The 144,179-nt window shown below is 42.4% G+C and overlaps 1 protein-coding gene across 2 annotated transcripts; it reads left to right on the top strand.

Annotated features, from left to right (window-relative positions):
- The first annotated feature begins 41,166 nt into the window (after nt 1-41,166).
- LOC144260773 (sodium channel protein type 5 subunit alpha-like) lies at nt 41,167-135,598 on the top strand. Of its 2 annotated transcripts, none has more exons than XM_077809507.1 (27): nt 41,167-41,409; nt 43,165-43,283; nt 45,276-45,392; nt 47,828-47,956; nt 50,978-51,069; nt 52,000-52,221; nt 56,359-56,422; nt 58,319-58,460; nt 63,148-63,345; nt 64,351-64,533; nt 66,196-66,597; nt 68,106-68,235; nt 73,635-73,873; nt 74,280-74,471; nt 76,477-76,830; nt 81,821-82,267; nt 84,369-84,512; nt 86,949-87,072; nt 99,823-99,977; nt 103,907-104,080; nt 104,602-104,724; nt 122,890-123,168; nt 123,899-123,956; nt 129,403-129,540; nt 130,204-130,304; nt 131,856-132,126; nt 134,370-135,598. In XM_077809507.1, exons 1-27 carry the CDS (start codon nt 41,167-41,169, stop codon nt 135,596-135,598), a joined length of 6,069 nt encoding a protein of 2,022 aa, XP_077665633.1. The 2 variants fall into 2 exon arrangements, with proteins under 2 accessions (XP_077665633.1, XP_077665634.1); XM_077809508.1 differs by having other exon boundaries at nt 81,821-82,278; nt 84,392-84,512.
- The last annotated feature ends 8,581 nt before the right edge of the window (nt 135,599-144,179 follow it).

Here is a 144,179-nt window from a genome sequence, read left to right as displayed (position 1 = left end):
TTGAATCTTAGTTTCTGTTGGCTATATTCCCTGGAGAATGGACCAATCGGTGAAACATTTCCACTTAGCTCAATAAGTGGCTTTAGTGGACTGTTTTCTACTATTAAGTAATATTTCCTGAACTGCCACTGAGAAGTCTTTCTCAGCTTTATCTAATCACTCAACCGCCGTGTCATGAGGTGCAGACTGTTTGGATCCAGGTGCAATATTCATCCATGCTGCTGAGATAGCAGGTCTGGGAGAGGAGGCAGAGGCCATAGAGGTGGAATCAAGAGACTGAAAATCCAAGAACTAGCATTGTCTCAGCTATGCTATAATAATTATCTTGGCATTCTCTCATTTCAATCTGAGGACAACCTACAGGATGAGAGGAATTGATGGGAGATGCATACACGAGACTTGGTTCCCACCATAGGAAAAGGCTGTGGTTAGTGAGGCTGGACTATGACACACTTGCGAACAGACTTGACATTTTCCATTATCCTTTGTCACAAATGTATTGACTGATAGAATACACCAAAACTGAAAAACATTTCTGAGCACACACTTCTTCAGGGACTGCTCATGATTTTGGGAAAATCTCCTTCTGAAGTGATCTGCCAACTGATTCTGGGAACTTGGTAAATACATGGCAATGGGAATAATGTCTTCTTTGATACAAAAGTTCCACCACTTCATTTCTTCTTGACAAAGCTGATTGGACTTTGCCTCTCCCTGTCTGTTTAGATAGTACATCGCGGTTGTATTGTTCGTCAGTGTTTGGACTGACAAGCCTCTGATGCAAGGGATCAAAGCATAGCATGCCCTGTGAATTGTCTGGAGTTAAAGGACATTGATATGAAGAGTTGCTTTGTGTTCCTTTCATAATGCTTGTGTTTTCAGGTTCTCTAGCACCCCACCCTTTCACAGAGGCATCAGTAATAATTGTCCTGGATGGAAGTGGACGAGAAAAGGGTACACCCCTGCATATGTTGATCTGATCAGTCCACCCCTGTTGAGACTGTAGGACTGCAGGATGAACCCAGACCAACTTGTCCATAGGATGTCTGTCTGGTCAACAGACTGATTTCAGTGACCCTTGAAGGATACGCAGGCAAAGCCTGACATTGTGGGTCATGTAAGCACTTAAGGCCGTGTTGCCTAATAGCTTTAGACACATCAAGACTGTGATGATGGTGTGTGACTTGAGAGAGTCACATAGTTGATGAATCGTCTGAAATCTCTCCAGTGGGAGAAAAGCCTTGAATTCGCAGAGTTGAGTAAGGCTCCACTGAACTTGGTTTTCCATGGCAGGACTTATGTGGATTTTCCCCTGTTCAGCATGAGTCTCAGATGGTTGAAGAGATGAACTGGATATAATGGAGAATCTGATGTTTGGATCTGTCCTGCATTAACCATACATCCATGTCAGGGGAGAGGAGCATTCCCTTTCTCTTCAAGTAGACCACCACGTACTTGGTGAATAGATATGGGGTTGACAACAGGCCAAAGGGAAGTATTGAGTATTGATAGTGTTGGGCTGCTGTTAGAAATCTTAGAAACTTCCTGTGAGTTAGCAGTGTTGTCACATGGAGGTAAGCATCCTGCAGATGGAGGGCAGCAAACCAGTCATTGCAGTCTAGGGAAAGAATGACTGATGCTAGGGAAACCATACAAAATCTTATGTACTTGATGAACTTGCTGTGATTTCAAAGGTCCACCCTGGGTCTCAGAACTCCCCCACACTCCTTGTACTTGGAGTTCAGAAAGTATTGTCAGTTAAACTTCATTCCCTGATGTTGAAGGGGAACTTCCTCTATGGCTCCTAGAGTGAACAGTGTCTGAACTGCTTGAAGGAGCATTGACCTGTGAGATTGGTCCCTGAATAGCGATGGGGCAGGTGGGTAGGAGAGAGAGACGGAGAGAAATAGGATAGAATATCCCAGTCTCACAGTGCTTAGGATCCATTTGTCTGTCAATATAGAGTCCCAAGCAGTGAGGAAACGGGACAGTCTGTCCCTAGAGGAGAGATTGCTGGAAGATCACTGATGACTATATTGCTATCTTCAAAGAAATCAAATGGGTTGCTTCTTAACAACTGAGGATGCTATCGAACTGGAGTTAGAGGGCCTCTTTCTCTGTGATTTGTGCTTTCTCTTCAAAAAAATTTTCTAGCTTGGTGGGTATACAGGCTGTCTATTATACTGACGTTGATATTGTTGTTATTGGATCTGTAATGATGGCAGATGGCTGGGGTATAGCTTTCTAATGAACAAAGGATAGCATGAGAGTCTAAATAATGTAAAGTTACACTGGTTTTATCTGAAAATAAAAGTTAATCAACAAACAGGATGACCTTTGTAGTTTGCTGGATATCAGAAGCTATGCCCAAGTTCTGTAATCATGAGGATCTCCTCACTATTAGTGCAGAGGCTATCACCATAGAAGAAACATCAGCCACATCAAGCATGGAGTGAAGCGACACCCTGGCCACCATGGAGCCTTCTGCCAGGAAAGTTTTAATTTCCTCCCTTGCATTTTTTGGTAGTTTGTCAAAAACTTGGACATTGCATTGCAGTTTACAAAGTCACATTTAGCTAACACTGTCTTCTGATTCACTATATGCACTTGGAGAGAGGAAATAGAATGATTTTTTTCTCCCAAATAGATCAAGTCTTTGGGGCTCTTTTTTCTGTGGGAGTTGATTTAATTCTCCCCGATGTGATCTCTCATTGGTTGATGTAACTACCAGTGAGGCAGGATGGGAATAAAATCACTCAAAGCTTTGCACTGGGATATGATATTTATCTGTGCGCTTAGTTGTAGGAGCTAAGGAGACTCGTGTATGCCACAAGGTCTTTGTCAGTTCTAGAAAAACCTCATTGTTTTGGAGGGCAACTGGCATGTAAGTGTCCTCTTGCACAAGCTCAGCTTCTATAATGGAGAAGCCCCAGCCCCAGCCATTCTTGTCAGCAGTGCCTGATGAGACTTAAAATCCTCTGCTACCAGAGAAGAAGAGTCCAGGATCACTGAGTCATTGGGTGAGAAGGAGGAAGGGATAACAGGAGCCAATGGATGCTTATGTGATAGAACTGGTTCATCAGCAGTGGTTCTTCCTGCAGCACTGGAATCATAGAATCATAGAATATCAGGGTTGGAAGGGACCACAGGAGGTCATCTAGTCTAACCCCCCGGCTCAAAGCAGGACCAATCCCTAACTAAAGCATCCCAGCCAGGGCTTTGTCAAGCCTGGAGCTCAAGGGTGAATAGAATCTCTGTGTGCTTCCAATTTAGGTGTCTCTGTTTTGCCAAAGGCAGTGGCAGCCTTCCCCTAGATTGGGCCAGTGATCGAGACATGGGGGACCAGGAAACACCAAAGGGGTCCAATAAGGACATGGAGGGAGACCATAAGGCATGGGCAACCAAAAAGTATTAGGTCATGATGACTTGTTCCTGCTGAATGATTGGCCCTGCCCCCGGTACTGATGTTCTGTGGGCAGCCTAGATGATTAGCTAGAGTGACTGTATCTAGGAGAGGATGGTGAGATACTGTAAAAGTCTGAGTCTGACTGAGAAGAACCATCTGAGTAGTCCATGGGCATCAGGGGCGCAAAGCCCGATGGGGCCACTAGGTGATCTGTTGTATCTATAGCCCACTGTGAAGATACTAACATTGGCACCTAGGTAGATATGTTTCAGAGTAGCAGCCGTGTTAGTCTGTATTCGCAAAAAGAAAAGGAGGACTTGTGGCACCTTAGAGACTAACCAATTTATTTGAGCATAAGCTTTCGTGAGCTACAGCTCACTTCATCGGATGCATGGTATTTTCCACTGACAGCATCCGATGAAGTGAGCTGTAGCTCACAAAAGCTTATGCTCAAATAAATTGGTTAGTCTCCTAGGTGCCACAAGTACTCCTTTTCTTTTTAGGTAGATATGGTAGTTGGTATTATAGTGGTGCACAGAGACACTGAAAGCATGTCTTTCTTAGTTGGTGCTTCAGTGCAAAATGTAGGCAGGACCCACTCTGACAACTGTTCTGGTACTGAGGTTGTTGGTACTGAGACAGGGAAAAAGGCTAGTACAAACACTGATGGTCTAATCTATGATGACACTGTGTGTGCTGGTGCCAAAGAGGGCACTGTGGAAGGCACTGAGTCCTTGCCATATTTTGTAGCTGGTGCCGACACTAATACAGCCAACAGTCTCTGCACCTGAGCTGAGACCGACAGGCCCCTAAAGGGGGATGCACCACCAATGCAATGGACTCATGCACTACAATAAAGTCTGGAACAGAGAGGCAAAGTGAGTTGTTTGTTGCTTTATAAGCTTGTGGAGTTGTTAGTACCATAACATTAGTGCTGAATCAGTGTCCATTGTTACCAGACTCAACAGCTGTTCTGCTGACGGTACCAGAGCCAATGGCATGGAACTAATATCCTCCTGCCGTGATATCCGGGAGACATGGGTAGATGTCCCAGCTCTGCTAAGTACTGAAGAATCCCAATGATGTTTCAAGTCTTTTTTTAAGGAAGAAGAGGAACTCTTTTTTCGACTTCAAGATTCTCCAGTCTGTCTTGTGAGTCCTCTTTCAGGGGGGCCCTGAAGGGGAAGAATGTCCCCTCTTTCTTCATGAAGAAGAATCCAAGTCCAGGGGTCTGTCAAAGACAAACACAGGTACAGTCGTGTCAGTCTGTATTCGCAAAAAGAAAAGGAGTACTTGTGGCACCTTAGAGACTAACCAATTTATTGTATGCATCCGATGAAGTGAGCTGTAGCTCACGAAAGCTTATGCTCAAATAAATTGGTTAGTCTCTAAGGTGCCACAAGTACTCCTTTTCTTTTTACAGGTACAGTCGCAGTCTGTGGTGGCAGCGTGCTTACTAAGGCCCAGGATTGGAGGCAGGCCTTTTTGCCTGCTCCCTGAGGTGATGTTTGAGGCACAAGTCTCTGGAAATCTGCATCCTTTTCTTGAAAGAATGGCAGCTGCTACACCTCTCCTGCATATGTCCCTTGCTGATGCACAAAGGCAGTGCACATGGGGGTCACTACTTAGGATAGACACCCCATATGACAGGCAGTGCTTAAAGCCCAATGAATGCTGCATGCCACTGGTGACCACACCAAAAACTATTAAAATAACTTAAAATACAATAAAAAAACCTCGCTAACAGGTGCTAGCTGCTAACTATTTACGGGTAAAGTTAGAAAGCTAAACTCACAGATTGCACAGAGGAAAATGTATCTGAGGTAAACTGAACAGGGAGCTCAAACTTGGGCCACAGGTGATGAGAAGGAAATGATCGGGGACTGGGCAGCCCCACCCTTATATTGCCTCAGCAGGGGCCACAATGATGGCCCACCCCAACGAGTATTGCTACAGAAAACTCTCCAGCTTTAACATTCTGTGCACATGCACACACACCTGAGTGGGATACATGTATGCAACCAGTCAAAGAAGAAAGTGAAGTTCTGGATATCATAAAAAACGAGGGTAAGATGAACAAAAGAACAAATTATAGTTATTTTCCTTTATGTTTTTTTGGTTTTGATATGATATTTAGGTATGTTTTCCAAGAGGCAGTTGTAGACATTTCTTTTAGCAGAAATCAATTATGCATTGGCATCAGCCTAACAGTATCTATCAAAGTGTCACAGATGCTTTCATGTATGCAATATATTGCTTCGTCAGACCCCAGAGAAGGGAAGATTCAGGCATCACAGAGTTTTCCACTTAAGTAGGTGTTGAGCAAATTATCCCATTACATTTCAGCATGCATTAGTCCATTAAAGAGATGAAAATTCCTTTGTGTAATCAAATGGTTTCAATGTGTACTTTATACTAGTCATTTCCTGTTATTCCATAAAGTTCTTATTACCCTTTATTAAAAAGATCTGAGTTTTTACAGGACCATAACTGTAAAAAAACATTTGATAAAAGAAAACATTCTCTTTTATTTGGCAAAGTAATTAACCGTATTTAATAACATTAAATATAATTACACAGTGATTTGAAGGACTTTGTTTTTCTTTTAATTTATTAACATTCTGGGTAGCTTTCTTATAATGGATTTAGTTTCTTATTTACCAGAAAAAAATCTTCCTTTATTTTAATGTTAGAACAATCCTGCTTTGAGAAAAGGACAGGATGAATATGACTTTTAAGGCAGTGATACGGACACCTCCGTGGTTCAGGAGCCAAATTAGCAATCAACATTACCCCAAAAAGCCCCAGTAGTGTGAATTCATTATTTCATTTACTATAGTACTATTTATATTTAAACAGTATGCAAGGGAAAATATTTAGTTTTTATATATAAATATTCTCATAGCAACTAAGTTAATAACTTAGAGAAAGTTGATAATTTACTTGGTTAATAACATAGTAAAAGCATCCTGGTGGGGTAATAATGTTAATATCATGTGCTGCAAAGAGCTGCAGGAGACACATTAAAGAGCTACTCCTGAAGGAATTCTGTGCCAAAAATCAAAAATTCTGCATATTTTATTTGTCAAAATAACACTATATAATCACACCAAGTTCACTTATTTTGGTAATTTATTTAAACTACCATACAGAAAAAAATCACAATAACTATTCAAAATAACTTTTCCTAAACACATGAAAATTAAGTTACAAATACTGGTAATCAAGACCTGGCATTCCAGTTATAATACTGGATTTTCATTTAAATTACATTACTTTTATTTTGGTGTTTGATGTTCTGTAAAGTAGAATGTTGCTTTAAATTGCTCAGACTTTCATACAAGAAAATCATACAATTTTGCTAATCATTGTCCTGCATTTTTTTTAAAATGGATAAGTAAAAACCAGTGGGGCCCCTGGACGTTCGAGATACAAAAGAAGTATTTAAAGACGATAAAGTCACCGCGGAGAAACTAAAGGAATTCTTTGCTTCAGTCTTCACTGCTGAGGATGTTAAGGAGATTCCCAAACCTGAGCCGTCTTTTGTAGGTGACAAAGCTGAGGAATTGTCACAGATTGAAGTGACAGTAGAGGAGGTTTTGGAATTAATTGAGAAACTTAACAGTAACAAGTCACCGGGACCAGATGGCATTCACTCTTGTGTGAATGCCATCTGGTCCCGGTGACTTGTTACTGTTAAGTTTATGTTCTTCTAGGTGTCTGACAATTTTATTCTTTACTATTGTTTCAGCTAATTTGCCTGGTACTGACGTTAGACTTACCAGTCTGTAATTGCCAGGATCACCCCTAGAGCACTTCTTAAATATTGGCATTACATTATCTATCTTCCAGTCACTGGGTACAGTAGCTGATTTAAAGGACAGGTTACAAACTATAGTTAATAGTTCTGCAATCTCACATTTGAGTTCTTTCAGAACTCTTGCGTGAATGCCATCTGGTCCCGGTGACTTGTTACTTGAAGGAGGTTTTGGAATTAGTTGAGAAACTTAACAGTAACAAGTCACCAGGTGACTTGAACTCCTTGCCTGAGGAGGTTGTGAAGGCTAGGACTATAACAGGGTTTAAAAGAGAACTAGATAAATTAATGGAGGTTAAGTCCATTAATTGCTATTAGCCAGGATGGGTAAGGAATGGTGTCCCTAGCCTCTCTTTGTCAGAGGGTGGAGATGGATGGCAGGAGAGAGATCACTAGATCATTATGTGTTAGGTTCACTCCCTCTGGGGCACCTGGCATTGGCCACTGTTGGTAGACAGGATACTGGGCTGGACGGACCTTTGGTCTGACCCAATATGGCCATTCTTATGTTCTTAAATAGATCCTGAGCTGTAATCTAACCCCATTGTGCCTCTCTGGCACAGGAAAAAAAACCAAGAAAGCACATAGACCTTCCTAGCTGATGATTCTGTTACTGTCATTTACAGTAAGGCTCCTTTACACCACTCTGGCAGGGTAAAGGAGCCTTAATTGACTAAGAATGGCATGAGTTAACTAACAATTGGAACATTAGCAGCCTGCCTCTTTAGTTGTTACATTTCTGCTCTGCCTCAGGGACAGAGCCTGTTTCACACAGCCCTACACCTCCAAGCCCAGGATGCAGCAACAGTGAAGAGAGTGACAGAATGAATCTGTCTCACTCATTCTCATGCAGGCAAGCACCCAGCCCCACCCCCTTAAGGTCTCTCCATGGATGCAAGCACCATGGATGCAAGCACGCATGCCCAGCCTCCCTCTGCTCTGCTCTCTGCTGCCGGCTGCACCTAGCAGACGCTCCCGGGCTGGAGTGGCGCCTCTGTGGCCCGGTGTAAGTGGTGGTGCGCGCTCCCCCCACCCTCAGTTCCTTCTTGCCACCAGTGAAGGTGCTTCGGAACTGCTCTGTTCCAGCTTCTCCGCAGCTTTCCTCCAGAACTGTTGTTCGTTCATTGTAGTAGTACCTGTAGTTGAAGTAGTTAGATTAGTTTAGTTTAATGTGCCCGGGTCAGTGTGTGGAGACCCCTTGGTGCCATCTACCGGTTGGCACCACTCCCCGTCCGCAGGCCACTCCAAGAAGGCTAAGAAGAGGCCTTCGCCGCGGCACCGGAGCAAGACCAGGGGAGAGGCGAGACCCATGTTGGGCAGTCCTCGGTCCCCATCGGCCTCCAGACCTCCAACTCAGGTTGAGCAGAGTAGCCCAGCCCATTCAGAGCAGGCTTCCCCGGATGTCTGGATGCCCTCCGCATCAGAGGCCCTGCAAGCGGCCCGGGATGTTATGTCCCTGCTGGTGCCAGGGGCACTGCCAATGCTGTCTCCCCAGTCCAGAGGCAAGCCACCACTGGGATCTCTGCGGTCGCCCCCTGCTCAGTACCGTTCACCGTCGAGGGAATGTTCCTGACGCCGTTCACCACTCAGTGACCATCCAGTGCGTAGTCCATGCCGGTCACCATTGACCCCTACCAGCGTGTCTGGCTGGGTTCCAACTAACAGGGGCTCCAGGCACTGCTCCGCCTCGAGGAGCAGGCCCTGTTGAGACCAAGACAGATGTCACTAAAGGCCCTCATCTCCGAGGGGCTACCATAGCCAGTTGCGACAAGAATGTTGACGCCGTTCCCATTCGTCATCTCACTCCAGCAGTTCTGGGCATCAATCGCCAGCACCTCACCGTTGCGGATCCGCCCGCCAGAGCCGATCGTGGAGCAGCTGCTACCAGCAGTACTGTTCCTGCACATTGGGATCAGAGTCTCACGGCCAGCACCGTTCCCGCCGCCGCCGCTCCTCCTCCTCCGCTCGGGTCCCGAGTCAGCGACAGGTCATACGCCAGCCTGACATCCCTTTGTAGCCGTCGATCGATGGGACAGGCCAGTGAGGCTGAACAGCCTGCTCCACCGGTGCCACAGCAAGTGCAGTGGCACTGGGCTCCTTGGCCAGCACTGTGGTACCAATGGCCCCCGTGGCCCCCGACACAGCCTCCAGTGGGGGTTCGCTCGGTGGCTGGAGCCTCGGTACCGCCATCAGCCTCTCATTCCCAGCCTTCTAGGAAAGAGTCGGTGGAACATGCATCTCCAGTTCTGTGCCCGGAGGGTGACACAATCCATTGTCTACAGCAAAGCTCTACAATACAACCGCATTTGCTCCAACCCCTCAGACAGAGACAAACACCTACAAGATCTCTATCAAGCATTCTTACAACTATACCCATCTGCTGAAGTGAAGAAACAGATTGACAGAGCCAGAAGAGTACCCAGAAGTCATCTACTACAGGACAGGCCCAACAAAGAAAATAACAGAACGCCACTAGCCATCACCTTCAGCCCCCAACTAAAACCTCTCCAACGCATCATCCAGGATCTACAACCTATCCTGAAGGACGACCCATCACTCTCACAGATTTTGGGAGACAGGCCAGTCCTTGCTTACAGACAGCCCCCCAACCTGAAGCAAATACTCACCAGCAACCACAAAACAGAACCACTAACCCAGGAACCTATCTTTGCAACAAAGCCCGTTGTCAACTGTGCCCACATATCTATTCAGGGGACACCATCATAGGGCCTAATCACATCAGCCACACTATCAGAGGCTTGTTCATCTGCACATCCACCAATGCGATATATGCCATCATATGCCAGCAATGCCCCTCTGCCATGTACATTGGTCAAACTGGACAGTCTCTACATAAAAGAATAAATGGACACAAATCAGACGTCAAGAATTATAACATTCAAAAACCAGTCGGAGAACACTTCAATCTCTCTGGTCACTTGATTAGAGACCTAAAAGTGACAATTCTTCAACAAAAAAACTTCAAAAACAGACTCCAACGAGAGACTGCTGAATTGGAATTAATTTGCAAACTGGATACAATTAACTTAGGGTTGAATACAGACTGGGAGTGGATGGGTCATTATACAAAGTAAAACTATTCCCCCCGCCCCCCCACCCTCCTCAGACGTTCCTCAGACGTTCTTGTCAACTGCTGGAAATGGCCCACCTTGTTTATCACTACAAAAGGTTTTCTCCCCCACTCCACCCCGCTCTCCTGCTGGTATTAGCTCATCTTAAGTGATCACTCTCCGTACAGTGTGTATGGTAACACCCATTGTTTCATGTTCTCTGTGTGTATAAATCTCTCCACTGTATTTTCCACTGAATGCATCCGATGAAGTGAGCTGTAGCCCCCGGAAGCTTATGCTCATAGCAATTATGGACGTTTGCAAAGTAGCAATATGGTCACCTGTGCATACTTTTTCAAGACATTATGCCATCACTCAAGCCTCTTGCAACCTCAGCAAGTTAGTGCTGCAGCCTCTCTTCACATGCTGCAAAGTCCCACCACATCTTTGGGAACTGCTACAGAGTCACCGAAAGTGGACTCTAACATGCATAATCATTGAAAGAGAAAAAGTGGTTATTCACCTGCAGTAACTGTTGTTCTTCGAGAAGTGTTGTGTACATATACATTCCACAATCCTCCCACCTCCCTTGATACTTCGGACAATGTTTCATGAGTGAGGAGAAGGAGCTGAAAGGCAAGCAGCGGACATCCCCTTTTTATGCCCTCAGCTGGGTGCATGAAGAGAGCAGGGGCACATGTGCCGCCTAGTGGTACTCCTAGCAGAAGTCTCTGACATGAGTACATTGGGAACCTCCCCCCTCCCCCAAAGTGGAATGTGATGTGCACAACCCATCTTGAAGAACCTTAGTTACTGGGGGTGAGTAATCTTTGTTTTCCTTTTAATTCCTTTTTTCACCCAGGGCATTTCAATCTGGGGGTGTAAATATGGCAAAAAAAGCACAGCTCATGTAGAATGTCATCACAATTATGCAATGATTAATTCATCATGTCTAATAGATGTTCAGTGATCAACTTGTCCCCTGAAAAAGAATTGTGTTTGCAACATAATTTTTTGCAGCTTGAATTGTGCAGTCTTGAATCCCTTCTGCAGTCAAGAAGTCTCAGTTGGCATCATGGACAAGCATGTTACAAATCACAAGTTGGCTCCTCCTTCCAGTGAAGTCAATGGGAGATTTGCCACTGATTTCAGTGGTAGCAGGATCTGGTTGATGTATATATGAGACAGAGAAGTACTTGAACTGAAAAGATTAGCTGCATTCAAACATCCAGCCATAATTACCTAGTAAGTTGGAACTTACTGTGGTTCCCAAAATACATTCATCTTAGAATGCATGGGTGCAGCTGCAGTATAATTATTTGATTTTATTATATGTTTAGCTTTAAAAATTTCCAAAGTGCACAGGTGAGAAGTTGAAAGTTTTTACTCAAGGTGACCAAAAACCCAAGCAATGAAGAGGTTAGAAGCATACTGAATGCCATCCAATTCTCTCATGTTAGCACTGTCCTTCCATTTGAGTGGGAGGAGGTCATACAGAATATGTCTTCATTTAGTTCTAAATCAAACCTAAAGTATGCATGACAGCAAAACACTAGTACAAATTAAAGTATTTCAAGGAGGGCGGAGACCTACTTTCATGGCTGGTTAACATAAGTGAAAAGTAAATTATCATCCTTATTTAACATAAACAGTATTCCTTCTTAGGTAAGTTCATGAAAGCATCTGTTTCCTCTTCTTAAATCTGCTTTTCCTCTCTATAAATTCCCCCTCCTCCTCACCGGAGTTAGATGTCTAGTCAGCAGTCTTAATACAATTTACAGCATAAACAAGACTAGAAGATTTGACCTCATCTTTGAAACATGAATCAGGCACTTTCTGCACCAGGTTCCACTGTCTTGATTAAAATTGTTTGGAATTCAGAGTTATTTGGCTTTATTTTCCTCTCAGTGTACATCAAGATTAACTGAGTTTAAGTTAATGGAGTTACACCCTTGTAAAACTAGTGAAATTGAGAAGCAAATCAAGTCCATTATTTTGTTAAGTGGAGGACCCATTCTTCCCTCACGTATGCAACAGAGAATGAATAAATCATGTAATTTAAATACACAGCGCTTACCTAATCACTTATTTACTTCAGGTTTATGTCAATTTTATCTAAGTTACATTGGTGGAAAACTGTAGTAACACAGTAGTGAAACAGTTCCACAGGCTGTGAAGTTCAAACAGTGTTTCCTCTTTTCACCTTCTCCTCACTTCATAGAAAGATCAAAGTCCACACATAGTTTTATGAAAGTCATATATTATATATTGTGAGCCAGTTCTCTTCTCACAAAGATCATAGAGACATATAAGACCCTTGATTTAATTGAAGTTACTCCTGATTTCCGTGCATGTGAGAAAAGAATCAGGTTTATGTGCTTTGTTTCTTCAAAGAGATTAATAATAAAATGTTTCTACTGTTTGGTTATATGTTTTTTCAGAGGGTGTATTAAACTGATTTATTGTTACTGTATGTGTTTTTGAGTGGTAAAGTGCTTGGTATTGTCAGGGCAAACCCCTAGATATACCTAATCTTGGTTGGTATAAGTAGTATTAGCGATGCTCACTTTTTAACTTCACTTTGACTGAATACTGTAACTCTTAATATTGTGTAGTTAGACCACCCAGAGGAGAAAAATGGAGCAATGCAGAGTACTCTACTTAAGTACTTAAATAAATTTTCCTGCTGTTTGAAATGTGCATTAGACCATTTAGAAATCTGAAGATTACTGTATGCCACAGAATGGTTTCAGTATGTTCTTAAAATGAAAGTCATTTCCTCTTATTCTGTAATACCAATTATCCATTTAAAAGAGTTTGGATTTTACATCAGTGTCGTTTCTTATTTCATTCTCTGATAGAAGGAAATGAGAAACCTTTATACTAGCTCTTTATTTTGACAAAGATGCCAATTAACTACTTTGTACAATTAGACTCCACTACTATGGAGACTAGAAAATGGCTTAGGTTTTCCTCTTAAAGGAAAGCTGAATATAATAGAACATAAGAGCTATTCTAATCTCTGTTATTACAAAGCACTGCAAATCACTAAAAACTACTTCAGATCATTCCCCAGCCTTTACACTGGGTGAGGAATCTCCATGTAAGTTAATGTTCACTGCATCAGCATTGGTTTATGAGTTTCCTTACTGTACAGCAGCCCTCTCTCCCCATGGGGTTGGATTGTCAGCAGAGGTCATTGAAGAGGCTAGAAGTTATGTGGAGTCTTTGGATCTATGTATGGATAGACCTTACCCTACAATGTGAGAACTGTATTTCCGGCGCAATCCCCATCTGTTCTATGGGAATGAAAGCAAATCCTGCAACAACATCCAATAAACAATAAGGTGGAACCTCTCTGATACTAAACTCACTGACTTCTCTTTTTCCTACAAAGGAATAACCCACATGGGGGAAAGTTTGGTCCTTTATTTGCTTTGCTTTAAATGTGAATTAAACACTGTTTGAAGTACTTTCTAGTTCATTTCAACTACTGTCCTATATATGTCTACAGAAGTTGCAAAATCCTATTTTTGCAGGCTATATCTCTTTGTAATTAGAAATTCTATTGTTTTCAGTTAAGTTTTCAGTTAAAAAGTTCAGAAACTTTTATTTTAAGTTTAACCCGTTACAGCATACAAGGGTTTTTTTGATTAAGGATTATACAATTCCACATTGAAAGCTTGAAATCTGTTGAAGAATTGTAAGCTGAAATGTTTGTCTTAACAGGGGAAGAGAAAGAACATCGTATTGAAAATCTCCCCTTTCTGAGTGCATGTTACTATAGAAATTCAACCCTACTTTGCATATTACTAAACTTTCCATCTATATCACATTTCTCAAATGTTACATCATCCTCTCCCTCACAATTTCTAATTTCACTAATTATGACCGTTGCATTTTTGTGAGATAAAGAACATGACATAACTGTGGTTTGGTATTTTTATTTCATGATCAGAAAGTTCACATCTTTCCAGATATAGTTTGTGCTACCAACCCCACTGTATATCATTAAAAACAGATTGTATTGAAATGGGAATTGAATTTACTATGATGTTTCTGGCTAACGTCTGGACCAGGGGTTCTCAAACTTCATTGCACCGCAACCCCTTTCTGACAAGAAAAATTATTACATGACCCCAGGATGGGGTCTGAAGCCTGAGCCCAGGTGGCAGGGCCTAATGCCCAAGCCCCACCATCCTGTGGGGAGAAGCCAAAGCCCAAGGTCTTCAGCCCCAGGCAAGGGGCCTGTAAACTGAGCCTTACCACCCAGGACTGAAGCCCTTGGGCTTTGGCTTCAGCCCTGGGTGGTGGGGCTCGGCTTCAGCTTTGGTCCCAGGTTCCAGCAAGTCTGTGCCAGCCCTGGCCACCCCATTAAAATGGGAACCCGACCCACTTTGGGGTCCCGACCCACAGTTTAAGAACCGTGGGTCTAGACTATGCGGAAGGACCAAATGTTTATCTTTAATATTTTTGATGATGCCAGCTTTCCAGAACTGCATGCACAGATGTTCAGTGAGATGCATATCTAATTTGCTCTCACAGTTAGCACAATTGCATTCACAAATGTGGTAACTGCATGAGCAAATGACCAGTTAGACATAGCTAATACAGTGATGACAGACATATAAGAACCTAGATAGATAGTGTATGGAGCTGCAATATATGTGTAATTCCTCATCTTGTTATTTCCACTCCTTGTTACTTCTAAATTAAATTGTAAATTCTTCATAGCAGGGACTGTGACTTTCTATCCATACTGCAAAGTGTCTAAATTTCTGTAAAATAATATAATACAACAGATAAACTGTATATACAATCATCAGAAAACACAAGTAATTAAGCTGGCAGTTTAAAGAAAACTAGGAACTGAAATTTCCTGATACTAGAATAAAAGCTTTTTAAAATCTCAGTTTAGTATTCCAAGGTTCTTGCTACACTAGGGAGGGCAATAATTAGAAGGCTGTTGAATCCAGTAATTTCAACCAAACATGTAACTTTCTTACATGTGAAGGCTCCAGTGGTGTGGACTGGAGAATGAGAAGTCACTCATAGTTTACCGTACTGGAGTTTTTTGTGATGTGTTTTTCATATGCACATCCACAACTTGCACTTCCATCTTCTTTACTTCAGCACCCTCGCTTTGGAATTCTGCAGTGAGAAGGAACCAAATGGCAGCTGGCGCACTTCACCCATATGTGCTCTCAGCATGGAGCATGAGGACAGACAAACACATATGTTCCCTACAGATACTTTTGGCCAAAAAGACTCCAATTTCTGGCACATGAGTTGCATGCACACCCATTAGTGGAAGTGCATATGGACAACACACCTTGAAGAACTTCAGTTACTGTACACAGGAACTAACTTCTTATTCTCCAGTCCACTCGCCACCCATAAGCTGGAGGGAATGGGAGTAAGCACAGAGGGACAGGTATTTATAGGTATGTAGGCACCTAAAGATGCAGAAAGATGTCTAGTGGGATTTTCAAAGGTTTCTAGTGGCCTGTGATGGGGTGCTCCACTCACCACTAGGATGGTGCCTCCTCCTGGTCACTCTGGGGAATAGATCATCAGGTCAACACTCCTTCCCATGGTTGCACGCCATCTCTCCACCTCTCTCTCTGAGTCTGCAGCCCCTCTCTAGCTCCACAAGCTGCTGCTGCCACCTCTTTGTGACTCAGCATTCCGGCCAGGTCACTATCTGCATTGTCCCCTTCGGGGGTATCAAAGTCTTCCTTCAGCAATCCTGGGCAGTCTTCCCATTCAGTGCCGCATGGTGCCACTTCCTCAGTGGCTGGCAGGGGAACCTGGGCCTGCCCTCTATTCCAGGTTCCAGCTCAGGGACGCTCTAGCCCGCAGTCAAGGTCTGTTCTCTTCTAGACCTTACTGCCTTTTCCCTGAGCCTTGTCCTACCTTCCTGGCTTCCCCCTTCCTTGAGTTTCCCAGTTGACCTTTCTGCTGCCAATTTCCTGCTTTTCATTCCTTTTCAGCTGGGCTCCCTCACTCAGTCAGGGGATTACTTAGTCATCTGGTTCCTCTCAGCTGTGGCCTTCTGGGTCTTCTTTGTCTTCATTAACCCTTTCAGGGCAAGTGTGGGGTAAACACCCCAGCACATGGTCTAAATGCTGTTTATTTCAATGGGAGTTATGCACTTTTGAAAATCACACTAGGCACCTATCTGCATGATTAGGAACCTAAATATCTTTAAAATCTGGCCCACAATGCCTTTTTACTCCTCTGTGTCTGGACCCAAGGTCCAGATAGCCTATGCAGGAAGGATAAGGTGGTTTTTACTCTCCTACATGGGCATCTAATCCAAGTTACAAGCTAGTCCTAAGAGAACAAAATCACCGTTCAGTAAATAGATGTGTCAGATACTATGATGATGAGGGCCATGTAAGGACAAAGGTAAATCGATAGCATAAGACATTGAAAGGAACAAAGATAATATAATTTGAGTTTATATTATGAAGTCTGAGATTTGTTTGATTGATCTGTGCAACCTGCTCTTACTTTATGCTGTTAATTGAAAATAATAGTGAAGGAAGTGAAACCAAATGGATGGATAAATCTTTTGGCTGTTTCTCTCTAAATGCAGTGTGTGTGGCTAGTTCAGCAGCACCATGTGACTTCCTTTAACTGTTCCTGGATTTCCACACTAACCTATTTTAGAAGTATATGTTTTGCCCATGGAATTAAATAGTTGATATAACATCCTTTCCTTTGAGTTCTAGACAACCAAATCCAGCGTGATGTTATTGACATGAACTGTGACCGTGTAAATCATTGTTGCAACCAGGGTCCTATGGTTGCACCAGGTCTTGTACTGAGAAGGTCAAGTGGGGTGTCTATGGCAAGGTTGTAGTTTGCTGGTTATGATTATGCTGTCTGTATGTGTGTATCATTTTTGTATTTGAAGTTATAAATATTGGCTATGTGCTTGTATCTCAACGTGTTTGATTCTAAGTAGCCTCAGTGAAGCATTTGGTCAGATTCTTGAGAAAGGACTATTCTCAGTAAGTGCCCAATCAAGAAACACTTAACTGACAATGGACTTTAGGAGACGCCAATGCACATCTGAGCTTTCCTGGGAACATTCAAACTAACATGTAAACAATGGCGTCAGCCTGCAAAAAGCTGAATCATTCATGGACATGTGACTTGCCCATGTGGCTACAAACTCCATCTTGTTGCTGTGACTTTGCACAGAAAAACAAAGGGGTTTCCTCCCACAAGAGAAAATATAAAAGGCCCTGGAAACCCCTCCATTTTATCTTCAGCTGGCTCAAGAGATGGCCTTTCTACCCCAAAGAGATGCCTGAAAGAAATTGGAACAAAGGACAGTAACTACGAGGGTGTGAGTGATTGCTGGACCCAGACTAGGAAGGAGACCAGTCTGTGAAAGAAGCTTATTGGAACATCTCTGGGGGTGAGATTTCATCTTCTAATCAGTTTCTTAATGTATTAGGCTTAGACTTGTGTGTTCTGTTTTATTTTGCTTGGTAACTTACTCTGTTCTGTCTATTAGTTGGAACCACTTAAATCCTACTTCTTATATTTAATAAAATCACTTTTGTTTATTATTGAACCCAGAGTAAGTAAGTAATACCTGGGGGAGCAAACAGCTGTGCATATCTCTCTATCAGTGTTATAGAGGGTGGACAATTTATGAGTTTACCCTGTATAAACTTTATACAGAGTAAAATGGATTTATTTGGGGTTTGGATCCCATTGGCAGTTGGGTCTCTGAGTACTAGAGATAGTAGCACTTCTTAAGCTGTTTTCAGTTATGTCTGCAGCTTTGAGACGCGTGCTTCAGACCATGGGTCTGTGTTATAGCAGGCTAGCGTGTCTGGCTCAACAAGGCAGGGTTCTGGAGGCCCAAACTGGCGGGGAAAATGGGCTCAGAGGTCATCTCAACACATCAGGTGACAGTCCCAAGGGGTGTCACTGTGACCCAACCCATCACACCCAGGACTTAACTCATCTTCTTGTGAAAATGCTGGATTCTCAACAAATTTTAAATATACAACAACAAAAAACATTACTTGCCAAAAGACAGCAGTGCACCAGCACTACATAAAAGTTGTGGATGTGGTGAATATACGCTAGCCTTAACTGTTGACACTGGCCCCCAAATGGCCCATTCATCCTCCTCTCTCATACATATCTCACGGGTTTTGTGACACAATGTGCTAGACTAAGAAAGAAGGACAGAGCATCAGTGACAGAAAACTAAGGCTTAAATAGGAATTGAAACAGAATTTCTCCCAGCCTATTGCAAGGTTATATTAGAAGCCCTGAGAGCTTTCTTCTCCACTTCCACAGAAGCTGCCAAAATACACTCTAAGGAACTATAAATTCTGGTAAATTGTGTCATTAGCCCTGACTGCCTGTAGTCCACAGTAGAACTTAGCAGCAAGCATTGCACAGAGCTATCATCCTCTGTAGTTAAAAATATTGCTCACATTTGGAAAAGCTGCTCAGGATCTGCAGATACAATCCCTTACGATGATATCCAATTACCAGATTGCTTTCATCCCTTGAGGTCAGCCTTTCCTAACTAGAGGAAATATTATCAGACATCCTGAAGGAGACACAACTCAAAACCTGTGAATCAGCCCCCTTCCTGTCATTTTTGTTACAAGAGACTCATGAGCAACTGCGGGCCTCTTCTGACTTAGACAGAAAGCACCTCATTTGGAGAAGGAATCTTCCTTCCCCTCAAAACATGTCACAGAGTAACCAATGCTGAAATAAGCTATTCTGGATGCACTGGACCTGGCTAGCTATTGCCCGCTATCAAACCTGCCATTGCTGATCAAGCTTATTGAGAAACTGGCCAAAAGTAACTACAAGCTTATTTAGCTAAAGCCAATATCCTAAACCCTGCACAAACCAAATTCAGGCCAAGACACAACAGAAACAGTGATAGACTGATGGACAGTCCTTTGATGATGATGGATAGAGGTCAGATCTCCAGTCTCATACTCCTGAACTTCTACACAGCATTCAACATGGCTGATTACAGGAAAGGGGAGTGTTGGAGCCCAAAGGAATGCACTAAAATAGCTTAAATACTTTCTGGAAGGACATTTCCATAGGGTAGTTATAGGAAACAATACCTCCTGCACCAGACTCCCTTACTTGTAGAGCCCCCACAATGATCAGTTCTTTCTCCAGTCTTATTTAACAGCTGTATTCAGTCACTGGAGAACTGGCGAGACTTCATGAGCAGGAGAAGCCCTCCACCACTGCCACACACACTTTATGGTTTCATCTGATTAATCTGTGCTTTCTAACATTCATTCTGAATTTGCTACAAAGTTTTGCCCTCAAAATTAGAATTTGTTAATGATTTTTGGGCTAGTAACTGAATATCAAAAACATATTAGTGAAGGTGGATTGCAACCTTTCACTACCACAAAAGCTATACATGTTTTTCCATTAACATCCTTTCTTTCTTTTCTTCTCCTCTAATTTTGACCTTATCCTTTCGGTATAGTTCTCAGACTCAGCACTGTATATATTTTGCACTATTTCGCTAGAAGGAGATGGAAAAATATTCAAATAATATGAAAGTATTTATGCTGAAAGTTTTTGCAATACAGACAGGGTGGAGAGTCCACTACATGAAGAGAAGAGGTTGTAAAATAGATTTTGCCTTTGTATTTCCTATCTGCTTTGTTCAGATTCAGTGCAAACAATGTTTTTTTTGTCAAAGATACTCTTATTTCTGCAGAGATAAAATAAAATTGTAAAGGAATACTCAGCTAGGAGCCTCCCCCATTCTTTGCTTACTTGAGTTACAGCCTTTCCCATGAGATCTTGTAGAATCACATTAGTTACTTTCACATCTAAACAAACACACACTCCTCCTTCATTCCCTCCCTTCCCTCATATACACACCCCACATACAAATAACATTGTCTCTGGAGTAAGAGTTTAGCCAGGGTGGAGAGGAATTGCTTAAGGGGGAGATACAGATGGTGATACACGGAGGAGAATTTTCTAACCCTTGGGAGATAACTGGCCTGAAACTCGTTTCTCTTTGAATTAATGAAATGAATTCTGGAGCCTTTCTTTAGAAGGAGTGGAAAAGAATGTAAGTTTTATGTACTTAATGCATTCTTTTTCTTCTTGGGAATAGGAATATTAATGCTGGGAACTTTTACTTGCTTCAGTGATGTATTACCTGCTTAAAAGACATCTGAGAAGCTAAGCAAAATCTTTCATCTAGGTGAGTGGTTTGAACAGAACATTAAAATTGGGCAGGAGTTAAAGAAAATGTGAATGTTTACTTCTCTGAGAAGTGAAATGGAGTTTCTCTCACTCCAATTTTAGTATATTGTATCCCTATGATTTCAGATAGGATCAAAACAACATTTGTAAGACATAATATATGGTTCAGTAAAATTTGATCTGCTTTGATGTTGAGATGCCAGAGATAAGACTGTTAAAAATAAAGACTATTTAGTTATATTTTTTTCTTCAAAACCAAAGAGTCCCCTAGAATCTGGAATTATTTCAATAAATGAAAGTTTAATACCTCATTATTTTATCATAAAGTGAAAATGTTTATTTTATTTAAGAACACCAGATGCTGACTGTGACTAACCTTTATATTCTGAAAACAAGAAAAGAATAGGTCTTATATTAAAGTGGATTTTTTTTTAATCACAGACTTAATCAGGTCTCTGTTTTGTATTTGTAACCAAAATAAGTCAGTGAGAAACTTGGAAGATGATATTTGGTGATCATGGTTTTATCAAGACCAGGGCAATGACTCCAATGAGAGAGTTCGTGGGAAAATAAATTTAAAGAATGATGTAGCGAAGGGAATAGTGTCTGAGATTAAATATTTGATGGGCATTTGGCTAAGGAAATGAAGATAAATTTTTTAAAGACACCTAAATGGGAGTCAGAGGTCTGTTTGTTTTGACCAGTTAGGACAGTGAAAGGTCCTAAAGATTGCATTTGTGGTAAATCTCTGGGAAAATGGTATAAAATGAAATAGAAGCCATACAGAGACTTTGTAAATCCTCATAAGTAAATCTGTAGGTGTACCCAGCTCTGAGCATTTTTGGAGCTCAGTCCATGGTCCCGCTATGCATTCCAGTAGCTTGTTTCATAGGTCTAAGTATTTAGTAATGTAGAATTTTTTTTTTTTAAATTGTAGGATTTGAACTGAAACTATTTTGTGAGTAAGGGAGATAAACTGCTTATTTTTTTGATCTTGGCTTCTTGCTATGATAAACAGGGCAGGTGAAGATGCAGATTATGGCAAACTGGGAACTTCTATTGTCTAGATAGACTTTTCAGATTACTTTAATGCAAAATGGGACCTTCAGAGCTACATTCTGCGCATATGAGTTTCAGCTTCTTTCTGTGATTAAAAACTTTTAGGCTAGAATTTGATACACGTTGTAATTTTTTTTAGATTTGGAAGTCAAAAATTTCAGTCTTTGGATGATTTTCAATAATCCTTTTATAAGTTTGTTACTCCAAAACTTGGTACTCCAGGTGTGAACTCCTTTTCTATCTAGGAAGATACCATCTGCAAGCAATTTTCAGCACTTCAAAAATTACAAGTTTGTGGTATTTTCAGTGTGTATGTTATAAAAAAACCTCATCTTAAATTGTTGTTTCAGTGGGATTTTTATCTAGTTTTATCAGTTTTAACCAAAACTTCTAAATGGACAGTAGAAATATAACCAGTTTCTAATTTAAAATGTTGCTAATTTTTGGGCTAGAAACATACATAAATTCATATTTATCTTAATTATAATTTTCAATACACTATTCGGTCTAAATATACTGCTTATAAATTGAATCAGAATTTTTAGGAAAAATCTTAGGAGCAGTTTGTGATTTTCTAATTAAGCTAGAAAGACGGTTACATTTTAGCTTGATAATATTTATCATATTTTGTTCAGACTGAAACAAAATTAAAGTGGATAAATGCATATGCAAATTTCCTGCACCCCTAAGGTTTCTGGTCATTTGCCAGTGTGGCCTTAAATGTTGCAAAGATTGCTCCTCACGGTCTTCTACAGTTCATGATTTTAACCACTTTGTCTAGTCCAAAGGATTTGTGTATCCTTAAACAATGAAAAATAATAATTGCATGATAAATAATTGAGAGTGCCAGAGACAGAAGTCCTGTCCTCATTAAAATTACAGCATGGGCATTGAGGCATTGAAGGTTTAAGCATCCTCATACCAACCTGCCAGTGTTCGTCAAACCTGTCTCAAAGGGAGCTGTAGCTCACGAAAGCTCATGCTCAAATAAATTGGTTAGTCTCTAAGGTGCCACAAGTACTCCTTTTCTTTTTGCGAATACAGACTAATACGGCTGTTACTCTGAAAGTAGCAAGAGTGTAATTTGCTTCCATACACATTCAGTCCTTAGTTTCTCTGCTAAGACCATCAACAGTGGTCCAAATTGTGATGGTGTCTTTGTGATTTAGGCAGCAGTCAGCTTGGAATTGGACTCAGACCACCAATGAATTTCAAATAAGGCACTGAACAACTGTCAGGTGGTAATAACTTTTAGTCAGTACTAACCAGGACTGTATTAAAACTGCTTTGCTAGATCCAAAATGTTCCAAATACTATTATCAACCCTCTTACTCATCCAGTGCCTTCAATGGAATATTCTCTGAACCACTGTGGTGTCACTGCAAGTGGTTATATCTGAAAGATTCTGAACATCCAAGGAGCGCTTAGCACAGATCAGCTCAGAAGGGGGATCATAGAATCCTAGAATATCAGGATTGGAAGGGACCTCAGGAAGTCATCTAGTCCAACCCCCTGCTCAAAGCAGGACCAATCCCCAGCTAAATCATCCCAGCCAGGGCTTTGTCAAGCCTGACCTTAAAAACCTCTAAGGAAGGAGATTCCACCACCTCCCTAGGTAACCCATTCCAGTGCTTCACCACCCTCCTAATGAAAAAGTTTTTCCTAATATCCAACCTAAACCTCCCCCACTGCAACTTGAGACCATTACTCCTTGTTCTGTCATCTGCTACCACTGAGAACAGTCTGGATCCATCCTCTTTGGAACCCCCTTTCAGGTAGTTGAAAGCAGCTATCAAATCCCCTCTCATTCTTCTCTTCTGCAGACTAAATAATCCCAGTTCCCACAGCCTCACCTCATAAATCATTTGCTCCAGCCCCCTAATAATTTTTGTTGCCCTCCGCTGGACGTTTTCCAATTTTTCCACATCCTTCTTGTAGTGTGGGGCCCAAAACTGGACACAGTACTCCAGATGAGGCCTCACCAGTGTCGAGTAGAGGGGAACGATCACGTCCCTCAATCTGCTGGCAATGCCCCTACGTATACATCCCAAAATGCCATTGGCCTTCTTGGCAACAAGGGCACACTGTTGACTCATATCCAGCTTCTCATCCACTGTAACCCCTGGTTCCTTTTCTGCAGAACTGCTGTGTAGCCGCTCGGTCCCTAGTCTGTAGCAGTGCATGGGATTCTTCCATCTTAAGTGCAGGACTCTGCACTTGTCCTTGTTGAACCTCATCAGATTTCTTTTGCCCCAGTCCTCTAATTATCATGATGGTGATGGGATGGTGATGCAAAGGTGGCTTTAAACCACCTTGTCACTTTCCTGATATTAAGCCAATATACAATGGGTACCTCCCTTTGCACAGAGTAGCATCAGGGCTAAGGACAGTGAGAAATCTTTCACACATATAATAGATACAGATTTAAGACACACAAGTGTAAATCCAGAGTAACTGCATAGAGTATACAATAGAGTTACACTGGGTTTATATTTTAGCGTAAATAAGATCAGAAGCAAACTTCTTGTAAACTGCTATAAATAGGTAGGCAAAATGAGGTATGATATTTTTGACTCTTAGTTTCTTTGTTTTTTCATCTTACTTTATACCTTTCAAATTATTATAAAATGTTTTTGCATTACACTTTCATTTTTTAAGAAACGGAAGTACAAAATACGTCTTTACACATTTCATTGTTTTCTTTAAAATATATTTTTAAAATTCACCAATATCGTGTCTGTTTGATATGTTCATTTAAAATTATCAGAGTTTCATGGAATATAACAACACATTTGAGAAAACAAAGGGCCTGATCTGCAGCAGCTTTGAACTGTTCTACCAGCCCCAATGCTGTCTTACCCAGCTCCCAGAAAATTCCTGTCAGTTGGCTTAGACCTACCATAGTGACTCCCCTGAAGCTAGAGCAAAGGGCATGACTAGGGTGGTCCTATACCATTCTATGCTGGCTGCTAGAATGGCCCCCTAGGGCCTAGGGCCTAGTCAGTGCAACTTAGAGCAGTCACCTTTGCAGTTGGTTTTTTCCATGGGCTGGATAAAATCAATATGTCTAGGAGAAAACAAAGGTGAAATCTTGGTCACATTGAAGTTGGTGATAAAACTAAAATTGACTTCAGTGGGGCTAGGATTTTCACTTCAAATCTTTAAACAACACTTAATTCCAGTTACTTACAATATAACATATGAACATATTATACAAAAGTCCTTAACTGATCAGAAGAAAAGTTTAAAAGGGTCAGGAGAAAATGACCCAAGAATTAAGAAATGTAATTCACTAGTGACAAAATTGGTCACTAACATTAATTATCTATCCTGTCCCTCTCCTCCACCCCAGTATCAGCCTAATGGGTCTCAAACCACAGTTCTGACCTCTGTTAAATGGATGTACTTCCACTGATTCAATGGCAGACAGAATTCAGACCATAGTCACTACAAGAAAAAGAGAGAGAAAATCTCTTCTACGATAATTTAGTTTATACATCAGAAGTAACATCCCTGAAAAAGAAAAATTGTGAGGGAAAACACCTTTACTGTAATATTTTAGGTACACATTTGGGTAATCATCTGATAGGAATAATTTACAAAAATTATACCAAAAAGTTAAAATCTCAGCTCATCAATCATATATTTGGTGGTTTGGTCATTATTTTGACTCTTGATCTCAGTTTGAGCATTCAGGACTTGAAACTGTCTCCAACAAGAAAACTCTTCATTTTAAACACCAGCAAAGTATTTTATGAAAGGCCATAATATTTTCTATGTGCTATTGTTGCCTCCATAATATCAGGGGGAAAAAGCTCTTTCTGGCCTTGGATTAACAATTTAATCCACAGATGGTCACATTGCTAAATCTACCCTTGATCCAATACAAATTCAAAAATAACCACAAGTGTACCTTTTAGGTAACATGTATGACTTCATGGGATACTACTGAAGAGTTCTGAATAAACAAGGAACATTTTTCTTGAATCCTGTATATTAAATAATTATAAAGGTTAATTAGCAAAAGTTTAGGTACCTCACAACTCTCAGTGGTTGAAAAGTGTATTTTAGAAATACTTCTGTTCCCATTTAAGTCAATGGGAATTTTGCCACTGACATCTGTGACAGCAGGATCAAGCCTTTATTTCCTGTGTAGCACCTAACCATTGTCCACAGGTCAAGACAGTTGCACAAATATTTAGACCAGAAAGCACACTCTGGCTCTGAATCCCAGCTCTGGCCAAGGAGTGCTTGGTAAAGTCACCATCAGAAGGGATTCTAGAGTGCCTTGTGTACCCTACAGCCAAATTTGGGCCAGCCAGGCTCCACCCCAGTCCCTGCCTATATATTAGAGTAACTTTGGCACCAGCTACTAATAGTCCTTAGGAGAGGATGACATTGCTAAATCTAGCCTTGATTGGATACAAATGCAAAAATAATCACAAGTGCACCATTTAGGTAACATAAATTACTTCATGGGATATTATTGAAGAGTTTTGAATAAACAAGGAACATTTCACTTAAATTTGAAGAACTTTTATATTTTGAAGGATTTTTTTGATGCAGGAGAAGAGAGAAATCTGTAACAAAGTCTTCAACAAAACAATATGAATGGTGAGGTCTGGGGAGGAAGTGTTTTAAATTATTTTTTTAATATCTTGAGTTTTTGAGGTTGGTAGTCTTTCATGGAAGCATTTTTGCTGATGAGCACCCGTGTAACATTTGGCAGATAGCACAGCAGAGCAATTATTGTATTCCCTCTGTGCATTGCACAGAAAGGGTATCATTTCATCCATCATTCACAGCTCTCATTATCAATACCACAACATCTGAATTATCCCAAACAACAAAAAACAAATATTTGTTTGGACTTTAATACATTAGAGCAGATTTCATTTTAATTTCACGACAATATTATGAGCTGCACTGATTTCAAAGTCACATGCATGTAATATCAAGATGCAAAGAATGAAATATTGCAAAGATATATTGGTCCTGATTCAAGAAAGCACTGAAGGACATGTTTTCCAGAATAGGGATGTATTGACTCATGTACTCAAGTATTTTCTTAAACTGGGGTCAAAAGCACAAAACTCATCCCTTTCTACTAGAAAAAAGCGATATCAACTACCAAACAAATTTTACTTCCCAGAATTCATTATTTTCTCCTTTTTTTTTTTTTTTGGTATTGTGACTCATTCTGAGCAGTCTTCTCTTCCTAGTCTGGTGTTACAGGCTCCAGTTTGAGAACATAACTCAGTCAAAATTCAAAGACATTGAAAATAAAAAATTGGAAGTTAAGAATGACCATACGCACTATTCTGCATTCTGCCTTCCTGGCCTCTGAAGTTTCTTCACCAAAGCAATCTGGCAACACCATGAGGAGTGTCTTGGTGAATATTCAGAGAATCATAGAATATCAGGGTTGGAAGGGACCTCAGGAGGTCATTTAGTCCAACCCACTGCTCAAAGGAGCACCAATCCCCAACTAAATCATCCCAGCCAAGGCTTTGTCAAGCCTGACCTTAAAAACCTCTAAGGAAGGAAATTCCACCACCTCCCTTAGGTAACCCATTCCAGTGCTTCACCACCCTCCTAGTGAAAAAGTTTTTCCTAATATCCAACCTAAACCTCCCCCACTGCAACTTGAGACCATTACTCCTTGTTCTGTCATCTACTACCTCTGAGAACAGTCTGGATCCATTCTCTTTGAAACCCCCTTTCAGGTAGTTGAAAGCAGCTATCAACCCTCCCCCTCCCCATTCTTCTCTTCTGCAGACTAAATAATCCCAGTTCCCACAGCCTCGCCTCATAAGTCATGTGCTCCAGCCCCCTAATAATTTTTGTTGCCCTCCGCTGGACGTTTTCCAATTTTTCCACAACCTTCTTGTAGTGTGGGGCCCAAAACTGGACACAGTACTCCAGATGAGGCCTCACCAATGTCGAATAGAGGGGAATGATCACGTTCCTCGACCTGCTGTCAATGTTCCTACTTATACAGCCCAAAATGCTGTTAGCCTTCTTGGCAACAAGGGCACACTGTTGACTCATATCCAGGTTCTCGTCCACTGTAACCCCTAGGTCTTTTTCTGCAGAACTGCTGTCTAGCCGCTCGGTCCCTAGTCTGTAGCAGTGCATGGGATTCTTCCATCCTAATATTGCCACCTTATACTCAATAACATTAAGGCAAGTGGCGAGCCTTGACTACTGCTCATTTTGCTACAATATGTTTTGTCTTGTCTTCTGAATAAAAGCTCTTGCTAATTGTTCCCATATTCCTGTGAGCCAGAATGCAAGCCTACAACAAGGGTTAAGAAAAGTAATAAGCAGGTAAGAAGACTATCTTTCTCCTTCATTAACATGTTGACCAGTCTGGAGACACAGTAAACTGTAAGAGTACAAAGCTCCCTTCTGTCCATTTCATACATTTCATGTGTCTTGAATCACATTCCTCCAAATATTTCTATACTTCTCTGAGCTTAAAATATGTACTGTCATTGTGGGTAACATTTTTGTAAAGCACCTAAGTCCCATTTTCAGATGTTATTTAGATATTTAGGAGCCCAAGAATCATTTAAAGTCAATGGAAATTAGGTTCCTAGATGCCCAAGTCCCTTTTGAAAAAAAATGGGACATAGGCTCCTAAATCACTTAGGTACTGTCAAAAATTTTGCCTTCTGTGTATAGTCGATCAATCGATTCTTTGCTCACGTAATCTAATTAAGCAAAACGCCATAAAATATGTGTGTAAGCAGAGTTTGGATGAGCTTTCCTCTGACATCTAGTGGTGAGCTGTGGAAAAAGACTTCAGAAGCTGATTTCGTTTGCATGGACATACCCACCCGGCCTAGGTGCTCAGCATGATGGGACTGCTTGCCCAAATGATCACTTGTGGCGGGTGTTGGATCCCCAGTCTCTTTGTTATTGGGGCAGGAGTAATAAAGGTTGTTATCCTTGTTGTGTGAACCAAGGGCAGCAGAACTGTACCTGGCATACCCCAATGGAGGGACTCACCCTCAACTGAACAGCACTCACTATGCAGGGGACGTGGGTTCCAAAGCTCAATGAGTTGAGAGAGGGTAGGGACAGTACTTGTACCTAATGGTGTGGGCCCTGTTTAAGGGTCCTAGACACCATTTGACCCTTTCTCTCTCCATGGTATAAGAAACGAGTTAATTTAGACTCAATTGAGAGTCTTGTTACACGCTGCAGAGCTGAAATCACTGATACCTAGGTCTAAGTGTTAGACTTATTTTGGGACAGTGTCTCTATTGCAAGAGACTGCCCAATGTGCACCAGCAGTGAGGATCCCCCACTAACAGCTGAAATCACAGAGAGCTGTGTTGTGTGTGTAGAGAGGGGGGCTGATGACATCTTGGTGAGTGGGCAGCCGGTGGAGAGGCGTGGCAAGTGGCTAGTAGCGCGGCTGGTGGAGAGGGCCAGAGCAGAGCCCCGCAGAGGCATGGCAATCAGCTGTTGGGGTGATGAGCGAGTGCCTGAGACATGCAGCATGTAAGGTGCCTCCTTACCCATCGTGCCTTCCACACTGGGTGGGAGGAGAACTCTGAGGATGAACCTCTGAACTCTGGGGCTGCACTGGCCAAGGACAGCAACTGAGAGTGGGGTACAGAGAAGGGACGGGCATGTTAAAGGGACTTTTGGGTTGTTTGACTTAAGATCCTGAGGGGAAAAGGACACTGCCCAACTTACTTGGGGGTGGGTCTTTTGCTCATGGTTTGTGTTTATGAACCCTAGTTGCAGTGTTTTCCCAAATTAATGCTGAGTTAATTCTCTCCTTTTATTAAAAGTTTTTGCTACACTCAGACTCTGTGCTTGCAAGAGGGGACGTATTGCTTCTTAGAGGCACCTGGGGGTGGTGTGTAATTGTCCCAGGTCACTGGGTGGGGGCTCAAGACAGTTTTGTGTTGTATTGTTGAAAAGGAACCCCTAGATACTGAACCCCCTTGTTGCTGCTGGCTCCAGCTGGCAGAAGGGTTACATGTGTATTGTCCAGCTATTGGTTCATAAATCAGAGGCACAGTGTGTTAAACAGCTTCCAATTTAGCTTTTAGAATACAAAGTAATACTTGAGAGTGCCTTCATATTTGTATGACCAGCATTGACAGAGGGTGTGTGTATAATATTTTGTATTGAACATGTTTGTTCTAGTTTTAATATATTTTCTGATATATCTTTAGCTCTGTTACTGTTACCACAAATCATGGTTTGTGATTGGTTTTGTAGTTGTTGTTTTGTTTTAAGTGCCTGGAAGGTTAAAATTGATACTGAAAGGATAGCTGGATGTGTGGAGTGAAAATGCCCTCTTTTCCCCCTTAAGCGCAGCCCTTTTCCCTCCATAAGAACAGCCATACTGGCTCAGATCAATGGTCCATCTAGTCCAGTATCCTGTCTTCCAACAATAGCTGGTCCAGATGCTTCAGAGGGAATGAGCAGAACAGGACAATTATCAAGTGATCCATCCCCTGTTGTCCAGTCCCAGCTTCTGGCAGTCACAGGTTTAGGGATACTCGGAGCATAGGGTTGCATCCTGACCATCTTGGCTAATATCCGTTGATTAACTTATCCTCAATGAATTTATCTAATTCTTTTTTGAACTAAGCTCTACTTTTTGCCTTCACAACATCCCCTGGCAATGAGTTTCACAGGTAGACAATGCACTATGTGAGCAAGTACTTCCTTATGTTTGTTTTAAACTTGCTGACTATTCATTTCAGAGGGCGGTCCCTGGTTCTAGTGTTATGTGAATGGGTAAATAACACGTCCTTATTCACTTTCTCCCCATCATTCATGATTTTTTTAGATCTCTGTCATCTTCCCCACAGTCATCTCTTTTGCAAATTTAACAGGTTCAGTCTTTTTAATCTCTCCTCATATGGAAGCTGTTCCATACCCCTAATCATTTCTGTTGTCGTTCTCTGTACTTTCCCCAAATCTAATATATATTGTGACAAAGCTCTGTCCTTGCCTCCGTGGGTCCCGTGTTTCCTGGTGGATTTCGCTAGCCTCAGAGGCTCACTGTGACCTTCCATGTAACCCTTCTCTCTCTAGAGACAAGGGTCACAGTCTACTGAGCCATTTTCATCATAAGCCAGTGAGGGAGGTGAGGAGAAGTTATCCTTCCTTGCACAGTCTCTGTTGTCTCCCAGTCTCAGTGATTAAACAGGGGGCAAAGGGGGGGAGGAGGGAGCCCGGGCCCACCCTCTACTCCGGGCTCCAGCCCAGGGACCCTAATAGTATCAGCTATGGTAGCTGACCTTTTAGAAACATGACATGTACAATTCCCTGGGCTACTTCCCCCACAGCAGCCCTCACTTCCTCAAGCTCCACTTCACCCTTACCTCAGGGCCTCCTTCCTAGTGCCTGATATGGTGTGTACTACTCAGCCTCTCCAACAGCGCAACTTCCTCCCACAGCTCCTGACTTGCACACCCACCTGACTAACTGGGAGGCTTTTAACTAGTTTCAGCCAGCCCCTGATTGGCTTCAGGTGTCCCAATCAACCTAGCATTCTCCCTGCCTTCTGAAAAGTTCTTAATTGGCCCCAGGTGTCTTAATTGACCTGGAGCAGCTGCCATTTCACTTATCCTGGTACCAGGGATTTGTTTAGCCTGGAGCTAATATATCTATCTCCCACTACTTTTCTATAGCCATCTGGCCTTGCCCCATCACAATATATATATATTTTGAGATAGCATTCAAGGTATGGGTGAACTATGGATTTTACAGTGGCATTATGATATTTTCTGCTTTATTATCTATCCCTTTGCTAGCTGTTCCTATCATTCTGTTAGCTTTTTTGACTGCTGCACATTGAGCAGATGTTTTCAGAGAACTAGCCATGATGACTTGAAAATCTCTTTCTTGAGTGGTAACAACAAATGTAGACCCCATAATTTTGTATGTATATTTGGGATTGTGCTTTACAATGAGTTAAAGGTCCTTTCTGTTTTCCTCAGTATGATTTGATTTCCAATTTTTAAAGGATGTCGTTTTGTCTACCTACCCCTTTTACTCTATTGTTTACTATGATGGCATTTTTTGGTAGTCTTAGTGTTTTTTTATTTGAAGTATATCTATAATTTGAGCCACTGTTCTTGTGTTTTTAAAAAGCTTCCATGAAGCTTGCAAGCATTTCACTCAAGACTGTTCCTTTTAATTTCCATTAAGGTAGTCTTCTCAGTTTTGTGGAGTTCCCTGTAATAGTGTGCACTCACCGCTTGGTGTTTCTTGGTGGCCATGTCTGGTGATTTGCTGCCCTCATGTCTGATACGCCCCCTTCTTCCCATTGCTCACACTGCATCCCCTCTCATTCTACAGACATACAGTGTTCCCTTTTTGTGATTCATCTGCTCCTTCTTCGTGTGTTGGCCCTCTGGCCAGATCATTATATGTTTTCCCCTTCCTGTGGTGACAAAATCCCACAGGATAAACCATCCCAGGCACTCTTTATATCGACTGCCCTGACTGTGCCACTTTCCCAGTCGCTGGGAGGGTAACCTAGGCCTACCCTCTACTCTGGTTTCCAGCCCAGGGATCCTCTACTCAGTGGCCAAGGTCTGCAATGTTCCACTTTGCTGCTGTTTCCTTGAATCTTTTCCCACACCTTCTCTCAGGCTTCCACCCCACCACCTTCTGTGTAAAGTCTTCCTACAGGGCTTGGATTCCTGCAGTTTCTACTCTCCTCCAATAGGTTTCCTCCTTTAAATATCTAATCCCTAGAGAGTGACTGCAGGCTTGCTCACTACAGCCCTTTTTTGCTGTCATCTTCCTGGCTTTATACTAGCCCCTACTGTTCCTTTTCAGCTGGGCTCCATTATCAATCAGGGGTTACTTAGGCCACCTAATTCCCCTCAGATGTAGCCCAGCTACTTAATTGGCCCTTCTCACCCTCATTAACACTTTCCAGTCTAGTGTGGGGTGAACACCCCATCACATTCACCTTTTTGAAGTTAAATGCTACTGTGTTGGGTTTCTTTGGTATTTTTCTCCCTACAAGGATGTTGTCAAGGTTCCTCCCCCACTCTGAACTCTAGGGTACAGATGTGGGGACCTGCATGAAAAACCTCCTAAGCTTATCTTTACCAGCTTAGGTCAAAACTTCCCCAAGGTACAAAATATTCCACCCGTCGTCCTTGGATTGGCCGCTACCACCACCAAACTAATACTGGTTACTAGGGAAGAGCTGTTTGGACGCGTCTTTCCCCCCAAAATACTTCCCAAAACCTTGCACCCCACTTCCTGGACAAGGTTTGGTAAAAAGCCTCACCAATTTGCCTAGGTGACTACAGACCCAGACCCTTGGATCTTAAGAACAATGAACAATCCTCCCAACACTTGCACCCCTCCTTTTCCTGGGAAATGTTGGATAAAAAGCCTCACCAATTTGCATAGGTGACCACAGACCCAAACCCTTGGATCTGAGAACAATGAAAAAGCATTCAGTTTCTTACAAGAAGACTTTTAATAAAAGTAGAAGTAAATAGAAATAAAGAAATCCCCCCTGTAAAATCAGGATGGTAGATATCTTACAGGGTAATTAGATTCAAAAACATAGAGAACCCCTCTAGGCAAAACCTTAAGTTACAAAAAAGATACACAGACAGAAATAGTTATTCTATTCAGCACAATTCTTTTCTCAGCCATTTAAAGAAATCATAATCTAACACATACCTAGCTAGATTACTTACTAAAAGTTCTAAGACTCCATTCCTGGTCTATCCCCGGCAGAAACCAGCATATAGACAGACACACAGACCCTTTGTTTCTCTCCCTCCTCCCAGCTTTTGAACGTATCTTGTCTCCTCATTGGTCATTTTGGTCAGGTGCCAGCGAGGTTACCTTTAGCTTCTTAACCCTTTACAGGTGAGAGGAGCTTTCCCCTGGCCAGGAGGGATTTCAAAGGGGTTTACCCTTCCCTTTATATTTATGACACGCCCCCCAAATCTCAGCTAGGGTGAAACACTGGCTGGGATTTCTTCCTGGAGCTCTAGGAAAAACAGAGTTAATAAGACACATGCATCTCGAAATATACTACCAAGTACATAAAGACTAACAATATTTTCCATATCTCAAGGACGATTTTAACCAGTTGATTCTGGGAAACTTTCACGGGAGAGTGCATCAGCCACTTTGTTAGAGGCTCCTGAGATGTGTTGGATGTTGAAATCAAAATCTTGGAGAACTAAACTCCACCGAAGAAGTTTTTTGTTAGTTTCCTTGACGGTGTGAAGCCACTTCAGTGCAGCATGGTCGGTTTGCAGGTGGAAACGCCGTCCCCAAACATATGGGCGTAGCTTTTCCAGAGCGTAGACAATGGCATAACATTCTTTTTCAGTGACTGACCAGTTGCTTTCCCTCTCAGACAGTTTTTTGCTGAGAAACACTACAGGGTGGAATTCTTGATCAGGACCTTTCTGCATTAAAACTGCTCCCACACCACGCTCAGACGCATCTGTGGTTACTAGGAACGGTTTGTCAAAGTCTGGGGCCCTTAGTACAGGGTCAGACATGAGTGTCGCTTTAAGCTTGTTAAAGGCCTTCTGACACTTGTCGGCATTTGGCTGTTTCTTTTTGGTTAGGTCTGTCAGTGGGGCAGCGATTTGGCTGTAGTGCGGTACAATGGTCTGTAATAACCGGCCAAGCCTAAGAAGGATTGAACCTGTTTCTTTGACTTTGGGACAGGCCACTTTTGGATAGCATCCACTTTGGCCTGTAGGGGGCTGATAGTTCCTTGACCCACCTGGTGTCCAAGGTAAGTCACTCTGTTTAGGCCTATTTGACACTTCTTAGCCTTAACAGTTAGTCCTGCCTCCCTTATGCGCTCAAGGACTTTTTGTAGATGTTCCAGGTGGTCTGCCCAGGAATCCGAAAATATGGCCACATCGTCAAAGTAGGCGACTGCATATTCTCCTAATCCCGCTAGGAGACCATCTACAAGTCTTTGGAAAGTGGCGGGTGCATTTCGCAGCCCGAAAGGGAGTACATTAAATTCATACAGCCCGAGATGTGTTATGAAGGCTGACCTTTCCTTGGCAGATTCATCTAGCGGTACCTGCCAATACCCCTTGGTTAAGTCCAAGGTAGAGATGAACTGGGCCCATCCCAGTTTCTCTAATAGTTCATCTGTGCGTGGCATTGGATAGTTGTCTGGGCGAGTTACAGCATTTAGCTTACGGTAGTCCACGCAAAAACGTATTTCCCCATCTGGTTTGGGAACTAGAACCACTGGAGATGCCCATGCACTTTCAGAGGGGCGGATTACACCCATCTGTACCATATCCTGGATCTCCCGTTCTATAGCAGTTTTAGCTTGAGGAGACACCCGGTAAGGTTGGACCCTAATTGGGTGAGCATTACCTGTGTCAATGGAGTGGTATGCCCGTTCAGTCAGTCCTGGGGTGGCTGAGAATGTTGGCGCGTAGCTAGTGCACAGCTCCTTGATCTGCTGTCGCTGCATACGCCCAAGGGTCATGGAGAGGTTCACCTCTTCCACACCACCACCACATTTCCCTTCGTAGTAGACACCTTCGGGCCAACTCAGCGTCGTCTCCTCCGTGGGCTGTAAACTGACAAACCTTTAATTCTCTGGAATAAAAGGGCTTTAGAGAATTAATATGGTACACCTTAGGCTTTCGGTTGGAGGTGGAGAATGCTATGAGATAATTAACAGCTCCCAGGCGCTCCTGGACCGTGAATGGCCCTTCCCACGATGCTTCCATTTTATGGGCCTGGAGCGCCTTTAAGACCATGACCTGGTCCCCTACTTTGAAGGAACGCTCTCTGGCATGTTTATCATACCAGGCTTTTTGCTCTTTTTGAGCATCCTGTAAGTTTTCTCTAGCAAGGGCTAAAGAGGTTCGGAGGGTGTTTTGTAGGTTGGTTACGAAGTCCAGAATGTTAGTTCCTGGAGAAGGTGTAAATCCCTCCCATTGCTGCTTCACCAACTGCAATGGCCCCTTAACCTCACGGCCATATACAAGTTCAAATGGGGAAAACCCTAAACTGGGATGTGGTACAGCTCTGTAGGCAAAGAGCAACTGCTGCAACACTAGGTCCCAATCATTGGAGTGCTCATTTACGAATTTATGTATCATGGCCCCCAAAGTTCCATTAAACTTCTCCACCATGCCATTTGTTTGATGGTGGTAAGGAGTGGCAACCAAGTGATTTACCCCATGAGCTTCCCAAAGGTTTTTCATAGTTCCTGCCAGGAAATTAGTCCCTGCATCTGTGAGGATGTCGGAGGGCCAACCTACCCTGGCAAAAATGTCTGCTAGTGCCTGGCACACACTTTTAGCCCTGCTGTTGCTTAGAGCTACTGCTTCCGGCCATCGGGTGGCAAAATCCATGAAAGTCAGTATGTACTGCTTTCCTCTGGCTGTCTTTTTCGGAAAAGGACCCAGAATATCCACAGCTACTCGCTGAAATGGAACTTCAATGATGGGGAGTGGCTGGAGAGGGGCTTTGACCTGGTCTTGGGGTTTTCCCACTCTTTGGCACACCTCACAAGACTGGACATAGGTAGAAACATCCTTGCCCATTCCCTCCCAGTGGAATGACCCCCCCAAACGGTCTTTGGTCCTGTTCACCCCAGCATGGCCACTAGGGTGATCGTGGGCTAAGCTCAAGAGCTTGGCCCGGTATTTAGTTGGAACTACCAACTGTCTCTGAGGATGCCAGTCTTCCTGGTGTCCACCAGAAAGAGTTTCCTTGTATAAAAGCCCTCTTTCTACAACAAACCTGGATCGATTAGAAGAGTTGAGAGGCGGTGGGTTGCTCCGTGCCGCCGTCCAAGCTTTCTGGAGGCTTTCATCTGCTTCCTGTTCGGTCTGGAACTGTTCCTTTGATGCTGGAGACATCAGTTCCTCATTGGATTGTGGACCTAGGCTTGGTCCCTCTGGAAGCGATATAGGGGATGGAGCTGTTTCTGTTGACTGTGAACCGCTCTCCGCTGGTGCACTATGTTGGGATTCAGGCTCCGGCTGAGCCTTTTGTGTAGGGTTATCGGCTGCTGCCAGTTCAGGTTCGGTGGGGCCCTCTGGTGTTGAGGTTGCAAGTACTGGATTCAGTGCTGACACTGGGTCTGGTGTTGGTTGTTCGGCTGGTTCCGGTTCTGGGACTGGTTCCGTCTGGGTCTCTGGGACTGGATCCACTACTGCTGTTGCAGACATTGGCCTGGGGTCCGGGTCCATCACCTCTGACTGGGTCCTGATAGAAGTTTCTGGAACAGAGCTAGGCCTCACGGCTTGTTTAGCCTGGCTGCGGGTGACCGTTCCCACCCTCTTGGCCTGCTTCACATGATTAGCCAAGTCTTCCCCCAACAGCATGGGGATGGGATAATCATCATAGACTGCAAAAGTCCACATTCCTGACCAGCCCTTGTACTGGACAGGCAACTTGGCTGTAGGCAAATTGAAAGAGTTGGACTTGAAGGGTTGAATCGTCACTTGGATCTCTGGGTTGATTAAATTGGGGTCCACTAAGGAAGCATGGATAGCTGACACTTGTGCTCCGGTGTCCCTCCACACGGTGACCTTCTTCCCGCCCACACTCACAGTTTCCCTCCGCTCCAAGGGTATCTGGGAGGTATCTGGGCCTGTGGACCTCTGGTGTGATTCCGGTGCAATGAACTGTAATCTGTTGGGGTTCTTGGGGCAGTTGGCCTTTACATGCCCCAGCTCGTTACATTTAAAACATCGTCCAGCTGACGGGTCACTGGGGCGAGGAGGGTTGCTGGAGAACGGGGTGGTGGGACGATAAGGGGTCTGGAGGGTTCTTTGGGAGGTAGGTGGGGCTTTGGGCGGCCCCCGGTAATAGGGTGTGGTCTGGGGTGGTCCCTTCTGGTCTCCGCTCCAACTGCGACCAGTTTTCTTCTTCTCTGCCACCTCCACCCATCTGGCTCCAATCTCTCCTGCCTCTATTACAGTTTTGGGTTTCCCATCTAGGATGTATCTTTCTATTTCCTCAGGAACACCCTCTAAGAATTGTTCCATTTGCATTAGGAAGGGCAAATTTACTGGAGATTCAACACTTGATCCTGATATCCAGGCATCCCAATGTTTCACAATGTGGTAGGCATGTCGGGTAAATGACATGTCTGGTTTCCACCTTAGGGCTCGGAACCTCCGACGAGACTGCTCGGGTGTTATCCCCATTCTGACTCTCGCCTTGGATTTAAACAGTTCATACTTGTTCATGTGTTCTTTAGGCATATCAGCTGCCACCTCAGCTAAGGGTCCACTGAGCTGCGGCCTCAGCTCTACCATGTATTGGTCAGTAGAGATGTTGTACCCAAGGCAGGCCCTTTCGAAGTTTTCTAAGAAGGCCTCAGTATCATCACCTGCCTTGTAGGTGGGGAACTTTCTGGGATGGGAAGTGGTACCTGGAGAAGGATTGCTAGGGTTTGTTGGTATATTCTGCTGGGCCTTTATCCTCTCCACCTCCTCCACATGCTTCCTCTCTTTTTCCTTCTCCTCCTCCACATGCTTCCTCTCTTTTTCCTTCTCCTCCTCCACATGCTTCCTTGCCTCCATTTCCCTCTTGTGGGCAGCCTCCTGTACCTCCTTCTCCAGTCGCATGAGTTCTATCTGTCTTTCATGTTCCCTTTGTTTTTCCTCAGCCTGAAATTTGGCTAATTCCAGCTGTAGTCGAGCTGCGGATTTTGTCATTCTAACCTCTCTGTTTTTAACTAACTTTACACCCGAGGTTTAGAAATAAACAAACAAAACGTGGCTGTAAAATTTTGCTGTGCTGGAATAGAATACCTATTCTCTGATAGTGATTGTCAGCCTACAGAAAAAGACAATTCCCTTGTCTCTGCTCTGGGCCCAAATTAAAGCAAAAAACCTCCAACTACTTGGAAACCTGCTTACCCAGCCCAAAGAAAAAGCAAATGGGTAGAACACACCCCCTCTATTTACTTTTAGGAAGAAAAAACTCTGGGTTGGAAGACTGTGAATTTCCCTGCAGGAGTTAAGTACCCTGCCTCCAGGCAAAGAAAACCTGCAATTCACAAAGATAATCCCCTTTTGTCTCTGCTTGGCCACAAAGCAGAGAAAAAACAAGCTGCTTTCAGTTTCAGCTGCTCCAAAGGAAAAAAAAATTCCTTTTTAAAATCTGTATTTCTAGTTCAAAAAATCTCAACTGGATCTCAAAATGATTTCAGGTTAATCCCACCACTATGCCACCATGTCAAGGTTCCTCCCCAACTCTGAACTCTAGGGTACAGATGTGGGGACCTGCATGAAAAACCTCCTAAGCTTATCTTTACCAGCTTAGGTCAAAACTTCCCCAAGGTACAAAATATTCCACCCGTCGTCCTTGGATTGGCCGCTACCACCACCAAACTAATACTGGTTACTAGGGAAGAGCTGTTTGGACGCGTCTTTCCCCCCAAAATACTTCCCAAAACCTTGCACCCCACTTCCTGGACAAGGTTTGGTAAAAAGCCTCACCAATTTGCCTAGGTGACTACAGACCCAGACCCTTGGATCTTAAGAACAATGAACAATCCTCCCAACACTTGCACCCCCCCTTTCCTGGGAAATGTTGGATAAAAAGCCTCACCAATTTGCATAGGTGACCACAGACCCAAACCCTTGGATCTGAGAACAATGAAAAAGCATTCAGTTTTCTTACAAGAAGACTTTTAATAAAAATAGAAGTAAATAGAAATAAAGAAATCCCCCCTGTAAAATCAGGATGGTAGATATCTTACAGGGTAATTACATTCAAAAACATAGAGAACCCCTCTAGGCAAAACCTTAAGTTACAAAAAAGATACACAGACAGAAATAGTTATTCTATTCAGCACAATTCTTTTCACAGCCATTTAAAGAAATCATAATCTAACACATACCTAGCTAGATTACTTACTAAAAGTTCTAAGACTCCATTCCTGGTCTATCCCCGGTAGAAACCAGCATATAGACAGACATACAGACCCTTTGTTTCTCTCCCTCCTCCCAGCTTTTGAACGTATCTTGTCTCCTCATTGGTCATTTTGGTCAGGTGCCAGCGAGGTTACCTTTAGCTTCTTAACCCTTTACAGGTGAGAGGAGCTTTCCCCTGGCCAGGAGGGATTTCAAAGGGGTTTACCCTTCCCTTTATATTTATGACAGATGTTAAATTAAATTACATTATGGTTGTGATGACCAAATGGTTCAGCTATATTCACCTCTTGGACCTGATTCTGTGTGCCACTGAGGACTAAATCAAGAATTGCCTCTCCCCTTGAGGGTTCCAGGACTAGCTGCTCCAAGAAGCAGTCATCCAGCAGGGCTCCTATTCTCGGCAGGCTGCTTAAGTTGCTTTTACATTTTTGCTTTGCATGCCCCTTTTACAGGAGCTGGAGATAGAACACTGGTATCAACTGGTTCCATGGCAGTTGGAGTTTGGCAATTGAGCTCCAATGCTTAGTTCTTAGAATGGTGGACCCCTGCTGTCCATCCATTTGGGGGCAAGTGGAATCTTATTGATTGGAGGGAGGTGACAGCAAGGGGGAACTTCCAGGCTTCAAGAAAGGAATCTGTTATCTCCTTTTTCAAGAGAAGGAGTACTTGTGGCACCTTAGAGACTAACAAATTTATTTGAGCATAAGCTTTGGTGACCTACAGCTCACTGTAACTCACGAAAGTTTATGCTCAAATAAATTTGTTTGTCTCTAAGGCGCCACAAGTACTCCTTTTCTTTTTGCGAATACAGACTAACACGGCTGCTACTCTGAAACCTGTCATTTTTCAAGAGAGCAAATTTGCTACTCTTTGATGGAATTAATGAAGAGAAAGAAACAAATGTGGCAGGGCACCTCCTCCGTTTCGCTGGGCTTAGCACTTCCTCCTCTTGCAGTGGGAGGGGGGTACTGGAGTAAATCACCCCGACTTTGCAGAGTGTTTGTTTTCTCATGTGGGATTTCTCTAGCCATATTTTCAAGGTTCAAGGAGTACTCCTCCATCAAACAAAAGAAACAAATTCACAACACAAAATAAAAGGGATATCTTTTCCTACCCCCCTCTTTGAGGGAGGGTGCTGCCTTGTAATTGGCTCTGGTGTGCAAGTCCTTCCCCTAAACAGGGAGGAAAGCAGCCTCTCACTCTGGAGAAGCCTCTCTCCCTGCTGCCACTAACCCTGCAGCAGCTTGTCTCTCCTCCCACTCTCTCACCAGAAGAGAGTTTTGTAAAGGTCTCGGGCAGCCCTTAATTGGTCTCCAGAAGCCCCTGATTGACCTGAGATAAACTCTTGTCAGTTTACAGGGGAAAAGGCTAAAATATCTGTCTTCCACCACTCTCTTACAGCTGTCCAGCCTGACTTTGTCACATAAGACATCTCATTTAATAAGTAATGCAAGTTCTGTTTGGTGGTGGTTGTTTTGTTTTGTTTCCCTAGGAGATTGACAGCTACAAAAGCATGTGCAGTTATAAGACAACTGCAAAGCCAACTGTGGTTGGTTGTATTTGACAGGTTTTTGGTAGTCACTTACGTTGGTACCTCTTGTTAGCTGTTTCCACTACTAGGGATACAATCTATCACAGGAGGAAAAGGATGAAAAGATGGCTGACTTCTCACTACCATGTTCTAACAATTTCTGCAAGTTCACACGTGAATCCTTGGCTGCTATTGAGAAGCGAATCGCTGCCAAGAAGGAATGTGTAGGTCAGAAGCCTGAAGAGAAACCTCGACCCCAGCTTGACTTGCAGGCTTTCCAGAAGCTGCCTGCTCTCTATGGAACTCCCCCTCAGGAGCTCATTGGGGAACCACTGGAGGATCTTGACCCTTACTACAGTGATCACAAGGTTAGAGCCATCAAAAAAGTTTGTTGTTTTAACTTTGCTTTATTAAGAAGTTCAGAGAAGAGATGCTAATGCCGAGGGGTATGATTTTTATGCCTCCTTGACCAGTTATCAGTAGAGAGCCTTTTCTGGTTTAGGGGTCAGAAAGCTAAATTTGGCAGTGCTTCCTTTGAATGATTATATTAAGATAGCTGTATTAAATCAGGTTATAATAAAACAGGTACCTAACATACTTGGAGTACTAAGTGATAATATAATAAAACCTTAACTTTATAATCTACTAATCAAACAGAATGAAATTAATCAGCACGAGGCATATGCATCACTTATTTTCTGCTTAAGCCGTCCAAATAGGGTTCAAGTGGGACTTTGGTGGTGTATGTTAGCCCTCTTCACAAAGATGAATTTCACCCACACTGAATATAACATGGGACACAATATAAAAATCTATTACTACACGATGACAGAAAACTGAGTTATTGGTTTATCTAAAGTATCTTGTAGCCTACAAGACCTATGTGTAGGCTGATCAAAGACACTACATTACATGTAGCCTCTCTCTAAAGGCTGCTAATAGTCAGAATCACTTAATACAGTCTATTTTCCTATGTTACAAAGTTTAATAAGGAAATACAGAAAATAAATATATATATTTTTACAAAACCACCAGTTCTTTGACAATGTTTTCTATAGACTATATCTTAGCCTTTAAAATATACATGAAATTCTGAGACTTGAACCCACGTCTCCCACACTCTGGTTAGAGACCTATCCCCCAAGCTAATAGGATGGGTTTCTCCAAGTCTTTCCTGTTGCAGTTGTTACATCTTGTATAAATAATTAAATATTCATTGGCACAGGGACTTGAGCCCCGGTCTCCCATATCCCCAGGTGAGTGCCAAACAACTGAGCAATAGAGTCAGTCTCTCTCTGATCCAAAGAATATTTAGTTATTTATTCAAAGTGGAAGACCTCCAACTGGAGAAATTGAGAAAGGGAAGAAGAGCGGGAAAGAAATTGAGAAAGGGAAGTATATCCCAGTTGTTAGGGCACTCCCCTTTTCCAGTTTTTAGCGGAAATTCCAGGGTCCCTGTTTTTTCAGAAATTCCACCCTGGACCTGAGAAACCTTCCCGATTAAAATTTCAGCAAAACCAAACCAAAATCATCTCTTCTGTGGGAAAAGTTTCAGGTTTGACAAATCAGTATTTTTTGATGAAAAACTTTTATTGAAAAATTCTGGACCAGTTCTAATGTCAATATTAGTGAATTCTGAGAAAGTGGTTCAGTAAATAAAGGTCCTGATCCTGCAAATGCTCACAGGCGTATGTAGATTGACTCTCACATGAGTTGTCCCATTTATGAATATTGACATGAGTAAAATGACTTCTTTGGACATTCTTTTTAAGATCAGGGCTAAAGAAGAAAGTTTCCTACTGAGAACTTTCAACTGATTAATTAATAGCCTAAATTTTCCTTGGGAAAAAAAGGACATGTAATGTGTTCTCCATAGTACACAATATTTCTTATTGATTCATTGAAAATTGTGTGGTATAAATATATAAGAAATCAAAAGGAATAGACAAGATTTACAAAAAAGTCTTTCAGTTTAAACAAACAAAGTGCAAGTCCAGACATCAGACTTTTGCGTATAATCTGCAGCTCTGGCCATAAATACAAACCATTAACATCCTCAATTCAATTTCTGTAAAAGTTTAATTTATTTAATATTATCTCTCATTTTTTTGTTTTCTTTAAAGACATTTATGGTACTGAACAAAGGAAAAACAATCTTCCGATTTACTGCCACACGTGCCTTGTGTATATTTAGCCCTTTTCATTCAATCAGAAGAGCAGTGATTAAAATTTTGGTTCACAAATATCCTTTCAGTTGGCTTTACTCATTCTATTTTTTAAATAATAATACAAGATAATGATAGTTATACTGTGCTTGTTATATTTTAGAACATATGTTGGCTCTAGCCTTTTTCTAAAAGCAATAATACATGTGCTCCAGATAGCACACAGATAATTTTGAATTATTTTAGAAATGACTATTATTAGTATATGAAACTGGAAAGTACAGGGATAGATCTGTACAGAGGAAGGATGGCCATGGAAACCAGGTAACAGAGGGCCCAATTCTGATCTCATTATACCTGTGTAAATTGGGAGTAATGTCATTAAAGTCAATGTGCTTGGTTCACTAGAATGTTTCACCAGTTTTACATTGTGAAGTTACACTGGAGTACCACAGTGATACTTAGACCCCAAAGAGGGCATGATCCTGCCACTGTACAGCTCTCAGAGTGCCACCAATCACATGGAGCCCTTGAAAGGTGTTATGAGCACCCTGAGGAGAAGTATGTTCTGTAATCCAAAGCCCACCCTAGCAGCAGGGGACAGGCTCCGATGGAGGGGTGCTGCATATGGCTCTGCAATGGTACAGGGAGGGTGATTTTCGTCTAGGGTCACCTCTCCAGCATGCTGAAGTGTGGTCGCTTGGGCTGGCAAGCCTAGTTCTCCAGCAGGGCTGCCTGTGTTCAGGTCCATGGTGCTTTTGGTGCAGCTGTTGGGTCTCTGGAGGTCCCTGTCTGAAAGGATGGCTCCTAAACTTGTAGCTGGTAGGCATAGGGGAATTTGAGGAGGGAAGATCTTCTGCACACAACCATGCTTCCTGGATTGCATGTCCACAGGGAGTGTGGTGTCCCACCCCTTCTGCCCTCTGCCCACTCCTCCAGAGCCGGGTGCACATGGATCACATCTGTGATGTGGTGACTATATCTACTTCGCTTTCTGCACCAGTTGCAAGTGGGGATCTGCTCCAGTGATGCCATTGAGCTGTGCTCAGCGCTTTTGTAGATCCCGTGTGTGTGGTAGTGGAAACCCCTGGCACCGCTTTCAGGCTCACACCCATAATTACTACAGTGTAAAATCAGTGTCAGTGATATCAGAATCAGCTCTCTGGATTATGTTCCTGGCTTTTTCTTTGTGATCTTGGATGAGTGACTTAATCACTCTGTTTCTTCATCTGTAAAAAGGGCATAATGTAATACATGCCTCAGAGTTTCATGAGGAATTCACTTGTTATTACCTTTACTTTTATTGCATTAGTGCCCAAGGACACCAGCCAGAAGCAGTATAAACACATACAAAGTCATGGTTCCTGCCCTAGAGAGCTTATAATACAATTTAAGATGGAGACTTCACAAATGAGTGTAACAAATTATATGAGGGAAGAGGAAGGGTAGAAGGAGAGTAGTGCCAAGCAGTGATCTATTTTCTACACATATCTTTTTGAACAAAAGGTTTGTGTGTGAGGCAGGATGGTCTTGTGACTAAGGCACTGACCTGGGGCATTGACATCTGGCTTCAATTCCCACCTGTCACAACTATCTGTGTCACCCTGGGCGAGTCACTTCAGCCCAGTTCCACAAAGCTACTTAGACTCCTAACTTCCACTGAAATCTAAATACTTTTGTGGATCTGGGGCCTTTATCTCTTTGCACATCAGTTTCTCATTTGTAAAATGAGGATAAAAATACATCCCTTTCCCCTCTCTTTGTCATTCTTACCTATTTAGACCCTGAGCCCTTTGAGGTAGGAACTGTTTCTTACTAAGTTTTACATGTGATGCCTAGTGCAATGAAGTCCCAATCTTAGTTGCTTAGATGGAACTGTATTTTAAATAATGTTAATAATAGTGTATTATGAGGTGACATTAACTAAAATGAATAACATCAAATTGTATGACATGCTTAACAATTTTATTTTGAAGTCAAATATTAAATTCACAACTGTTAAAACACTTTGTGTAGTGACATTTTCTGATTATACAATAATGTTCTTTACCTTAACTCCTGTTACTTACATTGTTCACTATGTTTATTATGTGCACTATTTTAACCAATTGTGTCTTCATGGCTATATCAGAGACTCCTGGGAAGTCTAAGTCACCTGAATCTCCTGTATGGAACAAGTATGTTGAGTAAGTATTTCTGTAGGAATTTATTTTTCCTAATTCTCTAGTTCTAATTAGTTAATTGGCCTAATCTTGTAGTCCTCTCACAAGGTAATGTCATATTGGGGTCAGTAGGAATTTTGCTTGTGTTAGAACTTCAGGATTATTGCTTTGTGGAAATAGGGCCATCATCTATTTTCACTTGCTCCATTGTCAATCCAGAGTAACTCATTGGAGAGCAGAATCTGAGCCATGAAGGAAAAAAAAGTGCTAAATTTCTTTTATTGTTTACCTTTCCTCCACCTTTCATTGCTCTAAGCCCTGAAGTCCTTCCTCAGTTTTTACTCAGTGCTTACCCAGACAAGTCTCCCACCAATGTCAATATTGAATAAGGATTTCAAGAAGTTGTCCTTTGTCTTTTTAAAATTCTTTCAGTAATGTTGATTTGTGCACTATTTGCTCTAGTAAAATATTCTGTTAGATGCTTTTTGCTCTTGGAACTCTGTCAGTAAGTAAGGCCCTTGTCTTCAGCATTGCCAGTTCTCGCAATTTTATCACTTTCACTAAATAGCACAATATTTAGTATTTTGTCTTAAAGCCCCAGCTTCTGGAGTCATGTTAAAACCTGAAAATCTCAGATTTCAGAAAAAAGGTACAATTCTAGCCCTCACAGTTGTAGAGGAAAACTTGAAAATGTGAACCCTAATGGCCTCAACAACAGAAGGCAAAGAAAAAGAACCCCAAATGTATTATTTCTAAAACATCATTATTTTTAGGCCAATCGTGTGACTTTTTCGGGCCTTGCTTATGAGTTTTGAACACTTGCTGCTGGCAATCCTGTAATGAACTCTATGTAGCTGGATCCCTGCACCTGCACAGATCCCATTAACATCACTGCATCTCCTGCTCTTTTGGAGCACATTGCAGGATCAGCATCTAAATTAACAACTTTCAGTCTATCACAGGAGTGGGCAAACTTTTTGGCTTGAGGGCCACATCTGGGTGGGGAAATTGCATGCAGGGCCATGAATGTAGGGCTGGGGCAGGGGATTGGGGTGCAGGAGGGAGTGCGGGGTGTGGGAGGGGGTGCGGTGAGCAGGAAGGGGCTCGGGGCACGTGGTTGGGGTGCAGGAGGGGTGCAAGATACGGTGGGGGTTGGGGTGCAGGAAGAGTGCGGGGTGTGGCAGGGGGCTCAGGACAGGGGGTTGGGGTGCAGGGTGCAGGAGAGGTTTGGGGTGCAGGCTCCGGCCCGACGCCGCTTACCTGGAGCGGCTCTGGGGTGGTAGCGGTGCACACCGGGGCCAGGGCAGGCTCCCTGCCTGCCTGCCCTGGCCCTGGACCCATGCCACTCTGGGAATTAGCCTGCACAACATCCCTGTGGCCCCTGGCGGAGGGGGGCAGAGGGCTCTGTGCGCTGCCCTTGCCTGTAGGAATGGAGAACCACGGCCAATGGGAGCTTAGGGGGGAGGTACCCACAGGCAAGGGCAGATCACAGAGCCCTCTGCCCACCTCCCCCAGGGGCCGCAGGGACATGGTGCTGGCCGCTTCCTGGAGCAGCGCAGGGCTCATGGTACCATGGAGGTGGCAATCCTGTGGGCTGGATCCAAAGCTCTGAGGTTCCAGATCTGGCCCGCATGCCATAATTTGCCCACCCCTGGTCTATCAGCTCATCCACTTTGCTAACTGTAATATCTGAATAAAATTGTGGCATGATTTTAATATGCATCTCCATTTGTAATAGTGTGGCTCCCTAAGTTTCTATGTAAGGGAGTCAGAATTTAGACAGAATATTATATGCTGTGAGAATTGAAAATGCTGTTTGAATGAATTCAGACAGTATTTTCAGAATATTTTTTCTCAGTGAAAAGGGCTACATTGCTGTTAAATAATTTCTGAACATATTTTCTGTGTATCAGATGCTTTTAGAATCCCCGCAGGAGACCTCGTTCTTGCTGAAGTGACAAGTGCACTCAGAAAAGCCAGCAGAGCATTTACTGACAATTTCCATTTAAAACAATGCTGCCTTTAAAATGAAGATCCTGTTACCAGATTCACAAACTGACCAACATACAGCTATTTTGGCACATTGACAAGTGATTATATGAATTATGTTCACAAATTTTAAAAGTGGCCTGTGATTTTGGTTACCTCAAATTTGGATTGCCCAATCCGAGACACCTTAAAATTTTAGCAAAGAAAACTGTCAGAGGTAAGTGAATATGCTGCAGACACAGATGTTGGTAACTGAATCCAGACTGCTGTCAGCTAATATCTCAAATTGCCTATGAGTTAGATCCTGATCGAACACCCATCAAAACCGATGGAGCCTTTCCATTATCTTCAGCGGGGCCATTGGACTAGCTCCTGGGGGCTCTAAGGCAACTCACAGAGTGCGTACGCTGACTGTGCCTCCTCCACTAATTGCTAATGTTCTCGCATTTCTTGAACACTTTACTCCCCAGGTACACTTTCACTGGCATTTACACTTTTGAATCATTGATAAAAATATTGGCAAGAGGATTCTGTCTGAATGAATTCACTTTCCTTCGAGATCCATGGAACTGGTTGGATTTCAGTGTCATTGTTCTGGCGTAAGTAAGAGTGTATATATATATTAAGGGCAGGTGTGAAAGTAAGTCGAGTGACTTACCGGTACTCTGGGGCCAGCTCCGGCCCCCAGAAGGGGCGGGGCCTAGGGCAGAAGGGGCGGGGTTGAGGAGGTCAGAGCCAGCCCCAGCCCACCCTGTCAGGTAAGTGCCCCCCCCCACCAGGGTAGCAGCAGCAGCCCAGGGCTCCAGGGGCTATTTAAAGGGCCCGGGGCTCCCCTCTTCTACCTCCCTGGCCCTTTAAAGAGCTGCCGGAGCCCTGGGGAAGTAGCGGGGCTCCAGCGGCTATTTAAAGGACCGGGGCAGCAGAAGCAGCTGGAGCCCTGGCCCTTTAAATAGCCCCTGGAGCCCCTGCTACCCCAGGGCTCTGGGGGCTATTTAAAGGGCCCGCGGCTCCCCTGCTTCTACCGCTCCGGACCTTTAAATAGCCGCTGGAGCCCTGGAGTAGCTGCAGCGGGGCTCCAGCGGCTATTTAAAGGGCCTGGGCCCTTTAAATAGCCGCTGGAGCCCTGCAGCCACTACCCCAGGGCTCCAGCAGCAGGGCTCTAGAGGCAATTTAAAGGGCCTAGGTCTCCAGCCACTGCTTGGAGCCCCAGGCCCTTTAAATTGCCCCCTGGGGAAGCCGGGCTGCCCCTGTACGGTGCACCGGCTCTTACCGGTATGCTGTACTGAGGCGTACCGGCTTACTTTCACCTCTGATTAAGGGATATCATGCCATTAAAGTATTTTTGCTTATTTTGATTTTTTCCTCTAACTTTTCACTGAAGTGGCTAAATTGTTCTACTTTGCACCCACGACACAAAATCATTTTAAGGAACAATAACTGTATCTGGAAAAGCTATCTAGTGCTCCTGAATCCCCTTCGTTGTAGGGTGTAGAGGATAGCAACAGTATACCAATCCCTCAAAAAAAGATAAAAGGGACTGTACAGAGGGCAAAGACAGCAGTAAGATATGCTGTATTCCATCACATAGAAACCAGCAACCCCTTTATTTGAAATAGGAAAAGGATCTGACCTGACAGGCAGTGAGATTTAATATCTGTAGTGTCATGAAGTGTGTGTGTGTGTGTGTGTGTGTGTGTGTGTGTGTGTGTGAATGTGAATGCATGTGTATGAAGGCACTACGGCCACGTACGTACAGACACCATTGTAGTCAGTGAATCAAATCTGGGATTTTGTCACCAGAAACACAATTTGAGCTTGAACTACTGAAGTTAGAAAGCTATTACAGTGGCAGCCACAAGAGGGAAATAAAATCAAACCCATTAAGCCACTGTATTATGTACTCTTCGATTGTTACACAAGCATGTCAAGAATATTTGCAATCCACAGCTCAAGACTCACAGGGGATATACATTTTTATGTTAGCTTCCTTTCAAATATAAGTGCCAACCAGAGGTAGAACCTGTTAGTCCAGGTTTTATTTGATTACTCCAAACATTCCAGAGTGTTGTGAGTTCCAAAGATACTGGGTCTTTTAAAAACAACAAGGAGTCCGGTGGCACTGTAAAGACTAACAGATTTATTTGGGCATAAGCTTCCGTGGGTAAAAAACCCACTTCTTCAGATGCATGGAAGAAGTGCATGTCTCCATGCACCTGAAGGAGTGGGGTTTTTACCCACGAAAGCTTATGCCCAAATAAATCTGTTAGTCTTTAAGGTGCCCAAATAAATCTGTTGTTTTTGTGGATACAGACTAACACGGCTACCCCCTGATACTGGGTCTTTTAGTTCCTTCTGTCTAGGTTTCTTTTTATCACAGTAAGGCAATAAACAGGCAATACTATCATCCATAGCATTTCCAAATATTTCATTGTAGTAGATAGTACGAAGTGTACTCCATACCAACAGTGGCTGGAGCTACTCCCTACAGCGTTCCACTGAGCTGTCTGCACAGACAGCTTCTCACTCACTGTGCTCCCAGTGGCAGCACACTGACTGCAGCCCAGTCAATGAAGAGGAGATGAGGAACTTCCTACCACACACACAAATACAGCCATGGACTTTAGAGTTCCATCTTATCCAAAGGTCCCTTTTTGTTACTAGTTCACGTGGCACTATTGTTCTAAGGAAAAGAATATCAAAATGATACCATTAAAGGAAGAAAGAAATGTGGAGTTACACGTGCCTCTGTTAGTGTGTCTATGTGAAGCTTTGCTGTGGTCTTTTCCATCTTTGCTCCAAAAAAACCAGATTGTATGTAAAATAAACTAGGAGAAACATTCTGAGTCACCTCATTAATATCTCTGCCCGTGAAGTCGTGACTCGCTCAAAGTCTCACGCTTGACCTCCTGCTTGGCCAAAAGAACTGTGTGTGTGTGTGTCTGTCTGTGTCTGTATGTGTGCCTGCATGTGTGTGTGGGGCAGGGGAAGGAAGGGCTAATATCAGATAGAGCTGAGAAGCAGAGAAGAGGAAAGGTTGTAGTTGATAGCTATTGGGGACTCTGTGTTATGGGAGGATGTTAGGCTTCTTTTGTGGAATGGAGCTATTGGGGGGGAGAACTGATTGGTTTGCATTGTGGGAATATGGAATACAGTTCTAAAGGATAGATTTGATTCATTTTGTTTTAGTGAGGAAAATAGACTGATTTTTTTTTTAGGAGGTAGGCCTGTGGCACAGGGGGAATTGAGAGCTTTATTGTGGGGTTAGGGAGGAGGCATACTTTGAAGTTTTACTTGAGGATCTGGTCAAAAAGAAATTATTTTCTTCTTCCTCAGCTTGAAATACATAATTTTGAATAATTTCTGTGTTATTTTAGTTTAAATTTAAAAGTGTATTGTAGGAAGTTGGCAACATGCATAATCAAGCACTACCATGTAAATAGTTTCTATTGAAGTAACCAAGAAATAGATTTATAACACTTAGGATGAGAACTTGACATGCGGTTTACTAATGCACAAGATATTATATACTCAGAAGGGTTAGCAGTTGGGAAAACGCATATAAAGTAGTTGCTTTGTTCATTCAATTCAATAGCATGTTGTGTCATGTCTTGATTTTACAGATATGCAGGGGCGTTTAGTGATCTAGGCAGTGTTTCAGTCCTTCGCACATTCAGGGTTCTGAGAGCTTTAAAAACTATTTCAATAGTCCCAGGTAAGAAGCCCAGATCTTTGAATATTTTCTGCCAACTACAAGTGATTTTCTCCTCCAACTACTTCATTATTAGTTTGTTTGTTTTTTTTCAGGTCTTTTGTCTTTTTTTATCTGTATAACTTTCAGCTGCTACAGATACCACTGAATTTGTGGGCATGGATGGTGTCTCAGGATTGTTGGCCCAGTCATTTAAGCACTGGAAACAATTTGCCATCTAATTTATTTTGTTTATTTATGTCTTTGAGGATTTTGTTTGATCTTTATAATGACTATTACACAAAAAGCCCTTCTAATTGTTCTTGTTTATCATTGTTTTGACTGTGCAATGTCAATACATCAACAGACTTGTGCTTTATAATTAATATTTATTATTATTGGTTCAGATCCTATTCAGTTTTTACTTATTCCTTAATCAGGAAAGTCAATTAGGTATTGCCTGATTAAGGAAGGGCTGTCTAAAACTTGAATAAGGTTGATGAATTTGGTCCATTGGTCTCTTTCTGGTCCGTCTGTATTATTTTCTGTATGTCTCTAGTGTTCACAGGTCCTCCCTAGGTAGCATCACTGTAAATTTTATTAGCATGATGCTTATTCCACTTTCTAGATTATGAAAGACAAACTATCCTGATCCTTGCATGGAAGAGGGTGCAATACATGGGGGAAGAACATAAGAAGTCTTCTGCCCTCCAGACAACTTGCTTTCCCTGCAAAAGTGCTAGGGATAAATGTGTGTAGGGGAAAAAACTACATTTCTCATGTTGATCACTTCTCTCTCATCTGGGCTTTGCTTGTATTGCAAAGATGCATGTAACACTGGCCTAGTAAATATGAAACGATGGCTGCTGTATCTTGTTTTAAATCTCAAAAAAATGGTATACTGTATGTGTATCAGTTTCTCAGTCCATACGCTGTTGAATTTTATCTCTCTAGGACTGAAGGTCATTGTAGGTGCACTGATCCAGTCTGTTAAGAAACTTACTGATGTGATGATCCTGACCGTTTTCTGCTTGAGTGTCTTTGCCCTCATAGGCCTCCAGCTCTTTAAGGGCAATTTGAGACATAAGTGTGTCAGGGATTTTAACTACACCAACGGAACTATTACTTCAGATGATAAGTCATGGGACTCCTTTGACTTGTTTACTAATGATTCAGGTAAACTGTCCTCTTATTTCTTTTTAAAATGGTAGTATATATATATGGAGAATCCTGCCCTGCAAATGATATTGAAAATACCAATGAATTGCTACCACAACACATTAGTCATCAAAATGCAAGAGCAGTTTGCAAATGTCCTGGGATAATTTCTTCTATTGATGATACAATTCTGTCTCTCTCTCTCTTCCCCCCACTCCCCATCAAAAGTATTGGAAATAATATTCCCAACGTTTCTGATAATATTCATCTGTGTTTCCCAGTATGATAGCATAATAACTGAAATGCACATTAGCTCATTCTTTGATGTAATTCCCAGAAGTTCTGCCCTGTACAGTGTGCTGAACAGTTATAATTATTCAGAAAACTGTATGTTTAAGTAGGCTACACATTTATGTGTTCTGAAGTGGACTGAACAGTTTTATTAAAGATTCAGCTAAATTGCTTGCTTTTTTCCTTGAAATACATTCTATATTTCTTTATTCCATATGTATGTCATGACCACAGTTAGTGCTGAAAGTATGGATGAGAACAGAGGTATGTGAAAACACATCAAAGCATTCTCAGAGGACAGGCACTAGTTAGATGCACCAAGGGAAGAAAGAGGTTTATGCAGAAGAAATACCTCAAAATACACAAGAGGAACCATACCAGAAAAAATGTTTGCATGTGTGATGGGTTCCCTCCAGGGTGCCACTTGGAGCTGGGGTACCAGTGAGCCCTCTGACTCACCAGCCTGGGTTCCCTCTCACACTGTGCTGCTGTGTCAAGCTGCAGAGTCCTCCAAGCTTGCACTTTCACTTTCACAAAGGTAGGGACACACCCAGCTGCAGTTACATGCAGGCTCTCTAACCACCAGCCTCCTACCTAGGACCCCAGAGCAGTACCGTCCTGCCCTGGTCAAAATCTGGCCAGTATATGGATTTAATACCTGGTCCGCCTGATATTTCAATGTGAAGAGGACCATACACACTTGTGATAACCAAGCTGAGATTTTCCCCAGACACTTTAAAAAGACACACTCATTTGGATTAAAACATAAAATAAGTTTATTAACTACAAAAGGGTAGATTTTAAGTGATTATAAGTGATAGCAAACAGATCAAAGCAGATTACCTAGAAAATAAACAAAACCGCAAACTGAGCTTAACATACTAGATACATAGAATATGAATTAGTAAATTCTCACCCTGAGTGATAAACATGCTGGCAGATTCTTAATGTACAAGCTGTCTTTGCTTTGCAACTTGGGTTTCCCAGGTTTGCATTCACAGGCTAGAAATCCCTTTAGCCTGGGACCATCACTTCCCCCAGTTCAGTCTTTGTTCTTCAGGTGTTTCCAGGTGTGTTGTTTTAGGGAGAGTGAGGTACCATCATGATGTCAGTTCCCTCTTTTATATCTTCTTCCCACTTGCTGGAAAGCTCTTTTGCTGTGACCTGGGTCATACAGTTCCCATTGTGTAATGCTATCTCTGAGAGGTTTCTATGGTACACAGTTCCTGGAGTAAGCCTTGTGCTTGTGTGCTTTTCCTCAATGAGCAATGAACATTGTTTCATCTTTTTACTGTTGTACCTGAAAGGCTACTTGTGGGTGTTTTCAACCTCACATCATTTTTCAGTAACACATACGTAGCCAAACTTCATAACTTCACATAGGATGATAGCACATACAATCCAATGAGATATTAATGTCTAGCACAGGGGTGGGCAAATGTTTTGGCCTGAGGGCCACATCTGGGTGAGGAAATTGCATGCAGGGCCATGAATGTAGGACTGGGGCAGGGGGTTCAGGTGTGGGAGGGAGTGTGGTGTGCAGGAAGGGACTCGGGGCAAGGGGTTGGGGTACAGGAGGGGTGCAGGGTGTATGAGGGGGCTCAGGGCAGGGGGTTAGGGTGCAGGAGGGGGTGCGGAGTATGGCAGGGGGCTCAGGGTGGGGGGTTGGGGTGCGGGAGGGGTGCAGAGTGTGGGGGGGACTCAGGGCAGGGGGTTGGGGGTTCAGGGCAGGGGTTGGGGTGCAGGAGGGGTGCAGGGTGTGGCAGGGGGCTCAGGGCAGGGGGTTGGGGTGCAGGAGGGGTACGGCAGGGGACTCAGTGCAGAGGGTTGGGGCGCTTACCTGGGGTGGCTCCGTGGTGGCAGTGGCATACAGTGGGACTAAGGCAGGCTCCCTGCCTGCCCTGGCCCCACGCCGCTCCTGGAAGTGGCCAGCACCACGTCCCTGCGGCCCGAGATACTTCTCCCAGCAGTTCATCTTCTAGATCTGCAGAACACTCTGGCAGATAATTTGAGAAGACATTTCTCATCAGATCATAAGTGGACAAAGACTGTGATTCACACATTTTTCCAGGAATGGGACCATCCTTCAATACATCTGTTTGTGACAGAAAAAAACAAGTATCTCACCTTTTGTTCCAGACGGTTTCAGAGCCCACGATCCGTCAGATACATTCCTCATGCGGTGATCCTTGACACTGATGTACGCTTACTCACCATTTCTTTTAATTCCCAGGGTACAAAGGAAAATCGAGCAAGATGCTGACAGGGTCATCTCGATAGCTACCACTAGGCCAACATCGGTTTATTACTCCAAGACCCTTACCTGTAACACCAGACTTGATATCCCAGGACACTGGGAGCATCCTTCATCCGAACCCATCCCCCCTCCATCTCACTGTCCAGAGACAGTCCGACTTGTTTTTCAGATATCAAGACTATTCTGATAAATAGTAGGAAAGATTCCACCAGAGAAGCCTACACTGCTAAGTGGAAAAAATTTACAACTAGGTACATACAATACCCAGTTACATCCTGTTAACATACAGCTATCTACTATCTTGGACTATTTACAATATCTAAAGAAATCTGGACTTTCAATTATTTCTGTTAAAGTACGCCTTACAGCCACCACTTCATATCATTCTCCTATTGAAGTCTGTACAGTCTCTTCCTACCATACTATGTCTGAATTTCTCAGAGACCTAACTAGGATTTTCCCTCTCCCTGGACCTCAACACAGTGTTTGCAGGTCTAATGGACCCTCCATTTGAACCCCTAGCAACATGTTCACTATTAAACTTATCTATGACACCTCCTTTATGGTAGCAATTGCATCAACTAGGAGAACTGGGGAAATACAGAGATTCATGACAGGAAGTCTGTATTCAGTTTTTCATATTTTTAAGGTATCTCTTACACCGAACTCCAAGTCCCTGTCCAAGGTAGTTTCAGACTTCTGTTTAAATGAATAATATTGGTCATCTACCAATATTCTTTCCCAAACCACATTTCTAATCAGAGAGAATTCAGATTGCATACCCTCAATGTTTGTAGGTCCCTAGCCTTTTATCTGCAAAGGACTAAACCCTTCAGAGCTTCCCTGAGACAGTCTATATCATTTGTTGAGACAATGAAGGGCCAACCATTTTCTGCCCAGAGATTATCTAAATAGGCTTCCTTGCAAACCATCTCCATTTTGGGTATGTTTAAAGCAGCTCCTTGAGGTTCAGTATAGACTATTACCAAGCATTTTTCCGTAATGGAAGCATTCAAGTTGGACACTTCTTTTCGCAGACTGCGGCAATCTCTATTTAGATAGACTCTGAGCACTTACCTCGTCATATCTGATCACTGCTTGGGAGTTATCAAGAATGCAATATATATATAGAGAGAGAGAGAGAGAGAGAGGGAACAATTCAAAGACAAAAAAATTACTTACCTATACAGTAACTGGAATTCTTCGAGATGTGTTGCCCATATATATGTATTCCATGACCTGCCCTTGTTCCCCACAACTATAGAGTCCTGTTATATATGGATTCTGCAGTGGCAAAGGAACTGAGTGGCAGTTGGGCATGCACCATGTTTTTATGCCCTTAGTATGGAAGCATAAGGACATTCAGGATACATGCAGGGACACTAAGGACACTGCTGGCCAAAAGATTCTAATTTCTAGTGCATAGGGTGCATCGAGTGGAAAGAACAACAACATCTTAAAGAACTCCAGCTACTCTACACATGAATAACTATTTTTAATAATCAAATGCCAATTTTACCTGTGTGTGTGTATTACAATTCATATTCATCTAGTGGGTTGATGTTTAAAAGTATTTTTGATTTACTCTGCTTTCATTTTTATTGTAGAAAATGTTCTCAAGAAGAATGGCACCAGTGATAGCTTGTTGTGTGGCAATGGCTCAGATGCTGGGTAAGTGCAATCTACAATCTTTCTTGATTCTTTTCTTTCTTTGCTCCATATCTTTTGGCTTAACTCAGTCCACCAGTGACTAATGTAAAAAAGCAGATTTCAGGTTCCTAACAACAACAGTAATTGGAAGAAGGATAATGAAAATATATACAAATAATAAAACAGTTTAATGAAGGATAGGGGATAAAGTTCAACCCTGTGGTTTCCTTACTCAGGTCTAAATTATTTCCAGGCCTCCTGGCAGATGTTCTTGCAATTACTTTAACTTTCTTCTCAGGAATGCATTTAATATACCTTTCCATTTAGTGAATTATATTTTAAGAGAATGAGCTGTGGAGAAGGAAGAAGGATTAACTTCAGTGTTTCTAATAAGGATGGGTGCATCATTTCAGACATAAAAAATCTAACCCAAACGTTTCCCCTCCCCAGTGGTGTAGGAAGAGAAGACTGAGAAAAAGGCTAGGGAGTTTCAGATGCTAGTGGGCTTGTGAACCCAAGGCTTCACCTATTCCCTGCCTGCTTTCAAGGCCTGAGTATGGCAGGGGGAAAGTACCAAACATGTAGCCCCAGATTCCTTCTCTACCCAGTGCCCTGTCCCTGCAGTTGAGATACAGGAAGGCTGTGCAAGAGAGTTTCGGGAGTGAGGATCTTTATTCCCCTTTTGTTTTTGTGTGGCTGAATAAGCCTGGGCCACAGTCTGGCAAGTGCTCTGCTCTGTGAAAGACATAGAAAAGTCAGCCTCTGCCTTGAAGGTCTTATAATTCACAATCTAAAAATCATCTTAGCTCACAGTGCCAGAAATAGATGTAGAGATCAATCCTCTAAACAGTTACTCCTGCACCCATATTCCCTTTGATTTCAGTCAGACTATGTTTTAAGACAGGATACACTGGAAGACTCAGAGAAAGTGTTAATTTAGAATAGGAAATATTATATAGAATACACAAACACATACATACATATACATAATTAAAAATGCACTTGTGTGCATCTGTTTTTGTATTACTGTCTCTACCCTTCCACTCTGTGTCCCTCTTCCCCACCAAACTATCGCAGGGCTTTGGAGAACATTTGCATAGCATGGGATACTGTTTGCAGGTCTCACAGAAGAAGTGAGTCCCTATATTCGAGTTTCAATATAGTTGAATATATTCTGAACTTACACAAAAAGAAAAGGAGTACTTGTGGCACCTTAGAGACTAACTAATTTATTTGATCATAAGCTTTTGTGAGCTACAGCTCACTTCATCGGATGCATAAAAGTGGAAAATGCAGTGAGGATGTTTTTATACACAAAGACCATGAAAAAATGGGTGTTTATCACTTCAAAAGGTTTTCTCCCCCCACCCCACTCTCCTGCTGGTAATAGCTTATCTAAAGTGATCACTCTCCTTACAATGTGTATGATAATCAAGGTGGGCCATTTCATACACATTGTAAGGAGAGTGATTACTTTAGATAAGCTATTACCAGCAGGAGAGTGGGGTGGGGGGAGAGAAAACCTGGATTTGTGCTGGAAATGGCCCACCTTGATTATCATACACATTGTAAGGAGAGTGATCACTTTAGATAAGCTATTACCAGCAGGAGAGTGGGCTGGGGGGAGAAAACCTTTTAAAGTGATAAACACCCATTTTTTCATGGTCTGTGTATATAAAAATATCTTCACTGCATTTTCCACTTTTATGCATTTGATGAAGTGAGCTGTAGCTCACGAAAGCTTATGCTCAAATAAATGTGTTAGTCTCTAAGGTGCCACAAGTACTCATTTTCTTTTTGTGAATACAGACTAACACGGCTGCTACTCTGAAACCTGAACTTACACATGAATTGAAGCTGCTTCCCTTTAAATTTGCACATTTTAAGCTTTCATCACTTTTCTGTTATCATCTGTAGCACCTGTCCAGATAAATATATATGTCTCAAAGTCGGGGAAAATCCTGATTATGGTTACACAAGTTTTGATACATTTGGCTGGGCATTTCTTTCCTTGTTCCGCCTGATGACACAGGATTACTGGGAGCGTCTCTATCAACAGGTATAAGATTTACTTATTTCAAATACAGTAACTCCTCACTTAAAGTCATCCTGGTTAACGTTGTTTCGTTGTTACATTGCTGATCAATTAGGGAACATGCTCGTTTAAAGTTGCGCAGTGCTCCCCTATAACGTTGTTTGGCAGCCGCCTGGTTTGCCCACTGCTTGCAGGAAGAGCAGCCTGTTGGAACTAGCTGGTAGGGGCTTGGAACTAGGGTGGACCAGCAGCTCCCCTACTAGCTCCCTGCTCCCCTAAGTTCCCTGTGCGGCAGCAGCCCAGCAGACTATCAATTGCTGGGCAGTAAAGCTGTCCTTCTCACCACTGCCATGTGCTACTCCTGCCGTCTGCCTTGGAGCTGCTCCCGGGAGCCTCCTGCTTGCTGCGCAGGGGAGGGGAAAAGGGGTGCTAATGTCAGGATGTCCCCCTCCCCCCCGCTTCTGCATCTTATCTCCACAGAGGAGGGGGGGCACCACAGGGTTTGGGACGGAGGGAGCTTGCTGGCAGCAGCTGCTCTCGCAACTTGCTAATCTACTTAAAGAGGAAATGTACTTAGAGTGGGGTCAGCGTACTTTAAGGCGCAATGTGTGTGTCTCTCTCACACACATGGTGTATGTCTCTGTCTCTCTCTGCCATGCTGTCTCCCCTCCCTGCATTCGTGCTGCCTTGTAGAGTGTGAGGCTACATTAACAACATGTTAACCCTTGAGGGCTCAGCTGATTGCTAGTTCATCATTTAGCAGTAAGGCATTCCCCGGGAAATATCCCACCCTCTACCACCCTCTGACTCCACCATCTCAACCAAGCTTCACAATCATCATTGCTGTGTACAGTATTAAATTGTTTATTTAAAACTTATACTGTGTATACGTGTGTATACGTATATGTGTATGTGTGTATATATATATACATATATATATATAGTCTTTTGTCTGGCGAAAAAAAATTTCCCTGGAGCCTAACCCCCTCTATTTACATTAATTCTTATGGGAAAATTGGATTCACTTAACATCATTTAGCTTAAAGTAGCATTTTTCAGGAACATAACTACAATGGTAACTGAGGAGTTACTGTACTAAGTAAAGCAGTAACCTAACTGGATAAATGTATAAAGTATTTAAAATTTAAAGAGAGAAAAAGAAGTTCTCCTTCAAGTGATTGTGCACATATACATGCCACTATAGGTGTGTGTGTGCCCAGTGCCCTCAAGTCAGAGACTTTTGCCGGTAATACAATTAGGTGGCACATGAACCCCTACTCCCCTCATGCTGTCAGGTGGGGCATAAAGGGTGTGACTGCTGTTTCTCTCTCAGTTCCTTTTAACTGCCCAAGGTGACAGTTGGAGCTCCCCATTGCTTTGGTTCAGTTAACCATCTTTCTGAGTCTTAGTATATATAGTTAGTTAGTGTCTTAATAGTTTAATAGTTCAGTTAGTTAGTCATTGTAGTTTTACAAGTTCCTGGGAGATTTTTTATAAAAATTCCCCAGAATTTAATCAGTGTGCAAGGTGTAGGGCTGTTTTTCCTGTCTTGGATAGGCACATCAGTTTAGGTGTTTAGATGAGGGACATGTGAATGACAAATGCTCCATTTGTAACTCCTTCCCCACCAGGACTAAAAAACAAACAGTAGTTTGAAGTTTCACCTCATAAAGGAGGTAATGCAGTGTGCATCTGAACTGGGCCCTGACCGTTACACAGTGGATTCTGATTAAACCTGCAGTACCCCTCCAGCCATTTCTCACCCAAAGCACAAGTTGGGTGAGAAACCTCATGCTTTGTCTTCTTTATCATATTTGAAGCATTCCAGACTCTGACTTTGTCAAAAACTCATATAAGTCCTCTGATATTGTTTCTTTACCATACAAATCTAAGCGTTCCCCAGTACTGTCTGAGGAAGCACGCTTGACTCTGGCTCTGTTATGGCTTCCAAAACCGATGTCTTCCCCCATGCTGGATCCGTCTTCCTCTCCACTGGTTTAGTCTATTTCAGCACCATCCTTGGCTTTTCCTTACCTGACACCCCGTTGGTGTAGCTGAATCCTCAGCTTGCCCCATCAATGCAACAGATGCCATCAATGCACGCTCTGGCTATCTCAGCTCTGCTAACTCCCTTGGTGCCCTCTGTAGTCATGCCAGCTCTGTTTATGCTCTCACTGATTACGCCAGCACCAGCCATGCATACAGCACTGCTGATGTATTCTGCAGCTATGCTGGCTCCACTGACAATGATGATGCATGTGGCATTGTTGATGCACTCTCTGGATTTACTGGCACCACTGGCGCTGACAAGTTTTTCTGCCTGCTTTTGAACCTCATCTGTCTCCAATACCCAGACCTCCTAGAACTCTGACTGGAACTGCTCCTCCCTATCCTGAGGATGTTTCTGTTTCTTCTTTGGACTCTGAGAGAGAGGACTCTGTTTCTTCCTCCAGATCTTTTAGATTACCCTACAGGTCTTCAAATACCATGCCAAAAGAATAGGGTTGTATTCCCTACAGGGGAGTTTCAGCTTGGAGTCCCTCACCATAGATGTCTCAGGTCATGCCTTTTCCTCCTTGGCCTTTGGATGCTCCAAAAGATTCTAGACCTCCATCTCATGCACCTTCTAGGAGAAAGTCTCCTCTTTCCATAGTGCAGGAGTCCTTCTTCTATGGAGGAGGGGGAATAATTGGAGGGGTCACCAGATGTTCCTCTACCCTCGTCACATTTCTTCATGTTTGCCAGATGAAGCTTAGACTCTGGAGTCAACTTCTCTCCCCACATGACCCAGAAGATTTCAGTGTTTTTCAGGACCTCATGAGGAGCATGGCTACCTCTGTAGAGGTCCAGGTGGAGATCGTGCAGGAGAACCTGCTCACTCTCCTGGACAATTTATAGACTCCTGTTGTAGGAAGGGTCGCCCTTCCTATCAGCAAAGTTTACTAAACCCAGAGAAGGCTCTTTGGCAGACTCCAGTCTATATACCTCCTAAGAGAAGGTCAAGATTTTCTCAGAGACACCAGCCATCTTCAACTGTGGCAGGCCCTTCTCACCAGATGACTGCATCCTTGAAGCAATCATTTTGATTCTTCACTTGAAGAGAGTGCAGTGATAATATTGCCTCCTTTCAGATAATGCCTATCCCTCTTTTACTGTGCTTGATTACCTTTGACAAATGGGTACTCAGAACAGTGAAGGAGGAATCTGTCATCCAATTTACATCTCTCCCTTTTCCCAACCCACCTTCCCCAACCATTTTTGAGGACTCCTATCACAAGACCATGTTACTTCAAGAGCTTTGGTCCCTTCTAGAATTGGGAGTGATAGAGGAAATTCATTACCAGCACAGAGGAAAAGGCTTCTATTCCCAGTACTTCCTGGTCCTCGAGAAATCTGGGCGTCTGCATTCCATTCTATATCTAAGAAACCTTAACTATTTCATCCAAAAAATCAGATTCAGGATGGTTACCCTCACTTCTATTATCCTTTCCGGAGATTGCTCTGCTACCCTTGATTTACAAGACACATACTTTCATATGGTGATGCATCCTTTTCACAGGAAGAATCTTCAATTTGTGGTAAGCACCAACCATGACCAGTATGCAGTACTTCTCTTCAGTCTCTCATCTGCCCCGAGGATCTTTCCCAAATTCATGTCAGTGATAGCAGCCCATCTCCATCATACAGGCATTTAATATTGCCTTATCTGGATGACTGTCTAGTCTGGGCAGCATCAAGTGCTCGGGTCCAAAATGACACCCTAGTCATCAAACATTCTCCCATTTGGGCCTGAAATTAAATTTGGACAAATCTCAATTAAAACTGACTCAATGACTGACTTTCATAGGAGCAGACCTCGATGCCAGAACAGCCATTGTCAGACTGTGGGTTCTAGGCAGTCAGGCCTCGTGATTGGAGCAGTGCCCAAGAACAAATACCAGGTGTCAAAGTTGGATGGACAGCCAGGACCAGGCTGAGGGCAGTGCTGAAACTGGGGTCCAGGGAAAGGCTCAGGGTCAGAACCAGGGCCAGAGTCCATAGAAAAGCCAAATCAGGATCATAGAGTCCGAAAGCCGGCGAAAGGCTGGAATCAGTCCAAGGGTCTGGGGATCAAGAGGTGGGTGCATGGCTGAAGGAGGTCAGGAACAGGGCTGGAGCAGGGTCAGAATAGGACACAGACAAGGTGGGAGTGGGCTGGAACAAGGCTTGGGCAAAGCTGGGGCTGGAATAGGGACAGGATCGACTGTAGTCTGGAAGCCTAGGAAATCTGAAACACAGCAAGGCAGCAGGAGGGTCCCTAGCTGAGTGGTGCTATTGGACAGATGAACTTACAGCTTTGGTAGTTGGAGTGAAATATCTGTGCCTGGACTCATCTGACTTGGACCCTGCCCAAGGATAAGTATGTCACTGCAGGCTCTTCTGGAGGGGTGAGTCATAGCTGAGTGACCAGCCTTGGTCCAGCTGTGGGTTTGCCTTATCGCCATGGCTTAACTCCCAAAGGAGAGGGCAGGGTTCTTTTAAGGTTCTTTCCAAGAATTTTATTCAGGAATATGGATATGTGACCAAGCTTTAAAAAAATAAATTAGAATAATGTTTACTACTTTCATATAGTGCTTTACATCTTCAATGTGCTTTTCAATATTAATTTATCTAATTAGACTTGAAATGTCATTTCAGACTTCTTACTTTAGTGTGTACTTTGTGCTTACAGACTCTCAGAGCTTCTGGGAAGATCTACATGCTCTTTTTTATGCTGGTCATCTTTCTGGGCTCATTTTATCTGGTCAACTTGATCCTGGCTGTAGTAACAATGGCATATGAAGAGCAGAACAAAGCTACTATTGCTGAAACTGAGGCAAAGGAAAGGAAGTTTCGGGAAGCCATGGAACTGTTAAAAAAAGAGCAAGAGGTCCATGAACTATTCCCTTGTTAAAATTAGGCAGTTTCCACCAACTGTATATAATATTGATAGTGAAATGTTTCATTCATTCCCTATCTTTGAGTGTGTATTAACAATGACGCTGTGGTCACTGATGAGAAGAGGTGCCAACTACTATCTTATTTAAAATTATCAGACTGCTGCCGAGAGTAATAGGAATGTTTCCTTATTGGTTGGTAAATTGTAGCTGTGAGGAGTGAACAGCAGAACATAACATTAGTCCATGGTACTGTAAGCAAATTGATATTATAAAGTATGTCTAAAATTCCACCAATCTATAGTTTCCACAGACATAAACATTTTTTGTATTCCTCTGCTGTGCTGTTCTATGCTTGTGAGAAGGCTGGATTGAATATATATTGAAATATACAATATTTTTTTGTATTGAAATATTTAATATTGTATTGAAATATACAATAAATTTTGTTCTTTGACGGCTTTAGAGTTAGATCCAAAGCCCACTGGAGTAAATGAAAAGACTCTAGTTGACTTCAATGGATCAAGCACCTGGAGAGCAGAATTCTTGTATAGAAAAATATCACTGAAAACTTAACACAAATTGTGATTTTCAGTGTTTAAGCCCTCATATTGGGAAGTGGATAGATTATGCAGAATCAGGTTAAAAATTGAGTATTTTTACAGTAAGCAAATATGTAGTGAGTATACAAAAATGGAAGTTGAACCACATGAATAGTCCAGACTGTTATATTTTGTCTCTGCTAGGGACTAGTACCTGTTTGCACATAAACACAGCATGTAACTTCTTGTTCAGTGTTCTATGTGGAGTGGGAAATCCTTCCTAATTTCTGCTGTGATCAGCTTGCACCAAAAGCAAGGAGTGTTGGTATTTAACCATCTATATGAAATGATAATTGTTAACAAGAAAGAATTACAGAGCACAGCAATCTTTTCCCTTACTGAGATGCTAATTGTGCAGTGATAATATCAGCTATGGTTTTGTTTGTTTAATTTTAGGCATTGGCTGATAAAGGAAATGATACAATGTCACTTTGCTCTTTTGAAATCTCGCCTTTACCCTCAAAAGAAGTCAAAGATAGAAGCAACAGGAGAAAGAAAAATAAGTCCTTAGAGACAGAAGATTATGGGGAAGATAAAAAAATACACGAATCACAGTCCAGTGACGATCAACGAAAGTCGGTAATTCATTGTGTAAATTCAAGAATTGCTCAAAAACACAAATACAACCCCATTAAGAAACAGTAGGCTGTATTTATAGATAAAAGCTAACATCCACTTTTTCAATCTTTAAAAAAAAATCTCTTTTGAGTTGGGAAGGAAGCATATAATGCAAAAGTTAAACTTTTGAGAAAGTTATGTGTGAAAGAGAAGGTATAATGAAAGTGAGGTGTCACCCTTCATTGCAGAATTTTCTGTAAGAGAAGTAGTTTCATGAACATTTAAAAATATAAATAAAAAAAGCATTTCTTGCCATATTAGGAAGTGAAACAAAACTGCATTGGAACTAGAATTCAGTTAAAATTCCATAAACAATCTTTTGCAAAAATAAAATCAATATTTAGTGAAATGAAGTTACAAGGATTACCAGAGATTCCTGCTTCAGCTGATAGGATTTCAATAACTGTCATTTAAAATCTAAATTAAATCCTTTTTGAGTAACTTTAAACACCTTCCCTCTCTCTAACCCTCCTAGAAAGTTGGGGATTGGAGGGGGGAATAAATATTACCTGCTTTTCGTAGATCCCCTAAGGGGGGAGGATGAAGGCGGCAAGCAGTGGACTCCTGGTGCCCCCATCCCTGTATCTCTGGGAGGGTTAGAGATGGGGGAGGCCCATCTGAATTTTCTCCTTGTCCTTTGGGAAGGAGGGGGAGATAGGGGCCACATTCACCTTTCCAAGGAGGTGGCAGTGATGGGGGGTCAGGTACTCCTTTGTTCTTGGTTCCATTTTGTTTAATGGGGCGTGTCTTGGGTACCTGACCCTTCAGTGTCAAAATAGCTTTATCTGGCTTGAGTGAAGCTCCCTCACTTCTTAATTGTAGTCCTCTGAGTTCCCTTCTTTGTCCCATTCCTGGTTTGATTTTGTGTCATTAAGACGGACTAGGGCTTAAGGAGCATGAACTATCAAATCAGGTCAGCTTCTCCATTGCAAGGCTGTCTTTGTTTGAAATCACTTATGCTCTTAGGTGTCTAAATATTTACCTCCTTGGAGACTTGGCCATGAAGGTGCAGAAACTTGGAATCCTAGCTGCTCCTTAGTGAGGAAGAGAGAGAGAGCTCTCTGAGGGAGGCTCAAACTGGAGATTTGCTGTTCCCTCCCCAAAATAAATAATTTTTCAGATTCAAGTACTTGGTAGAAGCCTTTACAATACAATGTATTGATACAGGCATGGTTAGAGTCATATCCTTGTGATATTCTTAGCTGATAACAAAGGGAACCTCTCCATGTCCGCTTATATAAAACATACCATGATGCATATATGTGCTGTGACTTCTGAAATCTGCAGAGTTTTTTAAGAAATATGCCTCGTGAATATTAAATTCGGGGGGGGGGGATAGCTCAGTGGTTTGAGCATTGGCCTGCTAAACCCAGGGTTGTCAGTTCAATCCTTGAAGGGGCCATTTAGGAATCTGGGGCAAAAATTGGGTATTGGCCCTGCTTTGAGCAGGGGGTTGGACTAGATGACCTCCTGAGTTCCCTTCCAACCCTTATATTCTATGATTCTAAAGTGGGACTTATGGATCTTCCATGGTTGATGGGAGAACTCAAACTCTTTATCATTCCCAAGAAATGTATTGCTTGATGTGCCATTTCCCCCTTTTTCCTTTTTTGGGACTTTTAGGCTCTTCTTGGTCTTACTTATGGTGCCAGTGCAAATCAAATGAAGCGCAGGCTCAGCCATGGAAGCATATTCAATTTCCAGATATCTGGCAGAGACGTTGGCTCCAAAGCTTATCTTGGTTATGATGAGGTCAGCAGTGCTGGGGAAAATGAAATCCAGCGTGGGTCACTGTTGGTTGCACGGACTGGAAGACAACTGAGTGTGCAAAGTCAAATGAGCCATAGTTCTTATCCTGCTTCTCCAAACTACATGCAGAATGGCAAGTGCAACAACACAGATGGTTACAATGGCGTGGTTTCATTAATAGGAGGAGGAAGCACCAGGGCATACAGTCTAGAACCATCTGCTCCTGAAGGGTTATTGCTCCCCCCAGTTATGGAAAACCCTAGAATAGGTGATTTGGTAAGAAAAGTGCTATTTTAAAAACATGTACTTCATATTATGCTTTCCTCCAGAAGCATAAGGTTTTCTGTGGTTTCCTTACGTACTTTAACATATTGAACATCCACAAAAACACAGTAGGGCAGGATCTATTGAGGAAAATCTGCTCTCTGCTATGCTATTTTAAATCTGGAGTAACTCCAGTGGAGTTGAGAACAGAATCTGAACCAGTGTGAGCATCGTGGATCAAATTCATTACTTGAATAAGAAGATAAAACTTCACTGATGTAAATGGATCTGCATTTGCTTACTCCAGCAGAAAAAGTGGCCACATGAGTTTAACACAGTTCTCATGCTACTGACAAGTGTTGTAAAAGTGGTCGAAGTATTTCCATTCTAAACTGCTTTTTTCACCTGTTTGGAACTTTTGCAAACTTACTTTTCAGGAACCTGAAAGTTTCTAGGTCTGGTCTCTTCCAAGTGGTGAAAAATTTGAGCAAAATGAGTTCAGCTATATTTTAATATGAAAAATAATTTTTGTGATCTTTTTTGAGCAGCTCTTGTGCTGAAATGGTTTGCAATAGAAAGATATAACTTGGCATGAAAATGCTCCTTAGTGAAAATAAGTGATCCTTGGTATCCCCATGGAAATCCACTTTTGTTTGGAGAATTTATAATGGTTTGAAAATTGTAGTCTGCCTGTAATATAACCATTTTTAATAATCTCTCATTGTACTAAAGCAAAGAGCTGCACTGTACATGGATGTGTGTTAGATTTTAGATCCTTTGAAAAAGTTTTATGTGGGATTTCAGAAATTTTGGAGAGTGTGTGAAAATTTTCCCAGTGGGGATGAGATGAATATGCAGGACATAGGGAGAAGCAATAAAACAGGCTGAGGAGAGCTGGCGCTGTAAAAAGAAAATCATATATGCACAATGGGAGATCTGCAACCTGTTGATCCTTCTGTAGGATAAAAGAGTTGAGAAGATAGGGAGTGGGAAAAATGTGCAAAATGTTAGGACTTATGGGTGGTCATTGCATTTATCTAGCCCTGGTTGAAAGCATACAGACCCATTAAATTTTTATATAATTCCAACCCAAATCCATGAAGAGAGGGAAGGAGAGGGAGGTCATGATAGCAAAATTAATAGAATATTACAGCATAGACTATCTGCTTGGGCACATGTGTGCAACATGCCAGGTGTTTCATGATGTGCAGAAACACTACAGATAAATTCAGGATAGGAAATTCTGAAGGCTCAATAAAAGAGGAATTGTAGCAAGGCAGAATCTCTTTAACCAAACTGAAATTTGTGCAGAAGACTTAATGCAAATACTCTGGGAACTAGAATGGCCACAATGGATTAGGGCCTTCATTTTACATCTCATTCTAAATGGCTATTTCCTGCAGAAGAGACCCATTTATTCACTGCATGTCTTCATTCATATTAACCTCCACAGCTACCCCAACTGCCTGATACTTCACTTTGTTTTGTGGTATTTTACTAACCATGTTTACTTCTTTAAGCAGAGCCCTTTATGTGATGAGGGGAGCAAGATGTATTTGGCCCCTCGTCTGTCAGTGGATTATTTTAATGAGCCACTTCAAAGACAAAGGGCAGCAAGTGCAGTCAGTGTCATTACCAGTGTCCTGGAGGGTAAGTCATTTCTCATCATTTTTTAATTCAAACCTAAGCATATGTTGATGTGAAAGATCAGAATGTCATCCAAATGTCAAGAGTAAAAAATTTAAAGTTGCTAATAGAGCCTTTGTAGATGCTATAGTTAGGAAATTCCAGAATTAATGTTGCCTATGCAGCCTTAATTTGGCTATCTTGTGAATATGTGTTATAAAACAGTCTTTAATTACATGATCAGACTTTTTATTCTACAGGACTCTTACCTCATTCAGTGCACAGGATGGACAGGGAATGAGCTAGGAGTAGCAGAAGGAGAAAGGACATTCTTTTGTGTTTAAGGCACTGGACCTGGATACAAGAGAGCTGAGTTCTATTTCTTGACTTTGCCATAGACTGTGATATTGGGAAAGACTGTCACAGGCACATGCCCAAGGGAGCCAAATGAAGATTGCACAAGCAAAATTAATTCTGTCATTTCCAGACTTTTCTGTACTTGTCTTTGCCATCTTAAAATTCCTTTAATTTAGTTTTTATACATAATTATAGATGGGTCTGCTAGTGTCACCTATTATTAAGGTTACCTGACACATCTCATTATAAGATTCAGAGTAGCAGCCTTGTTAGTCTGTATCCGCAAAAAGAAAAGGAGGCCTTGTGGCACCTTAGAGACTAACAAATTTATTAGAGCATAAGCTTTCGTGGGCTACAGCCCACTTCATCGGATGCATAGAATGGAACATATAATAGGAAGATATATATATATATATATATATACATACAGAGAAGGTGGAAATTGCCATACAAACTGTAAGAGGCTAATTAATTAAGATGAGCTATTATCAGCAGGAGAAAAAATCTCATTATAAGATTCTGTTCCAGCTACTTATAACTTTGCCAAACATTAATCTTTTGGGCTGAAATCCTATATATTGGGTGTCTACCTCAGACTGATCAATTTTGGAAAATTTTAGCTGTAACAGTTTAGCCATTTCTGAAAAAAATGGTTAGGGAAAAATCCTTTTGTTTTGCTCATGTTAAAAAATTCTGGAGACCTTTTATTTGAGAAGCTCTAGTGCCCTCCATTCATTGAACAGAGATTTCAAATTTGGCAGGGGATATGTAGGTTATATGAAAAAAACAGGTGTGGGGATAAGAGGTGGCCTGGATTTTAGGATTAATTTCCAACTGACTGGGCTGAGTACATTTGTAACAATTTTGTACCCATTCTTTGTTAGTTGTCATACTGTAGCATTAGCAAGAGCTTGAAATATAGTGGCTCTCCCCCACTACATGAGGCATTCTATTCCCTCCATTGTTCTACCAGTCTTTTAAATCACTTTTTGATAGGTTATCAGAGATAGTAAATAAATAACATTAAGAAAAGCATTGGGAGTGGTGAAAATCTGAAGCAGTACCTGCAAAGCAACTGTCATGACCTGTCCTTCCGTGGCGTACTTTGTTCAACATCAGTATCTCTAGGTTGCTAGTATGGCCTTTCACCCAGGGGTGCTGGAACAATTTGTATAGTGTGTGTGCTAAGAGCCATTCAACCAAACTATAAACTCTAGTTCCTGCACCTATGCTTTTATCTCTCTAATCTTCCTCTCAGACATTTGCCTGTAAATATCAGGTGATCCCTCTATTTCAGGGGACCTGCAGGTCTCTTCAGAATCCCCCAGTTGACTACACCTCCAACTTTTGGATTTGAAAAACCGCTAAACTTTTATTTCACCAGACTAAACATAACAAACATAACAATAGCTTTCAGAACCATCCTGCTTCTTACTCCACTAGGGGAAACCTATTCTTATAGGAGTCTGACTGTGTGCTTCCTTGCCTGACCACAGTCTAGCTCTATGACCCCACTGTGATCCTGCTCCTTCTGACCTCAGTAACCAAATGAACATCCTTCAGATTCAACCCCCCAAAGTTCCAAATGGTGGAACTTCCATCCAGGAGCCAAGCTTCTATGTCTACAACAGCATATGTGCTTTTTGGTCTTTGTCCCACCTGTAAAATGTGGATAATAATACCTCCTCATCTTGCAAAAATCAATTGTTTGTGAAACCTCAGTCCCTGGAAAAATCATGGAGCAGGTCCTCAAAGAATCAATCTTGAAGTACTTGCATGAGAGGAAAGTGATCAGGAACAGCCAGCATGGATTCACCAAGGGAAGGTCATGCCTGACTAATCTAATCGCCTTTTATCATGAGATTACTGGTTCTGTGGATGAAGGGAAAGCAGTGGATGTATTGTTTCTTGACTTTAGCAAAGCTTTTGACACGGTCTCCCACAGTATTCTTGTCAGCAAGTTAAGGAAGTATGGGCTGGATGAATGCGCTATAAGGTGGGTAGAAAGCTGGCTAGATTGTCGGGCTCAACGGGTAGTGATCAATGGCTCCATGTCTAGTTGGCAGCCGGTGTCAAGTGGAGTGCCCCAGGGGTCGGTCCTGGGGCCGGTTTTGTTCAATATCTTCATAAATGATCTGGAGGATGGTGTGGATTGCACTCTCAGCAAATTTGCGGACGATACTAAACTGGGAGGAGTGGTAGATACGCTGGAGGGGAGGGATAGGATACAGAAGGACCTAGACAAATTGGAGGATTGGGCCAAAAGAAATCTGATGAGGTTCAATAAGGATAAGTGCAGGGTCCTGCACTTAGGACGGAAGAATCCAATGCACCGCTACAGACTAGGGACCGAATGGCTAGGCAGCAGTTCTGCGGAAAAGGACCTAGGGGTGACAGTGGACGAGAAGCTGGATATGAGTCAGCAGTGTGCCCTTGTTGCCAAGAAGGCCAATGGCATTTTGGGATGTATAAGTAGGGGCATAGCGAGCAGATCGAGGGACGTGATCGTCCCCCTCTATTCGACATTGGTGAGGCCTCATCTGGAGTACTGTGTCCAGTTTTGGGCCCCACACTACAAGAAGGATGTGGATAAATTGGAGAGAGTCCAGCGAAGGGCAACAAAAATGATTAGGGGTCTAGAACACATGACTTATGAGGAGAGGCTGAGGGAGCTGGGATTGTTTAGCCTGCAGAAGAGAAGAATGAGGGGGGATTTGATAGCTGCTTTCAACTACCTGAAAGGGGGTTCCAAAGAGGATGGCTCTAGACTGTTCTCAATGGTAGCAGATGACAGAACGAGGAGTAATGGCCTCAAGTTGCAGTGGGGGAGGTTTAGATTGGATATTAGGAAAAACTTTTTCACTAAGAGGGTGGTGAAACACTGGAATGCGTTGCCTAGGGAGGTGGTGGAATCTCCTTCCTTGGAAGTTTTTAAGGTCAGGCTTGACAAAGCCCTGGCTGGGATGATTTAACTGGGAATTGGTCCTGCTTCGAGCAGGGGGTTGGACTAGATGACCTTCAGGGGTCCCTTCCAACCCTGATATTCTATAATTCTATAATTCTAAAAAACACTCAGATACTATAATGATGAGAGCCATAGACAAGCCCACAAGGAATTTAATAATTTTGTCTTCCTAGCAGGGTTTGAATGTGTGCAGTAAACAAGGCATGGGGCCACACTTTGATCAATGAGGAGAAAACAAAATATTGAATAGCTGCTAATTAGGTGAGAACTATCCATCCTGTGCACTGAATGAGGCACGGGTGCTATGGGAAAAAAGTGTGTAATCATAGAATTAAAAACTATGCATATGTTTAAAGTGGCCAAATTAAAGTTTCACAGATAACTTTAATTCTGGCATTTCCTAACTTTTGCTTCACTTTGCAAACTTTAATAATGCTTTTTAAATATAGGGTTTTGTTGGTTATTGTTTTTGTTTGTTTTGTTGGTGTGTGTAATCTCTATAATAAAATCCCAAGAATGTCATTCTGTTGTTACTCTGAAGCCTAGAATATCTATACAGTCAGTGTGAGCATGGCTGAGCACCCTTTTTTGTTCAGAATATCACCAGGTTGAATCATCACTGGGTTTTGCAGTCTCTTGCTATAAACTTTTAAAGTTTTCAGTCATTTTGACTTTATGAATTATACCCATGCTGTGTTTGGCGACAGTAAGGCATGTATCTATGCTATGCCAAGAGTCCTAGACCATTGTGATATCAGAGGTAATTCAGAAAATCACCCTTACTTTACAGCTAATTTACATTCAACAATTTCATTGGTGCTATCAGGGAGACTGCATAGATGGCGGATTACTTGGCCCAGCTACCAAACCTGTGTGCCTAACTAGCACCCACACAAATCCACAAAACTCTCCCAGCACAGTACAACAGACACAGAGATGAACAGAACCACCCACCCAGCACACACAACAACCCCAAACGTGATTCTGAAGCCTAGAATGTCTGTGGAGTCAGTGTGGAACACAGTGTGGAAAAATGGAAACAGCTACAAGCATGGCTGAGAGCTTTTTTTGTTTGGAATATCACCAGGCTCAATCATCACTTGGATTTGCAGTCTGTCACTGTCTAGTTTTTAAGTTCTCAGCCATTTTCGTCTTTTTTTACATACACGATTTTACGAATTACACCTATGCAACAGCACAGACTGTCAGCTACTACTGTAAATAGTTTACAAGTATCCAGAATGATCAGTTGCTGCAGAGGTAATACACTCACTGCCCAGTCTTCCCCAAAATAATGTAAATTACATGGTTTTAGTCAAATAAATTCTATACACCAGATGGAAGAATCACACCACTTTTTTCATCACTCTCAGATCCTTGAAAATAGCTTTTAACCTTCCGTACAGTTTCCACCAGCATTGTCCAGATCCACTGACAATTTTGAGCCTAAAAAATGTTACCTGTGTATATGTACTGAGTTTTGCCTCTACTGAGATTTGGCTTTATGTGAATCTAAAACTTTCCCAAGATTCAGGTGTGATATCAGGCGAAGTGGATCTAATCAAAATTTAAGTGTAGTACAGGCATTTCACTTCAGCATTAATCAGTCTCAGAGCTATTTATTGCATGCAGCATGGTCACTGGTAATGTGGCACACAAGATTTATAACATGTAAGTGGGGAGAAAGCACAAAAGTAGTTTTAAGTTTTATATTCCTTGGTGCATCTGGAGCAAGGTTTTACCCCAGTCATATTTTTAAGGGTGTTGACAGTAGGAGTGTATGTCTCACGAATAAAGGCCTGATCCAATGCCTGCTGAAGTTCAGTGGGTTTTGAATGAGACCTTATCTGAAGAGAACGAGTTAAAATACTAATTCTCCAGTCTAGGAAGTGTATTTAAAATGATTGCAGAGTGACGGAGTGCCTCTGTAGAAAATGAGTGATATGATTTCAGAAAGTATCCAGAAGAGTTCCCTGATCACTTGTGAAGTGGTGGAATTTGGGGGGGGTTTCCTGTGCTTTCATTAGTTGCAGTTCTTCTTTTGCCACTTGGCTCACCACTGATTACCTGGTTATTGATTTGTTTTTTGTTTGTCATTAAGAACTTGAAGAATCACAACAGAAATACCCTCCATGCTTGAAAGATTTTGCCCTAAAGTATCTTGTATGGGACTGTTGTCCGGTATGGTTGAGAATCAAGAACAAAGTGACAATTTTAGTAATGGATCCATTTACTGACCTTACTATCACTGTTTGCATTGTGATGAATACTATCTTCATGGCATTAGAGCACTATAACATGACAAACACATTTAAATTCATGCTTCGCGTAGGCAACATGGTAAGTGAATTGTCACATTCTATATCAAGAATGAATTTGTGGATATTTCTACCCAGAATACAAAGAATGCGGATAAGAAAGAAAGTTCTTTCTTTCTTTCTTTCTTTCTTTCTTTCTTTCTTTCTTTCTTTCTTTCTTTCTTTCTTTCTTTCTTTCTTTCTTTCTACTTCAGGGATATGGGGTTCCCAGATGTTACTTTTGGTTTTCAGACATTCTAAACATCAATTAGAATGCAGCAGAAAAGCTTAGAGTTTTTATTGACAATGCATTATATGAATACATGATAAAAGTAGGATCTGCTGTTCAGATTTCATTGACCTATCTATAGCTATGCTACTATATTTGAAGGAAGGTAGTCTAAAGAGTACCCTTATGGCTGACATGACTTACTGTTTCTTTGTCACAGGTCTTTACTGGCATTTTTACTGCAGAAATGATCTTGAAGATCATTGCTCTAGATCCTTATTACTATTTTCAGCAGCGCTGGAATATTTTTGACAGCTTAATTGTCACCCTCAGCTTAATTGAATTGGGTTTACCCAGAACTAAAGGCAGAAAAGGAGGAGGAACCCTATCAGTTTTACGTTCTTTCAGACTGGTAATGTCTCATACTGATTCAATCTCATAAAACCTTTTGCATGAATATAATAGAGGATGTCAGTGCCCCCCATTCAGTGCAAGGAAAATTAATTTGTAAACCCTCAGTACTAGAAATGGGAAAGACATTTTGCCAGATTTCAAACCCATTTGGATTTGACTGAAACTAATACAGCATTAGTATTTCAACTTGGAGATGGTTAAAAACATATGGAGTGAATGAGATAGAAAAAACCCCCAACATTAATATACAGTGAAAGCTGGAGCAGAGAATGAACAGATGAAAAGCAAAAGCAGAGAAACTGAGAAAGAAGAAGCAGAGCTGGAGATGGAGAAAAATTGTAATAAAATAGGCATCATTTACATTATATAATCGCTAGGCACATCTACTAGCCTGAGTTTTAGAGAGGTGGCTGGTTTATCTATCCGTATAATATATATCAGTCTTTTTTTTAGCTAGAAACTTGGGCATCAATAGGACTATTCACATGTTCAAAATTAAGCAGGTTATGTGCCCTTTATAGTATGGTGATGGATGGCATAAAAAACTCAAGATAGATATGTGGCCTGATTTCTAGAGGTGCTGAACACCCATAACTCCTAATAACTTGGAGTTGTGGGTCTAAAATTTAGACCATCTGCATATAAAAGTTTGATTATTGTAAATGCAAATCAAGTACAAATTAGGTTAATCAGGAAGGTTATTAAAGTTTTGTTTCTAGGAGACATGGAAATATTGGAAGAATGAAATCTGCCAATGTGCTGTCCCCCAAGATTATTTCCTGAGAAATTCAAATTGCAAGTTGGTAATTTATGTTTATGGAAGTGTGCAAAGACAACAATCAGGATTGGTTTCAGAGTAACAGCCGTGTTAGTCTGTATTCGCAAAAAGAAATGGAGTACTTGTGGCACCTTAGAGACTAACCAATTTATTTGAGCATGAGCTTTCGTGAGCTACAGCTCACTTCATCAGATGCATACTGTGGAAACTGCAGCAGACTTTATATATACACAGAGAATATGAAACAATACCTCCTCCCACCCCACTGTCCTGCTGGTAATAGCTTATCTAAAGTAATCGTCAGGTTAGGCCATTTCCAGCACAAATCCAGGTTTTCTCACCCTCCACCCCTTTACACAAATTCACTCTCCTGCTGGTGATAGCCCATCCAAAGTGACAACTCTTTACACAATGTGCATGATAATGAAGTTAGGCCATTTCCTGCACAAATCCAGGTTCTCTCACTCCCTCACCCCCCTCCAAAAACCCACCCCCATACACACACAGCAGGAGTCTGTGTGTGTATGGGGGTGGGTTTTTGGAGGGGGGTGAGGGAGTGAGAGAACCTGGATTTGTGCAGGAAATGGCCTAACTTCATTATCATGCACATTGTGTAAAGAGTTGTCACTTTGGATGGGCTATCACCAGCAGGAGAGTGAATTTGTGTGGGGGGGTGGAGGGTGAGAAAACCTGGATTTGTGCTGGAAATGGCCTAACCTGACGATTACTTTAGATAAGCTATTACCAGCAGGACAGTGGGGTGGGAGGAGGTATTGTTTCATATTCTCTGTGTATATATAAAGTCTGCTGCAGTTTCCAAAGTATGCATCTGATGAAGTGAGCTGTAGCTCACGAAAGCTCATGCTCAAATAAATTGGTTAGTCTCTAAGGTGCCACAAGTACTCCATTTCTTTTTGCGAATCAGGATTGGGGCCTCATTGGACTGGACTGTCTATAAAGATAGATAAGAAACAGTCATTACCCTGCAGGGCCTGTGAGCAAAAAGACACAAACAGATAAAGAGCAGGGGATAGTGATATAACACATGTGCAAATCAGTATGTCTATATTGCATTGATCATATATAGACTTTAAAATATCCTACATTTCAGAGTGTTTGAATAGTTTAAAATGTATGTATAATGTTTTTAACCATTTTTAAATGATGCAATGTGAGGAATATCTAATCTTCTGTTATCTAATGCTATGTTTTATTTTTTACACAGCTGAGGGTCTTCAAGCTGGCAAAGTCCTGGCCAACTTTAAATACCCTCATTAAAATCATTGGTAACTCAGTGGGTGCCCTGGGTAATCTCACCCTGGTTCTGGCAATCATAGTCTTTATTTTCGCCGTGGTAGGAATGCAACTTTTTGGGAAAAACTATGGTGAAAATTGCCATAAAATAAGTGAGGATTGCAAGCCACGTTGGCATTTTATGGATTTTTTCCACTCATTCCTTATTATATTCCGAATTCTGTGTGGAGAATGGATTGAGACCATGTGGGGTTGTATGGTGGTAGCTGAGCAAACACTATGCCTTCTAGTCTTCTTGCTCGTCATGGTGATAGGAAACCTAGTGGTGAGTTTCCAGCTATTTTTCTATTCTTATTGCATATATAGTATACAATATACTGACTTGTCTTTTTATCACTCAATGGTAAGTCCCTCAAAGATGTTGATAAAGAGGCCACACTATGTTGTGCTCTAGAAAATCCCATTTGTCTTTCACCTTTAGAACTCCTATTAATATTTAAAGTAAGACACTTTCAGTAGTGTAGCAATGAACTCTTTCACATGATAGTGTTCATTCCAGGGAGGAATAATTTTCTAACAGGAAAAAAAAATACTGGCAATAATTTATTTTCTTATCAGGAGTTTGGTGTAAATTATCACTAAGTGTATGATTATCAAAACTTGTGTCTGCACCGCGTTCTTTGCAATCAGCCCCTGGACCCATATGTAGCCACACTGAAATCAGAATTCTGTCAGTACATAACTCAATGCAGGCTCATAGTTCAGGTCTCTTTAGATGCCAGACATTGGCTCTACTTCTCCTCTCTTTTACACTAGGCTAAATCAGGAGTAACTACATGGAAATCAGTGTAATTACACTACTGTATAAGTAGCGTATCTAAAAGAGAATGCTGGCCCATTAACTCTGAGATGACATTTTCATTGCCAACTTGCTTTCGGCATATTAGTGGAATTTTAAAAAAGCCAAACAAATAAATATTAAGATGTGAATAAAAATTAAGTTCAGTTGGAGTTAAGGTTAAAAGCACTTAAGAGTAGCTTAAGGGTACCAAACATTAAAGGGATGTTGTAATTATCCCTAAAACAAACATTGCAAACCCAGGACATTCAGAGTTAATCAAAAACATCAGCTTGTGATGTTTACATGACACCCCCCCTCCCAGTCTCATATTTCAAAACACAATGCAAAATTAAATATATACAGTGAAAGACTCATGGGGTACAAGATCCAATTCTTCTCTTGCTTACACCAGTATAAATCCGGAATATCTGAATTGGAGTTAACAGAGTTACACGGTGCAAATGATAAGAGTCTCAGGACCAAAGATTCTCCTTATATGTGTTATTTTAAATTTGAAGGTTGGAGCTGGCAGTGATCTCTTATAGTAAGAAGCTTAGTGCAATAAAACGAAAAAATTTAAAGCAGTCAAAACCTTTGTGTGGCAGGAGATGGGGTAGCCATCTGGGGATAACTATCTTGTCCAATACAAAGCATCGCAAATGATCATGGACTCCTACCACCTTGATCTTGTGACAAAAGAGCTGAACAGTCCGCATACAGTGAGGTAGTTGGCCAATGGGACTACCACCCTAGGAGACGAGCTGCCAGTAGCTGGCCTGAACCTGCCAACCTCTTTGAGACAGGGTTTTTACCTGAATCCTGTTGCTCTTCCTCTGCTGCTGGGTTTCCTGAATCAAAGTTTCACCCAGAACTGGCACTTTTCAGGGGAGAGTTTGAGGAAAGTCACAGAAGTAGAGTCAGTGGACTTGTCTACAAGAACATTTAGTCTGTTTCAAAGCAGGTTAGATCAAAGCTCGCTATGGACCTTTTAGTATGCAGTTACATGGTCCACATGGACATTTAAAGAGCAGCAAGCTAATGTGGGGTAGATTTACACCCCAGCTTGTTGTGAACTAACTGTTCGTGTAGACCAGTCCAGTGATACTAAACCAAACTAGCCTTGCAGCATTCCCTGATGAGTGTTCCCTTCTCACTGCACAAAACACAGAACCCTTCCATTGTGTCCCAGGCCTGTCCCCCAGCATACCCTGCTACTCCAAATCCCTATCCCAATGCCGCCACCCTACCCAACCCATCTTGTGATAGTGATTTAGTGGTGAGTGAAGGCAAGGAGACAGGAAATTTGGATTCTATTTCTAGCTGAATCACTGATTCACACTGTATCTTGCCCAATGTCACCTAATCTCTCTCTCCCTCAGTTTCCCTTATTGTAAAATGGGAATGATATTTACTGTCCCTACAGCTCACTGGGATGTTGGAAGATGAATTAATGTTTCTCAAGAGCTTTGAGATCCTGAGATGAAAGGTGCTATAGAAGGGCACTACTATAATGAACAGGCTGGTGTGTATTTACTGAATGAAATCAAGAACTCATCATCTGTGTGTCTTTGGTCCCTTACTGATTACAGAGATTCAGTTTTAACTTCAGTGGCATCTGTCACTGTAGAGTAAGAAGATCTGAGTAATCATTGGAGTCGCTGTGAAATTTTAAGTTGGCATGGTTTTCAGTCTGCAAAATTTAAAAAAATCAGGCCCTATATACATATCACATTTAGCTTATGAAAGCTTAGCTGGGAATTCACTAACATCATAAACTAATCACTCTTTGTCCCTTCCTAGTCAATAGCATCTCACCTTCCACAACCTCTTACCTTTGCAGAGAAGGTTCCTTGCAGAGATGTCAGAATCAGGTGGACACGGTTCCCTAAGGAATTCTCTTCTAGTCCTTTCAGCTTCTGTCCTGACCTTGGGGAAATTTCTCAATCTGGTCTTCTAGGGTCCCCATCGTTCCGTTGCTGAAGACATTTACTGGGGATGCACTGTTGGGGGCAGTACCCTTTGAGGTCAAACTCTCATACAGTTTCACTAGGTAATCACCAGATCTAGCAGTGGAAAGATGGTTCCCTCCCTCACTCCCACATGTTGAATGTCTCCTGATCCTCTAGTTTGTTCCTGCCTTCTTACCGGTTTTACAAGTGATGTTTCACAGGAGCATGTTGTTAGATTTTTGGGTTCTATTTTTTAGCTCTCCCGCAATCTCACTGTGTGGACTTAAGAAAGTCACTCCATCTCTGTCACTCCCCATCTGTAAAAAAACCCAAACAGTTTCCCCATCTGTAAAATAAGGATAACAACGTTCCTTTGGCCCACAAGATGAATGTCTGGTTATGAAAAAAATCCATATTTGTCTAAATGGGATGACAAAGGTATAGCTGCACCAGTCCATTACCCCTTCACTCTAAGCCCCGTACACATATTCCTAGGACATGAGGCCAAAGAAGAAAATGTTTGTGGGAACTTCTTCTTCAAATACTGGCAGCACCAGATCTGTACGAGGATTTTAATGCAAAACATTCTTCCGGAGCTGTAATTCAAGGCTTACCAAATGACTTTAAAGGAATTTTACTTCTTTGTTCTCTCAATTTGCTCAGACTTCTCTAAAACCTGACCCAAAGCCCACTGAAATCAGTGGAAAGACGTGTTGAATTCAGTGAGCTTTTAGTCAGACCTTCATAAATGAAAGTCCCTTTTCTTTCAACACCTTTTTTCAAGAATCCCAGTTAAAACAATCTCCCTTCAAACCCATACTGCAACTTCCAGAGCTTGTCTGTATACATTCCATTGACGGTGTGCCCATGCCCTGTGCAGTCAAGTTCAGATTCTTTTGGCCAGCAGTGTCTGTTGGGGACCATGCCTGCATCCTGAGTGTCTTTGTGCCTCCAAGTGAAGGGCATAAAGGACAGGGTGATCCCAAAAGCCACTCAGTTCCTTCTTTCCACCTCTGGCTCAGAGTCAGAACCCTGCAACGTCTGAGTCTTTTCATTCACTTTGTGGCTGTATCATTCTTTGTAAATAATTAGACATTACCTTAATGATTAGAAATAAGATCAGAAATAAGAAATAAGAAATGGCCCAACTTGATGATCACTTTAGATAAGCTATTACCAGCAGGACAGTGGGGTGGGAGGAGGTATTGTTTCATGGTCTCTGTGTGTATATAATGTCTTCTGCAGTTTCCACGGTATGCATCCGATGAAGTGAGCTGTAGCTCACGAAAGCTCATGCTCAAAAAAATTGGTTAGTCTCTAAGGTGCCACAAGTACTCCTTTTCTTTTTAAGATCAGAATAGTGTTTCCATTTTTCCTCTCCCACCTTCCCTGCTACAAGAGCCTTATAGCATTAGGATTCTGTATTGGCGAAGGAATTGAGGGGCAGTTGGGGTCGCTCCACACTTTATGCTCTCATTTGGAGGCATGAGAACACTCAGAGCACAGTTGTGACCCCCAATGGACACTGCAGGCCAAAAGAATCTAGACTTGAATGCAAAGGGCATGTGCACACCATCTGTGGAATGTAAATAGACAGCTCATCTCAAAGAACCACAGTTACTTTAAGGTAAGTACCAATTTCATCACTCTTTTATCTTAAAATGAATATAAAAATAGGTTTTCTTCCCAAATTTCTGACCCCCTCCTTTGGAAAAGCCTGGAGGAAAAACACCATGATTCTATAACTGCTGATTCAATCACCTCCACCACTGTATTTGAAGCAATATATTCAGCATCTAACTGGATATACACTTTATAGTTCCACCTGCAATCAAATTGACTCTTCCTAAGGGAAGCCAGTCCTAGAATATTCTTCATTACAATGCTAGAAAGTTGATAGACACACTGAGCCTGGTTCTCATCTCATATCCATGCAAATCAGAAGCAGCTCCACTCAGGTCTGGTGTAATTACACCCAGGTAAAACTGTTGTGAGACTAGTATCAGACCTTCATTATCCTGTACAAGGCCCAGACTGTGCCCTTACCCTAAAATCCAGGCTGATAGTTCTATTGCACAAATCTCTCCAACACTGTTTTAACAATATTGTCCTGTTAAAGGAACAGCACCCCCATAATTAGTGTATCTGTAATTTTATGTAATTGTCTCCTCCTTGTGGGATTGATGGAGTACTGTGATACACCAATTTTTTTTATTAATCTTTTCTGTGTTTCAGTTAAATTGTGTGATCTTTATACATATCCCTGTATTGGCAATAAGATCGTCATTTTATGCTACACAAAATCTACTATTTTTTTATTTTTTTTGAGGGTCATGGAAACATATACCTTTGTGAGAGCCAAATATGCTGCATGAAAAATAATTTGCTAAATAATCATTTCATTTTGTCTTGTTAAGGTTGGTGCATTAAGAACAAATTGTTTAGAAACCAGCTAATCTTCAAGCCGTTATTTACATTTCAAAATTATATTGCCATGATTTTCTTTTTATTCCAATTATTTTCAGGTTCTCAACCTGTTCATTGCATTACTGCTGAACTCCTTCAGTGCTGACAACCTACAAGCACCCGAAGATGATGGAGAGATGAACAATCTTAAAATTGCATTTGCTCGGATCCACAGGGGACTTCACCTGGTGAAACACGCAACATGGGATTACTGTTGTGGACAGTGCCAGCATCCAAAGAAAGCTGCCAAAAAGAAAAATAAATTGGCTGCCAAGAACACATGTGTGGAGGCTGGAAAAGAAGGGCAAAATTGTAAAGAAAATCACAGTAACAATGGAACTGAGAAAACTGGGGACAAATGCTCAGTTAGCATTCTTGAAGATTTTATCACCAACCCCAACATGTTTGTCTGTGTCCCTATTGCTGAGGCAGATTCTGATAGTGACGATTATGAAGAAGATGATGATAAGCCAACCACATTCTCAAAAACTGAGTACAGTAAACAGGTAAGAAGCATGTACAGGGAGAATATGTTTGATACTAATGGGATTTTTAATTTAGCAGACAAAGGCAAAGCATGATCCAGCTGCAGGAAGTTTAAGTTTAAAAAGTTCCATCTGGAAATAAGGTTTAGATTTTTTAAAGTTAGGGTGATCAACCATTAGAAGAACCATTACCAAGGATTAGGTAAATTCTCCATCACATGGAATCTTTAAATCAAGATTGGATGTCTTTGTGAAATACAGATCACAAGTTGTTGGGCTTGATGCAGGAATTACTGGGTGAAATTCTACGGCCTGAGTTATGGATGAATTTATACTAGCTAATCACATTGGTCCATTCTGACCTTGAAATATATGTTTGGCATCAGTAACCAGGCAGAGAGGAAATAGTGTCAAGGGCTCAAGCTGTGAACTCTTAACAACGAGACCTCTCTTTCTCTTCTGTCATCTCAGCAAAAAGAAGGATGGATTAAGAATGGAATGGCTCTTTCAAAGTTATGTTTCAGAGTAACAGCCGTGTTAGTCTGTATTCGCAAAAAGAAAAGGAGTACTTGTGGCACCTTAGAGACTAACCAATTTATTTGAGCATGAGCTCACGAAAGCTCATGCTCAAATAAATTGGTTAGTCTCTAAGGTGCCACAAGTACTCCTTTTCTTCTTTCAAAGTTATATTTATTATATTATAGTGCATAGAAACACATTTTTAAGTTTGTCTGAATTTTTGCAGTTCCCCTTTAACTATAGAGTTGTGATCCATAGGGACGTCTGGATGCCAACTGGCAGAGGGCATGGGTGGTTCATAGAGTTTTACAGGGATCCCTTGGGTCAGTTATATGCATAATGATTCACTAAATGGTGGCATGTGAGGTTTCTGGACATCATAATCACTGGAAAATATGTGCGCTGATAATATTTAAGAAGTTATGTGTTTATACTGAAAATTAGGTTCTCAAGGCAGGTAACCCAGCGGTGACATACCTCAGGAATGTTTCTTTCAAGCAGCAAGTAATGGCATTTATCCCTCTGTCTGGTCAGTATCCCTTGTATACTGAGTCAAATGCTAATGAAGAGATTGCAAAATCTTCAAAAGAGGAAATTTACAGGGAAAAATAAACAGTAGCAGGGAATCCTGTTCATGAGTAAAAAACAATGGATGGTGGGATATACTTGGAGGTGCAGAGGTATACCCTGCATCTTTCCCCTCGGAGGCAATCTGACAGCAAGACTTGTCTCCTGAACAGATTACAGCCATGTCTGGTAGTAAAACTCTGGAAGAACTTTGGGTAGGCATTGCTCGATAAGTTATGAAAGTAACTAGTTCAGTAAGTCCAGGCTCTAGAACGCATGTAATGATTTTCTTTTATATGTAACCATTTGTTTCTAATACTTCAGCTTGCTATCACTTGAAGCTCTATAGTTTGTTGAATTAACTTTTACTTGTTTTCACTATGAATGTATCTAAGTGCTGAGTATTGAACGGAGTTGTGATCTGAGGTATAACTGGTGAATCTTGGGTGTAATGCGCCTTTGGGAGCTGCAAATCTGTGAATACAGCAATTGTACAGTGGAACAGGGCCTGGACACTCAGGGAGATACTGGGAGGGTTGGGGGTTAGAGGATGCCTATTGCTAAGCCAGAGAGAGAGTGTGGGGCCTGCATAGGTGTAGAGGGCAGTGCTTGTGTTGCCCGTGGGCTGTGGAGTTGGTGAGCTGACCCACAGCAGGGACTGACAAGGCTTTCTCTTCCTAAGGGCATGTGGTAGCGAAGTGCCTCAGAATCCTGGGTACCCATGGGAACGTCACGGGAGTCATGACTAACTATGAATCTAAAATCTCCCCTTCAGGTCCTGAGTTCTTCACTTCGTTCTGATTAAAAGATTCCCATTGATTTCAGTGGGCTTTGGATCAGGCCTTAATTTATTTTAGGTAACCAAGGCAAACTTTTCCCACTTTGTATCTCTCTGTAAAGATCAAGACTATAAGTGAGTAGTTCAAGGTGCTTTGTGTTCCATTTAGAGTGTTCTACTTTGAAATTAAGTGTGCCATCCTTCTGGCACAAAAAAGAAAAGAGAAAATAAAATATACCCATCTAAGATTATCTTCAGCAGGAAAACCACCTGAGACAGAGGGGAGAGCAATGTAGAAGCCCAGAAACTTGGAGTAAAGGATCTGAGGTTTTCTCTGAAGACTTAAGTGAGTTTAACATATGTAAACAAAGGAAGGATGAATCATCACAAGGACAAAAAGAGGTAACACCATGTTCTTACCTAACCTGAAATCACCAACATTGGCCAATGTTCTGTTTCCGTTTTTTGGAATCTAATAAAGATAATGACTCAAAAATAATGTTGTACAATAAATTTTATCTTTATTATTCTATTTTGTATTTAAAGCACAAGAACTCTCTTTCTTCAAGTATTGGGAAGGCCTCAGATATCTTAGCCATGCAGGTGTTCATCATAGTTCCATTTTGGATTAATACTTGCATCATGACATGACTGATAAATTTACTTGGCTCAGTTATATTTAGCTTGAAGTATTCTGTGTCATTGGTTCAGGGTGGAATAGTTGGATCTCTATGAATGGAAATGGCAAAATGCTGTATTTATAAATATTAATTAAAAACTTTATTAGGAAGAGAAACTGGGTTCTGAGTTGCCTTTGATTCAGAAAGATTACCAAAAAATTAACATTGTCTACTTGACATCTGAATTAGCAAAAATGTTTTGTCCCAGAAAATGGTTTCAGGGACCATTCTGGTGTGTCCAGTCTTTTTTCTGTATAATTTCAAAACACATTAAATGAATTTTGTATTTGTAATCTTAAAAACAATTTTCCAAGCTGAATATATAAGGGTTATACTCCTCTAGTCAGGGAGTGGACACATACAACTTTGTCTATATGTCCAATCAAAACAGCTCAGATTTCAAATACAAAATATTTTAAATGAATTGCTCACAAAAAGTAAAATATAAAATCCCATGATTATTTACACAAGTCTTTGGAGAATAATTTTAATAAGGAACATATTCAAGAAAATCACAAATTGTTCATCAGCAATTTGGAAACAGAAAAAGTGGCAGAATTCACTGAATAAATAATTTGTTATGAATTATTCACACATCTCTAATGGCGTGAAGTGTGAAATATGCTGGAATACAAGGAAGTCTAAGCCAGTGGAGAATACATTATGTTTTATGTGATTACATGTTCTAATTCATGTAAATTATTGAGTGCATTTTACCGTACTTTCATTCTGAACAGAAATTTGTAGAGCTCTACCAAACAGGACTCTGAATAAACTATATTTTCATTTCTCTGTCTGTCTCTCTCTCACTCTCTTTTTCCCCAGGTGGGATGCTCTGGTTTTAATTGTTTTCAGCTCTAACTAGTTAAATGTTTTAAAGCCTGTCTGTGTTTGAGAACTATATACACTTAATTCAAGAAAAGTTGGAATCATTCCCATATGCAAGTTTTATTACAGTGATTAATCTGGTGCCTTTAAATCTAGCTTTGGCTTTAAATTGATGTGGAGATATTTCAGGGGAGAAAGTCCATTCCACCAGAATGTTGCCAATTTAGCTATTTTGTCACTAGATTTAGAGACTTTTTGGTTTCCCTAGTGAGAAAATAAGTGTCAAAGTGACCAGTGACAAATTGAGTGACTTTCACTGCCAATTACAGTGACATTCAGAGAAAGAAGTCACCAATATGTATAGTCACAAAATCATTCACAAGCAGCTCAATAGTGTTAATAAAATCCATTCTATGCTCTTCTTACTACATTCTGTTGTATACCAAGTCAATGTCATTACGTCTCAATTGAACATGTCCACAGAAGGAATCACATTCCAGGGCTTCTTGGGCTGATATCACTATAATTTGCAGGTGAGGAAAAGAAATTTGTGGAGGCTAATTAAATACTTTGCTAAAGCCTGGTGCACTTTAGAGAGAGCAGCACATTAGCCAGGGCTTGTTTTTACTCAAATGTGTTCTTTCTCGCTGTTCCATAGTAGGTAGCACACCCTATGATGCAGGGAAAGATGGCGAATGAAGCGGGCTGGGCAGGGGAGGCAAGTTAGCCAGTGAGGAGAGCCGCACGGATGGAAGGTGGGGTGGGATAAGACAGGGCCATGTGCCCCAATGGGGTGGGGTGGGGAGGCACCGTGCCTCCAGGGATGAAGTCCTTACTACAGGATCAAAGATGGAGCTAGCTTGACTTTGTTTCCCCTTTACTCCTTCCCCTGGCTTGGTCTGAGGTTACCTGCCCAGCTGTTTTCAGAAATGAAACCCTAGAAACGGGGGGAAGGGGTACGGCTAGCGGATTTTTGGTTTTAAATCTACTTTCTTGGCTCCCTGCAGTGCCAAGCTCAGGTGAGAGGAATGCCCTCTTCCCCCTGCTTCTGGGTTCTCTCTTTCACTAACCAGTCCGCTCAAGTCCAGGCTAGCAAGAAATTAACCAACCCCAGCCAACCTGGGATGCAGTGTACAGAGCACCCTTACCAATGAGCAGAGGGCTGCAGTTTCCTTCCCAACGAGCAGAAGGCACCCTCCTGATGATGACAGTGTAATGTTGTAGTTGCTTCTGGTGTGCAACAGAATGTAGTAAGAAGAGCATTCAGTTTATTTTAAAGCACAGTGACCACTCTAAACAAAAAAATGATACATTGTCTTCTCTTGTGTAGCACCTGGATTACATCAGCTGTTCTGAAGGCAGCACAGTGGATCTGACAAATCCTGAGGAGCTTCTGAAACAGATCCCTGAGCTGGCTGAAGACTTAAAAGAACCTGATAACTGTTTCCCAGAAGGTAAGGATCTGCTAATTTCACTATGACTAGGAAGTGAGACAAACAATCCAAAGGTTTCAGAGTAACAGCTGTGTTAGTCTGTATTCGCAAAAAGAAAAGGAGTTCTTGTGGCACCTTAGAGACTAACCAATTTATTTGAGCATAAGCTTTCGTGAGCTACAGCTCACTTCATCAGATGCATACTGTGGAAAATACAGAAGATGTTCTTATAATACAAACCGTGAAAAAATGGGTGTTTACCACTACAAAAGGTTTTCTCTCCCCCCACCCCACTCTCCTGTTGGTAATAGCTTATCTAAAGTGATCACTCACCTTACAATGTGTATGATAATCAAGGTGGGCCATTTCCAGCACAAATCCAGGGTTTAACAAGAACGTCTGAGGATACAACCGCATTTGCTCCAACCCCTCAGACAGAGACAAACACCTACAAGATCTCTATCAAGCATTCTTACAACTACAATACCCACCTGCGGAAGTGAAGAAACCGATTGATAGAGCCAGAAGAGTTCCCAGAAGTCACCTACTACAGGACAGGCCTAACAAAGAAAATAACAGAACGCCACTAGCCATCACCTTCAGCCCCCAACTAAAACCCCTCCAACGCATTATTAAGGATCTACAACCTATCCTGAAGGATGAACCAACACTCTCACAAATCTTGGGAGACAGGCCAGTCCTTGCCTACAGACAGCCCCCCAACCTAAAGCGAGTACTCACCAGCAACCACATACTACACAACAGAACCACTAACCCAGGAGCCTATCCTTGCAACAAAGCCTGTTGCCAGCTATGCCCACATATCTATTCAGGGGACACCATCACAGGGCCTAATCACATCAGCCACACTATCAGAGGCTCGTTCACCTGCGCATCTACCAATGTGATATATGCCATCATGTGCCAGCAATGCCCCTCTGCCATGTACATTGGTCAAACTGGACAGTCTCTACGTAAAAGAATAAATGGACACAAATCAGATGCCAAGAATTATAACATTCATAAACCAGTCGGAGAACACTTCAATCTCTCTGGTCACGCGATTACAGACATGAAAGTTGCGTTATTACAGCAGAAAAACTTCAAAACCAGACTCCAGTGAGAGACTGTTGAATTGGAATTCATTTGCAAATTGGATACAATTAACTTAGGCTTGAATAGAGACTGGGAGTGGCTAAGTCATTATGCAAGGTAACCTATTTTCCCCTGTTTTTTCTTACTCCCCCCCTCCCGCCCCCCCGGTTCCTCAGACGTTCTTGTTAAACCCTGGATTTGTGCTGGAAATGACCCACCTTGATTATCATACACATTGTAAGGAGAGTGATCACTTTAGATAAGCTATTACCAGCAGGAGAGTGGGGTGGTGGGGAGAGAAAACCTTTTGTAATGGTAAACACCCATTTTTTCATGGTTTGTATGTTTAAGAACATCTTCTGTATTTTCCACAGTATGCATCCGATGAAGTGAGCTGTAGCTCACAAAAGCTTATGCTCAAATAAATTGGTTAGTTTCTAAGGTGTCACAAGTAAACAATCCAAAGTAGCCTCTTCTCCTACTTAATGTTGAGACACTCAGGCACTCAACACCAAGGCACTCTGTCTACTTGCACAGTATTTAATAACAATATAATTACTGAGTAGTTGCATAGAACTTTTGATCCATAGATCTCTATAATAGTCAAACACACATGAAACAGGCGGAGAGAACTTGTTAGTATTCAGCTGAATTTCTGTAGGATGGTAAGTCCAGAAGCCCAATTTAAATTGCTGCACAGCTTTACAAGTTTACTTCATACCAATATTTGTACTCAGTGCTTATTTTAATTTTCACAGCTGTCTCCTTCTAGCCAAAACTAAGAATACTGTGGTTTTCACTAGAGAAAAATTTAAATTTATTAACATTTCATCCAACCCCTACTTTATATCAGTTATTTCTCAGAGCAAACAGTAGTCTCCCTGAACTGTCTGTAGTAGAAGTAACAGGTAAAACATGTCATCAGGGTCAGTTCACAATTAGATTAATTTCCACTTGGGTTATGATTCCTTATGATTATAAAAGACCAATGTTCCTGGAGAACTAACTGATTTTAGAAAGCTGGACAGTATTCAGATTCCTTTCCCACAATGCTACTCCCGTCAGCTGACATGCTCTTTCCTCCTACCAGCTGGCTCACAAGACATAAAGTCTCCTCCCTTCTGCCCCTCCACTAGCCATTAGCTGTTGCAGTTTGAGTCTAGTGTTCAACTGGCCACGCTTCTTCTAAGTTTTCCCTTTATCTCTTGTACCCATCCACCTTGTGACCTCAGTTATCTGTGGCAGATCTGCATCTGCCATCCAGCTTCTTCCTTCACTTACTAACCCTGCCTGACTGCCTCTTCCCCACTGTTCCTCACTGCCCCAGCTATCTCTCTCCTGATTCTGTCCTGCTCCCCATTCCTGCTACTTTCTTTCATTATAACAACACTCTAGATTCCCACAGGCCCTCCTTACCATAATCTCTCCTGCCATCTACTTCTCCACACTTTTCCTTACCTTCACTGTTCAGGGTCCTTTCTATCATTCCACCTAGCCTCTCCCCCTGCAGCCCACCTATATTTCCTTCCCAATTACTTCCGATTCCCCGACTCTTCCATTTCTGAATTTTGAGCAAAAATTCAGAATGAGGCAGGTTCATTGTATCTGCTAGTACTAAATTACTGTGGCTTTTAACAAAGGCTCCTTAAACTAGCCCTGGAGTAGATACAAGTGAAGCAGATAACCACTGTGGTGCCATGCTTGTGTTTTAGGCTGTAAATTACTATATTAATTGTAATACAGTTGAAATAGCTGTAATGGAGACACTTGCTGTAGAATGTGCAAGGGAGATGAGGTTGTATGTGAAAGATGCATAAAAAATGAGGGCTGAAGAAACTGTTGAAGGGACAGTTTTACACTGGAATAACTGAAAACAAGAAAGAAAATACAATATTTAGACAAAGTCAATAGTTTGATGTGCTAGTCTGATATATTTGGAAATGTTCCTACTCCCCAAAGCTGCTTTAAATGGGAATTGATACGCCCTGTTTGGCTATGAATTGCAAATGTATGGCCAGATCTTTGGCCCTGGTCAGGTTCCTTTATGTCAATCTCTAACAGGGAAGCTGGGGATTTCCCCAGATTAGAGGAACCCTGTCTCCTGCAGCAGTGACATAGCCAGCTCTGCACCATCTCATCCTGCCCCCATCACCTGGGACAGGTATCAGGAATAGGAGGAGTGCTTTGCACTCCAGTAATCTCCAGACAGCGGAATAGTGCCTTGGCGGAATAGTGCCTTCGAGGCTATTGCTGCTGGCACAGATTAAAGCAGCCTGCAGATTAGAACAAATTAGAAACCAGTCTAATTTACATCAAGGTAGAACTGGCTACCACCAGGACAGCTACCTTTTCTTGCTTATCTAAGGTCCTGTGCTGAGAGTAACTTAGCTGGACCTAAGGATCTGGTTTGTAATAATTTTCTGTTTTCAAGCTGAAATTGATTAGATACCAGGGATACAGCTTCTGTTGAATTAGTTCATGCTATAAATATCATTGCTAAATTCCAATGGAATTACAGGTTTCAGAGTAGCGGCTGTGTTAGTCTGTATTCGCAAAAAGAAAAGGAGTACTTGTGGCACCTTAGAGACTAACAAATTTATTTGAGCATAAGCTTTCGTGAGCTACAGCTCACTTCATCAGATACATTCAGTGGAAAATACAGTGGGGAGATTTATATACATAAAGAACATGAAACAATGGGTGTTACCATACACACTGTAATGAGAGTGTGTATACATAAATCCACAGCAATCCATCATCAATAATGTTATTACAAGGAATTCCTAAGGAATTGATATAGTAGACATGAAATCCTACTTGGAATGTTAATTTCAATGCCATGGTATATGAGATCACATGGATTAAAAACTTGTTGAAGGATCATAAAGTTCACTGATCAACTTAATAGCTAAGTAAATTCCGCACAAAAAATCCAATGAATATTATGATTATTCATTATTGATTTGTATTCTGGACATGCCAACAGTATGCTAGATACTTTGTACACACAAGGCAGATGTAGATCTTGAGATCTTGCATTGCAAAGTTTACCATCTAAGACCATAAGAACTTATGAATGAGTTTAATTTTATGCAGGGGAGTAGCTCCCTTGAAGCCTACTTACCTGCTTACAGTTAAGAATGTATGAAGGTGTTTGCAGGATTGGGGCCAAAGCAGCATACAAAGGTTGTCAGGAAGAGGGCTAGAGTCAAACTAAGAACTGTTTTATTTATCTATTTTATGCATTCTATTGTTTCATTTTCTAGCAAATATCCTAGAAGATCAGTTTAATGGCAGGAATGTTTGTTGAATATATATATAAAGTCTGTGTATATATAAAGTCTGCTGCAGTTTCCACGGTATGTATCTGATGAAGTGAGCTGTAGCTCACGAAAGCTCATGCTCAAATAAACTGGTTAGTCTCTAAAGTGCCACAAGTACTCCTTTTCTTTTTGCGAATACAGACTAACACGGCTGTTACTCTGAAACCTGTTGAAACAATGACATTTAAGTGAATATTAGAAAATGTTGGCAGAAATAAAACGTTGAACTCATAAATATGAGTAATTATACCAGATATTGCGAATGTTTGAAATACTTGCATTCATTTAACTAGGGACCTATTCGCCTTGTGAAGCCAATACAGTTTGAATTTTGAATAGTGAATGCTCACAACAGCCTGCTCACAAACAATCTGTAGACCAAGAATTATTGCTGTAAGTGATTCAGCTAGTAGTTTTGAATAGCAAATACGTTTACAAAAACTGGAAGCTGCTTGTGAACAATTCATAAAAGGGGGATATTGAAGAGATCAGCTTTGGGTCTGGTGCTATTTAATACCTTCACTAATGATTTTGAAATGAAGAAAAACACCATGTTAACTAAATTTGTATATGTCACTAAACTGGGAAGTGTTGCAAATACCAATGCTGACAAAGAAATAATAAAAAGGAGATTTAAAACACAGGGGCAAGTAATACAATGAAATTCATCTTAGAAAATACAAGCTGAGATATTTGGATAAAAATAAGCCAAAATAAAGATAACTTTGGAAGCAGTCATTTCAAAAGAGAATAAAGCAAGGTATTGGACAAAAAATGACATTTAACTTGTAATGCAATGTGAGTGTGATCCAAACCCACTGAAGCCAGTGGAAAGTCTCCAATTGTTTTCAGTGGGCTTTGGCTAAGACCCTGTATCAAGCACAATGTGTAATGCACTTTTGGACCTATATATGAGCTGTAACTGGTTATAGATCAGGGAAAGTGATCAGCTGGACGTGCACAAGTCCATGGGGCCGGACGAGTTGCATCCGAGAGTGCTGAAGGAATTGGCGGCTGTGATTGCAGAGCCATTGGCCATTATCTTTGAAAACTCGTGGCGAACCGGGGAAGTCCCGGATGACTGGAAAAAGGCTAATGTAGTGCCAATCTTTAAAAAAGGGAAGAAGGAGGATCCTGGGAACTACAGGCCAGTCAGCCTCACCTCAGTCCCTGGAAAAATCATGGAGCAGGTCCTCAAAGAATCAATCTTGAAGTACTTGCATGAGAGGAAAGTGATCAGGAACAGCCAGCATGGATTCACCAAGGGAAGGTCATGCCTGACTAATCTAATCGCCTTTTATCATGAGATTACTGGTTCTGTGGATGAAGGGAAAGCAGTGGATGTATTGTTTCTTGACTTTAGCAAAGCTTTTGACACAGTCTCCCACAGTATTCTTGTCAGCAAGTTAAGGAAGTATGGGCTGGATGAATGCGCTATAAGGTGGGTAGAAAGCTGGCTAGATTGTCGGGCTCAACGGGTAGTGATCAATGGCTCCATGTCTAGTTGGCAGCCGGTGTCAAGTGGAGTGCCCCAGGGGTCGGTCCTGGGGCCGGTTTTGTTCAATATCTTCATAAATGATCTGGAGGATGGTGTGGATTGCACTCTCAGCAAATTTGCGGACGATACTAAACTGGGAGGAGTAGTAGATACGCTGGAGGGGAGGGATAGGATACAGAAGGACCTAGACAAATTGGAGGATTGGGCCAAAAGAAATCTGATGAGGTTCAATAAGGATAAGTGCAGGGTCCTGCACTTAGGACGGAAGAATCCAATGTACCGCTACAGACTAGGGACTGAATGGCTAGGCAGCAGTTCTGCGGAAAAGGACCTAGGGGTGACAGTGGACGAGAAGCTGGATATGAGTCAGCAGTGTGCCCTTGTTGCCAAGAAGGCCAATGGCATTTTGGGATGTATAAGTAGGGGCATAGCGAGCAGATCGAGGGACGTGATCGTCCCCCTCTATTCGACATTGGTGAGGCCTCATCTGGAGTACTGTGTCCAGTTTTGGGCCCCACACTACAAGAAGGATGTGGATAAATTGGAGAGAGTCCAGCGAAGGGCAACAAAAATGATTAGGGGTCTAGAACACATGACTTATGAGGAGAGGCTGAGGGAGCTGGGATTGTTTAGCCTGCAGAAGAGAAGAATGAGGGGGGATTTGATAGCTGCTTTCAACTACCTGAAAGGGGGTTCCAAAGAGGATGGCTCTAGACTGTTCTCAATGGTAGCAGATGGCAGAACGAGGAGTAATGGTCTCAGGTTGCAGTGGGGGAGGTTTAGATTGGATATTAGGAAAAACTTTTTCACTAAGAGGGTGGTGAAACACTGGAATGCGTTGCCTAGGGAGGTGGTGGAATCTCCTTCCTTGGAAGTTTTTAAGGTCAGGCTTGACAAAGCCCTGGCTGGGATGATTTAACTGGGAATTGGTCCTGCTTCGAGCAGGGGGTTGGACTAGATGACCTTCAGGGGTCCCTTCCAACCCTGATATTCTATGATTCTATGATTCTATGAAAGTAATGGCCCCTCTCTTTATGGTGAAACTGTTCATAGAACACTGCTTTCATTTCTTGTTGACAAACTGGACAGAATTCAAAGGAGAAAAACAAACATAGTTAAAGGTCTGTAGGGATGAGTTTATGAGACAAGATTTTAAAGAGTGTTTATTAACACACTGAAATAAGGTGTCAGAGTAACAGCCGTGTTAGTCTGTATTCGCAAAAAGAAAAGGAGTACTTGTAGCACCTTAGAGACTAACCAATTTATTTGAGCATAAGCTTTCGTGAGCTACAGCTCACTTCATCGGATGCATACTGTGGAAACTGCAGAAGACATTATATACACAGAGACCATGAAACAATACCTCCTCCCACCCCACTCTCCTACTGGTAATAGCTTATCTAAAGTGATCACTCTCCTTACAATGTGTATGATAATCAAGTTGGGCCATTTCCAGCACAAATCCGGGTTTTCTCACCCTCCGCCCCCGCCCCCCCCCCCCCCCCACACAAACTCACTCTCCTGCTGGTAATAGCCCATCCAAAGCGACCACTCTCTTTACAATGTGTATGATAATCAAGGTGGGCCATTTCCAGCACAAATCCAGGTTTTCTCACCCCCCCCCCTTTTTTTTTTTCCCAAAAACCACACACACAAACTCACTCTCCTGCTGGTAATAGCTTATCCAAAGTGACCACTCTCCTTACAATGTGTATGATAATCAAGGTGGGCCATTTCCAGCATAAATCCAAGTTTAACCAGAATGTCTGACGGGGGGTGGGGGGTAGGAAAAAACAAGGGGAAATAGGCTACCTTGCATAATGACTTAGCCACTCCCAGTCTCTATTTAAGCCTAAATTAATAGTATCCAATTTGCAAATGAATTCCAATTCAGCAGTTTCTCGCTGGAGTCTGGATTTGAAGTTTTTTTGTTTTAAGATAGCGACCTTCATGTCTGTAATTGCGTGACCAGAGAGACTGAAGTGTTCTCCGACTGGTTTATGAATGTTATAATTCTTGGCATCTGATTTGTGTCCATTTATTCTTTTACGTAGAGACTGTCCAGTTTGACCAATGTACATGGCAGAAGGGCATTGCTGACACATGATGGCATATATCACATTGGTGGATGTGCAGGTGAATGAGCCTCTGATAGTGTGGCTGATGTGATTAGGCCCTGTGATGGTGTCACCTGAATAGATATGTGGGCACAGTTGGCAATGGGCTTTGTTGCAAGGATAGGTTCCTGGGTTAGTGGTTCTGTTGTGTGGTATGTGGTTGTCGGTGAGTATTTGCTTCAGGTTGGGGGGCTGTCTGTAGGCAAGGACTGGCCTGTCTCCCAAGATTTGTGAGAGTGTTGGTTCATCCTTCAGGATAGGTTGTAGATCCTTAATAATGCGTTGGAGGGGTTTTAGTTGGGGGCTGAATGTGACGGCTAGTGGCGTTCTGTTATTTTCTTTGTTAGGCCTGTCCTGTAGTAGGTGACTTCTGGGAACTCTTCTGGCTCTATCAATCGGTTTCTTCACTTCCGCAGGTGGGTATTGTAGTTGTAAGAATGCTTGATAGAGATCTTGTAGGTGTTTGTCTCTGTCTGAGGGGTTGGAGCAAATGCGATTGTATCGCAGAGCTTGGCTGTAGACAATGGATCGTGTGGTGTGGTCAGGGTGAAAGCTGGAGGCATGTAGGTAGGAATAGCGGTCAGTAGGTTTCCGGTATAGAGTGGTGTTTATGTGACCATTGTTTATTAGCACTGTAGTGTCCAGGAAGTGGATCTCTTGTGTGGACTGGACCAGGCTGAGGTTGATGGTGGGATGGAAATTGTTGAAATCATGGTGGAATTCCTCAAGGGCTTCTTTTCCATAGGTCCAGATGATGAAGATGTCATCAGTATAGCACAAGTAGAGTAGGGGCGTTAGGGGACGAGAGCTGAGGAAGCGTTGTTCTAAGTCAGCCATAAAAATGTTGGCATATTGTGGGGCCATGCGGGTACCCATAGCAGTGCCGCTGATCTGAAGGTATACATTGTCCCCAAATGTAAAATAGTTATGGATAAGGACAAAGTCCAGCCACCAGGTTAGCCGTGACATTATCGGGGATAGTGTTCTTGACGGCTTGTAGTCCATCTTTGTGTGGAATGTTGGTGTAAAGGGCTTCTACATCCATAGTGGCCAGGATGGTGTTATCAGGAAGATCACCGATGGATTGTAGTTTCCTCAGGAAGTCAGTGGTGTCTCGAAGGTAGCTGGGAGTGCTGGTAGCGTAGGGCCTGAGGAGGGAGTCTACATAGCCAGACAGTCCTGCTGTCAGGGTGTCAATGCCTGAGATGATGGGGCGCCCAGGATTTCCAGGTTTATGGATCTTAGGTAGTAGATAGAATATCCCAGGTCGGGGTTCCAGGGGTGCGTCTGTGCGGATTTGATCTTGTGCTTTTTCAGGAAGTTTCTTGAGCAAATGCTGTAGTTGCTTTTGGTAACTCTCAGTGTGATTATAGGGTAATGGCTTGTAGAAAGTGGTGTTGGAGAGCTGCCTAGCAGCCTCTTTTTCATATTCCGACCTATTCATGATGACAACAGCACCTCCTTTGTCAGCCTTTTTTATTATGATGTCAGAGTTGTTTCTGAGGCTGTGGATGGCATTGTGTTCTGCACGGCTGAGGTTATGGGGCAAGTGATGCTGCTTTTCCACAATTTCAGCCTGTGCACGTCGGCGGAAGCATTCTATGTAGAAGTCCAGTCTGCTGTTTCGACCTTCAGGAGGAGTCCACCTAGAATCCTTCTTTTTGTAATGTTGGTAGGGAGGCCTCTGTGGATTAGTATGTTGTTCAGAGGTATTTTGGAAATATTCCTTGAGTCGGAAACGTCGAAAATAAGATTCTAGGTCACCACAGAACTGTATCATGTTCATGGGGGTGGAGGGGCAGAAGGAAAGGCCCCGAGATAGGACAGCTTCTTCTGCTGGGCTGAGAGTATAGTTGGATAGGTTAACAATATTGCTGGGTGGGTTGAGGGAACCATTGCTGTGGCCCCTTGTAGCATGTAGTAGTTTAAAAAGTTTAGTGTCCTTTTTCTTTTGTAGAGAAGCAAAGTGTGCATTGTAAATGGCTTGTCTAGTTTTAGTAAATTCCAGCCATGAGGAAGTTTGTGTGGAAGGTTGGTTTTTTATGAGAGTATCCAGTTCTGAGAGCTCATTCTTAATCTTTCCCTGTTTGCTGTAGAGGATGTTGATCAGGTGGTTCCGCAGTTTCTTTGAGAGCGTGTGGCACAAGCTGTCAGCATAGTCTGTGTGGTATGTAGATTGTAATGGATTTTTTACCTTCAGTCCTTTTGGTATGATGTCCATCTGTTTGCATTTGGAAAGGAAGATGATAAAAAAAAAAAAAAAAGGGTGTGTGTGTGTGTGAGAAAACCTGGATTTATGCTGGAAATGGCCCACCTTGATTATCATACACATTGTAAGGAGAGTGATCACTTTAGATAAGCTATTACCAGCAGGAGAGTGGGGTGGGAGGAGGTATTGTTTCATGGTCTCTGTGTATATAATGTCTTCTGCAGTTTCCACAGTATGCATCCGATGAAGTGAGCTGTAGCTCACGAAAGCTTATGCTCAAATAAATTGGTTAGTCTCTAAGGTGCCACAAGTACTCCTTTTCTTTTTGAAATAAGGTGGTGTTATGTATTTTGCTGTTTACACAATAAAAATAATATGAAGAGACTGCACTGGCAGTTCAGTCCCAAATAACCACATTTATTAAATACTTATAAATGTGTAAGATCTAGCTACACAGATTCCTGCTCTGCTTAGTCCTGGTGACTCCTCAAAACATAAAACACAGTGAATACCACTACAGGACTCTCAAACTATTTAAAAGTATACTACCCTCTTCCTACGCACTAGAAGTAGGTATGTGGTAATCATCTCAAAGTATTTGAAGTTTGTAAACAATAAGGACTTCCTCAAGGCTATACACACATATCCATGACATGCACACCTAGGACATTATATATGCATGTTATATAATAATTACACACAAAAAACTATGTTAAAATAACATTATTAAAGTTTCAAAGTGAAGCACTCAAAAGTTAGGACATGCCAGAGCTAAAGTTGTCTGTGCAACCTTAACTTGGCCCCTTTGTGTATATGCATTATAATACATTCTTTAATTACATGATCACATACTATTTTTTCTATAGCACTCCTGCATCCTTCAGTGCACAGAATGGATGATTCTCACTTGATAAGCAGCTATTCAATATTTTGTTTTCTCTTTGTTGATCAGTGTGTGGTCCCATGCCTTATTTACTGTACACTATTCAAAATCTCCTATGAAGACAGCCTTATTAAATTCCTCATGGGCTTTTCTCTGGTGCTTATAACTATAGTACATGAGTGCTTCACAAAAGTAGTTAATGTGTCCCCACAATACCTCTGTAAGGTGAGGGGATGGTATTTTCCCCATCTTACAGATAGGAAACTGAGACTCAGGGAGATTAAGTTCAAAAATATCCACTAATTTTGGGTGCCTAATTTGAGACACTTACGACCTGATTTTTCAGAGTATTTAGCACTATATAGCACTTCATATGTTCAAAGCACAGATCACATTAATTTCAGTTACTGGCTGTGTGTGCTCAGCACTTCTGCTCATGAGACCCACAGAGTCTTCAGTTAGGCACCCAGAGAATGAGGAGCATATAATTAGTGACCACCTGTGAAAAGTTTGGTTTAAGTGGCTTGACTAGCATCACATAAGAAGTCTGTGGCAGAGACAGAGGTATAGTCGAATTCCCCAGGCATCATTCACCTGCCTTAACCATGAGGCCATCCTTTCTCTTCCTGCAGTCCACTGCCTCATGCACTATACAACATTTGGCTTTTGGAATAAATGAGGCAAGGATCCTACAGATAACACTTTTCTTCATTACCACAACCCTTATTCATGCCCAGAGCAGGTCCATCCTTATGCAGTGAATGAGGCAGGGGTCCAGGGGGAAAAAAAAGTATGTGATTGTGTAATTAAAGACTGCATCGTAGTCCATATGCACAAAGGGCCAAAGTAAGGTTGCAGAGGCTTGTGACAGACACCCAGCAAGGAAAATTTCAGCCCAAATGGTTAAAGTTTGGCAAAATTATAAGGGAACTGAAAACATGGTTTTATAATGGGATGTGTTCGGCAACCTTAATAATAGGCAGTTCTACCTGCCCCAGCTATAATTAAATAAATACTAAAAAGTATATGAGTAATGTGCTGAGATTGAAAGAGAACTTTTCCTGATATTCAACCTAACTTTTCCTAAATTGTAAGATCAACTAGACAGTTGACTATTCTTACAAGTTATGTTGTGGAAACCCAGTCAGTTTGTACATTTGAACATAGAATGGATAAATGACTAGAAATTAAAAGGTAGGGAACAATCCTGCTGTCAAAGGGGATGGACTAGATGACCCTACAGATTATCTTTATCTCTAATTTCTAAGATACAATGACTCCTTGTGCCAGTTGTGCTATTCTTCCATCTCTCAATGCTTGTCATGGCGTTGAGATAGCTGGTAAATCTGCAATGCCATAAGGTCCATCCTGTTGTGTTGCCTTTGTTCTGTAAACCCAGCCATCAGCATTCCGAGAGCATTCCCAATGTTCTTACCAATTTCCAGTGAGCTGGAAGGTAGCTCACTAATGGGTGCAAGATATTCCTAATTGCTTAAAAATAATTTTGTAGTTTGCTTTCAAATAATAAAGGACTGAGAAAGAGGAAACAGGAGACAGACAAGTTTGAGGGACTAACGACTTTCCCCTGAACCCAGAAATTTCCATGGCTGCCCTGGGTACTAATGTAACACATGTCCCTCTTTCAGGTTGTGTTCGACATTTCCCTTGCTGTGTGATGAATACCACAAAGTTTCCAGGCAAAACGTGGTGGAACCTGAGGAAAACCTGCTTCAAAGTTGTTGAACATAGCTGGTTTGAAAGCTTTATCATATTCATGATCCTGCTGAGCAGCGGTGCACTGGTAAATTTTTACTTAATCTCATCTCAGGTTGAATTATAATTGTATGCAGAGGTGTTACATAGCTTTAATTTCAGATCCAAGATATGACTTTTTTGCTTAGGGCAGAAGGATGTATTTTCAGACTGGTTGGTAGACGTTTCAGACTGTGTTGGGAGAGGGTAAAATTACTTAGCATGGGGTAACTTCTTTTTTATAATGACTGTAAAGTACTGTAAGTCACATGACAGATGATTTCCATTCTGCTTGTGTATTGGTTTTGCTGTGGCTTTTCTGTGGCAGTTATTTCAAATGTATAGATTAGCATTTTAAGATGCTTCATTAAAATCAAACATAAAAACATACGAATGGCCATATTGGTTCAGACCAAAGGTCCATCTAGCCCAGTATCCTGTCTTCCGACAGTGGCCAATGCCAGGTGCCCCAGAGGGAATGAACAGAACAGGCAAACATCAAGTGATCCATCCCCTGTTGCCCATTCCCAACTTCTGGCAAACGGAGGCTAGGGCCACCATCCCTGTGCATCCTGGCTAATAGCCATTGATGGACCTATCCTCCATGAACTTATCTAGTTCTTTTTTGAACCCTGTTATAATCTTGGCCTTCACAACATCCTCTGGCAAGGAGTTCCACAGGTTGACTGAGCATTGTGTGAAAAAAATAGTAACAGGGGATGAATCACTTGATGATTACCTGTTCTGTTCATTCCCTCTGGGGCACCTGACATTAGCCACTGTGGGAAGACAGGATACTGGGCTAGATGGAACTTTGGTCTGACCCACTATGGCCGTTCTTATGTTCCAAGTGGGTCCAAAAGGGTTAACACTGCTCCTGGAACAGTGCAGGAGGCAGGAGGTGTATGGGTGTGTGTCCCCTTGCTGTCTGCGGAGGAATGAATACAGTCATTAAAAAACTGGCCCAAACTGACCCAAATCAACAGAGGGTCCAGCGAGACAAAGAGATACCCCAGTGACTGAACAATCATATCTAACAAAAGGAAACCCCAGCAGGCAGGACTTGTGAGCTGAGCTGGAGAACAATGTGTCAGCTGACTGGTAGAAGGGGGCTTTTTGGAGGGACTTGGGAGCCCAGATCTGCAGGACAAAGAGGGGAGAGATCCAGAGATGGGGTTCATCACAACTTGGCTGGCTCATCAAGGCACTGGCTTGGTCAGGATGGACTATGGCTTAACTTCTACCTCTCTATGTTCAGCAAAGGATTTTCAGATTCTGTAGCCAGTGACTAATAAATGGTTACCTTGTTTTGAAAAGGCTGCCTGTGTCACTGTAAATACTCACTGAGAGCATCATGTCCTGAAGGGGCACAGTACAAGCCTCCCACAGAACTCTGGTTTGGCTGGATTCACTGCAGGGATCCTTGGAGAGAGACAGGAGATGCTGGTGCCAAAGGGCCAGTCTTGGAGGCCATGGGCCTGCCTCTGTGGAACTGTGTAGGTCCTTGGGGCCTGGCACACAGAAGGGGTCACACCCAGGAAACTGGGACAGGCTGGGGGGATAGACCTGACTCTGTGATAGTCTCTCTCACCAACATAAGTTGGTCCAGTAAAAGATATTACCTCATTCACGTTGTCTCTCTAATATCCTGAGACCAACATGGTTACAACAATACTGCAGAATTTTGTGCCTATCTGACAATATATTCTTCACCTAGAGTCCACCAAAAATAAAATTCCTTGGGACAGAAGTGATGTGTGTATGTGTATGGGTCATTGTAAGCTACAAGTTGGTAAATTGGTGCAAGTCTGAATGGGTTTAGTGTGAGTCTAAGTTTCTGTAACTTACATATTGAGGGGCCTTTAGGTAGCTTTAACTAACTTAATTTCCCTCTAGGATTACATTTTCTTAGACGCACCTTGGAATTTTACTGTTTGTTTCACAGATTGTATCCAGGAAATTTCTAGGCCTGTAATGAAACTTTGTGATAGTCATCTAGGTCTCAGAGTAACAGCCGTGTTAGTTTGTATTCACAAAAAGAAAAGGAGTACTTGTGGCACCTTAGAGACTAACCAATTTATTTGAGCATGAGCTTAGTTGACTGAGTCTATGGCGTTGTCTTCACTATGGGATACATCAGTGTTGCTGTGATTGATGTAGCGGGCATCAATTTAGCTGGTCTGATGAAGACATGATAAGTCGATGCGAATGCACTCTCCCGTCGACTTCAGGACTACACCTCCCCGAAAGGCTGAAGCTATGTCAATGGGAGAGCATCTCCCATCGACATAGCGCTGTGAACATAACACTGTAAATTGATCTAAGCTATGTTGACTTAAATTACATTTCTTACATAACTTAACTCGCATAATTTAGATTGATTTACCGTGTTAGTGCAGAACAGGCCTATATTTGTAACAGGGACACCTGTTTGTACTTGTATTAGGATTTTCACAGAGAGAGATGATGCAACTCCCAAACTTCCACATGTAACATGTAAAGCAGCTGAGGAACATCACATCTGCTGCTGATCTCTCTCAAAATTCTGCTTGTAAGATCCTGATTTCTTTGATGTTCTTCCCTAAGTGAAGAACCATGTCAGCTCTACAGGAAGGTTCCTAGAGCTGAAGTGCATACACAATTCTAAATAAGAACCTGCTGTTCCCTTCTTGAAACAAGCAACAAATTGTAAGATTATTTCATCATTAAAACAATGACCACATACCAAGTCCTTTCAGCTTTGATACTTAGAGGACTTATTTATGCTGATGCAGGATTTGGGGAAGCATAAGAGATATCAGAGTTGGCATTTCCACCATCCATCTTTACATTTTCTCATCCCACATCTCACCGCTTGTAACCACTTTGTTTGCCACAAACAGATTTTTGTGTCACAAAATACAGCTTTAATGAAGATTGACTCTATATGGAGCAAGGATTGTTCCTTGCATATGGTAATATTTTGTAGCTCTTCCACAGTATCTAATATGTTCTTTTCACTATTATCACTAGAGCTGGTCGAAAAAATGTTTGACAAAACTTGTTTTCTCCAAAAAAATTAATTTTAGGGAACCCAAAATTTTTTACAGCATTGTGCCCAGAATCAGGGCTGTGGCCTCAGCCTGCCCTCAAACGAACGCCTCCCTCTGCTGCTCCAGCTGAGCATGGTGGTGTTCTCAGGCCTCCATTGGTAGCTCCTGTGCTGCAAGAGCATGTTCCCAGTCCCCAAGCACCATAACCTCAGCCTGCAACTGCTGTTTCTTCTGAGCACTGCTCACAGGCATACTATGCCTGGTCCCACTCCTCCAAAGTAGGAGCTGGTTAAGGTGGTGTAAACTTCACTTGCAAGAGAGTGGGTACTAGGTTGCTGGCCCGATGTTGGGAAGAGCAGCAACTCTGGGTGCTGCCATCTCAGGTGGGACCACAAAGGTGGTCCCCAACTCCCTCTCTCGCTTCTAAGGAGTCACTGTCACAGTGGTGATAGGGAGCCACATCCAGTTGCCGTGCCACCACAATGAAGTACTCCAGTATGACAGAGGTTGGCAGCAACTTTGGGAATGCTGAGGGGATCCCTTCTCTCCTCCACTTACCCTCCCCACCTCCATCCCTGAATGATGCAGTGAAAATCTGAATAAATGAACAGTAGGACATTTGCTGTTCTGGATCAAAAAATGTCTTAGCAAAGCATTTTGGCATTTTTTCAAATGAAACTTTTTCTGGATTCCATTCTGTGAAACAATAAAACTTTTCCGAAATCATGGAAAACAAATTCTGTATTTTCAGCCATCTGTAATGATCACCTTCATTGGGACTATTCACATGTATAAAGTTAAGCTGATGTGTAACTGTTTGCAGGATGAACGTCCAGGTTTCATGTGGTTTCATAATGAAAAGTGCATACATCTCTCATCTCAGTACATTAAAATATTCCACTGAAACTCTATAGAGTGGGATTATATTTAATCTTTATTATTCCAGGCATTTGAAGATATTCATCTTCAAAAAAGAGAAAACATTAAAACCATGTTGGAATTTCTTGATAAAGTCTTCACTTATATCTTTGTCTTCGAAATGTTTCTGAAATGGCTGGCTTATGGCTTCAGGAAGTATTTCACCAATGCCTGGTGTTGGCTTGATTTCCTAATTGTAGATGTAAGTATTGCATTTGAACAATTCTGTGAACCGGATACAGCAACAAAATGTTCACTCTTCTTTTTTGGATGTACTTTGAAGGGGAACTGATTTTTAGAAAGTGCTGAGCGCCCATCATCTGAAAATTAGGACTCTTCAAGTTGTCTGAATTTGGGCAATGAAAATCATTAGTCTGTTAAAATGTTGGACTCAAAATTCCTCCATCTTTAATAATCTCAGGTAGCATTAATAACTCAGGTAAGTACGTTTGTTTTGTTAAAATGTATTGGGTGAAATCTTGGCACCACTAAAGAGAATGGGTATTTTACTATTAACTTCAATAGGACCAAGATTTCACCTATTATTTTGTAATTGTCAGTGTCCATTTAAGGTGCATTTCTACTTGTGCTATACAGGCTGTTTATTCACACTTCCACTGGTAAGATTTTTTAAACAAGAGTTAAAAAAAAGAAGAAGAGGAGGAGGAACAGATGGTAGGATTGCACTAATATTTTGGACTTTTACTTTGTGTCTTCATTCAGGTCTCTTTAGTAACTCTCATAGCTAACTCACTTGGATATTCTGATATGGGAGCCATGAAATCCCTTAGGACTCTCCGAGCTTTGAGACCATTAAGAGCACTGTCACGGTTTGAAGGGATGAGGGTAAGAGTAAATAAAGCAACCATCTAGTGTGAATATTAAGAATGTAAAGTGACAATATTTTATATGGTTTTGTTTTCATTATGTTGCACAGCACCATAGTTAAGGTCACATTTAAGAGTTCAGTTTTAACAGGAGCTTTAACTACCTGTTTTGTAAAAGTCTCATTGAAATGGCACCAAATGAAACATAAACTGTGCTCATAGTTTATATTCTGATTTTTTTTGTGGTGGATTGATGAAAAATGAGTTGATACAGAGAGAATAATAAAAGTTTTAAACTCATCCCTTTTGGCAATTTTTCACTAGATTCTCTCACTTTTTTTTGTACTCCTTTTAGCAAGAACTCTACTAGGGGGGAGGGATAGCTCAGTGGTTTGAGCATTGGCCTGCTAAACCCAGGGTTGTGAGTTCAATCCTTGAGGGGGCCATTTAGGGATCTGGGGCAAAAATTGGGGATTGGTCTTGCTTTGAGCAGGGGGTTGGACTAGATGACCTCCTGAGTTCCATTCCAACCCTGATATTCTATGATACAATCTGGGACCTTTCTTTTCTCTACATTGTTGCTCCTCATGTGCTGATCATTAAAATACCAGTTGTACATTAGGAGTGTTTGTCAATAGAGCATTTTATAACTTTTAAGCCATACTGGCAAATTTAAACACACTTGTCTATGTTTTAAACTTGGGTAGCTCAGTCTTTGGTAAATAGTTTTTTTTTTGTCAGTTAGCTTTAGAGTAGGTCTTCTGTTACTATTTTAGTATTAGTTTTAACATTTAGTTAGGTATTGGTACTGGATGACAAGCAGCTATGTTGGTTCCTAAATCATCCAGTTTCAAAACATGCCGTTCATGTATTGTTGCTATACCAGCCACATGAAAAGTGTCTTTACTATCTAGATAAGTGGAATATTCCTAGTAAATGTGCAATCTGCTGTTCTTTGAGCCACTGGTTTCAAATGACCTGGGAGATTAAACTCAGTATATATCTCCAGGGCAGATCCATGAGACCTGATTCCGATTCTGGTCATTCGGACCAGTTTATTTCCAGTATTCCCTCAACAAGAAGTGCTCCTGTGGTTAGAAAATCTTTGGCTGTGCTACTGTGGTTGTTAAAAGATCTTTGGCTGAAGAGAGCCACAGATTTCATTCTCCTGGTCCTTCAAGAAAAAAGAAGGCAAGATCACCTCAAGCTTCAAAAGGGACTTCAAGACATAGAAAAGTGCCCTTAGAAGCCCTGAATCATACTACTAAGAGCTCAGAACTGTTAAAGAGAAAATCTTCTGATCGTTCTGAGGCTTCAGTACCACCTCTGAATGTTATGGTACCATCTACTGTATGTGCTCCATCAGGGTGCATGGATTCAGTACCAAGTGCCCAGGTGCCATTTAAGGTCAAGGATGCTGCCTCCAGGTTTCTTTTCTCTGTAATACTGCATGTACTGATACAGCTCCAGCTTTGGTACCAGTTATTTCAGGTCCTTCATTCACCATAGCATCAGATTTAGTTGTATCTGATCATCCAAAATCACCTCCAGTGGCTTATGCTGAAAATCCATTATTGGTACTGTATATGGGTGAATCATAAATACCATCTATTGAACTTCTAACTTTAGGGTCTGAAACTCAATTAATGAAGACTCCTCAAAGTCCTTATTCAGAAGAATGTGTATTATTTTCATCAGCTTCTGAGGCAAGTTTGGAGGGATCTCCTTCTTCCTCACCTGCCTATTTCTCATCAGAGGTTCATTCTCAAACCAGACTGCAGCAATCTTCTTGTAATTATTATGAACCTTTCCTTGCTTCTGGTTTCCTTCTCCTTGGGCAGCCATGCAGTTTCCTTATGGACAAAGATGTGGCTGTATTGGTACCCTTGGATTCTTCATCAGAGCTATAGGACCCCAACTTCATCTAATTCAAGGCAAAGGTCACCATCACCCGAGCAGTCAGAGAGTGTCACCCTGATGAGCAACCTCATACATTTCCTATGATACAGCAGCAGGTTTCCTCTGATACATTTCTCCAGGTACCAGAGACCTATCAAACCCCGGAGAAAGAAGCATAGGTTCCAGCGGAAGAGAAACACAAACCCATCTGGTTCAAGTACACAACCAGCTTCATGATCAAAGTATCAGTTTTGAAGAGACAGTTAAGGGTTTGAAGCCTCCCCATTCTTTAGCCTGCCAGCTACAACAGTTTTCCCATCTCCCCATTCTGACACACATGGGAGTGAATTATCACAGAAAAATGAGTTTTGGAGATTGTCAAATCCCCACTCTTCAAGGACCCTTCTCATGAGCTCATACTAAGACTGGAAATAAACTACCTCCTTTGCTTGGGAGTAACAGAGCCTGTCCCAGCTTTACACAGGGGAAGGGTTTCTACTCAAGTTACTTCCTCTTACCAAAGAAAAATGGAGGGTGGAGACTGATTTTAGATCTAAGACTCCTAAACAAATTTGTGAAGTGCTAAAAATTCAGGATGGTGACTCTGGCAGCAATAGATTGAGGGGATTGATTTTCAGCCCTTGACTTACAAGACACATATTTCCATACACTCAGCTCACAGATAATACTTGCATTTTGTGATAGGTCAGGATCACTTCTAATATCATATATTTCCTTTTGGTTAAGAGGCAATTGTGGTATTGCCATACCTCAGCAACTGGCTGTTCAAGTGTCAGTCTTACGGGGAAGTGCTGTTGACCTCCCAGAGGGCTCTCTCACTGTTCCTGAGATTAGGCTTCCAGCCCAATGTCAGGAAGTCTGTGTTGACCGTTATTCAGAAAATACACTTAGTTGGGGCATCTTTGGATTCGCTGACTGCCAGGGCCTATCTTCCCATAATCTTAACAAACCTCATTAGGACTATTCAAGTGAGCCGTCAGTCCTCAGTGAGGTTCTGTTTGCAGCTCCCTGGGTTACATGGTGACTTGCACTTTCATCACAGATTGTGCAAGATTACACCTTTGGTACTTTCAGGGATGCCTCAGGACAGTGTATTCACCACACAGACACAGCTTAGCCAAACAAGTTTGTGTTCCATGCCAGATGAAAGATGCCCTAGACCGGTGGAAGGATCACCACAATTTTGGGGTTGGCATTGCCTTCCTTCAGTCAATGCTGATGGTCACCATAATGACAGATGCATCACTACTCAAATGGGGGAGGGAAACATCTCAATGTTCATACAATCCAGAGCAGATGATCACCTCAGGAGACCAGTCTCCACAACCACCTGCTGGAACTAAGGGCAGTCAGAAATGTCTGTCTCCTTTCTTCCTCTGATCAGAGGGAAGTCAATCAAGATTTTGACAAAGTAGCCTGCATGTTTTATATCAACTGACAGGGTGGCATGAGATCCCCTCTCTGTGTGTTGAAGCAATAAAGTTATAGAATGGGTGCATAGCCTATCATATTCACATTTTGGCAATGTGCATTCCTGGAATACAAAACTCCACAGCTGATGTTCTCAACAGACACTTCTCCCAGGACTATGAATGGGAGCTGCACCCTTGGATCCTAGATGACATATTTTGAATGTGGGGACATCTGGAGGTGGATCTCTTTGTCTCAGCCACAAACAGGAAGTGTTGTCTTTTCTGCTCAATGGAGGGCCTAGGCTTTCAGTCTTCAGGAGATGACTTTCTCCTTCCTTGGACAAAGGGCTTGTGTTACACATTTCCCCCAGCACCTCTCATTCTAAAAGTGATGAAAAAGATTTGGCAGGACAAGGATAAGGTAATCATGATAATCCCTACTTGACTGAGAAAAGCATGGTTTGATTGTTTCTTTGTCTGATGATCAATCTTCCATGTTTCCCTCATCTTCTCTCTCAAGATGAGGGATAAGTGCTTCATTTCAACCTAAAGATTCTCCACCTCAGGGCATAGTTCCTCAGTGGTTCATGGACATAGAGTCTACCTGTTCAGTAGAGGTACAGCAGGAAAGCACCTACCCATAGTACTTCAGAAGTGGAACAGATTTAGCTGTTGGTGTGAATACAGCAAATTGCACCGGAATCTTCCTCACTTTCACTTATCCTGGATTGCCTGCTACAACTGAAGAAAGAAAACAGGCTTAACAAGTAATTCTATTAAGATTCATCTCGCTGCAATATCAGTCTTCCATTCTCTAGCGGAAGGGTTCTCAGTATTCTCTCACCCCACAATTGTAAGGTTCATTAAAGGACTGGGGAACCTCATCCCTCAAGTAAAAGCCCCTGCTCCAGTCTGGGATCTTAATCTAGTTCTCAGAGGTCTCATAGGGCCTCCTTTTTAACCTATGGTGACCTGCTCATTACTATACCTATCCATGAAGATGGCCTTTTTAATAGCCATTGCATTGGCATGAAGAGTTAAGAAATCAGGGCCTTAATGGCAGATGCTGTCTTTATAGTATTCTTCAAGGATAAAGTTTCCCTATGTCCACATGCCAAATTCCTTCCTAAAGTACCATCTGGGAATGAACGACAGGGGATGGATCATTTGATGATTTCCTGTTCTGTTCATTCCCTCTGAAGCACCTGGCATTAGCCATGTCAGAAGACAGGATATTGGGCTAGATGGACCTTTGGTCTGACCCAGTATGGCCGTTCTTATGTTCTTATCTGAGTTTAATATGACCTAGACCGTACATTTACCATTTTCCCCCAAAACCACATAACTCGGGTCAGGAAGCTTCTTTCCATACCTTAGATGTCAAAAGAGCACTGTCTTTCTATCTTGATAGGATCAAATGATTTCAGAAGTCTCCTAGATGAGTAGTTCTTAACCAAGGGTGCAAGTACCCCTGGGGTACTCAGATGTCTTCCAGAGATCTATTCATCTAGATATTTGCCAAGTTTTACAACAGGCTACATAAAAAAAGCACTAGCAAAGTCAGTACAAACTAAAATGTCATACAGACAATGACTTGTTTGTACTGCTCTATGTACTATACACTGAAATGTAAGTACAATATTTAGATTCCAATTGATTTATTTTATAATTATATGGTAAAAATTAGAACGTAAGCAATTTTTCAGTAATATTGTGCTGTGACACTTTTGTATTTTATGTCTGAGTTTGTAAGCAAGTAGTTTTTAAGTGAGGTGAAACTTGGAGGTACATAAGACAAATCAGACTCCTGAAAGGGGTACAATAGTCTGGAAAAGTTGAGAGTCACTGTCCTAGACTATTTGTCTCCACTGAAGACAGATCTAAGGGTTTCACTGTTTCTACCCAAATACTATCAAGGTGGATTTTGGGATATATCATCACTTGCTATGAGGTTGCCAATACCTAGTCTCCTGCTTGGGTTCTGGTCCACACTAATAGGTCAAAATCAACATCTATGGCCTTACTTAAGAACGTTCCAGTACTTGAAATTTGCAAGGCCACTACTTGATCTTCAGTACATACTTTCTCCAAACACTATATCATGCCTCTAGATCTGATGTGGCAATGGGCAGCCCAATTCTTTCATCTGTACTAGACTTTATTCCAAAGCTGCCTCTTCCTGGGGATACTGCTTGGAAATCACCTGAAGTGGAGTGTACATAGGGACATTACTCAAAGAAGACGGAACCCCCGCTGTGCAGTAACTGTAGTTCTTCAAGAAGTGTATCCCTATTGCGTGTCCAACTATCTGCCCTCCTTCCCCTCTGCTTTGGAGTTTTCTTGGTGGGACTTTGTGCTAGAGAAGGAACACAGGGTAGTTCACCTGTGCAGCTCTATATAGTCTCGGCATGGGCCACAAAGATGTGTAGGGCATAAGAATAGGTTGAATGGAAACTGCTAATGAAAATCTCCAGTTGAAGGTGCATGGGACTCTTGCACACCTGAAGTGGAGAACCCATAGGAACACACATCTTGAAGAACTACAGTTGCTGCACAGGGTGAGTAACCTTTCTTTATAGACTTGTGGATCTTTACACAAAGCATAGATATGATACTCAGAGTTCCCCATTGAGTTCTGATGCCCCTTCGTTAGTGGTTAAATCCTTCTGAGGTTTGCAAGGGCCTTCCGTTTGTATCTCTTCAACCAACTGTAATGAGGATAATGGATGCCTCCAAACTGGGTTGAGATGTGAACTTCCTACATCATCAGACTCAAGCATTATGGTCTCAGAAAGAGTCTCTTCTACATATAAACATGTTGGAACTGTGAGCAATTCATCTTTCTTTTCTTTTCTTTTCTTTTCTTTTCTTTGATCCGACCAGGACAAGGTTGTTCAAGTCATCATCAACAATACCACCACCATTTTTTACATAGAATCATAGAATAGAATCATAGAATTGTAGGACTGGATGGGACCTCGAGAGGTCATCTAGTCCAGTCCCCTGCATTCGTAGCATGACTAAGTATTATCTAGACCATCTCTGACAGGTGTTTGTCTAACCTGCTCTTAAAAATCTCCAATGATGGAGATTCCACAGCCTTCCTGGGCAATTTGTTCCAGTGCTGAACCAACCTGACAGGAAGTTTTTCCTAATGTCCAACCTAAACCACCCTTGCTGCAATTTGAGCTTATTGCCTCTTGTCCTATCCTCAGAGGTCAAGGAGAACTATCTTTTTCCCTCCTTGTAAAAACCTTTTATATACTTGAAAACTATTTTCATGTGCCCCCTCAATCTTCTCTTCTCCAGACTAAACAAACACAGTGTTTTCAATCTTCCCTCGTAGGTCATGTTTTCTAGACCTTCAGTCATTTTTGTTGCTCTTCTCTGGACTTTCTCCAATTTGTCCACATCTTTCCTGAAATGTAGCCACCAGAATTGGATACAGTACTCAAGTTGAGGCCTAATCAGCATGGAGTATAGTAGAAGAAATATTTTTTGTGTCTTGCTTACAACACTCCTACTAATACATCCCAGCATGTTTGCTTTTTTTGCAATAGTATTACATAGTTGACTCATATTTGGCTTATGACCCACTGTGACCCCTAGATCACTTTCTGCAGTACTCCTTCCTAAGCAGTCATTTCCCATTTTGTATGTATGCAACTGATTGTTCCTTCCTAAGTGGAGTACTTTGCATTTATCCTTATTGAATTTTATCCTATTTTCTTCACTCCATTTCTCCTGGTTGTGCAGATCATTTTGAATTTTAATCCTATCCTCCAAAACTCTTGCAACCCCTCCCAACTTGGCATTGTCCACAAACTTTAGCAGTGTACTCTCTATGCCATTATCTAAATAATTGTTGAAGATATTGAACAGAACTAGACCCAGAATTGATTCCTGCAGCACCTCACTCAATATGCCCTTCCAGCTTGACTGTGAATTACTGATAACTACTCTCTGGGAATGGTTTTCCAACCAGTTATGCACCCACCTTATAATAGCTCCATCTAGGTTGTATTTCCCTAGTTTGTTTATGAGAAGGTCATGTCAATATATACAATATCTACTGCTTCCCCCCGATCATTTCAATTTATATTCTGGTTATTTAACAGAATTTGGGTTGAATTTAGGGAGACGCTGCTAACAGAAAGAAAGTTATGAGGTAAGAAATTTCTCATTCTGTTGTACAGCTTCTCTCCTCATTCATTGGTAATTCATTCCTTATTACCCTGTCAAAGAAACATAAACAGACAAGGGAAACAAGGTCAGAACTCTTATGTCAAGAAGTGCATCTACTTTGGGAATGGTGTATACAATATCAGGTGTCCCTGAAAACAGTTCATCTACCAGGTCTTTTGAATGCGCTCATACAGACCAGCTAAGCAGTTTTCATCAGACCATGACTGGTCTCTGAAGAGATCTGTGGCTCTTATGAATTCCAGAATTGAGGTCAGCCTCATGTGGATCTGCTTGCTACAAAAAGTGTCAGAGGTATTGCACAAAAGCAGGGATCAGTCCAGGCTCTATAACTGACATGTTCATTATCTAATGGTTTGTAGGCCTTCATTTTGCCTATCCTCTGCTGACTCCAAGAACTTTAATGAAGTTTAATGAAGATTCCACTGATTCCAAGAACTTCAGTGAAGCTCAAGCAAGACTCAGCTTACATGATTCTCATTGCACCAGCATGGCCAAGACAGTACTGGTTTCTGGAACTGTTCAGATTGTCCATACTGTGGCAAATTGCCAGCACTAGTATGATGGGTCCCGCGCTTTCTCTTCTTGTGGGAGGGGGTTCAGGGCACTGTTTCTCACCCCTGATCTGAGGTATCACCTGTCCCACTAGTATCCCAGAGAAGGAGAGTGGAGAGGGAGGGACCCGGGCCCTAGGGATAGCATCAAACCACTTGAACTAGTGATTCCTTCCCCTGGTCTACTTCCCTCTCTGGCCCTTCAGCTTGTGGGCCTTCCTGCCCTCTCTTTGCTTGGGCCAGGTTTCTCCCAATCCCTTGTGTCTGTGGAGTCCCTCTGCTCTGCACAAGCCAGGTTTCCCTTTACCTAGGGTCTTGGTCTTCTTGCCCACCACAGTGCTTCTCCAAACTGTCCTCTGCTTCCCTCTAAACTGCTCTCTGCTCCAACACCAAACCACTCTGCTTCAACTCCTCCAAACTGCTCTCCTTCAAACTGCTCTCTGCTCCAACACCAACCCACTCTGCTTCAGCTCCTCCAACTGACTGATTGAAGCAGGGGGGTTTTATCAGGTGACTGGCTTCAGGTGCTGTAATTGGCTTCAGGTGCTCTAATTAATCTACAGCAACCTCTCTTCTCTCTACAGGGAATAAGGCTCTCATCATCCTGGGGCTTACATATCTCCCCTCTAAAGCTTGCTATCCAGCGATGGGGGGATTTTCATCAAATTCTCCAGGCCGCAAGGGCCCTTATTGGGGAGGGTAAAAGGTCCGACAAGCAGGCCGCCGTAGCCTACCAGCAGGTCTGCGGCTTCTGTGACTCCTTGCTCACCTACAGAGTAGGTCACGGTTTACTGCGAGGCCCAGTAGGGGCTGCAAGCATCCCTGCTGGCAAGGATCCCCCCCAGCCCTCCTCATGGCATCTATCACCATCGCAATGTTGAACACCTGGGGCTGTAGGATGGGTCTCCGCAGGTCCCAGGTGCTCTCCTTCCTTCGGGAAGGGGTGTACTCTGTGGTTTTTCTGAAGGAGACCCATACTGATCCGGCCTCCGAAGACAGCTGACTGGAATGGGGGGACAGCGTCTACTTTAGCCATCTCACAGTTCGTACGGCTGGAGTGGTGACCCTGTTCTCCCCTGACCTACGGCCCGAGGTGCTGGGGGTCACCGAGGCTATGCTGGGCCGCCTGCTGCACCTCCGGGTCTATATGGAGGGGCTCGTGGTCAACCTCGTTAACGTCTATGCCCCGACATCGGGCCTGGAGTGGCTGTGTTTCTATCAGCAGGCATCCGCCTTCCTCGGCACCTTGGATCCTCGCGAGTGCCTGGTCCTGCGCGAGGACTTTAACACCACCCTCGAGGAGCGGCACCGCTCAAGGACTGAGCAGTGCCCGGCCGCTGCGGACGTCCTCTTGGAGATAGTCAAACACCACTCCCTGGTGGAAGTCTGACGTGACCACCACCCGGACGACATCTTGATGTTCACCTTTGTCCGGGTGGAAGCCCATCGGTCTTGCCACTCCTGGTTGGACCGCATCTATTTATCACATTTCCACCTTTCACGGGCCCATTCCTCCAGCTTCCGGCCGGCCCCGTTCTCTGATCATCATTTAGCCACCATGACGGCCTCTGTCTGCATGGAGAAGCCAGGGCCAGCCTATTGGCATTTCAACAACAGCTTGTTGGAGGATGTGGGCTTTGTGGTGTCCTCTCAGGAGTTCTGGCTGGCCTGGTGAGGGCAGCGGCATGCCTTTCCCTCGGCACAGCAGTGGTGGGACCTGGGGAAGGTGCACGCCCGGCTCTTCTGCCGTGAGTACACCCGGGGCGCCAGCCAATGGAGGAATGTGGCGATAGAGCAGTTGGAACGTGAGGTCTTAGAGTTGGAGAGGCATCTGGCTGCCAGCGCCAAGGATCCATCCCTCTGCAGAGTGTGCCAGGAGAAGCGGAAGGAGCTCCGGGCCCTCGAAGACCATCGGGCCCGGGGCGCCTTTATTCAATCCCGCATCCATCTCCTTCGGGAGATGGATCGCGGCTTCCGCTTCTTCTACGTCCTGGAGAAAAGGAGGGGGGCCAAGAAGCATGTCACCTGCCTTCTGGCAGAGGACGGCACCCCCTTCATGGATCCTGTGGAGATGTGCAGGAGGGCCAGGGCCTTCTACGCAAGCCTTTTCTCCCCAGATCCGACCGATCCTAATGCTTGCAGAGTGCTCTGGGACGAACTCCCTATGGTCAGTGCAAGCGACCAAGACTGGCTAGAGTTGCCTCTTACTCTGGCTGAGTTCTCAGAAGCCCTCTGCTGCATGCCCACCAATAAATCTCTGGGCATGGACAGGCTGACCGTGGAGTTCTACTGCTTGTTCTGGGACGTCCTTGGCCCAGATCTAGTCACGATCTGGGCTAAATCTTTGCAGAGCAGGGTCCTCCCTCTTTCGTGCAGGCAAGCCGTGCTCACCTTATTGCCGAAGAAGGGGGACCTCCACGATTTATGAAATTGATATATATTCTGTTGATAAGAGTACCTTTGTCTCTGGGGCTATCAGTCCTGACCTTTTCGCTAGCAGTTAATTCACTAACTAATAATCATAATTAATATATACACCTTACTTGCCATATACAGGTAATAGTTTGTGGAATGCCATTTCTGCAACATTTTTTCCTTCCTTTCCCCTTATGAAAGCTTCTCCCACTGATGCTGGGCTGCCAACGGGCTGGGATGGGAAGAAAAAAGCCTCAGAATCCATCTAGAGGCACAGGACCCCCTTGTGGACAGATAAATGTGCTGCGGGAGCCGGAGCTGCAGCTCGTGGTCCAGGACCAGGCGACTTGGTGCGGGTGGAGGCTTGCTAGACCATCTATTCGGCAGCCTCCTCCGCCCAGGTCAGCTGGGTCAAGAGCTCTGGCCTGGTGGTCGGGGATGGGTGGCAGGCGAGCTCCCTCCCACCCGCGCTTCAGGCCATCCAGTGGAGCGCAGGTCCGCTGCTCTATCTCGGGGTTTACCTTTCTGCCACTCATCCATCTCTGCCAGAGAACTGGCACGATTTAGAGGGCAGGGTGACAGAGCAGCTCCAGAAATGGACAGGACTACTCTGGTGCCTCTCCCTTCGAGGGAGAGCGCTGGTGCTTAATCAGCTAGTCCTGTCCGTGCTCTGGTACCGCCTCAACACCCTGGTCCCGGCCCCAGATTTTCTGGCCAACCTCTGGACATTGATTCTGGAGTTCTTCTGGTCAGGACTGCACTGGGTCTCTGCGGGGGTTCTCCATCTACCCCTGGAGCAGGGAGGGCAGGGCCTAAAGTGTCTCCACACTCAGGTCCATGTCTTCTGCCTCCAGGCCCTGCAGAGGCTCCTTTATGGTGCAGGTAGTCCAGAATGGAGCGTACCGGCACACGCCTTCCTGTGCCGCTTCCGAGGGCTCTGATACGACCGGCAGCTCCTTTCTCTCCATCCGAGAGGTGTTCCGTGAGACCTCTTCAGGCTGCTGGTCTTCTACCAGGACCCCCTCCAGACCTGGAAACTGTTCTCAGCGACCAAGCCATGGCAGCTACTGTGGGGACAGATCTCCTCGCGGAGCCCTTGCTACACAATCCCCAGTTCCATGTGCAGGTGGCGGAGTCCCACTCGGTGCACCAGAGGTTTGTCTTGGCAGAAGTCACAAGAGTCGGAGACCTCCTGGACTACGACTGGGGAGACTGGCTGGATACCCTGATGCTCGCTCAGCGCATGGGGCTCTCCAGGCCTTGTACTCCCCAGCACGTACTTCAGGAGGTGAGGGCCGCTTTGCCACCTGCTGCTTGGGTTTACCTCGACCGGGTCCTGCACGAGGGCACACCCCGCCCACCCTCCACCCCAGGCCCTCTGAACCTTTTTATTGGGTCCCTACCCCGTGGACCCAACCAACCCCCCCGCCCCTTCACTGTGAGCCGGCTGCACGATCTGCAGCCGGTCTGCATCCAGACCACGCCAACGAAACAACTATACACACTCGTGCTCCACACCCTTCACATCCTCACCCTCGCGTCCCACCCCGACACAAAGTGGTGGGACCTCCTTGCCACCTCTAGAGGGTGAGGAGCCCCGGTGGGCAAGCCTATACTCCACCCTGGTCCCGAGGCCCACCAGGGATATCAGTTGGTGGCTCCTTCATGGGGCCGTGAGCACAGGCATGTACTTGGCACGGTTCACCCCTATCCCAGACACCTGCCCCTTTGGCGGCATGAGGGAACCCCTGGCACACATTTACTTGGAGTGCGCCAGGTTGCAGCCTCTATTCTGGCTCCTCACGGATATTTTGTTACATTTTTGGTTGTACTTTTCCCCTCACGTCCTCATCTATGCACTCCCTATCCGTGGCCCCACAAACCCTAACCTCCTCCTGGCCCTGGCTAAAGTGGCCATCTATAAAACCAGGGTGAGGAGGTTGGCCGATGGAGTCTCCTGTGACTGTGGGGCCCATTTCTGATCCTCTGTCCGTTCACGTATCCGGGCAGAGTTCCTCTGGGTGGCATCCATTGACTCCCTTGACGCCTTCGAGGAGCAGTGGGCTCTGTCCGGGGTTCTCTCCTCCGTGTCCTCATCCAGTTCCCTTCGTTTGACCCTTTGACCGCACTCCTGTCCCTGTTATTTCATTAGTTGTCCCCCCTATTTTTTTGGCTTCCAGGTCCTGTGGATCCCCCTCTTAGGCTGGGGGGGGGATCCTTTAGCAGTGGATCCTGCCCACTTCCTGGACCCCAATAGGATCACCCTCCTGCTGCCCTCTGGCCATGCTGTATCACAATACATTCACCAATCACCCTTCCTCTACTTCCCAACTTGATATCACAGAGCAAAGAGAAAATTCTTTGTCTGGACATGTCATTGCTACATCTGAAGAACAACAGTTACAGAACAGGTTAATAACCATTTTTTTCCTGTCTATTATTCTACTATAATAATTAAACTCTGCTTTATCCTTTTCCCCCTACTTCTGGGATTCACTGCTTGCTACTTCCCATTAGCAATGAATGAGGAGAGAAGCTGTACAACAGAATGAGAAATTTCTTACCTCATAATTTTCTTTCTGTTAGCAGCTTCTCCCCAAATTCAACCCAAATGCTGTTAAATGACCAGAATATAAATTGAAGTCTTTCTCTGAAAGGAGACTTAGGCATATATTGTGTTCAGGCTAATTTCATACATTATAGCAAGTCTCTTAATGATAATAATCAATTCCTGGAGTGTTTCCACAGCTGTGGAAGAACTCTTGTTATGGCCTGGGGTGAAGGGCGGAGCTTAGTCCTGGAGCCTCCAGCAACAACACTGGACTGCCTCCAAATTCCCTGGGGGGCATTAAGCCATTAATAATTAGTTTGGAGAGAAACAGCTAAGAGAAAGAAGTTTTGTACCTGGCAGTTTTTTCAATCCTTGTCACAAATTCAATGTAGGTTTCTATGAACTAAAAGTTACTACAATCTATTGGGTGTTCAGAGGCCCATGATATAAATTGGTTGCCTCACTCCAGTTTCTAAAGGATAACTGTATACATTCAGAAAACAAAACACCACCAGCACATTTGGAACCCTTTCCTCAAAATTTGCTATAGGTTGGCTTTGGTTTAGACTAATCTTTAATGAAAACCGGATAATCCCCTCTGTTACCATCCCGATAGCAATTGCTTTCCAAGCATGAGACATATTTGTTGGGCGCTGTGAGGAAATTTATGCTGCAATTAACGAATATATATATATATATATTCTGTTGATAGAGTACATTGGTCTCTGGGGATATCCGTCCTGACCTTTTTGCTAGCACTTAATTCACTAATTAATAATCATAATTAATAATGAAATAAATTTTGCCTTCACTCACAGTATGATATTGTACACACTAGTGACAGAAAAAGCCTCTGAGGATTCAGCTTACTTCCCAAATTCAAACTTTGCCCCCTGCTTCTCGTATGTTGACCTAACTAATGCAATCCGTGCACTCAGCACATCCAGATTACATTGCTATAACTCGCACGAGCTGAGGCTAGGTGTGAAGGCCATACTACACTGATTTAGAGTAGCTCAGGATTTGGTTCTTCTCATGACCTTCACAATTATCTATTGCAAATATGTAAAATCACTTTTCCATGCTGCCTTTGTAACCTGTAGACCAATATAAAAGAAACTGAGAAATGCAATATTAGTAGCTTAGAAGAAAATGAAAATGCTGTGCTCTGGTGGAAAATAAGAATAGGCGTTTCCACAATCAGATTCAAAACTAGATAAATTTTCATTTTTGTGGATCTGTATCACTTTATCTCAGAGTCAGAATGTAAGCGAAAAAGAGTAAAGGCTTGTGTCAGCAAAGATCCTAATTTTGCATGCGTGAAAGAATTGAGGAGCAAACACATTCAAATATAGACTCAAGTCAGTAGACAGACTGTTAGATCATTATATATGAGTATTAATTTGAGTTATTGACACCTAGTAGTGGATTTGAAAGGAAAAGATAGTAATATAGTGGGGAAACAATTACTTCTTGTGATTTACAGTGCGTGTAAATGCATTTTAAATGTCTTTTCTGTTGTTTGATATACATTGTATTTTATGTGGTAATTAGAATTTGAATCCTGGATAACTGGTCCAAGTCTGCCCTCAAATAAAACTGTGTGCAACCCCTATTGAATTCCGTGGGAGCTGCACAGATGTAGCTGGGGCAGATTTGTGACTAACATATCTACTGCTTTCCTCTATTCTGTTAAGTATTATCCAAAACCATCACCTATGTGGGAAACCCTGCATAGGGAATTTGCCACAGTTCCTCCTGTGGAAGAAGCAGGGATCAGTCTCAGGTCTTGGAAGATCCAATAAAGGTAGTGTCTGTGCACAACAGGGTCCGGTGCCTCTAGACGGATTCTGAGGCTTCTTTCTTCCCGTCCCAGCCTGTTGGCAGCCCAGCATCAGTGGGTGAGGCTTTCACAAGATAAGGGGAAAGGAAGGAAAAAATGTTGCAGAAGTGGCATTCCACATACTATTACCTGTATATGGCAAGTAAGGTGTATATAATAAGCTGTACTCTCTGTATATTACAAATCAGATGTAATATCCTGTGGTCTATTGACCTTAGAGAAAAATTGATATGAGGGATGGTCAACTATCTGAACTGTCTATGGAGAATATGAAGTAAGATGTTGCTGTCTTTGATCATAGAATCATAGGACTGTAAGAGACCTCAAGAGGTCTTCTAGTCCAGTCCCCTGCACTCAAGGCAGGACCAAGCATTACCTAGACCATCCCTGACAGGTGTCTGTCTGACCTGCACTTAAAAATTGCAATGATGGAGATTCCACAGCCTCCCTCAGCAATTTATTCCAGTGCTTAACCACTGTGACAGTTAGGAAGTTTTTCCTAATGTCCAGCCTATACCGCCTTTGCTGCAATTTAAGCCTATAGTCTTCTGATCCTATCCTCGGAGGTTACTGAGAAAAAAATTCCTCTCTCTTTGTAAAAACCTCTTATATACTTGAAAACTGTTATCAAGTCCTCCCTCAGACTTCTCTTCTCTAGACTAAACAAACCCAGTGTTTTAAATCTTCCCTCATAGGTCATGTTTTCTAGACCTTTAATAGTTTTTGTTGCTCTTCTCTGGACTTTCTCCAATTTGTCCACATCTTTCCTGAAATGTGTTGCCCAGAATTGGACACAATACTCCAGTTGAGGCCTAATCTGCGCAGAGTGGAAGAATTACTTCTTGTGTCTTGATTACAATACTCTTGCTAATACATCCCAGAATGATGTTTGCTTTTTTTGCAACAGCATTACAATTGTAACCCATTATGACTCCCAGATCCCTTTTTGCAGTACTCCTTCCTAGACAGTCTATTCCCATTTTGCATATGTGCAACTGATTGTTTTTTCCTAAGTGGAGTACTTCACATTTGTCCTTATTGAATTTCATCCTATTTACTTCAGACCATTTTTCCAGGTTGTCCAGATCATTTTGAATTTTAATCCTATCCTCCAAAGCACTTGCAACCTGTCCCAGCTTGGTTTTGTCTGCAAACTTTATGTGTACTCTCTATGACATTATCTAAATGATTGATTAAGAGATTGAACTGACCCGGATCCAGACCTGATCCTTGCGGGACCTCACTTGATATGCCTTTCCAGCTTGACTGTGAACCTCTGATGACTACTCCCTGTGTTCCAACCAGTTATACCCTCATCTTATAATAGCTCCATCTAGGTTGTATTTCCCTGATGTATAAAGAGGAAGTGAATTGAAAGGTGATCTACAATTAGACTGTAGGCTATTTGTGGTTAATAATTGGTTGGTTCATGGTGCTTTGTAGCCCATACGGGAAATTATATGAAGTAGGACAAGTAGATGTAAGAGGGTTTCTGAGTGGGGATATGGGGTAGAATTAAGATTGTAGAACCATAACTACATATTTCGTCCGTGTTTTTATAATCACCATGTTCTAAAATGTTGTTTTGAATTAAGATATTTAATTACAACTTTAATACAATCTTAAAGATTTTGTCTCGGAAATTCCTTAGTTTCTACAGAAGCTATATAGAACTTAAAAGTTCTTCCCCCCATGTCATTGGAGCATTTCACCCCAGCAAGTGCAAACTTGAATAGTACAATATTTGAGGTTTCTTTCCATTTTTCCTGATGTGATGAAAGGTGTCTGAAACCTGTAAAGAAACAAATATAAGAAAAACTTGCCTGGGTTTGGAATTTATTATGAATCTTAAATTTGCTCACCCAAATATAGCGTAAGTTTCATACTACACCTGTAGTCAGTTTAAGACACTCCCCTACTCCTCCCAAAGAAGTCCAGCCTCCCACTTTATCTTTAGATATTTCTTGGGTGTAACACCCAGTGGCCTGCATGACCCCTCTCTTGCAAAATGTCACGTATGGGAAGCCAGCTCATCCTGTTGGCTGTGACCTGTGTGAAGGTAAATATCACCCATATCTTAATTGTTTGGGGTACAGGGTTCCACTCTGAAGTCCATGCCTGCCCTTTATTGGAGAGTAAAATTGGGACCAGCAATGAGTAGAAGTTCCATGTCCTAATCAGGAAGTGATAGCTTTGTATTTGCTGACTCTCGAGATCATTAGTAGAGACTGAAGCAAGCAATTGAAGCACCTAGCCAGATGTAATAAGATCCACAGTGGAAGTTAAAATCTCCATTAAGCATGAGTCAGAATGAGTTATGGTGTTTTTATCTTTTATCATTTTCCTGTGTGAGTTCATTGGAGAGAGTAGTAATTGTCTGGTTTCACCCACACAGTTGTTGTTGTTTCTGTATTGAAGCAGGTTCTCTCGGGTATTTGGGTGGCCCATTCCATGATGCAATCTTCTCCTGTGCCACAATGATCAACACCCCCGCACAACATACCTTTCAAGGTCCATGGGTCCTACCTAGGCCTGTCATAACATGTGGTGTACCTCATGAATGTCCAAATATCTACTATCTGGGTAATACCAGACAATTACTACACTCTCGAATGAACACACACAGGAAAATGATAAAAGACAAAAACACTGTATCACCTGTGGGTGAACACTTTTCACAAAGTGATCACTTTATTTCTGACCTATCAGTCCTCATCCTCAAAGGAAATCTGCACAACACTTTCAAAAGAGAAATCTGGGAGTTTAAATTCATAACATACTAAACATTTATAATCATGGACTGAGAGACACTGTATTTATTCTTATTACAACAATCTGTAACCCACTAAGAACCCCCACCCTAGCTGCTTCCCTCTGTCTTCCTTTGTCCCCTGTGGCTGGAAGGATGTTAATGGGCCACTTCACCTTGAATGGTCCACTGAAATATATGTTAATTACTTATGCTAAACACTCTGTTACACCTTGTATTTAGCTGTGACATTCTGAGTATGTTTCCCAGACCTGAAGAAGAGCTCTGTATTAGCTCAAAAGCTTGTCTCTCTCACCAACAGAAGTTGGTTCAATAAAATATATTACCTCATATTACCTTGTCCAATAAAACATATTACCTTGTCTCTTTTAATATCCTGGAACCAGTAATGAATAAAACAACATTGCATACAAGGGTTTGCTTAGTTTTTCAAAACAGTTTAAGGTAGTGAATAGCTATTTAGGGCCATGCTCATGTGAATGTCTATAATAACTTTTCTTTCATTTCACTTTTAAGGTGGTTGTAAATGCCTTGATAGGTGCCATCCCTTCCATCATAAATGTTCTGCTTGTCTGCCTCATTTTCTGGCTCATTTTTAGTATCATGGGAGTGACCCTATTGGCAGGAAAATTTGGAAAATGCGTTAACTTGACTGAAGAAAAATCAGAATTAAATAAAAATATTAGGAACAAATTGGATTGCACAACCTATAACGACACACAAAAAATATATTGGACAAATGTTAAAGTCAACTTTGATAATGTTGGTTCTGGTTATCTGGCTCTTCTTCAGGTGGTAAGTTCTGTTTTCTTTTGCTGGTTGGCTATGGGGTGGTGTCATGGTGCTGATTTCTCACCCACCTCGGTGCAAGGTGGGGAATAGTGGCCTTGCAGAGCCTTCTCTGCCCCTCCAGCTCATGTTCACACTGGCAATGTGGTTAGGCCATGTGGGGCCTCTTACTCTAGTGAACAGACATGTAGGGCCTAGGGGTGATCTACAAACTGATGATGTAACCGTTTGAACATATGCTACTCTATGATACTATGCTATTCTATGATACTCTGATTTACAGCTCCTGGGAAGATGGTGTGTTTGTTTTAATTTCATGAAACTCAAGGCAAAACTCTCTCTCTGCCAGAAATAGGAAGGGGGAAGACAGCATTAGTGGGCTAGTTCCAATTCCCTGAATCTTGGCTCAACCCCTGGCCCAACACAATTTATACCTGGTGTCAGGCAGCTTTGATCTGCCACTGAATTAAGGTCCTTAATGGGTCATACACAAGTGGAGGACTGCTATGGCAGAATATAACTGCAGTCTGCATCCTCCCTCTCCTGACATGCCCTCTATGCAAGAAGATGGTGGTCATCAGGTAGATCCCCTACACCAGAAGTAAATCTACTGGGCATTTATGGACAGACTGCAGTCCCTTTGCACCAACTCAGTGGCACAAAGATGTTGTAAACAGGCTAAAATATCTGTCCCTGAAAGTTGAATATGATTTTAATAATTTGTCTTTTATTCTAGGCGACATTTAAAGGTTGGATGGACATTATGTATGCAGCAGTAGATTCACGAGGGGTAGGTCACAAAAATTAACTATTCTCCTTGATGACTATCTCTCCAGTTCTTTATTGTGTTTGATAATTTTCATACTTGTTAGTTTTAGGTGATACAATGTTATAAGTCTTTTCTGTTCATTGTTTTCTTGGTGTTGTCCACTTATGATAAAACTCCCTGATCTTTATTTTCAGCGTCTGATATGCACATTGCAATACCATAAATACAGTTAATTGCTACAGTGGATGTTTTAAAGGGAAGCTGCTTTCTGTCAAATTCAAAGCCTTCAAAATTATAACTAGGAGCAATTCAGGGTTGAACTAAAGTGGATGACAACCATTTAAAATAAATGGTCAAATATTATTATTTTATTTAATATTTATATTACTGTAACATCCAGAGGCCCAAATCAGAATCAGGGCTCTATTGTGTTAGGTTATATGAACACAGAAGTCTTCTGTACACAGAGGGTGGGAGGGCAGTTCATGCACAATGTATTTTTGTGCACTAAGAAGTGCATATTGGATAGTACACCCTGATGGCATACAGACTGTAAACTGCTTTCTGATTCAATATGTATCCATGTGTGTAAATAGCTGGGAGTAAGCGGCCAGCATTCTGAGTGGTTTCAGAGTAACAGCCGTGTTAGTCTGTATTCGCAAAAAGAAAAGGAGTACTTGTGGCACCTTAGAGACTAACCAATTTATTTGAGCATAAGCTTTTGTGAGCTACAGCTCACTTCATCGGATGCATACTGTGGAAAGTGTAGAAGATCTTTTTATACACACAAAGCATGAAAAAATATCTCTCCCCACCCCACTCTCCTGCTGGTAATAGCTTATCTAAAGTGATCACTCTCCTTACAACTCCTTTCTCTGAATGAAAAAACTTGTACAGATACAGACAGTATGCATCCGATGAAGTGAGCTGTAGCTCACGAAAGCTTATGCTCAAATAAATTGGTTAGTCTCTAAGGTGCCACAAGTACTCCTTTTCTTTTTGCCAATACAGACTAACACGGCTGTTACTCTGAAACCTGTCATTATGCAAGGCACTGCATTTAGCCGTATGGAGTGGAAATCTATCAACTGCATGAAAAAACTTGTACAGATACAGACATTGTAAGGAGAGTGATCACTTTAGATAAGCTATTACCAGCAGGAGAGTGGGGTGGGGAGAGATATTTTTTCATGCTTTGTGTGTATAAAAAGATCTTCTACACTTTCCACAGTATGCATCCGAGGAAGTGAGCTGTAGCTCACGAAAGCTTATGCTCAAATAAATTGGTTAGTCTCTAAGGTGCCACAAATACTCCTTTTCTTCATTCTGTGTAGGTATCCAATGGTGCTTTGCTTCACTGCTGGGCTCTATACATTCTGGGGCATTTCTTGCTGCACAATTTGAGATACATAGCAGAAGTCAGTCAGAAGTAACTGGAATTCTGGTACTTGGGGTAGGGTTGCCAAATTTCTATTTGCAGAAAACCGAATATTCTTGCCCCGCCCCTTTCCCTCCCCTCCCCCAAGGTCATGCCCCTGTCACACGCCCTGCTCACTGCATCCCCCCTCCCTCTGTTGCTTGCTCTCCCCCACCCTCCCTTAATCACTCATTTTCACTGGGCTGGGGCAAGGGATTGGGGTGCGGGCTCTGTCTGAGGTGCAGGCTCTGAGATGAAGCCAGGGATGAGGGGTTTGGGGTGTAGGAGGGGCCTCTGGGCTGGAGGGGTGAGGGGTTCAGAGTGTGGGAGGGGGCTCTGGGCTGGGGCTAGGGCAGGGGGTTGGGGTGTGGGAGGGGGTATAGGCTCTGGGCTGGGGTTGCAGGCTCTGGGGTAGGGCCAGAAATGATGAGTTGTTACCAGATGTGCCCTTTACTTTGGGGTATACTCATTTATTAGGGTTACTCTTCTGGGGGGAGGAATTTCTGTAATTCTATTGATGTACTGCAGCCCTAGAACCAGATGAACACATGCGTGTGCACGCACGCACACACACACACACAGCAAGTCTGAGCAGACTGGGTCAATCAGCAGTCTCAAGCTGACCCCCTTATATGTGCCTGTACTCAATGGGCTGCCACCCTTATGTGCCACACGTTTAACACGTCCCTATCCCCACTTTCATGTCACAATTATACCGGTAGTAACCCACTTGATGAGCAAACCCCACAGTATTTTGGGCACTGCAGGGATCTTTAGCTTAGGTAAAAGAAGCATGGCTGCAGAGTACATGGGGGAAGCTAAAAACACAAAAAAGTAAAGTTCAGAGAGAGAGAGAGAGAATCAACCAGCTTAATCATAAAAGTTATTTATTGAATAATAGTGATAACTACACAAGGAGAGCCTAAACCAACATAACAGTTATATTATTAAAGGTTAATACCTGAGGTAGAAAAGAAAACAGAGAGACAGAAGAGAAAGAGAGGGGGGGATCTCACCCACTCCATGAGGCTTGAACTGGTTGGGGTTCCCAGGTGATGGTGGGAGCTCAGGGTCCTGAGTGCTGGAGACAGGCAGAGCCCCCAGCATGATCATTCAGGAGATGGAGTCGCAGTGGAACTGATTCAGAGTTTGGGTCCATGCATCAGAACACTTACTTGGGCATAGGTAGGGGTTTTTGTAGAGAAAATACAATGGTTCAAGGGAGAACACTAGATTTGTTTATGGGTAAGCTGATGACTCAAGGATTTTCTTTAGGCTAGGCAATAGGAATTGATCACTCTTGGCTATGGGTTGTGTTTTCTTCCAGGGAGCTCACAATGCAATTGGGCTGCTTCAGTATTTTGGATATCAATGAAGGATTCATTACTAGAATTGATCTGATAACTGCTGAGCTGGCTGTGTGCAGGCGTAGGTTCATTAACATCTGGAGCAGAGATCCCCCATGATGCAGTGCTTCCCCGCTTTTCTGGTCCCAGATATCAGTGCAGTTCTCTGTTCTCCATTCTGTATGCAAATGGAGATGTCTCCCTGTCCCATCTTTCTCTCTGTTCTTCATTCTGTATGCTAATGGAGATGTCTTAATCTTGTCACCCTTGTCAGGAGGGGTCTAGGTGTGTCTTCCAATGACCTTCACTGCTCTCTGCAAGCCTTTTCTCTGACCGGTTTTGGTTCAAGCAGAGAATGGTGAGGGGGGGGTGTCTTTTTTGAGTCAGACAGGCTAGATACTGTGCCCTGGTTTCCCAAAAACACAGAGCTGACTGGTATCAGGGTTCAGGATATGGGAGGGGGCTCCGGGCTGGGTCAGGGGGTGGGAATGCGGGAGGGAGTTTGGGTGCAGGATACATGCATGCAAATATTAGTCCTCTCTAAGTTGATTTGCAATGAAATTAATATACTTTCAAAGTGGGTTATAGAATACATATCAACAGGCCAGATAGTACACACCAAGAGTTTCATCATATTGACACAGGTGGTTAATGAGAAATATTTTTTTGCTTATTCCACACTGCGTCATTTGCGTGTACGAAAACATCTAGGCCAAGATTTTCAAAAGCAGGAGAACTTGAAGTTAGGCTCCTCTGGCCTGATTTTCAAGTACTGAGTACTCAACAGATCCCACTGACCTCAGTGAAAACTGTTGATCGTTTGACACCTTTGAAAATCATGCCAAGAAAGTCTGATTCAACTCTCACTGAAGTCAATAATGACTCCATTGACCTCAGTGAGAGTTGATTCAGGCTTATATTTAGTTATGATGGATAGTATTTTAAACAAATGCATAAAAAGAGAAACATTATCTTATGTAAAAAGGGATCATCCTTCAGGATACGTTGTAGATCCTTGATGATGTGCCGGAGAGGTTTTAGTTGGGGGCTGAAGGTGACGGCTAGTGGCGTTCTGTTACTTTCTTTGTTGGGCCTGTCCTGTAGTAGGTGACTTCTGGGTACTTTTCTGGCTCTGTCAATCTGTTTCTTCACTTCAGCAGGTGGGTATTGTAGTTGTAAGAACTCTTGATAAAGATCTTGTAGGTGTTTGTCTCTGTCTGAGGGGTTGGAGCAAATGCAGTTGTATCTTAGAACTTGGCTGTAGACAATGGATCTTGTGGTGTGGTCTGGATGAAAGCTGGAGGCATGTAGGTACGTATAGCGGTCAGTAGGTTTCCGGTATTGGGTGGTCTTTATGTGACCATCGCTTATTAGCACCATAGTGTCCAGGAAGTGGATCTCTTGTGTGGACTGGTCCAGGCTGAGGTTGATGGTGGGATGGAAATTGTTGAAATCATGGTGGAATTCCTCAAGGGCTTCTTTTCCATGGGTCCAGATGATGAAGATGTCATCAATATAGCACAAGTAGAGTAGGGGCATTAGGGGACGAAAGCTGAGGAAGCATTGTACTAAGTCAGCCATAAAAATGTTGGCATACTGTGGGGCTATGCGGATATCCATAGCAGTGCCGCTGACTTGAAGGTATACATTGTCCACATTTTTTCATGTTCTCTGTATATATATATATATCTATATATATATCTTCCTACTGTATTTTCCACTGCATGCATCTGATGAAGTGGGCTTTAGCCCACGAAAGCTTATGCTCAAATAAATTTGTTAGTGTCTAAGGTGCCACAAGTACTCCTCGTTCTTTTTGCTGATACAGACTAACACGGCTACCACTCTGAAACGTATTATCTTATGTGTCCTTGTGTGAATACTAAAGTGCAAAAAACCCTAAATTCAATCTTTTAATTTCTTAGTCTTCAGTTAGTGGAATGGGAGATTTTGCCCTACAGGTTTCTGAGCGTAAGTTTAATCAATATCAGTGCCAATTACAGGAATCTGTTCTGCACAGAACAATCTTAACAAAGATTGCAGAGGAAATCAAAACAACAAATAGTAGTTATACTATTAATAGACATTGGGCCAAATTCTCTTTCCAATTACTTCAATGCAAACATGCCAACAGAGAATTTGGCATATTATTTTCAGAACATATTTTCAGCTTATCAGGAAGGATAATCAAATTCTAGGCAAAACATTGTTCCTTGTTAAATTGTTATCCACATTGTCTGTGGTGTCCTTGGATTTAACTTTAATCACACTGCAAACTTTATCTCCGCTTCCCTTTCTCCCCACCACCACAGAAATGCAAGACCTATGGCTTGTCTACAGTGAGTTAGTGCACAGCAAGACAGGGTGTGAAACTAGAGTGCAGCAGCTTACTGCGCATCATTCACCATGTGTTCACTGCTACAGCAGAACGAAAGTCCCAGAGTGTGGTTTAGCTGCCTCAAGCAGGTGCACTGTAGATTTCCACCCTGGCTTGCTGCATAATAACTCATTGGGTAGATAGTCCCTTATTCTTGTGCATTACAGACAGGTTTTTTGTTTTTTTTTTGCATTTCTAGTGATGAAGCAAGTTTGATATCCTGCAAGGATCTCTGTGCGGGAGGACTCCTGCACCTATACAGAGCTCATTCCATGACCAGGGCCATACTATTCTCAGCCAATTTCATCTTACGTTTCATTTTTGCAGAAAGAATTGCAGCCACAAATGGAAAAGAGTCTATCCATGTACCTCTATTTTGTGGTTTTCATAATCTTTGGATCTTTCTTCACACTGAATCTCTTTGTCGGTGTCATTATTGACAATTTTAATCAACAAAAGAAAAAGATAAGTACACTGGATATGTTCCCAGGCCCCGATATATTCCTTATGTGTTGTCTTCAAACTAGAACATGCCAGCAGTACACTGAAGCTCTAAAACATCTATATACATTTATTACATGGAGCAGCATCAGTACTGGATTTAATAGAGGCAGCATTACAAGTGAAGTGCTTCCCCGTCTCCATTCCATTCCCCTATATCCCAGCCATGTAACTCTTGGCTCTTGGGGCTGCATTGATTCATAAGAGTCTATGAAGCCAGTTACATTGTTTCATGAATGCTACTTCCCCTGCCCTGGAGCTGAGCACTGTGGGACAGGGTCTGAGAGCAGCTCTGGGATTGGGCAGTGGGCCTTAGATGGAGGAAGCAGCAAGATGAGTTGGAGGGGCAGGGAGAAAGTTGCTCCTTCCCTCAGATGCCTGGGCTCTTAGCAACCTAATCATTTTCCTGCTTTCTGAGCCACTAGATTATCACCACAGAACTGCTGCTCTGGGAGATCTCGTTAACTTGCTGCACTGTTTTGGGCCTAATAAGGTACTGGGAGAAGGGTTAGCAAGAGATGAAAGGATAGAAAAAGAAAGAAATGTTGGATTCCAATAATTTAGATGCTTGCACAGCAGTAATGCTTCTTTCTCACCAAAAATAACAGTAGCATTGTCTCCATATACTTAGGTGGACAAGACATCTTTATGACAGAAGAACAGAGAAAATATTATAATGCAATGAAAAAACTGGGATCCAAGAAACCCCAAAAACCCATCCCAAGGCCATTGGTGAGACCACCTGAGTTCTTCCAACTAAAATATTTCTAATCAATGAAAATCCATAGTAAAATTCACTTAATCCACTGAAAAAAACTACTATATATACAATATACCTGTTTCTTTCCATTACTTCATAGTCTTAACTCTGCACCAAGAAATTGTCATTGATTATAAAGATTATAAGGACTAAATGTTTATGAAGGTCAATGCAAAAATATTGTTTTGTATATTTATCCTGAAATTGATTATCCTTCAGGATTTGTATACTCTGATATAAATATATAATCTACCTATTATGAAATTAAATAACATTGTAACATATAAAAATTGGAGCTGTCCACTAATGAGTATGTACATTTATTTTACATGGTTACTAAGGATGATTAGGGAGCCGGGGGAAATAATAGACGTGATTTCTTGATTTTAGTAAGGCTTTTGATACAGTCCCACATGGCGTTCTAATAAGCAAACTTGGGAAATGTATGGTCTAGATGGAATTGCTATAAAGTGGGTGCAAAACTGGTTGAAAAACCATGCCCTAAGAGTGGTTATCAATGGTTCGCTGTCAAATTGGATGGATGTATCTGGTAGGATCCCAGAAGGATCTGTCCTATATCTGGTACTATTCAACATTTTCATTAATGACTTGGATAATGGAGTGGAGAGCACTTATAAAATTTGCAGATAATAACAATCTGGGTGGGATTGCAAGTACTTTGGAGGACAGGAATAAAATTCAAAATACCTTAATAAATTAAACAATTGGTCTGAAATCAACACAGTGAAATTCAGTAAGTAAAAGTGAAAAGTAGGAAAGAAAAATGAAATGTACAAATACAAAATGGGGAATAACTGTCTAGGCAGTAGAGCTGCGGAAAAGGGTCTGGGGATGACAGTGGATCACACACAGAATATGAACCAATAGTGTGATATTGTTTGTGAAAAAGGATAATATTCAGGTTATATTGTTTTGGTTTGCTTGGCACTCGTGAGGCCTCAATGGAAGTGTTGTGTCCAGGTTTGGATGCCACACTTGAAGAAAGATGTGGACAAACTGGAGTCTGGAGGAGATTAACAAAAATTATTAAAGGTTTTGAAAACTGACCTATGGGGAAAGCTTTAAAAAACTGGGCATGTTTAATCTTGAGAAAAGAAGAGTGAGGTGGGACCTGATAACAGTTTTCAAATATGTTAAGGGCTCTTATAAATAGGACTGTGATCAAATGTTCTCAATGTCCACAGAAGGCAGACAAGTAATAAACAGCTTAATATGAAGCAAGGAAGATTTAGGTGAGATATTAGAAAAATCTTTCTATCAGGCTAGTTAAGTATGGAATACGTTACCATGGGAGGTTGTGGAATCCCCGTCATTGGAGATTTTTAATAACAGGTTAGACAAACACCTGTCAGGGATAGTCTAGGTATAGTTGGTCCTGCCTCAGTGCAGGGGGATGGACTGGATGACTTCTTGAGGTCCCTTCCAGTCCTACATTTCTATTATTCTATGCATGCCTACATTCTCATAATGAATAGTAAATAGTCTTTTTTTTTCTCCTACAGAACAAATACCAAGGGTTTTTATTTGACATCGTGACAAGCCAAGCCTTTGATGTTATCATCATGATTCTCATCTGCCTTAACATGATCACTATGATGGTAGAAACTGATGATCAAAGTACAGAGAAGACTTACATTCTTAACAAAATCAACATGCTCTTTGTTGCCATCTTTACTGCAGAGTGCATCATGAAATTATTGGCCCTAAGACACTACTACTTCACCAATGGCTGGAACATATTTGATTTAAGTGTTGTCATCATGTCCATTGTTGGTAGGTAAAAATACAGAAGCATTTTCTTCACTATCCCATATTTAGTTTTCATAAAAGAAAGTGAGTTGAATTGGCTACTTGGCCAAAAACTGTTGCTGAAATGGGACCCAGGATGTTAGAAATGAAGTGTTGGGGAAAGTAGTCAAAATAGATTTTTTTAAAAAAGAGAGAAAGAAAAGAAAGGTCAGAAGAATAAATGCCAACAAATATATTCAAAGTAGCACAGAACAGGAATTTATAAACTTTTCCTATTGTTTTATCTTATCTTTTAAAAGGAACTACTTTTTATAGTGGAAGGATACATTGTATACAATCTCTGATTGTGTTTTTTTTCTTACTGTTTGAAAAGTTGTAAATGTTTGAAAAGTTGTAAATGTAACATTCCAGGTTATAATAAGTATTATACTTTGGTCTCATAACACTGGAAAGAGAATTCAGATGATAAAGTTAATAATTTTCTGTGTTAATTAGGGATTATTTTAGGGATGTGAAACATTTTAAATTTTACTAAAATTCAGATTATTTTTTTCAGAACTCAGTGATTGTATAATCTTTTATCATATGATATCATGACCTGTAATAATTTTGGTTCGTGAAGAAATATTTTGCCAATTTTTAAAGCATATACAATACATTCACATTGTAAAGGAGACTCAGCTGCAAAAATTGAAATTAAAATATAGCAACTTTAGTTGATAAATCCTGAATAACAATAGATATGGTAATATCCAAAATCCAAAAATATTTGTGGTTCACTGTTCCCGGCCAATGGGAGCTGCAGGAAGCGGCGGCCAGGCCCACGCCGCTTCCCGCAACTCCCATTGGTCAGGAATGGCGAACCACGGCCACAGGGAGCTGCAGGCGGCCATGCAAGTGTAAACAAATGATCTGGCGGTCCGCCAGTGGCTTACCCTGATGAACCATGTACGGTCCGCGGGCCGCAGGTTGCCCATCACTGTACTAGAGTAACAGAGAGGAGAATCAGGCCCAAATATGTTGTTTAGTTTGAAGGGATTTTAATGCAGACATGGAGTGAAGAACTGGAATAAAATTTCTGTTCTGCTAATTTAACTACTTCTAAAGCAGATACAGGCAAAAGTGATTGCAGAAGGTATATAGGTAAGGAAAATATCTGCTCTCCATATAATTAGTACCATTTAGTGCGGCAGTATGAGTATTGAGAGAAATGTATCCAAACCTCTTCCTGATTCCACTTTGGTGACAGTGGTGAAAAATGAGGCACAAAGAAGTGGGTCCCCATAAAGATTAGAGATTTAAGAAAAAATCTCCCTTAAAAGAGAAGTATTTCTCTATAGTGCACCTCATCACAAGGAATTCCTAGAAAATAGCAAAAATAAATAGACCTAAAGAGAGAGCAAGAGAAAGAAAACCCTTTTTGCATTATGGGGAAAAAAAGAGTATAGATATTTACATCAAGCGTTGACCTGCTGATGTCTGGAAGATTACCTTTCTTTCTGTTGTCATATGAGACTACTTGCGGTTGCTATGGGACACTTTAGGAAGCCCTGAATGAATTTAGTCTTTCCTTGTGTAACACCACCTCTGGCCTGCTCATCTGCAGTGACTGAACCTTGGACCCGTGGATCTAAAAGAATAGACTCCACTTTTAGTGCAAATAGACCTTGTCCCTTAGATTAGAGTAACCAGACTAATAAACCTCTATGTGTGATCATGCCACTAGAAAGGGACCAAAAGCCTCATTGTTAGCATGGATTACACTGTTGTTTACTCTGTTGTTTTTCTCTGTCTGGTTTATTTGGCCCTCATCACCACAGTATCTAAGCATTGAATGCGTCTGACTCTGGTGTCATGTTTTGTTTTTTTATATGAGCTTTGTTTTTTCAACATTTAGAGCCAAATGTTAAAATACACTTACATAACCTGCCCCTACAAAAAATACACATGTACCAGTGGTCGTGCAAAATGCTGCACATAAAACACCTACTTGTATGTTTCCCATGTGCAATAGTTCATATACAGATTTTAGGGGCGCAACGTACATACTACTCCAATGTTTGAAAAATATTGTCCGTTGGGTCCGTTCTTGTTTTAATTTCAAAACTTTTACAGATAAGCCATTTAACTTTTTAAAAATGTGTACCTTTTCCTTTAAGAATCAAGATCCATCAGGACTAGCACATTTTTACTGATACTATTATTTCTTTCAGTTAATAATTAGCAAAAATTAGAAATTCTAACTGATTATTCATTTTTGTTTTTAGGCACAGTGCTCTCTGGCATTGTTAGAGTATTTGAAAATTATTTTTCACCTACACTCTTCAGAGTCATTCGCTTGGCTCGAATTGGACGAATACTAAGACTCATCCGAGCTGCCAAAGGAATTAGAACTCTCCTTTTTGCCTTAATGATGTCCCTTCCTGCTCTGTTCAACATTGGCCTCTTACTTTTTCTGGTCATGTTTATTTATGCCATTTTTGGCATGGCTAACTTTGCTTATGTTCAGTGGGAGAGTGGGATTGATGACATGTTCAACTTCCAAACCTTTGCTAACAGCATGCTCTGTCTCTTCCAAATCACAACATCTGCTGGCTGGGATGGTCTTCTCAGTCCTATTTTAAACACTGGACCTCCATTTTGTGATCCTAACATACGAGGTGCTGTGGGAGAATGTGGTAAACCTGCTGTGGGTATTATTTTCTTTGTAAGTTACATCATTATATCATTTCTCATTGTTGTAAACATGTATATAGCTGTTATTTTAGAGAACTTCAATGTTGCCACGGAGGAAAGTACAGATCCTCTAGGTGAAGATGACTTTGATATGTTTTATGAAGTCTGGGAGAAATTTGATCCTGGGGCAACTCAGTTTATTGAGTATTCGGCACTTTCAGACTTTGCAGATGCTCTGGCAGAACCTTTACGTGTAGCCAAACCAAACAAAATTGAGCTCATAGCAATGGATCTTCCCTTGGTCAGTGGAGACAGGATCCACTGTTTGGATATTTTGTTTGCTTTCACTAAACGGGTGCTAGGTGAATCTGGGGAGATGGATACTCTAAAAGTACAGATGGAGGAAAAGTTTATGGCTGCCAATCCATCCAAGCTTTCTTATGAACCAATCACAACCACAATCAAACACAAACAAGAGGAAGTTTCTGCCATTATTATCCAGAGGGTTTACAGGAGTCATTTGATTCAACGTTCCATGAAGCAGGCCTCTTTTTTATACCGTCATAGAACCTCTGATGGTGACATCCTTGAAGATGCTCCAGAGAAAGAAGGCCTCATTGCATTCATGGTGAATGAAAATTATAGTAGAAATTTAGACAAATCAGAAACTGTGTCCTCAACCTCTTTCCCTCCATCCTATGACAGTGTCACTGGGACCACTAATGAGCATCTTGAGGTAAAGATGGCAGACTCTCCGCAAAGTGATGAACCTATAGATTGTCCACTATCTGCAGAGAGAGAAAAGGAATCCATTGTTTAAATTTTTGTTAAGAATGCTTTAAAATTTTGTTCCCATCATGTAATGATGTAAATATACAGCAATTAAACATTCGTATTAAACATTAGTTGCAAAAGAAACAGTGGTGGTTTTACCCTTAACTGCAGAAGTTGGTAAGGTATAACCTTTGACCCTGCTACATTCAACTTTGCTTAATGTTTATATTTATATATGAACATGAAGAATCTGTGTATGGTTTCAGCTATTATATCAGTGGCAGTACCAAGTTAAGGCAGAATCCTTAGTATGTGGTTACTGTGGCCCAGACATAGTGTTTATAGAGCTGTATTCCACTTCTGCTAACCAGACATCTACTTCTTTAGATTGGTTTGCTTTGTTGGGGAGCAAGTTCAAGGAAGATAAGTTTCATGGTGTCTGAAAATAAATATCTGCCCAGGGTAAAGGGTGGGCTGTGACAAAGTTTAAGGTTTGGGGTTTTTGGAAGTAGGGAGGGGGTTGAAATGTAGCCTTAATTCATTCCTAATTAACTTTTTGATTATAAACCCGGTAGATTTATGATTCAAAATCTGTTCAATCCTGTGATTCACATATCACAAGCATAATCATTGCATGACTCACTGATATGACATAGTGTACTGGAACTCCCCCAGTATGATGAATTTAAACAGAATAGCCATGGTGTATATACTATTGTAGTCATGTTACTGCAGTATAATGAAATAATAAATGTAACATTTAACATTCCAGAAACAGTAATGAACTGAGTAAGAACTTTCTTTTGTTTTTAAACAAACCTGAATCTTTTCCCTTTGTAGTTATGGCATTCATCATGTTATGTTCACAATGTTTTCTTTCTTAAGGTCTTTGCTACTCTTGTGGCATCATGCTCTCACAAAAATCCCACAAAGACGTCTACTTCTGGACCTAGGTTCAGTCTCTTTTCCCATGCATGTAAATACTTATTGGAGATATATATATATGTGTGTATGTGTTTAAACTCTCAGTATGAACCATTTCATTTTTCAGTGGCTGATTTGTCTTCCTTCGGGTCATATTTTCAGGAAGTTATAGCCACAACATTGCCAGGCCCCTTTTTTCCACTCCATTTGTTTAAATATCACTCAATTTTCTATGCAGGTCAGTTTTCCAGATACGATTTTTTAAAAGTTGCAAGATTTATGTGATTATCAAGGGTTGTTGGTCCACGGGAGACCTACAGCTTTCCTTTCTTCACCACAGTTATTTCAGACTGAGAGGAAGCTTGGCATTATGGCTCTAGCACTAGACTAGGACTCTGATCTGGGTTCAGTTTCTTGCTTGGCTACAGACTTCCCACGTGACCACATGCAAATCACCTCTGATTGCAGTGTAGACATACCCTTAATCTCTCTTTCACTCAGTGCCCCACCTATAAAATGGGAATAATAATTATTATTATTCCTTTCTCCTTCTCCCTCACTTTTGTCTGTCTCTCTATTTAGACTGTGAACTCTCTGGGCAGGGACTGTCTCTTACTATGCATATGTACAGTGCCTTGCACAATGGGGCTGCAATCTGAGCTGGAGCTTCTAGGTACTATCTGAATACAAGAAATAATAATATTTGTAATGCCTTTTAACTTTCTTTCTCTGTGTTGTATTTCCCCTGCTTCCCCTAATCCACATGGTCTCTCACTGTGGAGTTTTGGAGGCATACTATTATTTTCTTCCTATAATTTGAAGCTAGACACAGTGGGCGATATCCTTTGTTGGTGTGAATCAGTGTCATTGACGTCAGTGACACTGTACAATGGAAATCAATTGAGCTATGCTGATTTGCACCAGTTGAAGATCTGGAAAAACGACTAAATAAAATACTTCTTTTGTATGTAGTTTTTGTTATTACACAATTTAAAAAAATCCTATTTGCGACCCAGCAAAAACCAGGTGGTGACACAAAATGAATTGCACTTGCCCATTTGTTGGGAATCATTCTGCTAGGCTATTCACCAGTAAACACAATGCATCTCCATCCATAGATAAAGCCTAATCCTATAGATTTAAAATCTTACTCATATTAGGGTGAAACTCATCTCTCCCTGCATAGAGACTAAGTAATTCATCTTTATGCAGAGTACTAAAATGCAGGTAGGAAAAATGAATTCATGAATTCATCTTTCAACCACAGACAGGCCATGGAGCTACAATACAGTCCTTTCATGGACACTGTTCCAATCTAAGAGCTGAAAAATCCATCACTGCACCTTCACTCCCCCTGTGCAGGTGTTTGGGGACTGGATCTACACAACAGGTTGGTTCTTATGTGTCTTGCAAAATGATTTTGCTTGAGGAGTATGCTAAAGAAATCACTGAATGATCACAATTACCTTTAAAAACATTTGGGTGGTTAATGGAAAATTAAATCCAGATTTTCAAAGTTTTTAAATCATATGGGTGTGTTGATGAGATTATCTTGTCTAAAGAGATTCAGCAATGAGACCTTTTTACAATGAAATTATCATGTGACTAATTTGTGTACACAAAATTGAGTTAAATATGTAAAAAGTAAAAATAGAACAATGTATATTTAATATATTCTCTTTATGAAGAGAGCACAGTTTCAGGCATCGAAATGTGTGCTTTGTATTTTCTGTCCCATTGGTCTTGTCCACAGGGCATAAACCATGGGACCTTTCTTCTTAAGATTTTTCTACTGAGTAAAATTTTCTAGGTATGAGCAGATATATCAGAAGCGACAAAGTTAATATATAGTACAATCAACTGCCCATCTAGGTTAGCCTTCTGTACTCTGTGTCCATTTACTAGTAGTAGTCACTATTGATTTGGTAGTGGTTTGCCACATAGAATCATAGAACTGGAAGGGACTGGTCCAGAGGTCATCTGGTCCAGTCCCCTGCACTCAAGGCAGAACTAAGTATTGTCTAGATCATCTCTGACAGGTGTTTGTCCAAGCTGCTCTTAAAAATCCCCAATGATGGAGATTCCACAGCCTCCCTAGGCAATTTATTCCAGTGCTTAACCACTCTGATAGGAAGTTTTTCCTAATGTCTAACCTAAACCGAACTTGCTGCAATTTAAGCCCATTGCTTTTTGTGCTATCCTCAGAGGTTAAGAAGAACAATTTTTCTCTCTCCGCCTTGTAACAAACTTTCATGTACTTGAAAACTGTTATTATGTCCCTTCTCAGTCTTCTCTTCTCCAGACTAAACAAACCCATTTTTTTCAATCTTCTCTCATAGGCCATGTTTTCTAGACCTTTAATCATTTTTGTTGCTCTTCTCTGGACTTTCTTCAATTTGTCCACATCTTTCCTGAAATGTGGCTCCCAGAACTGGACACAATACTCCAGTTGAGGCCTAATCAGTGCAGAGTAGAGCAGAAGAATTACTTCTTGTGTCTTGCTTTCAATACTCCTGCTAATACATCCCAGAATGATGTTTGCTTTTTTGCAACAGCATTACACTGTTGACTCATATTTAGCTTGTGATCCACTATGACCCCCCAGATTCCTTTTCCGCAGTACTCCTTCCTAGGCAGTCATTTCCCATATTGTGAGGCTATTCCTCATTCTTTGAATCTAAGCCCTGGTCTACACTAGGACTTTAGGTCGAATTTAGCAGCGTTAAATCGATGTAAACCTGCACCCGTCCACACAATGAAGCCCTTCAATTCGACTTAAAGGGCTCTTAAAATCGATTTCCTTACTCCAACCCTGACAAGTGGATTAGCGCTTAAATCGGCCTTGCCGAGTCGAATTTGGGGTACTGTGGGCACAATTCGACGGTATCGGCCTCCGGGAGCTATCCCAGAGTGCTCCATTGTGACCACTCTGGACAGCACTCTCAACTCAGACACACTGGCCAGGTAGACAGGAAAAGAATCGCGAACTTTTGAATCTCATTTCCTGTTTGGTCAGCGTGGCAAGCTGCAGGTGACCATGCAGAGCTCATCAGCAGAGGTGACCATGCAGAGCTCATCAGCAGAGGTGACCATGATGGAGTCCCAGAATCGCAAAAGAGCTCCAGCATGGACTGAACGGGAGGTACGGGATCTGATCGCTGTATGGTGAAAGGAATCCGTGCTATCAGAACTCTATTCCAGTTTTCGAAATGCCAAAACCTTTGTCAAAATCTCCCAGGGCATGAAGGACAGAGGCCATAACAGGGACCCAAAGTAGTGCCGCTTGAAATTTAAGGAGCTGAGGCAAGCCTACCAGAAAACCAGAGAGGCAAACAGCCACTCCGGGTCAGAGCCCCAAACATGCCGCTTCTATGATGAGCTGCATGCCATTTTAGGGGGTTCAGCCACCACTACTCCAGCCGTGTTGTTTGACTCCTTCAATGGAGATGGAGGCAACACGGAAGCAGGTTTTGGGGATGACGAAGATAGCTCACAGCAAGCAAGCGGAGAAACCGGTTTTCCCGACAGCCAGGAACTGTTTCTCACCCTGGACCTGGAGCCAGTACCCCCCGAACCCACCTAAGGCTGCCTCCTGGACCCGGCAGGCGGAGAAGGGACCTCCGGTGAGTGTACCTTTTAAAATACTATACTATAAAATACTATATAAAACTATGGTTTAAAAGCAAGCATGTGAAAGGATTAATTTGCCCTGGCATTCGCGGCTCTCCTGGATGTACTCCCAAAGCCTTTGCAAAAGGTTTCTGGGGAGGGCAGTCTTATTGTGTCCTTCATGGTAGGACACTTTACCACTCCAGGCCAGTAACACGTACTCGGGAATCATTGTAGAACAAAGCATTGCAGTGTATGTTTGCTGGAGTTCAAACAACATCCGTTCTTTATCTCTCTGTGTTATCCTCAGGAGAGTGAGATATCATTCATGGTCACCTGGTTGAAATAGGGTGCTTTTCTTCAGGGGACACTCAGAGGTGCCCGTTCCTGCTGGGCTGTTTGTCTGTGGCTGAACAGAAATGTTCCCCGCTGTTAGCCACGGGGAGGGGGGAGGGTTGAGGGGGTAGCCACGCGGTGGGGAGAGGCAAAATGCGACCTTGTAACGAAAGCATATGTGCTATGTATGTAATGTTAACGGCAAGGTTTACCCTGAAAGAGTGTAGCCACTGTTTTATAAAATGTGTCTTTTTAAATACCACTGTCCCTTTTTTTTTTCTCCACCAGCTGCATGTGTTTCAATGATCACAGGATCTTCTCCTTCCCAGAGGCTAGTGAAGACTAGAAAGAAAAAAAAACGCACTCGTGATGAAATGTTCTCTGAGCTCATGCTGTCCTCCCACACTGACAGAGCACAGACGAATGCGTGGAGGCAAATAATGTCAGAGTGCAGGAAAGCACAAAATGACCAGGAGGAGAGGTGGCGGGCTGAAGAGAGGAAGTGGCGGGCTGAAGAGAGTAAGTGGCGGGCTGAAGACAGGGCTGAAGCTCAAATGTGGCGGCAGCGTGATGAGAGGAGGCAGGATTCAATGCTGAGGCTCCTGGAGGATCAAACCAGTATGCTCCAGTGTATGGTTGAGCTGCAGCAAAGGCAGCTGGAGCACAGACTGCCACTACAGCCCCTGTGTAACCAACCGCCCTCCTCCCCAAGTTCCATAGCTTCCACACCCAGACGCCCAAGAACGCGGTGGGGGGGCTTCCGGCCAACCAGCCACTCCACCACAGAGGATTGCCCAAAAAACAGAAGGCTGGCATTCAATAAATTTTAAAGTTGTAAACTTTTAAAGTGCCTTGTGGCATTTTCCTTCCCTCCTCCACCACCCCTCCTGGGCTACCTTGGTAGTCATCCCCTTATTTGTGTGATGAATGAATAAAGAACGCATGAATGTGAAGCAACAATGACTTTATTGCCTCTGCAAGTGGTGATCGAAGGGAGGAGGGGAGGGTGGTTAGCTTACAGGGAAGTAGAGTGAACCAAGGGGCAGGGGGTTTCATCAAGGAGAAACAAACAGAACTTTCACACCGTAGCCTGGCCAGTCATGAAACTGGTTTTCAAAGCTTCTCTGATGCGTACCGCGCCCTCCTGTGCTCTTCTAACCGCCCTGGTGTCTGGCTGCGCGTAACCAGCAGCCAGGCAATTTGCCTCAACCTCCCACCCCGCCATAAACGTCTCCCCCTTACTCTCACAGATATTGTGGAGCGCACAGCAAGCGGTAATAACAGTGGGAATATTGGTTTCGCTGAGGTCTAAGCGAGTCAGTAAACTGTGCCAGCGCACCTTTAAACGTCCAAATGCACATTCTACCACCATTCTGCACTTGCTCAGCCTGTAGTTGAACAGCTCCTGACTAGTTTCAGAGTAACAGCCGTGTTAGTCTGTATTCGCATAAAGAAAAGGAGGACTTGTGGCACCTTAGAGACTAACCAATTTATTTGAGCATGAGCTTTCGTGAGCTACAGCTCACTTCATCGGATGTATACCGTGGAAACTGCAGAAGACATTATATACACACAGAGACCATGAAACAATACCTCCTCCCACCCCACTGACCTGCTGGTAATAGCTGTCCAGGCTGCCTGTGTATGGCTTCATGAGCCATGGCATTAAGGGGTAGGCTGGGTCCCCAAGGATAACTATAGGCATTTCAACATCCCCAACAGTTATTTTCTGGTCTGGGAATAAAGTCCCTTCCTGCAGCTTTTGAAACAGACCAGAGTTCCTGAAGATGTGAGCATCATGCACCTTTCCCGGCCATCCCACGATGATGTTGGTGAAACGTCCCTTGTGATCCACCAGAGCTTGCAGCACTATCGAAAAGTACCCCTTGCGGTTTATGTACTCGGCGGCTTGGTGCTCCAGTGCCAAGATAGGGATATGGGTTCCGTCTATGGCCCCACCACAGTTAGGGAATCCCATTGCAGCAAAGCCATCCACTATGACCTGCACATTTCCCAGGGTCACTACTCTTGATATCAGCAGATCTTTGATTGTATGGGCTACCTGCATCACAGCAGCCCCCACAGTAGATTTGCCCACTCCAAATTGATTCCCAACTGACCGGTAGCTGTCTGGCGTTGCAAGCTTCCACAGAGCTATCGCCACTCGCTTCTCAACTGTGAGGGCTGCTCTCATCTTGGTATTCATGTGCTTCAGGGCAGGGGCAAACAAGTCACAAAGTTCCATGAAAGTGCCCTTACGCATGCGAAAGTTTCGCAGCCACTGGGAATCATCCCAGACCTGCAACACTATGCGGTCCCACCAGTCTGTGCTTGTTTCCCGAGCCCAGAATCGGCGTTCCACAGCATGAACCTGCCCCATTAGCACCATGATGAATGCATTGCCAGGGCCCATGCTTTCAGAGAAATCTGTGTCCATGTCCTGATCACTCACGTGACTGTGCTGACGTCGCCTCCTCGCCCAGTATCGCTCTGCCAAGTTCTGGTGCTGCATATACTGCTGGATAATGCGTGTGGTGTTTAATGTGCTCCTAATTGCCAAAGTGAGCTGAGCGGCCTCCATGCTTGCCTTGGTATGGCATCCGCACAGAAAAAAGGTGCGGAACGATTGTCTGCCGTTGCTCTGATGGAGGGAGGAGCGACTGACGACACGGCTTACAGGGTTGGCTTACAGGGAATTAAAATCAACAAAGGGGGTGGCTTTACATCAAGGAGTATTTCAGGCAGGACTTCACGGAGGGTTCCAATAAGAAATGTTGCACCTAAGTAATTGTTCTTATTGGAACAAGCAGGTTGGTCTGGCATCTGATTGATACATGGCTAGATTTACCTTGCTGCACCTTCTCTGTGAGTGACTGCAGTGTGACCTAGAGGAATGAGTCCCCTAGACGGGGGAGAGGGGGAAGCAAATGAGTACAAAACAAATCTGGTCTATTTCTTGTTTTGATACACTCCATCTATCTTTTACATCTTTGGCTGGTAGCAGATGGTGCAGAAGCACTTCAAGCCATCCACATCTCATGGCTGCTCAGCTGAAGATGGTACAATAGGACTGCTAGCCATCCTCATCTCTTGCCTGCCTGGCAGAAGATGGTACAGTACGACTGCTAGCAATCCATATTGCCTGCCTGCTCACCATAAGATGGTTCAATAGGACTGACTGCAGGACTAAAGAGAATGACCTGGTCAAGTCACTTCTAATGTAGTCCCTGCACCCATGTCTGCCCAGGCACTCCTGGCCGACGTGGCCAGGAGCACCTCGGACATGATGATGACGGCTACCAGTCCTATTGTACCATTTGCTGCCACAAGGTAATGGGTTGCTGCTGCTGTGTAGCAATGCAGTACCACGTCTGCCAGCACCCGGGAGACATACGGTGACAGTGAGCTGAGTGGGCTCCATGCTTGCCATGGTATGGCATCTGCACAGGTAACTCAGGAAAAAAGGCGCGAAACGATTGTCTGCTGCTGCTTTCACGGAGGGAGGGAGGGAACGGGGGGCCTGACGATATGTACCCAGAACCACCCGCGACAATGTTTTAGCCCCATCAGGCATTGGGATCTCAACCCAGAATTCCAATGGGCAGCGGAGACTGCGGGAACTGTGGGATAGCTACCCACAGTGCAACACTCCGGAAGTCGACGCTTGCCTCGGTACTGTGGAAGCACTCCGCCGAGTTAACGCACTTAATGCTCTTAGAGCATTTTCTGTGGGGACACACACACTCGAATATATAAAA

The sequence above is a fragment of the Eretmochelys imbricata genome, chromosome 2, assembly GCF_965152235.1.
Source record: "Eretmochelys imbricata isolate rEreImb1 chromosome 2, rEreImb1.hap1, whole genome shotgun sequence".
Taxonomy (NCBI): domain Eukaryota; kingdom Metazoa; phylum Chordata; order Testudines; family Cheloniidae; genus Eretmochelys; species Eretmochelys imbricata.
The sequence above is the reverse complement of the archived record's forward strand: the minus strand, read 5'-3'. Positions and strand labels throughout refer to the sequence as shown.

Bases quoted from the DNA above. Each gene is read 5' to 3' on its own strand.
- LOC144260773 (XM_077809507.1), top strand. From the start codon at position 41,167: ATGGCTGACTTCTCACTACCATGTTCTAACAATTTCTGCAAGTTCACA. The intron at 123,169-123,898 runs GTAAGTTCTGTT...CTTTTATTCTAG, and splicing joins ATCTGGCTCTTCTTCAGGTG to GCGACATTTAAAGGTTGGAT. The intron at 129,541-130,203 runs GTACACTGGATA...CCATATACTTAG, and splicing joins TCAACAAAAGAAAAAGATAA to GTGGACAAGACATCTTTATG.